Genomic DNA, 121,896 nt, shown 5'->3' on the forward strand with positions numbered 1-121,896 from the left:
CAGCTTTCTGTAATTTATGGCCATTTTCACAGCATACAAACACATAGAGCAGTAAATATGCCTAAATTGTAAAATAAATAGATTTAATAGATTTCTTTCCTATTTATACATAATTCAACTGCAGCTACACAGATACAAATAATATACATGAAACCGCCGTAACCCAGCGACCAGGCTCAATGCTAACCCAGAGCTAGCCCCCTTGTTGTCAATATGAAGATTCAGATATAATAATAATAATAAATAATAATAATAAAACCAGTTACTCACATTATATCGTGTTCTTCATTGCTGGCGTTCCTGTTCAGTACAACCATTTCGAGAAATGCAGTTATTTGTAGTTAAACTTCAGTGAAGTAGACTGAAGCCGCCTCGGTGCCTTTCTAGCTTATGAAAAGCAACAAAACCGGGTTGCCAGATCATAAATAAGGCAGCAAATCACAGACAGCTACACTTGCACCTTACTGTACACTTTATTAGATTAACTAATTAACTAATTAAAAAATAATAATAATAACAGTCACATTTTTGTTTGTTTTTGTTATTATTATTATTATTAATTATTATTATTAGTAGTAGTAGTAGTAGTAGTAGTAGTAGTATATTATTATTATTATTATTATTATTATTATTATTATTATTATTATTATTATTATTATTATACTAAACTATACTATATAGTTATGGAAATTGGGCTACTGTTGGCCAAAGGAGGAAAATGATAGGAAGAAGATGTCTACAGAGACAGCAGGGAAAAAAGAAGTGTAGAAGAGTCGAGGTTAGAGTTGGTACTTTAAATGTTGGTTCTATGACTGGTAAAGGGAGAGAGATAGCTGATATGATGGAGAAGAGAAATGTAGATATGTTGTGTTTTCAGGAGACCAAGTGAAAAGGGAGTAAGGCCAGGAACATTAAAGGTGGGTTTAAACTGTTCTATCATGGCATAGATGGAAAGAGAAATGGTGCAGGGATGATCCTGAAGGAAGAGTTTAGTAAGAGTGTAGTGGAGGTGAAGAAAGTTTCTGATAGAGTGATGAACGTGAAGCTGGAAGTTGAAGGTGTGATGATAAATGTCATCAGTGCTTATGCTCTACAAGTGGGCTGTGAGATGGAGGAGATAGAAAAATTCTGGAGTGAGTTAGATGAAGTGGTAGAAGGTGTACCTAGGGAAGATCAGTTGGTGATTGGGGCAGACTTTAATGGGCATGTAGGTGAAGGGAACAGTGGTAATGAGAAGGTGATGGGTAGGTATGGCTTTAAGGAGAGGAATGTGAAATTGTATGAGGAAGTCAGGTGTGTCAGAGAAGTAAGTGAGGGTGGTGCTGGACATGTATGAGGACAGTGTGACAGCAGTGAAGTGTGCAGTAGGAACGACAGACTGGTTCAAGGTGGAGGTTTGACTGGATCAAGAATCGGGTCTGAGCCCTTTCCTGTTTGCAGTGGTGATGGACAGGTTGACGGTCGAGGTCAGACAGGAGTATCCCTGGACTATGATGTTTGCAGATAATATTGTGATATGTGGTGAGAGTAGGGAGCAGGTTGAGAAGAAGTGGAGGTACACGATAGAGGAAAGGGGAATGAAAGTCAATAGGAGTAAGACAGAGTACATGTGTGTGAATGAGAGGGAGGGCAGTGGAGTGGTGCCTTAGCAGGAAAAAGAGGTGGTGAAGGTAGAGGAATTCAGGTTCCTGGGGTCAACAGTGCAAAGTAATGAGAGTGTGTTTATAGGACTGTGGCGAGAATTGCGATGTTGTATAGTTTAGAGAGTGGCATTGAGTAAAAGACAGGAGATGGAGCTGGAGGTAGTAGAGTTAAAGATTTTGAGATTTTAGAGGGACAGTGCATGTAGGATATTTTGGAGACACAGTGAAGGAGGTGAGATTGAGATGGTTTGGACATATGCAGAGGAGGGACATGGGGTATATCGGTAGGAGAATGCTGAGGATGGAGCCACCAGGAGGAAGGAAAGGCTAAAAAGAAGGTTTATAGATGTGGTGAGGGAAGACATGCAGGGTTGAAAGAGGCAGATGTAGAGGACAGGGGGATATGGAGAAGGATAATCCGCTGTGGCAACCCCTAATGGGACAAGCCGAAGAAGAAGAAGAAGAAGAAGAAGAAGAAGAAGAAACTAAACTAGTTGTTTGACCTCAGGTTACTCATAAGCTAACTAAAATTATTCAAGAACGTTTGTAATTTTCTTCTTTTTTAACAATTGTCTTATTTTCCAACAGGACAGTGACCACAAATACACCTCTAAGTTATGTAAAAGCTATCTGTTCAAGAAGGAGTGTGATGGAGAGCTGCATCAGATGACCTGGCCTCCACAATCTCCCGATCTACAGCCAGTTGATCTAGTTTGGGATAAGTTTGAACAGAGAGTGGAAAAATGAAAAGCAGCCAACAAGCACTCAACACCACTGAGAACTCCTCAAGATTGTTATAAAACTATTTAAGTTGACTACCTCATGAGGCTGACTGTGTTATATCAGTGTGTTGCAGGATCATTCACAAGAGTCTGTCATGAAAACATTTCTCTTTGTTATCAAGGAAAATTTGTGGTTTTCAAATTTTTTACTTGTTCAACATTTTATTTTTTCAAACTGTTACTTCAAGAATTTGTAGGTTTTCTTTCTCCTAAACCTGAGTTAGTGTTACAAAGACTTTGGAACGTTCTGGTTTTGTCAGCATGGGCTTCCTCCAGGTTTTTTTGTTTTCCTTCAAACCCATGGAAACCTACTGTGTAATGTGTATTTGAGGGTATGTATGCGTCTGCATGGTGCCACAACAAGCTGCTAGTGGTCTCCCACTTCCTTTATTTTGTGCAATACATTGTTTTGTTTTGGCTTAGCACTTGATACTCCCAAAAGCAATATAAAAAAGGTTTATCACTGTATGCAATGTATTTCGATTGTATGATCATTTTTAAAAATCCTCATAGAATGTTTTATGGTTTTATTGATAATAATAGGAATTCGTTCTAGTGGAAATTGTAATAGTGGGTCTTTTCTGAGAATTTGTTGCCTTCTATTGCTGGCATGTTATGTCTAGTGGATACTATGAAGGACCAAGAGAACAACTTGTAGATCACATAATGGTATCTACTGAACACAAAATAGGATCATTAGGACATAACTGAACATGTAGATTCCAAAACGTTTTGGTTATTCCAAGATGTTATTTGGTAATGGCTTTAATGATTGAAGGAATTAATCAGAAGTGGAAACATTTTCTGTTATGGTTTCTCTGTTTTAGTTTTGCAGCAGGGCACTACAGTGTATTCCAACCTCTTTCCCAATTTTTTTTAGCAGCCTTTATAGGGATAAAGCATTTACTTAATATATATGACTGGATAAACGTTTCCTTTTTTACCAGCACCTCAGTAACACTGGGAAACACTGCTCTGCCTGTTGCACTCCAATGCCACATGCCACAGTGTCCATGCTGTGCTCAGAATAGTCCACAACTCTAATAATATCTACTCAGTGGTGCTTTTATGGCTGGTCTTTTTTTTAACTACACTTTATTAGGTAACCTGGTCTTGTCCCTACACTCATTGGCTCCTCATGGAAACCTTGTAACTTTGAATGTAAAATCCAAAAGATGCTATAGACAAATTGTCAGCCCTTCTGTTAGGAAAAAGGAACAACCACCGATACTCCACTCATCTCAGTGACCTAGTTTTTATCACCCAAATCATATGCTAAGTTATGGTCCAGTCACTAATGGCATTTTCTAGCCCTATATTAATTAGTCAAATCTGATAGAAAAAGCTCTCACATTCAGGTACAGGCTTGTCTAATACATAATCAAGTCATTATTTGGGTTTTTGGAGAAACAAAAGAGTTTTTCAAGTGTCCATCATATCCTATTCAGCTCCATGAGAAAGAACATAGTACATTGTATTCCAAATAACTAAAAGGCTTCATTTAGAAAATTAGAAAATTTTTAATATAATCTGCAAAAAATATTTTCTCTACAGAATAATCACCTTTCAGATTTTTAGACAAAGAACAGTGCTGATTAGTTCAAATGGAAAATGTTAGAGAAGCCATTCCAATTAAACACAGTGCTCATTTTCCTTTTGTCTCTGAAGTACAAAGTACAGTGCTGGAGTGCTTTTAGGGGAAACATTAAATTGTCTTGAAATACTGGCTCACAGAGGAAGAAAAAAACAACTAAAAAACCTTGTAGCAGGGTCACAGTGACCACATCAATGGCAGGGAAAATTGCTGAGTGATTACACTTGGATTCGAAGTGATTGCAGCATAACTGCTGTTGTCAGTGTGCCTCAACCTTCACTGCATTCGCCACTCTTCCTAGAACACTTAAAAGAAGACACACACACAATCACTCTGAAATAAACAGGATTTTTTCCTCCCCAGGTTTTCTTCTCAGTTGTGCTCCAGAAGCCCTGCAACATATTGTATGCTTTAGTGTTTCTCTGTAACACATCAAAAGATACAACACAGAATATAAAATAAAACCTGTATATAAATACTACGCCATGTCCAGACTGTCGCTGTTTAGCATCTCATTTATTTTCCATCACAGCTTCTGTTTGAACCTAAATAAAGTGGAGAATATAATAAAGACAATTTCTACAAATCACAATATACCACAATATCAGCATATCTTATCATTGTGAGATTATGCCTAAAAATTAATAAAAGCAGAGACAGCAAAAGTACACACATCCTTCGCTCAAATAAAAGTACTGATACTCGTGTTTTAAAAGATGAAGTGCTGACTACACTTTATCACTTAAGTTAAACATATCAAAAGAATCTTGTTACCTAATGAATGTATCCTGGCTGCACATCCACTATATAGAACACAAGCAGGGAAAAGATGATGATGATCAGGTGATCAGGAAAGTCTCTGTTCTCAGTCATGTTTACATCTCTGACTCCCTCTGTCTCATCCACGTTAACCCCATACTTCCTGTTGCCTTTTCTCTTGCTCGTTGTTTTTCTTCGTAAACTAGTCTACGTCTGTGGTGTGTGAGAGCCAGAAAATGGTACGCCAATGGTCGGTTAAGAAGCAGCGCAGGTTGATGGGCTGAAAACGGCACGCAATACAAAGAAAAACTATTGATCACGTCAGGAAATAGATTAAAACTATAGCAACGAGTCGGTTTTGAAAATGTAAGAAGTAGAAAGTACAGATATTTGTGTAAAAAATTGTAATGAGTGAAAGTAAAAAGGTCTCTTAAAAAAAAGTACTGATACCAGAAAAATCTATTTAAGTACAGAAACAAAGTATTTGTACTTTATTACTTTCACTCTCTGAATAAAAGGGGTGAACAAAATTGTACATTAATAATGGTAAAAATTATATTTTTCTATTTCTAACAGATGAAGGCAGTATAAAACACCATTTCTGGAGATATAGAGAGTATTTATCCATCGTTAATTCAAGCGTTATTACATAATGCTACAAAAAGATTTGAATATCTTACATTTTCCCCCCCAAAACATAGTAGAAAAGTGTTTTATAACACCCTTGATATTCTAGCATATTTTGCAGTCCGATTTCTTTTTTTTTTTTTTTTTTTAAGCATTACATCCTTTCTCAAGAGAGATAAGCGAGATGAAACTCAAAACATTACACTAATACTCAGCATATACATTTATTAATGTTTTTGTAAATATAGAGGAATAAATAATAAGTGCAATACTGTGGAGTTAAACGGAGTTTGCATTTGTAAAAAAAAAAAAAAAAAAATGACACAAGTACTGAGATGTGCAGCTGGATTTGAATAACATGCATGCAAAAACTCAGAAACGTGCACGTGCCCAAGCCGATCATCAGCTTGGGAGATCAAAATATCATATTTTTTTTTTAACATGTACTGCACATTTCAGTGAACATCGCTTCACCTACGCAATATACAATTTGCACCATTCAAAAAGATTTTTGAGTTATCGATACATTCCGATCAAACAGTGTTCATCAGTTTCACGAGTGCAACTTAGTTTGAATTTACATTTTTTTTTTTGCCGGCGTGCATCAGAGATGTGCGAATTTGCCTAAAACCTTTTAAAAACCTGATGGTTTTCAAGGCATAGTCACTCACACACTTACGCATAATTATAAAGCAAACAAACAAACAAGCAAAAAATAAAATTCTAAAATCAATAACAAACTTCAAGTCAAAACAAACCGATTTGCACGACATACGACGTAAAGTGCATTTCGAATCAAACAGCAGTTTTCAGACTATTTACAAGAGTGGTCCTGAGAGTACTTCAATACATTGTAGGTAGATTGAAATAAATACAGATTAAATGAAATTTTAGAATCGAGCAGAACAAGATCGGAGACAGAATGCGTGTTCGTGTTTTGACTACAAAAAGCTTGACCAGGTCTTTGCTCTGAGATTTCTCTTCTTCTCAGCACTTTAATCCATTAGCTGGAAAATCCACCAGAGGCTGCATTTGCAGTTGCTGAGGTTGCTTTGTTTCATTCCACTTGCTCTCCTTGGTCTTTGACCCAGCAGCTTCTGGCTGACTGGATCTGGATGATGATAACAGACCTAGTGACTGAGCAGCATTAACTCGAGATCTCTCAGGCTCAAAAGAAGATGCTTGTGATGGATATATAGTTTGGCTGGATTTCTGAGTTGTGTGCCATTGAGATCCATCTGATCCACTGTTTATGGACACCTCTCTTAGTTGGCCATCGTCATCCATCTGCTCCTTGGCAAAGTTGACAAACACCTGTGAAAAAGCAAAGATCTCTTTTTCAGTTTTTTTTTTAAACGATCGCATGCGCCAATGCAATCAGCTGCTACTGAGTTCTGACCTGGTCTAGTGTTGTCTGAGAGACGGAATATTCCGCTATTCCCAACTCCTCGCTGTTGTTTGACAGAATGTCAAAGACATGAGCGAGAGAGCAGGCGTGAGTTGGGAGCTGATACTGCAGAACGTTGTGGTGTCTCTCCTTTAGCTCAATTCCAGGAAAGCAGCTCTGGATGTAGGCATCCACGGGGCAGGGTTCCGGAGATGATGCGGACAAGCGGAGATTAATTGTATAACCGTCTCCAAATCTATGGAAGAAAACTCACAGCTGCTACTCACGATATGCATTGAGATGATGCTATATTCAATCACAAGACTGAACCGGGGACCATTGGAGCTGGATGCAGTATTGGTCCCTGCTGCACCACCATGACAGTTGACAGGTTTGAACTTTCTGGCGTTTAACAGTGTATGACATCACACTGATATTACATGAAAAAAAGCATGTACTATATTAGTATTAAGTATATTTAAACACACTATTCTGGACTAAACTACACTATATTATTTTTTACATCTCCTTCTTTGCTTTTCTTTCTTTTTTGCTCTCCCTCTCCTAAAAATGATTTTAGTAGTCCAAAAAACCGCAGAAATCTTCACCACCATTTCGTATCCACTTTAATGGGAACACCTCGACACTTGCTCATTCAAGCAACTGTCCAATCAGCCATTCGTGAGGCTGCAGTGCACAGATCAAGTGCCTCAGGTAATCAAAATGCATGTCAAATTTTGATGACTTAAAAAATCACCTTAACTGAAATAGTTTGGCTTTGTGCTGGGATGCTTTTTTGCTCCCAGCGCTTCTTACCATGGTTTAAAAAAGTGGCTGCTCGAGTTCAGCCTTCCTGCCATCTCAAACCCCTATGGATCACAATGTTTGTTTGTTTTGCACCATACTGTGTTAACTCATTTGTGTGGTCAAATATTGGGAGATCAGCTGTTTCTGATATACTCAATCCTCAACAACCATGATAGGGTCAGTGGCACTTTGCCCCCATATGTGTGTAAATATGTTCCAAATAAAGTGACCAGTGCATGTATGCTGCTAAAAAAGTATTTATTTCAACACCTGACACTAACTCAATCAGGTATTTTCCATGTGTCTTCAGTATAGAAAAGTACAGAAACATTCCTAATTTTAGTTTGAGGTACAATATTCCGCATTTATTAAATATAGGTACACTCTTTAATTGTTTTTTTTGGTACCTGTTCTTGAGGTGCTGCACTGAACCCAGACACTGGAACCTCCCATTGACCATGATGGCCATGCGAGTGCAGAGAGCTTCACATTCCTCCATGCTGCACAAAACAGCTGCAATTAATACAACCTCTCTACAGGAGCTTCTACAGTTTATTTGAACTGACAAAACATATTTATCTACACACAGACATATATTTTCAAATTCATACAATTTTCCCTGAATATTTAAATGTCTGTCCATTTAAGAAATAAACCCACCACCAAACCCCCAAATTTGAGTTCAACAAATTGCTGTAGCATCACTGCGTTCAGACTGAACTGAGTGGAGAATTTGGTTTTATAAGATGAGAAAAGTGCGGGATGGTTTAAGATAAACCCTTAACTTTGACACTGTCATCACTACCTGGTTTGTGAAAAGATAATGGCTGTCCATAACAATGTTATAGAAAAGAAATAGGCCTAAAGTGTAGTGCTGTACATCCTGTACCTGTGGGATGTGAGAATGACAGCTCGACCTTCTCTGATGACGCTAAGGATACAGTTCCACAAGAAGCGCTTAGCCTTTGGATCCATTCCTGTTGTGGGCTCATCCTGAGAAGTTTCACAGAGAACTCTTCAGGAATTAGACAAAACACTAGATACACTTGTTATACAGAGTTAAACATTAATTACTATTCTGCCTGAAATGAACATATTGAATAAAATCGTAGACAGAGTTTTATTGTATATTATGTAATGTCGTTTAATTGTTAGGATAAATGCTGACCAGAAAAACGACTGGCGGCGCGCCGATAAAAGAAATGGCGGTTGAGAGTTTGCGTTTATTGCCTCCGCTGTATCCTCCTGCTTCTTGCTCAGCATACTGTGTCAATCCCAGTTTTTTCACTCCCCACCGTGAGACCTTTTGGCCAGAGATCAATTATTAACGTTGGCTAAAACATCAAAAGGCCGGAGACCTTTTTTATTCATTTGAAAGACCTAAAAATTATTTACAGCGTTCTGTCGACCAAAATGTATTTCAATGTATTTCGTTTGACCAGCCATAATGAGACCTATAACGTCTAGTACCTTTGCTACATATGGCTCAGGGACGCCTCTCAGTCGAGCGTAGAACTCTAGGTGCTCTCTTCCAGTCAAAAGGTCATTGATGGCATCAAACTGAGGACAGTAACCCATAAGCTGGTGCACGCTGTCCATGTCATTCAGCACGCTGAGGGTTCAGTTAAACAGAGTTTCAATCAGTTGTACAGTCATTACATGCAATTATAATGAGCAGTAATGGGAAATAGAGACTGACCTGTAATTATTGAGAAAAGCATCTCCATAGGTAATGGTGGTATCTCCTGTTAGCATGCGAAATGTGGAAGTCTTTCCAGCCCCATTAACCCCGAGAAGCCCGAAGCACTGTAAGTAAGAATACATAGACTTCATATTTTCATCATTTTAATTAGTGGCCAAAACTGAAGACTAGAAATTGCAAGTGTAATTTAGTAATAGAAAGTGTAACTGTTTATTTAAGGTATTAAATGTGCTTGTCGTCTAGACACGTTCACGTCATCATTCACAACCGCAACAACACAGTGGAACTTGTTTTTATAGTTCTGCTTATTTTCTATTAAATAACCACATTTTTATTATTTTCTTTTGCAAATTATTGTGTTTCACTTGGCACACATATTTCACTTGTCTACATATGCTTGTAAATAAGTCTATTTTAGCACAGTGGGTGGGGAAAAAAACTCTGTTTTGTTAGTCAATGTTGATACAAGTTATTTCAGTAATTAGCTTCAATTAGTATTAGTCATACAACCAGACAGAAATGATGTCTGATTGAAATTATGTGTGTGATATGCACAATATCTTTGCACCTCTCCCCGAGGAATGCTAAGACAAAGCTGGTTCACTGCTGGCCTCTTGCCTGCCTTATAGACCTATAAAGATTTAAGAACAGAATAATTCGTTTATTATGGAGAAAAGAACATTTTCGAGGTTCACTGCTGACTTTCGCTGATTTTGCATGCATTTTGCATCTTACAAACCTTGCTCAGGTCTTTGACAGTGAGAATATCCTCCCGAGTGTTGTTGCTTTTCACACGTTTCCTTTCGTTTGCCACATCCTCATCCTCTGGGCCCAATGGGGGCAGGACAGGATCAGACCACAACCTTGGAGAAAATGTATTTTTAAAATTACACTGACATAACCATTAATCCAACACAATCTCACAGCATTTCGTGATATAGTCACAAAATTTAATCTGTTGATTCGTGTTCATTTTCGTGTCACTCAGCACGACTGCCTCCTTCTGGCTCGGTCTCCATAGCTACGGAGGAAGAGGCTCACGTTGTTCTGTCATGCTGGCAGAAAAGCCAACGGTAATCTTTTTTTATTATCCATTTTATCAGAGAATAAGGCAGAAAATATACAGTTAGGGTAAGGTTTAGAGTTAATACTATAATAAATGTGTGTGTCTCTAATTAACGCAGTCTCCTTAATTAACCTGGAGAAGATATTTACTGTATTTTGACTGAAAGGAACCACTGACGATGGTTTATAATAGCGAGTAGCTTACCGAATATAAAGCAGTAAAAACAAGGATAAAATCTCCTGCTTAAATGTTGAGTGCTGAAGATTAAAAAATAAATAAATAACAACAGAGAAAAGAAAAAAAAACAGTGTCTGTGTTATCCAGTGGCAGAAAGAAAATCAAAAATAGTTCCTATTCAAATACATTACATAGAAAGTCGTCCTCAGTGACACGAAAAAAGAGGGAAATTCATGTCCATGAACACGGATCAATAGATTAACTTTTATGACTATATCGCGAAATGCTGTGAGACTAGGCTGATTAATCATAGCAGTATTTCAACAGTATTTCTGTGTACCTAAAGCGTATGAAGAACTTATACTGAAGTAGTACAGTGAAAATGAAAAAGACAACACCCTCGACTGCCATGGCAAATAAGTTCTTCCCTACAAAATCCCATGCCAGTGGCTCCAGTGTCTGTTTGTTTCCTGTGAACAAAAAAAAAAAAAAAAAAGAATGAAAAAACTAACTATTGTTGACATACATATTGCCAGAAAAAAGGTCAAGGCCACTTGTATGGCTGTATAAAGGAAACCATTTCATTTAGTTTCGGTCTTGTTTCTGTAAAAGGAAATTTACCAAGCCTCTTGAAAGCATCTGAAATTGCCTGGTTTTTAGCCATGTCAATAAGACCTCGCCCAAGACAGAAGTGCGGAAAGATCAGAAAGACCTTCTTCAGGATCCTATTGACCTCATTTAAATGCTGCGGATAGAACAAAGCGATCAAAAAGGTGGACGATAGAATTTTACAACTAAATTAATTACAACCCCATCAATTACATTTGCCCATGTACACATATGGAACAGAAAGACAACTTAAACATGACTTTTAATACTTCATCAACAAAGAGCTCGAGGACGAAGGTGGCGATGCTGCCGTTGATGCCGATGAAAAGGTTGATGGAGGTGAGCACCACATAGGCTGTGCTGGGCACAGAGAACACAAACGAGGCAGGGTACATCAGTGGAGTTATGGACCAACTACAGTAAGGCAGAAATGCACAAATATTAGAATCAATATATTATAATATTTATTTGTTATTAGTGAAATCATTAGTACTTTTAATTTGCTTATAGTTATAAAGTTACTGAAACTTGCAGAAAAGTTACAGTTTTACATGCCAACTTGCCAGCTGTTACTATACTAATTATAACAGAAGATTCACATTACTAAAAAACTAATTCGATAATGCTGCAGTAACAAACTATAATTCGTACATTCTATAGGATGACGGTCTCCTAATGTTAATATCAGATAGAGACAATGTCCCAGTGCCTATCACACTAAATCTACTGCTTTTACTATACAAGTCTCTCAAAATCCACAAGAACTTTCATACAATCAAACCATATCGTTTCATTACCCGTAGAGCAAGAGAAGCAGCACTAGCGCAGGAAGGTTTTTTTCAGAGACATAAGACTGCTGTTGGAAGCTTATAAAGATGAGGACCACCATGGTAGCGGGAACCGTGTAGTTCAACTGCCCGAAGAGAAAACATGAGACGAAAGATGCATTCGACAGACTCAATTAAATTGTATTAGCCACTGTATTATAAGTTTGACTGAAACTAACCATGTCCCATATAAAGTTCGCAGTCCAATACAGAATGGGTTTCACCCCACTAACAAACTGAAGGTGCTTAGACTTGCTGACTCTCTCCTCGATCAGAAACAATACAAAACTTGCTGGGACAAAGGACATGGCAAAAATCACACATATGGACACCAGGACGTCCACAGAGGTGGTCATTCTTAACAAAGAAAAAGACATACAGCACGGTTATTGTTAATCAAGCGAATTGACAAGAGAGTCTATGAGAGAACCCTGACATGTACGTACAAGGCCATCTCTGTGAGCTGCTCCTTAGTGAGGTTAAGTGGATGATTATAGGCTGTTATTCCATACTTCCCTCTTTCTGGTCCTGGAGGAAGACTGGCACGGAGCAGTCCGTTGTTCATGATGTTCACAAATGACACCATGGCATGCCAACCTTTATTATTAAACCACACCTAGGAAACATAAACCACAGAACTAAGAACACAGAACAGAACTAAATGTAACTTGGAATTGTGGGAAAATTGTGGGAGTGTCTCTCTTACCTTAACATTGTTTTGACTACTAAGCCCAGTAAGAAGGCCTGGTAACCTGTCCAAAAGTTGATCAAGTGAGCTGTTCTGTAAAAAGCAACAAAATTAATACAAGAATAAGTAAATGCTGGCATATAAAAGGTAATACGGTGCAACCTCGATACTCATGGGGCTACGTTCTATGAGCCCTCGCGAGTAACAAAAAAAATCTGACTCTCCTTTTGATGGTTCCTTTTTCAAGGGGAATTGTGCATGTACAGTAAACTCAAAAACTCAAAAATTGTGAATTACTTGTCAAATGTTTTCTTTACTACTTTAAATGAATAATACAATAATAAAATAGTTTTTCGAACATTTTTATGTAATTTATTAGTACAAACTCGAGTTACAAATGAAAAGGTCGCGAGTATAGAGGTTCCACTGTTCTTGCTTTGAGTTCCTGCTAATGCCCTGCACACTACCTCTTAATTACATGCCTGTGTGAAAGACTAAAGAAATAATTATCTGTATGGTTAGAGTGCATGCCTGTGGTATTTTGTAGCGTGTTCTGATAGCCACTACAGACTCTTCTAGCTGAATGATGTCTGTCTGACCGGGTAAGGTTTCAGTTCCCAGAGAGAATCCTCCATACCTGTAGACACATTTCATTTACTTTGATTATTATTTACATGAAGCATGAAGTATTAAGTGTATTACCTGTATTATCTAACTCACCTAAACTCATTCACCCACTTTTTAGTCTTCATGCTAGATAATAGAACAATATAGACGTATAAGTCTGTGAAAAACTTACAATGAAAAATAGAATAAAAATTTGGGTCTAAATGGAGACCTTTTTTTTAGAATCTGTGGATAAGTCTTGATGAGGTAGTCAGAAATATTATGGCCGGTCAGATTCTGCAGTAGATCACCTGTCGGCCTTTTTATCTGTAGCCAACATGTGAAGGAACATAAAAAAACAACATGATTTTGTAATTAAAATTTATTTTGCTCCACACTGAGACATATGAATATAAAAAGACTGATAGAAGTGCAATAACCTGAGGAGGAGGCAATCCTCCTGCTCCTGCTGGGCATTCAGGTAGCATTCTGCGAACATCCTCTGTGCTGCATTCGCACCCAGGAGAAGTCTGCTCATTTGTCCAGTTGGCTTGGTTATAAAGCTGCCATGTTTTGTAGGAAATCTGGGGTCGCAAAAACACCGTCCCTGCCTCATTGACATCACACTGGTTCTCCCTGTGGATTCAGGATCACACCATGTTTCTCAAAATGTATCATACCATCAGCTAATGTCCTAATATATGCTCATGCAAAGTAGGAAGTATCCTACATCTGTGACTCCATGCACTTGGTCCCAAATCCAGGCGGATCCAGAAGAGCATGGAGGAGATTTTGGATTTCAGGGTTCTCTGGGACATCGTTGCTATAATAGAAAGAAGTGTGAGAAAGACCTGGTGCATATCAGTAAAAAACAGTCTAACCTACCTATGGCATTGTGGGTACCTGAAGAAAGTGTACTGTTCGCCGTACATCCATGGCTGCAGCTCGAGAGGGGGATACTTTCCAAAGGGTGGGACAATAAGGCTGAACAGCAGAGCCACCAGCACAAACACAGCAGGCAGCACAACCTGAGAAGAGTTTAATAACAAACATTTTTTGTTTTCAACAGCTTATTTTGTTCCTTAAACTTATCTAAAAGAGCAATGCCAGCAAGCTTTCTTTCTTTCCTATTGCCATTCCCTCATGTTTAATCAATTTCTACAGTAAAACAGGATTTATAACATCTTCAATGGTTTCTCTTGTTTTTGTTTTTTTTTGCCAATTTAGTCAATGACTGTTTCTGAAAGTGTGGCGATAAAATAATCCTTATTACAGATCTCATGATGTAACTGTAAGCCAACCTCCTAATTTTTAGAGAAGATTTGAGTTTGTGTAACTGCAGTACCCGACAACTCCGTACCTGTGCTATGAAACCTCGGCGGCTGCGGAGGGCATACTTTAATCTCTTGGTAAAGAGTGCGCGGAGCTGCTGCCGGGTCAGACCCCAGCCTGTGAGGGTCATCCCACGCTGAACATTAGTACTCAGTGGGTCCGTTTCATTCGCATCTGTGTAACAGAAAGGCGCTTTATGGTTAACAGCAACTCATTACCGCATTACAAGCTTGTGCAAACGAATTGCAGACATATGACGTGCAGTATCTCAAAAGTATCTGCTTTGTACCTGTCGTATACAGTTGTCTTTCTGTCAGCATTGAGAAAAGAGGTGAAATGAAAAACAGCTTTCAGTCACTGCACACAGCTCCAACAAGTTGCCTACTACACTGGTTTCTGCGCAAGAAACAAACTTCCCTTACGATACAATGGTGAATATCTGCAAATAGGTAGTGCTTCATTTTACCTGTGTCCCAGTCCTCAGGCTTTTCTCCCACTCCTTCTTCTGGGTCAGCGTCTACACCTGTATCTTCGGCCACCTTCAGAAAGATCTGAATGTGCACATGGAGGTGAATGCTATTACTTTTACTAATCTCTGTATAACACACTAATAAATCTGCCTCCATATTCCACAGGACCAACATCATGCAAGTAAATACATAAAGACTGCTGAAACAGTATCTGATAATAGAGAAACAATCCACTGGGTTACAAGATAAAAACTAATGCAGTGCAACTTCTTTCCTTTACAATCTCTTAATAAATTCTCTTAGATAACATTGTTCCTGCTTTGTATTAAACTCCTCACCTCCTCTAGCGTGGTATCTGAGAGTCCATAACTGACAATGCCAAACTCGCTCTGATGTTTCTCCAGCTCAGCCAAGAAAAGGGCGAGAGTGCCATCCTCCGAGGCAGCATGAGGAAAGTTGATTACTGCCTCTCTGCCCACATCTTTTACTAGTCGAACCCCAGCAATGTGATGTTGGGCAAGAGCCAAAAGGCCACTCACATCTGGAGTATAAAAACACAGAAACAGTAAACACAGAGACAGCATTTTTCCCCCTATTAAGAAAAATATATTTGATGTTTTTATAAAAGAAAAAAAAAATTTATATATATATATATATATATATATGTATGCTAGTCATGTTGTCATGCAACAGTCACATCTTAATGCAGAGCTCAAACAGCGTTAGTGCGAATGCATGACACTCACTGGATAGCTTACTAATAGATACTTTGTCCTTTAGCCATGAACTTGCTTTTTCTGTAGACTAAAAGTCTCTCTGAACGTTGTGTTTACTAGTTTCTGAGGCAAACATTAGAAAGTCCTGGTCCGAGCAGAATGCTAAACAGAAAAACACTCTACCCACCTGATCCACAGATCTCATTTCCAAGTCCAGTGTCATCACTCATGGAGGAATGACTCTCCTAAAACACACAAAACCAACACCGTGTGGCTCAACAATCAAAACTATGTCACAGAGCTCGGATTTTCTGAGCTAAAATCTGCAAACCTTCATCAACGTTGATGCTGAGAGATTGGCGACACTTGTACTGCTTGGTGTGAGACAATGGATCTCTTTCTTCACTATGGTGAGGTAATATCCTGTACCCAAACGAGCTTTTAGGAAAAGTGGTGAGCCACAGCAACACAACTTCCCCTGAGAGATGATGGCGATGCGATCGCCCAGGAGATCGGCCTCATCCATGTAATGTGTAGACAGAATAATGGTACGATCTAAAAAATAACAACAAATTTAATAGCATTGAAAACTAGCAATTAGATTTTGTATTCGCTTATCGATCCATTTCTCGATATACTGTGACTCAAAAGGGAATAAAACAGAACTCAAGCAGAACAACCTTTCCGGTATTTGAGCAGTAGGTCCCAAATCCCACGTCGTGAATAGGGGTCCACTCCGGCAGTGGGCTCGTCCAGGACAACTACCTTAGAACCGCCTATAAAGGCTATAGCTACTGAGAGCTTCCTCTGCATTCCACCTGGAAAAATCAACAAAGGTGAAGAAGGTTGAAGCAAGTGTACCAACGAGTAAACAGAAGCAAGGCTTTCTCTTGCGCTCGAACGCAGGGCGTGAGAATTCTATTCTTAAAGCACCTGAGAGGTTCCTGGTCTGCTCGTGCCGTTTGAACAACAGTCCCACATCCTCTAGCAGGGAAGCCATCTCCTCTTTAACCTCAGCACTGCTCATGCCTTTAAGACGGCCATAGAACCATACATGCTCTTCCACAGTAAGCCTAAAGAATAATCAATCGCAAAGCCTTAATATATACTCAAGCAAAATGCTTTTTTATTATATTTAGGTCTTACATTGGGAAAAGAACATTGTGTTGGGGACACACTCCCAGAGTTCTACGGATGATGTCCATGTCCGTGCGAATGTCTTTGCCCTTTATGTAAACCGTGCCAGCAGTCGGAGGGAACAGTCCAGTCAGAATGGACCTGCCAATGAAGCCAGATCGAAGAGGCTGCATATAAATCATCTGATGATTGACAACATTCGACACAAAATTTTGAACTTCTTAATTCCATCTCTTACATCGTTGTTGTCTTGCCAGCTCCGTTGTGACCCAGGAATGACGTGATTTGCCCCTCATAGAACTTGAGATTCAAATGATTAACAGCAAGCTTGGCCCCTTTTTTATATATTTTCACCAAGTCATGTATGGCAACTCCAAGGACGAGATGAGAAGGTTCCTGTTCAATTTGATCTGTAAAACAGTTCGAGTCAACAAGTGATCCCAAAGTGTAAATCTAACTTTGTAGACTTTCGCATACAGTGTTTGAATTGTGTACTTACTGGGGGTGTAACGGTACACAAAATTCACAGTTTGGTACGTACCTCGGTTTTAAATTCACAGTTCGGTTCACTTTCGGTACAGTTATGGGGAAGAAATGCAAAACATAAAATTGCTTGCCATTTTATTATTATTTTATTTTGTTTATTATTATTAACATTTATGAACATCAACATCGATATTGATGTAGTAATCAATTAAATAAGCACAAAAATTGTGTTTAAATAATATTGAACAAATAAAAAAAGATTTATTCAATAGTTTACATTAGACCCCATTTGGGTACAACAGTGTACACAAGGTGTGTGTGTGTGTGTGTGTGTGTGTGTGTGTGTGTGTGTGTGTGTGTGTGTGCAATATAAAATCCAAATCTTTTCTAATTCACGCTCACACCGGTTTGCGAGTGGAGGGTGGAGCCAGACCAAACAAGCGGTTAATCTAAGCGGTGCCCGTAAACACGAACACACACACACACACTGAAACAGAACACAACGATTAGACTAAACAAACTTGCTTAATGTGTCTATAAGGGAACTCAGATTTTAACCACAAGTAAAAAGGATTGCCTTCGGTATACATGTGCACCGAACTGAAAGGCCTGTACCGAAAAGATTTGCTATGAATATGTGTACCTTTACACCCCTAGTACTTACTGTCTTGTTGATCGTCTGGTACTGGAGGAACGTGCATGTCAGCCTCCAGCGGTACTCCTCCCCAGTAATTTAGCTTAAAGATAAAATACCAAGGCCGGGGAATTCCATACTGCCCTGAAAAAAGGAAACACATCATACTAATAAAAGGTCATGCATACATGCAAACACAATGATATAACTAATATTCATTATTTCATAGATATCAATAAACACGTTTCATACGCAAAAAAGAAGGAAAGAAAGTCTTGTTTTTAACCTATATATCATCCTAACAGTATCCTTACTCCTGACCTGGGAACACAGCTTCTATGTACCAAGTGGCCACTCCATAGATGAAGGCATCCACATACAGCATTATGATTGAAGTATTGAAGTTGTATGTGTCTCCTTCAGTAGGACTGGACAGAAGATTAAACCACTGAATACCCACTCCTTGCTCTTCATACTGGGAAAAGTACTCACAGCCAAATCCAAAGGCTACTGGAGAGAGAAAGCTCTGGAAGACAAAAAGAAATCTTGAAACATTTACATGACCATTTCAAACTTATATATATATATATATATATATATATATATATATATATATATATATATATATATATATATATATATATATATATATGTGTGTGTGTGTGTGTGTGTGTGTGTGTGTGTGTGTAGACTTTGTAAGGTGGTGCCTGGTTGAAAGTAACCCAAAATCTTTTAGTGATTTGTGCTCTTGTGCACTGTGGAATGAGAGAACAATCATCACAGAAAAGTGCACTACCATCATAATATAGTGATTATAATCAAATTTTGTAAGTGGATGAGCTGTACCAGCAGGAGATCAAGCGCACAGGAACAGGCTACAGTCTGCACAAATGGCACCAAAACTAAATAGCTGAAAATTGGAAATGCAAGACTTGGCCTTTTTACAAACTTCAATTAACCGGCATTGTTAAATCCGTACTCACTGTATCCTTAAATTCTCGTTCTTGGCTAAGATGAGGGGAACATGATGAAGTCTTTGCCTTGACATTTCATTTCGCTGTGTGTTACATTGTAATTTACGTGACAAAATCCTTATTAAACAACTCAAATCCGTCCGGTTGTTCACTTGGCTATTTGGATGACTGCTTTAATAGATATAGCCCTAGATATTTATACCATTGTTGTGAAACAAAGCCAAGGTAGTCTTTGGGACCAAAACTCATATATACATGTCTCAATCATGAGCTCTCTTGCTAAGTATTTGAAATCTTTCGCCATGCTTATCCAACACTGATGAATAAATGTATGATCACATGTGTGAAGAATATTCACTCGTCTTATATCCCCAATCATTATTCTTTCATTTGTCACCCATTACAATTAATATACAGAAAACATCACTTTCTAAATAACAATATACCGACCACCAGAATAACTGAATGGACTCTTGTCGTCTACCTAAAACACAGACATGTAACTGAGATTGAATCTCACTGCGAGTATTCTGTGCGTGCTCGTCAGATATTCCCTCCAGGCCACACAGAGCACATAGGGCAGGTATAGAGAGAAGTAGATGAGACCTCCACAGGCTGCAGCCAGATTGGCACGGGAGAAGAACGTGCTGATGAGGAAGCACAGCATGATTGTGGCTGTGGCAAAGGCGGCCAAAAACAAGAAGATCACAGCAGGGTCACTGTAGGGCAAGATATCTCCCAACTGAAGGGAAGAAAACAATCATGTTTTTAAGAAGCATGTTAGAATTTTTGGCACGTTGCTTTATAGATTACTAACAAAGTCGAAGTCAAATGTCCATTAATAGCTGTTTATATATTATCAGTCCCCAGGGGTCATGACGCTTTTTTTGGTGTGTTATTTTTGAGTTCCTATAATAATTCACTTCTAACACTATTCTTTTTTTTTATATTCCATCATATTGGTGCTGATATCTTAAACCCACCTTGAGTGCAATAATGAGAAGGCCAGCACTAAACAGAAAGGGCAGGTAGCTGCTGATGAACCAGCTGAGCCAAAGCCTTCCTGAGCCCAAGCCCATGATCTTCATAGTCTCCTTCAGTCGTGCCTCCTTCTCATACACCACGCCTTTAATGATCATTGCCACTGAGTAAATCCACGCCAGCGTCATGAAAAGAGGAAGCGAACGATTTAGTACGCGCAGAAATCTGTAAAGAAACAGAGCAAAAGAAAAAGAGAAGTAATTAATGACTACGGCTGCTCTTTAGAGTCTGTAACGTGGAACTGATTATTACTAGTTGCACCACGGTTCTTGACTCTGGTTGGTCAGGTGGTATTGATTCATTTTCATTTTTCTACCAGCATGACCTCGCTTTCTTACAAATGGCAGCGTTTATCACCTGGCTAGCCCTATGTTATTATTTCTATAGTAACACCTTTCACAGGTCATTTTGTCCTGTATAAATAAACATACAAACCCGTGTCCTCTCGTGGCATACACATAAAATTATGTGACCAATGTAGCTTTTGATTATGGAGCCCTAAAGCTTATTAGATACCTACACGTCATCCACAAAGCATGGGTAGGGCATCTGCTGTATATATATTCCTGTATTTGGTTGTTTGCCGCTCAGAACAAGTGTTATTGCTCGCTCCACTAAATCCTGCACGTAGACGAAGCCGCCCCATACATATCGCATATCGCTGAAGGGCTCTGCAGCTGGACCAGGATCCCAGAACCTACAGAATACAGTTTTCAGATTAGCAAAAAACGGCATACTTCTTTTACCACAAAGCTTTAAAGGAGTGTACGGTGTCAGCAGACCGTCGGACACGAATGCAAAATGATTTAATACATTAGATAAATAAACCCTAATTCTGTTGAAGTAGATGACTTTGTTTACAAAGGTAATCTCACCTAAACCATCATACTTACTTGTCTTTGATCTTATTTGTGCGTGTGACATCATCTATGTCCATGCGGATCTTGTACTTGACGTGAGGAGGAAGCTCTGAGTAGGAATGATTTGGGAGGAGGAAGACTATTCCAGCCCAGAACTGCCGATCCTCCAGCAGCTCCAATGCCCGCTCCACCAGCTGCCCTTCAGTGGCCATTCCCTCCAGCTTATTTGGTGAAAAACACTAAAAAATAACGCACAGATTTAAGCGTTAAAATTGTGGTGGTACCGGCGATACTCTGCACACGATTACTGCACACATATGTTACTTTTGTGAGTTGCGACAGGAAGCCAATAGTGTTATTGAAATCTTGATACAGGTCCAGCCATGTTGCAGGCTCTCCTTGTTTCTCAGGAGGGTCTGAATTAGGCGTGGAGAGGAAGTGGGCGATGCGAGAAGCTGTCCATGAAGTGTTCTTTAGTTGGAGATTCACCGCAACAGCCACCTCGGGTCGCCTCAGCAAATCCTGCGACACACAAAATGTGCCTGTTACATAGCAAATAGCTTAAAACAGCAATGTACATATTTTTACAGAAAAGAAGAAGAATTTGGGCGCATCATATTGAATAATAATAATTCATCTACACCACTTGTTTGAACAATATCTATAGCTTACCGTAATTTCCGCACCCATATATAAGCCGTGGCTTATTGTCTATAAGCCGAAGGTGTCTACATGTGTAATGTACTTTACACAGGCTTTAACAAAAGACACATTACACACGGTGTAATGGGTAAAATATGTTGCGCTTCCTTTAGGAGCATAGCGGTATTTTGGGAATAGCATGCTACTGCATTTTGTCCGGTATTACTGCGTATTTTCTGATGCTCATTTCAAGTTTCTGATGCTCATTTCAAGTTTCTTTGACTAACCCATAACTCTGTTGCCAAGAAAAATAAAAAAGCACGAGTTTTGGAAACCTGTCTGTGCTTATATGATTTCTGTTGCAACTGGAGTTTATCTTTTGGCATCGTCGTGCGTTTAAAAAAAACGTTTTTTTTCTCCCGATGCCGTGCAGCTCAGAACACAGGTGAGGTGCGTTTTTTGATTTCTGTTCGGAAATTTCATTGGTCTAATGTTATGTCGCTCAGTTTTTTGGCTTGAAGTTTGTGAAACCGGGAAAAACCCAGGAAAAATTCATAAATTAGCCGCTTCGTTGTTTAAGCCGCGGGGTAGGTAGGTTTGATTTGGGTGCAGATATAGACATATGGCTACTTTAATATTAACCAAAATTTTCTAGAGACTTTAAAGTGATATTCATATACTTATAGGTAACCTGTAGCATACGGATCTCCACACTGCTTTCCATGAAGAGCTTCAGCCTGGGTCCCACTTCCTCCCATGCGGCATGAATCTCCTCCACGATCTCAAAGTACTGGAAGGTCCTGTTCACCTGAGAAATGTGCCACAACTTTAACAGACTAGCTAATACAAAATAGTATTTGAAACAGTGCCATGATGTGAAAGTCATGTATTCATTTTACAATGTCACAAAGTAATTGGGTTTGAGATCTAAAGATGTCCATGATTGAGATCAAGAGATGAATTAAAGAGGATACATCAAAATTTCAGCTTTAATTTCCTAGTATTTATAACTTTATGTCAAACTAATTAGAACATGACACCTTTTGTTTGAACCCAGCCATTTTCCGAATGATCAAAAATACTGTTCCAAACTTCTACTCTTAGATTTCACATGAAACAAATTCATTTTTTGATAAAATGACAGTTGAGGGTGCTGGGATTTTAACTTAGATATGACGTTTTGATCAGAAGTCCACAGATACATTTTGTCTGCCAACTTACAAAAAATTAAAAAATTAAAAGGCTCAATCTAATTGGTAGGAACTTCAATATGCAGCAAGACAATAATCCAAAACACATCGAAGGTCTTCATTAAGTGTAAAAAATTTACGTTTTAAGGAAAAGTATTAGCCCAAAAAAGCATTACAGAAGAAGAAAGCCACAATTTGAAGCCAGTGGGTCTCCGGCTTGATGCAGTTATTGCAAAAAAAAGGAATGTAGAACCAAGGATTAATTGTCCTTTACTATAAAACTATCTGTTCCAGTACTTTTGATGCCATGTCCATATTTATCATTTAATCATTAAACCCAAATGTCTCAGCGCATGAAACCGCAAAAGAAAACATAGAATTATTTTTTGTGAATAAAGACAACTTTGGAAAAGATACAATTTTATCATATAACTTGATAAAAATGTATCATGAATGATTCGACAAAAACAGGTTTGTGGTCCCTAGTAATCACTAGACTACCTAACAAACAAAAAAAAAAAAGCAAAAAAATACCAAACATAAAAGTACCTCTTTCATGATGCTCTGTGTAGCAGGAGTGTCCGGGGTGTAAAGAAGTTTCCCAATAAAAAGTGGCTTAATGCCTCTCCATATAATGCGAGAAAGGGGATTCGACTCGAGAGTTTGAATCAGATTTTGACAAAATGGAGCTAAAAATAAATGAATAAAAAAAAAAATAGACAATTAGAGTTGGGGTAAATATTTTATATAAATATTATTTGTAAGATTATTATTTGTCATTAAATATGAGGCGGAATTAGTATTTTTATGTTTTTACAGACCCTGAGTAGGAACTGAAAACTACTCACTGGTAGTGTTGTCTAAATCCACGATGTTTTCGTACATCCCGTCTTTACCTAGGAACGACTTGATGTCCTGGTCTTCATACCAGTTAAAGGAAGGAATCTTCTCGCCGCCCACCTCAGGATGTCCGCACATAATCCTGGAGAAAGCTTGGAAGCTCTCACGTGGGAGCACTGAGCTGTTTTCTGGAAAAAACAGCCTCAGTTCGGCATTCAGCTCCGTAAAGCTGGACAAAGAGGATATCTGGAGCAAGATTTTTCAGAATATGAAATGCGATGACAATCACATTTGTAAAGGCATTGCACTAAAAAGGCACATTTTCTGAACATAGCGACATTCATTAGGTGTTATTTCAACTATCCATATTATATTATCATCAAGCATGTTTTATTTAGGGATTAAACACTTAATAATATAAAAAATGTACAGAAAGGATTGCAGTGGATGACTGAAAGATTGCTACATACGTCATTCATAAGTGAGACAAACTCCGGAGTCAAAGAGGAGACGGTCCGGCTGAGCAGTCGCACTTCAGCAGCATTAGAGCGGAGTCGCTTCCTCTGTCAGGGAAAGATGCAAATAATTTTTTTTTAGAAATCGAAGTAGCACAAAAAAAATGAAAAAATGAAAAAAAAAAGACTGTCCTACATGTGGACAATAAAAATGTCAAAATCTTTTTTTATGTATCTGTGAATTTTGATGTATCTTATGAATCTATTTCAGGCCAAACTTGTGAAAGAACGCTGACTGTGAAAATCTTGCTGAGGTTTAATTCTGAAAGGAAGATCTGCTCGGCCTGCTGCAGCAAATCCGAAGGAACATCACACAAGTACTGCTGCAGCTCGGTGAATGAGGAGTTTCCTTCTTTCACTGTGAGGTAGCTTTCCAGAAGCGTGGCGTTGCAGATGATATCAGACGAACGCAACCCGGCGCCTGCCAGCGACACCTGAGGAACGAGAAAATAAAGAGTTTATTTATTTATTCAGCCTGACAATTGTGTTTCGATTCACACTCCTTCGTGTGTATTTCCTTTTTGATTTACACATTTTTATTTATTGGCATGGGGGTACACATATTTGTAGAATATTATTTTAAAATGATGCAAGCAACAATACATTTTACCCAAGCTTCTGTTTTCATTGTCAGATGTAACAGATATGGTCTAATGATGTTTGTTAGTAAAAGATAAGTGTGAGAGATTTTGTTTCAAACTGCCTTTGCCCAATTTCAGACTATTCCACTGTCATAAACTACTATTCCAGAGTGTTTTCCTTCTTTAATTATGTGTTTCTTTCCAGTTCTGAGTAACTTGAAAAAACATTTTTTTAATATTCTTTAATATTTCTACATCTCACTCCAGCTCTGTAAAAATCCAACATTCAATATTGGCCAGTACAAAACCTAAGCTTGCTAGTAAACATCTTGTGCCTTAGAATTGCTATTGACTGTCTTTTAACAGATTTGAATAGGACAATTTCAACCCTCAAAACAATAGGAGTGTAAACCTTTGCATTTGAACAATATGCTATTTATACAAAATTCGATCGTACCACCCGGAGGTTGAGTTTCGCTCTCAGTAACTGGTCTACAGCTGAAGGAGGAAGGCTGCAGTTGGTCCGCAAAAAAGAGGAGAACGTCTCATTGGCTTGTAGGTACTCTCCTACTGGCAGATCTTTATGATAAAAAAAGTACATAATGCTATAAGTAACAGTTACTATTTCTTTTTGATCACACTACACAAATTAATAATCATTAAGAATGACAAATATGGAAAGCAGTTTTGCTCTGGATTTGCACAGAGACCAAGTAACTACTACTACAGCTTCTTAAAATAAACTCCAAATGAAAATCACTCAACAAGTGACAGTAAAATTATGGTGCGAATACAGAATTCTGCTCCACTCTTCCCTTTTACTTTAATGTGTATTGATTTATTTGTGTCGTTTAAAGCGTATTAGAGCTAAATCCTACTTGGCCAAGCTTCCTGCCTCTCCGCCAGTCTCTGAACAGCAAGCGAGAGGTCGTCTAAGGCTGACAGGACAGTATGATTGCCAAGGTTGGTGAGAAGGGTCCTGCCATCCACGAATATTCGAGAAAGTCTGAAATGTACAGGATCCAAAATAAACCTGATATAAAATACGGTGGAAACGACATCATAATTTCAAAGGACATAAAGAGAAGGATCCACTGACATCGAGTTATTAAAATTCCCCACTTCACCCGGAGTCTCTCCTGGAGTTGGGTAGTGAAAGCATGGGTTGTTAATGTTGCAGATGATGCCCTGAACCCATGCTAAAGTGCCGGCAGACGGGAGAGCTTTGTTGGGGAAGTGACCTGAAATCAGAAACACGGAATTTCACTTCACATCTTTACACGCAGTAAAGCCACTGTTATGGTCTGACAAATATTTGGCCAAAGACAAATTCTAAATGTATAAAACATAATCTAAGACATCAAAGTAAATGATGAACAAAAGCTCAAAGCCGAGATTCAATTATTCGCAATTGTAAACATGCGAATAATTCACACAAATTGGTGGCGCGAAATATTTGATATGAATATCAGCATATTAAAAAGCAAATAGACCACAACACAAAAGACATCTTAAACTATTCTGGCTGCAGCTAATCAGCCTACGTGAATTCACATGGATAGCAAGGCTCAAACAAATAGACAACCACTGCACTTACACTGGCTGTGCTTGTAGGGAGGGTGCGAGTGACGTACTGCTATAAGTATGAGGAACAGGAACAGTGGCCAGAGCAGCTCTATGATCAGCTGGATCTGCAAAGAAGCTCATTTATCTTTTACTGTAACAACAATATTAAACTGTGTGAGATGAGTGATGACGCAAGGCAATGTGGGTACCTTGTTCCTCCTCCGGTAGATGAAGTTCTTCCACAGAAGGAGTAAAAGCTGGGTTCCTATGGCCATAATGGTATCTACAGAGACGTGATGAAAGGATGGTTATGATTCAAACAAGATTGAAGCCTGAATTAAAAGCAAGCAGTGGATGAGCAGTGAAACACTAAAAATCCTCATTAGAGTGATTGGCTTAGAGAATTAAGGCTTATAAACCTCATCATGTGCACGTGTAAAAGCAGAGGCTTTTTCTCCATGGGGACACAATTTAACTGTGTAAATAGTTAGATATAAAGTCATTTGGCTAATAAATCTATTAAAAACATGTATTTTTGGGTAGACACTTTATGGTCACAGAGAGTATATAGAGTAGTATATATTTATGTAATCATTTATGTATCCTTTTTTTTAATGCCACAAATAAGCGTTTACAGTCTTTTATTATTATTATGATGGTCTGTTCATTCCAGAAGTTTCCATTTACATGCATTAATAACCCAATAAACCTGCTGATCTGGTCCTCCTGCGATGCTCAGGCTCCTATTTCACCTTCACCGCACTCTGCTGCTCTGTTACTCTGTATCTCTTACGAGGACATATCTAAAGTTCCTAACTACATATTTACCTTGTCTTCTTGTTTATGTTTGGACGGTGCATTACAAATAAACGTTGCTGTTGTTCTCCATCCGGACTGGAAGCCGGTGTCGGTTTGTGTCAGAAAGCAGGAAGAGACCGAGAAAGTGGGCGGGGCTTGTAGGAAAAACATTGCAACCACATTGAGCTTCCAGCCAATCAAATACAGCGTTTGTGGTGAAACCCCGCCCCCATCGTGGTTAACGTTTACAACAGCTGCTGATACTTTCCGGCAGCTTATTTAGGGTATAGAAGAAGTGATGGGTTATGTTTCCGTTTTTGGATTTTTGTACTTTATTAACGCTCTGGAGTCTAAATGCGCACACATCTCAAGCACACTCCAAAATCTAGTGGAACATCTTCCCAGAAGAGTGGAGGAAAATTTAAGAGCAAATTCAGACTTGCTTATGACCAGGTGTCCACAAACCTTTGGCAACATAGTGTATCATGTTTATGTTGTACTAGAGGCCCATGTGTACTGATTACTTGTTTGGGGACACTTGCACATCTACCTATCAGCCAAACATGACAATACAAGACAAACAGAAAATTACGCAGATCCAGGTCTAGATTATGTTCACATGAAGAGGTGGTTAAATGCAAGATGGGCAGGTTTGAGGATTTCCGAAACTTCTGAGCCAATTATTTGATTTAAGTCATTCCCTAGTTTACAAAAAAATGGTGCAAAAATCAAACAAACAAAAAGCTAGTGAGCAGAATTTCTGCAGCTGAAAACATCTTGATGAGACATGTACATAAAGTCTGCTTTTATTCATAATACCAACTAGTTTACAAAATAATCATCATATAACAAGCTTTAGAAAAAGCTGTCAAAAAAAAAAAAAAAAAAAAAAACACTTGCAAGAGAATGTTAAAAGCAGTCACTTTATAACCTATGAATATTTAGAAAAAGTTCCCCTTTTAATGGTAATTTTAAATGCAGGATTGCGTATATATTGCTATAATCTTGTAAGCAAATAACACATGATTTTAATTAAAACGTGAGGTAGCAAGCCATGTGATAAATATATGCTGGGCATTTTATAAAACTAATGACTTTCACTAAAAAAAAATATTTTTACTCTAATAACAGCTTAAAAATTTATATTTTCTGTACTTTTTTTGCCATCACTGGGGCATAAGTACTGAACACAGCATGGAAGCCTACAAAATGAGTGATGCTCATGACTTGAAACACTCACTGGAAAACAAACAAAAAAAATAATCCTCTATATGAACAATTCTGGTGAAGGAGATTCATGTAAAACAACACACACTTGCACAAATTTCTCCACAAAAGGCACAATGGAATAGAAATGTGCATGCTGCGCAATTCATAAAAATTTCTTCTGCTTCCTTAAATAGCTGAAAATCCCGCTTTAAGCTTGGCGTAAACTGTAAAAAGAGTTCTTTATATATTCAGCAGTGAACTTTTAGATACAGATGAAGTGCACAGAGTGAATGTTAATTCCAAAAGCGTCATTGCTTGTTGCTCTGTAAAGGCGTTCAGAAGGGAAAAAAATCTAAATCAAAAACCCATTCGATGATTAGGCTTTTGTATGGTTCATGTTCTTCAGAGGAACAGAGGCTGCTCCTGTCCGGTTAAAAGCCGATAGGTGGATGTTGGCATTGTCTTCAAATGAATCTAATAAAAGAACAAACAATTATTATTTCCTGCCTATGTTTTTTTTTTTTCCCATTTCAATTTTCAAAAGCCCCAAAGTGTGTAGCCTCACCTCTCCTACTGCGTTTGTGAGGATTTGGATGATCTTCTCATGTGGCGTGGCTACTACACTCTGCCCGTTGATTTCGATGATGCGATGGCCGACCCGAATGCCGCCTCTTTCCGCGATACCTCCGCGCATTAAACTGCAAATCTGATACAGAATCAATTCAAATGAATAATTCAAATTAGAGAGGTTTATTACACAACTGTAAACAGTGTCAATACTGTAACCTACAATTCCATCTTCTACACTGAAGCCCAGCTGGTATTTGGGATTGGGTCGCTTAATAATGGCCATGGTTACAGGAGGACAGTGGACAATGCTGAGCTTCACCTGAGCCTGGTTTTTCAAGTCCTGTTGAGCAAAACATGCAAATGAGCCCTTTACATATTAACCATTATCATAGACCTAATACCATTCGCAATCATATTACACGAGTGTCCAATTTCAGCATTGCTTAGCAAAAGAACACTACAAATAAATGTTTCTTTTCTTTCTTTATATTATACATATACATACATATTATACTCCTACTACTATGGAGATATTTGTTTTATACTTGAGCAAGAAAGTGCTGTAGTAAGCAAAAATACAAAGGATATTGCTGTGTTCAGGACTCACTCGGATGATGTTATGGCACGTGGTGATGGGAAGGCCCACCAGGCTGGCCCCGTTCACAGACATGATGCGATCTCCGATGCTAAGCTCCCCCGAGCGCTCGGCTGCGCCGCCGTGCAGCAGGTTGGCCACCACCACCGTGGGCAGGATGGACCCCCAGCCGGATTCTACTACGGCTAAACCCAGGATCTCTCCAACCTTCTTTATTATACAAACCTTACCGGCAATTTGGGAAGACAAACTTGGTAAAATAACTGACCTATTTAACAATATGCCTTGATTGAAATTCAGTAATGAGGTTCGATTAGAAAGCATAAGTAAACGGACACAAAAAAAGGAAAGATTTTGTAGCAGCAGGAGCACAAGCGCGATCTTGGTGATTTCTTGTGTAATTCAATGTTTCATGTGTTACAATTTTTTATAAACATACACACTGTCTATACAAAATAGCCCATTTCTTTCCAAAGTATGTTTTTATCCGTTTGATCCTCAACCATCCAGTGGTCTTACCTCTCTGATGTTTTCAGACTGTGAAAAGTGCACCAAATCTCCGTTGTAAAGTTCCTGTGAGCCGAGGCAGTACTCCCCCGAGCGGAATTCGCCAGCTTTAATGCCGCTTGCTTGCAAAAATTGCTGATATGCCACACCAAATGCTTGGCCAATAGCCTGAGCTATAACCTGTGCCTACAGCAGATAAACACAGCAATGACAAAACAAAACAATGTTCTTTAAACAATACAAATGTCTCGAGCAATGAACATCCTAATATAGGAAATTACTAACTATAGGTAGTTAGTTTTCACTTATTGATACAACTGGGAACTCTCACGTCTTCAGAGGAAAACACGTGGCAAATCATCCAGCATTTCTTAGGCGGTGACGAAGAGCAGGCAGCTGAATCATCAGTTTTATGATCTGCCGGTTTCCTGCGCACCATAAACACCACGAGACTTCCAATGTCTGCGATATAGGAGATCATCTGCAGAGGATGGTCCATCATAGCCTCCTAAGAACAACAATTGAAAAAAAGGTTTTCAATAAGTCACAAACTGACAGTCAAATAACGTTAAAACATCAAATTTGTATCAACTTAAAAAAATAAAAATTGCATCATTTACCTGGGTATCTGCACTCAACACTTTGATTCTCTGAGTGGAGATGAAAAGGTCCACCTCTGCCATTGGCTGAGATTCTCCTTCAGGCGCCTGTTTCAGAAACAATTGTAAGTTTACGTAGCGCAATTTTCCTACAGAACAGTGCCACACAGCACACAAGACGTTAATTGATGTTTAAAAAAAAAACAAAAAACCCCACTTTCTCCTAATTCGCTTATACAAATAAACTATACGGACATACTTTGTGAGACACCTGACTTTTCCAACCATATGTGGTTCTCTCCAAAACTGGTACCAAGTTAGAGGTACAAAAATATAGTCCCTTCACTGAAACAAGGAGACCCAAACCTGTTCCAGCATGCTAAGAGAGGATCTTCAGTGGCCTGCTAAAGAGATCTGATCTCAACCCTATTGAAGACCTTTGGGATGAGTTGAACACAGGCCTCCTCAGTCTACATCAATACCTGACTTTACTAAAGCTTGGGATTGATGGAAGAGAACATTATTGTGTAGTTACACCTACCTCTTGTTGATGCATTGGTTCATAAATTATAGAATATATGGACAAAGTATTGGGACACCTGACCTTTCCTGCCATATGTGGTTCTTCTCCAAACTGTTACCACAAAAAGTTAGTTTTTACTTGAATTTGAAGACGCAAACTTGTTCCAGCATGTCCCTGTGCATAAAGCGAGCTCCATGAAGATATGGTTTACATGAGCTGAAGTGGAAGATCTTGAGTGGCCTGCTATAGAGCTTCAATTTCAACCCGACTAAACACCTTGATGAATTGGAATGCTGACTGCATCCCAGGCCTCTTCACCCTACATCAGTACCTGACTTTACGAACACCCTTGTGGTTAAATGAACACAAAGGTCCACAAGCACACACTCCAAAATCTAGTGGAACATCTTCCCAGAAGAGTGGAGGGAATTATAAGAGAAAATTGGGAGTGAATGTGGAATGTGATACTCAAAAAGAACGTACCATACTTATGACCAAAGGTCCGCAAACTTTTGGCAACATGGTGTACCTTATCTAATTTCAACTATTCAGTATGTAATAAAACCTACAGGTCGGTATTGTATTTACTCCTCAATAAAATGCCTCGCCAATGTCACACTTGTCCATCGTGTCTGCTTCCTTTGCGCAAGGATGTGTGGGCAAAATTAGCTGAGAAGTATCCACAGAGCCACGCTGCAAAAATCTACAGATAACAGCAGGCCATCCGGGTACCTTTAGGATGCTTGCTTCAACATACTACAACACATGTATTCTAGTCTCTGATACTATTTAGGGTGGATAGAAGGCACCATGGGACTGTTACAGTTACTGGGATCTACCTCTGTAGCCAGGCTTTCTGAGTGGTATCCCATGTCTAGTTTTATTAGGGCTCAGTGTGTAATGACAACATGAAGATGTAATGCAGGGTCATGAAGGGTGAGGGTCAGGTTTAATGCCACAAAGGCAGCTTGTATGTGACTGATGGATTCAACTGACGCAATAGAAACCGACATCCCTAATGAGCAAAGAGCATGTGAAATGGAATTTTATGACACTAGATACAAACCATAGTATGAGCCCCAGTAATTCTTGGCCAGGGGACTCTGTCCTTGACTCAGGTTGGTGGAGGGATACTCACCAGTCCTAAGCCAAGGATCTCACAGTTGTGGGTTTTCCGAGTAGAAAAGAGGGTTGCCTCTATGAGGTCTCAAGTCTCAAAAAAAAAAAAAATGAAGACTATTTGTGCAAATACACCTCCACTAGCTTCATAGTGCTTTTAGGGGCGTTTCAGAGGCCATATTAAGAATGACATGGTTTGTTGGACAGTGGAAATATTAAGACGTCTTTGCAAGACATGGCTTGTCTAATAAAAAATAAATTAATAAACTTTGCTAAAAGGGTACTCTGTAATAGAGTACCTTGGAAAAAGATCAGTGATTAGGTTTGTTTTTGCATCTTTAGGATATACAGTCAGGTAACCCAGCCATTAGGGAGGCACAAGCCAGTGCACTCTTAGTGCCGTTCCCAAGCCCGGATAAATGGGGAGGGTTGCGTTAGGAAGGGCATCCAGCGTGAAACATGTGTCAAATAAAATATTTGGATCACGAAAGAGAAATTCATACCAGATCGGTCGAGGCCCGGGTTACCAACGACCGCCACAGGTATTGTTAGCCAACAGGGTACTGGTGGAAATTGGGCTACTGGAGAAAGAGAGGAGGAAGACGTCTACAGAGACAGCAGGGAAAGGAGAAGTGTAGGAGAGTGGAGGTTCGAGTTGGTAGTTTTAATGTTGGTACTATGACCGGTAAAGGGAGAGAGGAAATGTAAACATGTGTGTTCAGGAGACCAAGTGGAAAGAGAATAAAGCCAGGAACATTGGAAATATGTTCCTGTTTGCAGTGGTGATGGACAGGTTGATGGATGAGGTCAGACAGGAGTCTCCCTGGACCATTATATTTGCAGATGATATTGTGATTTGTGGTGAAAGTAGGGAGCAGGTTGAGAAGAGCTTGGAGGGGTAAAGGTACGTGATGGAGGGAAGAGGAATGAAAGTCAGTAGGAGTAAGACAGAATACATGTGTGTGAATAAGAGGGAGGGCAGTGGAGGGGTGCGGTTACAGGGAGAAGAGGTGGAGAAGGTGGAGGAGTTCAGGTACCTGGGGTCAACAGTGCAAAGTGATGGAGAGTGTGTTAGAAAAGTGAAGAAAAGAGTGCAGGCAGGGTGAAGTGGGTGGAGAAGAGTGATAGCAGGGGTGATCTGCGATAGAAGAGTGTCTGCAAGAGTGAAAGAAAAAGTTTATAGGACTGTGGTAAGACCTGCTATGTTGTATAGATAGCAGGTGTCATTGAGTGGCATTGAGTAAAAGACAGGAGCTGGAGCTGGAGGTAGCAGAGCTGAAGATGTTGAGTTTATTAGAGGGACAGCGCATGTAGGACGTTTTGGAGACAAAGTGAAGGAGGCGACATGGAGTATATCGGTAGGAGAATGCTGAGGATGGAGCCACCAGGAAGGAGGAAAATAAGAAGGCTAAAGAGGAGGTTTATGGATGTGGCGAGGGAAGACATGCAGGTAGTTGGGGTGAAAGAGGCAGATGTAGAGGACAGGGGGTATGGGGAAGGATGATCCGCTATAGTGACCCCTAATGGGAGAAGCCGAAAGAAGAAAAAGAGGAAGAAGTGGATATACAGTCAAGTTTTAAAACAGTGACACGATTTCCTGAATTTTCATTCAGTTCCATATGTAAATTAAGTGTACACTTTCAGAAACTTACAGTAACATGACATTAGCCATTTGGAGTGGTTTTTTTTTTTAACCCAGTCCCTCCATTTCCACAGACTCAAAAGTAATCAGACAAACTAACAATTATAAATATAAGGACTATTTTTAATACTTGGATTGAAATCCTTACTAAAGTCAGGAGGCAATAGACATCAGCAAAGATTCCTCGTGTTTAGGGTCTTTACTCCAGGATGTAAATGTCTATCTGCAGTCATAAGGCCAGTAAACATTTCATTGGCGGTGAACACATGTGACAGTTGATGCGGTGTGCTTTGGATCAAGTCTTCCTTTCCTTTCCCTCTATACACTCTTGTCTTCCTATCAATTTTGATACAAGTTAACCTTGGCTTCATCTGCCATTATTGAAGGTGTCTCTTGATGGCAGAATTTTACAAGAATATGTCTGCCTCCTCAAAGTGTATTATCTTATCCATTTGCTAGTATTCCCAGCTTAGAGGTGTTGTTCTTAACATTGCTACCCACCACCAATGTCCAAATACTTGTAAGAGGAAAAAAAAAAAAAAAAAAAAAAACAGCTATAATCCCTAAACAGTTAATGCAATATTTAGCAAAACCCAACGAATTAAAGCTAAGCGTATATCTTATATCTATATTGCTACATTGCAGTGATGTACAGAGGTAAAATCACAAAAAAATGTGTCAATGCCCAAATACCTATAAACCTATAAGTCATGGGCAGACCATCAGCAGAAAAAGGCATAAGGGATATTAATCAGTGAATGCACCACATGCAGACAGAATCTAATCTGAATATTAAACACAGCAATTGCATATCATGTATGATCACTGGCTGATATATTTCACCTTGATGCGATCTACGGCTTCTTGCGCCTGAGCCATGCGAGCATTGGTGGAGGGGTTCCTATCTGTTTGCAGCTGTGTGGAACCGAGGTATTTCGCTCCAAATATGATCCCATCCAGCAGATCCTCAGGATCACAAGGACCAGGCACTAATAAGAATAAGAATTATAAATCTACTATGGATTTTCTACTTTAAATGAAGCCTTACATCATATTCATTTATTACATTCTCTTACCATCTTTATATGAAGCCTGAGCTTCAGTCTCAGTATCCTGTAAAGCAAAAAAAGGGGTTTAGCACAATGGCTCTACAAATTGGGATTTTGTACAATAAGTAAAAATTTCACCCACCGCATCCTCTCCACCAGAAGCCAACTCATCAGAGAACACTTGCTTAGACTGCTGCCACTGTTCCAAGGGCTCATCCTCAGAGTAGCACGACATCATCAACTCATCCTGAAAGGGGTTGTGCCAGATATCTGAGCCATATGAAACAGAAACCATTTCATCTGCCTCACCAGTTCTTGTTATATACCTGGTATGGCAGTCAGGCAGCTGGGAAAAGTTCCCAATGTGCCTCTCGGTAATCTGTTCAGTAGAAATGGTGTGATCGTCCGGAGATTCTGGAAACTCCTGGAGTTCTTGAGGTTCGGGGTCCTTCAGTAGCTCAAGGAGCTCCCTCTGATGGCTCTCAGTGAAAAGAAGACCAGATACTGGTTTGCTTCCCTCTGAGCATGTTTGATAAGCACTAACATCAGACACCAAGCACGATGAGGAGACAGTCTCGGTTACATGGTCAGCATTGGGGGCCAGTTCTGGATCTGGAGAAGGGTTTTTTAACGGAGTTGTCGGGTGAAAGAGCTGAAGCTGATTAAGCAAATCCTGGATGTGAGCATGGTCTAGGTCATGTTGGAGACTATTCTCTGTTGGCTTTTGCCTTGTCTTCTCACAATTCTTCTCCGGTTGCTCAGGAACACTAGAATGATTCAGAACCTGTGTATTAATTGCGCTAATTTCAGCTTTTTGATCTAAGAGTTCTTCAGCATTCTGATTAGAGAGTTCTTGCAGAGATTTCGAGAGTTCTTGCACATCCTGACTTGTGAGATCCTCAGCTTCTGTTGGTGTAAACCTTGTGTTGGAAGCCCCATAGTCGCTCAATTCATCTAATGGTGTATCAATGGAGAAAGATGCAGGTTCTTCAATATCTTTAAGCGAACATACTTCACTGGAAGAGTCAGACCTCCAGTCCAGAGGAGGGGGCTCTACTGGGTTAAAGGAATCCAGGTCCTCCTGTTTAGATCGGTTTTCGGCCTCATCGTTAAATGATGATTCTACCTTATTGTAAGGTACGTCTGCCTGCTTCTCCATAACACGTTGGTCAGTGCGATTGGCAAGAAAGGGAACGGATTTCTACGTCACGGTTCAGCCAGCAAGCCGCCCATTTTGCCCCAAAAGGTTCCTATATCCATGAAGTAGGGGGGAAACAGATAAAACGTTTAGAGAAAGCGATCAGATATAATTAGCTCAAAAGCATTCATTGTGTAAGTATAATCTACTGATCTTACTCACTGCATTTGCTAGAGGCTGAAGGCAACGTTCTTGCCCTTGAGGACTCTTTTCTCACTTCAAGAATGAATAAGAACATCTAGAGGGTGGACAATAAACTTGGTTGTAAACTATGAGCATGGGGTTAGAAACCTGAAATATGTAGTCCAATGTGTATGAACCTTCCTGCTGTTCATAGTGTGTGACTCTATTATTATTAATCTGATATGATATGAAAGTTTGATCTTTTGGAGATTAACGTGTTAAATATTAAACTTAACCTCTTCAAACAATGAAAAGTATAAATACATATATACTTGAATACACTAAGACGGATTTATGCCTATGTGTGAATATATATATTTCCATTAACCCTGTTGTATTGTGTATATCAGGCCAAAGTGCATAGGTCTTTCTTCCCTCAATCTCTGATACATACTTCCAACAAATACACACTATTAACTCTGTTAAAAGCAGTCATGTAAACTAAACTTTGTATATAAACTAATGAAATTTCATCACTTACTATAAACTCAGCTGCCTTGAAACTCGCACGCGCACTCACCTTATTTACCGACTGAGCTGAAACTTTTAACCGGTACAACAAAGTTGACGTGGTTCATCGTAAAATCCGAGATATATTTAGATTTGTATATCTTTGTACAGCTAATTCAGTTCCCAATAAACAAAGGCCACTGAAACATAGCAGGATAACAGCGGAAATGATTAGTGACGAGGTTTAAATAAGTAGAGACTGTCAGCTCAGCTCCATTCCCCAAACACGATCACCAACACGGAATACCCACTGCGCATGCGCGAGCAAGGAAGTCGTGACTAATCGAGGGCACAATCAATCTGTGCACCAAGAACAAAATAGAGGGAAAAAAAGAAAGAAAAATAATTGTTACCTTTTAGAGAAAAAACAGACGTATTGTATTTATTTGTGGTGTTTGTTTATTCCTAAATATATATTTTTTTACTTTATTTATTTTATAAAATACTTATTACCTTATATTTGTTGTTAATTTTTTATGGCTTTAGAGGAACAGAATAAATCACTCATTTATTAAATGGAATAAACATAAATAAATAAACAAACAGAGCAGTCTGTGTTATTGTAAGAAAATAAAAAAAGGAAATCAACAAACAGGTGAAATAAATGTCATAATTTCTGATAAGTATAAATATTATAAAAAAGAAGAAAGTACACAATTATTTCAGTTTCCGTGTATAAATTGTTTTTAATCTAAAAATTTGTTGTGTAGAACCTAAAGTGCTATAATTCTTTTACTGTACAATCAGTCTCTCGATGATTTATATTCCACAATTATATACTGTATACATGATATAAGGAATGTACCTGTTGTATTAACAGAAAGTAATTGTAAACTTCTGATTTATTCTGTAAACCCTAATATGAAATTGAAAGTGAATTTGTAGCCTCTATGGGGAAAAAAAAACATTTATTCAGGTCCATGTAGTTCATCATGTCAGACAGTGGTACTTTAATCGCTGGAACTCATGTGCAGCATGCCAAGCAGGGAGGAGGTGGTTCCCATCAGTCCCACCAGCCAGTCAGGGAAGCGACCGGCCCAAAGAAATCCAGGTGGCATCCAATGAATAGCATTGCTCAGATCTGCCAGGCTGCTAAGAATATTAAGGAACTCTCCCCAAATCTGCTTATGAATCTCAGTGGGAGTGGAAGTACTGTTTTCCCTAAACAAGACGAATTAATAATTGAATGAATTAATCAAGCAATCAAACAAGTCTATGCTGTAAAAATGTAAAATTCCTTTACGTGAAAAATAAAAAGGTAAACTCACTTGCTCTCCCCTTGCCCAGCTTCTCTGCATCTCTGTGCTTTCTTCCTTAATTTCCAGATTATTCTGAGCGATCTGAAACCAAAGTCAAGGTGCTGTTTATTTTTAACCATAATTATTAGGATTTCTTCTAAATAAATGGACGTTTACATTAATACAAAATGTAATAAAAGTGATTTCATACTCAAAATGTTCTTTTGTGTGATTTTCCTGTCAGGTTATGATAATAATGGATGACAAATGCTATAATGTTGAATATGCTTCCTTTCTGAACCTCATATATTTATACCATACCTTAACTGGATCTGAAACACAGCTTTGTAAACAAATTAGAAAAAACGATAGTTGCATAAAAAATGGAGGAAAACTTTAGTTCAATTATAGTTTTTATGAAAGTATCTAGGAAAGAATAACGTAAGGGAAAGCATATTTTAAAATCCTGTCCAAACATCGTTTGTATTCTGCAATTTTAAAAAGTAAAATTATAACATCGGAACAGCTGCTAATGACAGAGACAAGTGAATCTCAGTGAATATCACTAACTAGGGCATAGAACATGGACATCTTCTTCTTCTTCTTTTAGCTTCTCCCATTAGGGGTCGCCACAGCAGATCATCCGTCTCACAACCCCCTGTCCTCTACATCTGCCTCTTTCAAAACAACTACCTGCATGTCTTCCCTCACCACATCCATAAACCTTCTCCTTGATCTTCCTCTTTACCTTCTTCCTGGTTGCTCCATCCTCAGCTTTCTCCTACCAATATACTCCATGTCCCTTCTCTGCACATGTCTAAACCATCTTAATCTCGCCTCCCTCACCGTGTTCCCAAAACGTTCTACATGCGCTGTCCCTCTAATAAACTAATTTCTAATCCTGTCCATCCTCGTCACTCCCAACGAAAACCCCAACATCTTCAGCTCTGCTACCTCCAGCTCCACCTCCTGTCTTTTACTTATGCTACTGTCTCTAAACCATACAACATTGCAGAACATAGAACATGGACATGAAATATGGATATTCTCACATTGCCTGTCCCTAATAATGTATAAATATTCTTTAATAATTTGTTCAGCCATTGCCTTTGCTACTGCCTCCAGTGGTGAGCAGTAATATTGCGCTATGTATTTTTGACTGTTAGGTTCGCACATTTTTCATATATCTGAACTTTACCTGAATATTTTCATTTTAGGAAACCTTTCCTTCACTCCATTTTACTATATAATAATTAACTTTTCACTCCACTACAATGCAGAAAAACCCACTGATCATAGTTTACATGTAAATTGTGTTAAATGATAAACCCTAATGAAGACCACTGTATGTGTGTAACAAGAAATATATCTCTCATTGGAAGCATTGGAATGTGCAGGAGAATAAAACAACCGTAGAAATTATTTATTTGCTCCCGTAAATCAGTATTTCTCATTTTGATACTTAAGTCCTTTCAAATGCACGTCCTTCTGTCTTTAAGCATAAATATATAAGGAGAAATTGAACTGGAGAAAAATATTTACTTAGCCGATTTATATTATATATTACAATCAAGTCTAAGAATGCTGTACTTCATAAAAAATTCCCCCCGATTTTCCTTTTTCATTTTTACACAGGATTTTACTGCTCATGTTGTCTAATGTGTTGGAATTTTATCCTGCGTTTAACTTTCTCAAATTCTTTGTTTCCATATGGAAATTTTTGTGTGTGAGTGTGTGTGTGATTAAAAGATGTGTTCAAAGTTATTAGTTCATGAACATTATGAACACACCCACTTTACCTGAGAGTGCCAAGAAGTAAAGACACGCCCCACAAGATTGTGCTCAGTGTCCACCATTTATCAGACTTGACTTTAATGAGCTCTGCATCAGCTGCCCAGGCTACGTGTTCACACGGGTAATACAGCTGATCCGCGATATTAATCAGCAGCGACATGCACTGCAACACCTTGTCCTTCTCCTGTAAATATCACAGGGAAATAAAACTTCATTCTCTTAGTATTCTACTGCTACGTAGTAGACCGTATCATCCCCTGATAAGTGAACAAGAACTTGTACTTTACCGTGGATCCTAAACCGTAGCTCAGCGAGTAAGCAGCCATCGAAAGGTCATCAAACAGGCGCAGTACTGTCCGGCACTGACTGAGCTGAGCCGAGAAGAGCAGGAGACTCTTCCCAAGCTGTGAGGAGTTATCTGTTTTTCTTGAGATGATGCCACCAACCAGTTGTGATCCATAGCAAACTGTCCTTATCTACATGGAGAAAAAGATATGAGGACAAATACTGTATGTCGTGTCATGCATGAACCCTGAGGTCCACTTCTTTGGATTTAATCCCTCACTACAATGAAACGACAAAACAGTCCAAATCGATAAAAACCATGGTACGCCCTGGGGGTTAATCTTTTACTATTCACTAAATGTTTAATCAAACATGTTTCGATGGATCACATAAAGTGCCTCTGAAATGTTTGGAAACTCCTAGTCTTTTATGGTTTTTGGGACACACGTGTCTTCCTTTTGTTTATATGCAACAACTAGATAAAAGGCAAAAACACAGAAGAATTGGACTGCGAATGATAGGAGGAAAGTTCTGTGGACAGATCAGTGTGAATTTTACATTTCTGTTTACAGATGAATTAATGTAAGCTTTCAAAAAGGAGAGAAGATGTAACCAGTCTGGTTAACAAACATATTTACAAATATATTAAGTTTGTATTCTTGCATACCAGTGTAAATTTATTCATTGCTAGAGACTCAAAGCACTTTTGGACGTCGCTTTGGATAAGGGTGTCTGCAAAATGCCGCAAATGTAAATGTAAATGTAAACCACAGTCAAACATGGAGGTGGAAGCTTAATGTTTTGGGATTGTTTGAGAGAAGGGAAGGTTGGAGACTTATTCAGGATAAAAGGAAACCTAAACCAACATACCCTCTTTTTTTCATAATTTAATGCCACACAATTCCTTTTTTAACTGTGGCTGATTGGAACCAACTTCACCATACAACAAGACAATGACTAGTGTAGGTCCAAGCTCTGTAATCATTACATAGACAGTTGGCTGGAATAGAATAGTCTTCCTAGTCAGCGCACCCAAATCCTGCTCTGGGGTTAAACTGGATTGCAAGGTCAAAAAGAAATATCCAACTAGTATAAAAACACCTTCGGCATAAGGCATAGCTAATTATTTCAGCTGAATGTTTGGAGAAACGAACTACACGGATACCGAAATTGTGTAAAGCTGTTATTCATGCTAAGGGAGGATTTTTTTTAATGAAAATTAAGCACATTTATATATTTGTTTGGTCAAAGGAAGCCTTCATACAGTTTTCAAATTGCCTAGTTTGTTTCATATATAAAAAAAAACTGTGTTTCCAAACTTATGACAGAGACTGTCTGTCTGTGAGGCAAAATATTCTTCTCCAACTGTGCATATTTCCTAAGATTGTAGCACTGCATCAGTTATCAAGTGTATTTCATTTGATTGACATGGTCAGTGAAAGTCTTTTCCGGAAAGCAGAAAATGCTATTAGAAATTAGAAAAAATGCTACCAGGTCACAGAGTTTTGTGTTTTGTAAACCTCCACATTTTCACCAGACTATTAACTGTTTCAGTGAAAACTTTAAGTTTCATTTTTTTTTTTTTTTAACTCATTCACTAAAGAATGTGCCTTTGGGATTCCCAGAGCTCTGAGGTTATACTAACCACTTTACAAGTACATAGACAATAAAATGAAGTTTATATTAAACCAGTAGTGCAAACAACAAATTCATTAGCTAAAAATAATCAAACATTTAAAATAGTGCAACATTTAAGAGAGTCCTGTAATTATAATGAATACATACAGTGGTACAATAAATAAAGCTGTAGTTATAACAGATTATTGCAGTAAACGCACCAATGCAACCTAATGGGATGTTTTACAGAATGGAAGGAAACTAGAAAACCCAGAGAAAATCCACAAGGAAAGGAAACAACACAAAGAGGAAACCAAAAGCTCAGATTAGTACCCTGAAGCCTTGAGGTTTCTAATGAAAACACACGTTCTTGCTTGTGATGGTATGTCATCATGTATTTATTATGAATCTACTGGTACTATATTGTATTGATTCACTCCAACAGATTTATTTGCTCTTTAATTTGACTTCTTTGACTGCAGAATGACAATGCAGTGTTTTGATTGCACTACCCAAAGACATGACAATTCCCACCTTTGTTGCAAATGCAATCAAACTGCGACCTCTATTACACATGTAAACATTTATTTTTCTAAACATGCATCCCACCCAAGTGCACGTCTTTCCAAGAGCAGACACTCACCACTTTATCTCTTCCTCTGTAGGACTCCAGCAAATTGACCACAGACTCAAAAGAATTGTCCATGATCACAACTAAGCTCTATGATCACACAGGTTTTAATTCAACCCCACTGCTCCTGAGACTAGTTCACCAATACTACTCTCACTGCCACATTATCATACATTTATGTCATGCATGGATTTTATTATTATTTTTTTTTAATGCTGCTTTCGCATGTGATCGAAAATACAACGTGAACTTTGAACAGGAAATTCTGTCTCCCCACCTCCCTTCAAGACCTGATTAATAGATCACCTATCAGCTAGCAACTTTCAGTTTGCCTCGTCAAAAATATTTTTGAATAATAAAATAAATATTAATATAATAAATGTTTACCCTTCCACACGTTTTAAGATTGTAAATATACTAATCATACATACAAATAACAATGTATTCAGTTTACAATAATATAATCTCCTAACCAATATAAGGCACGGATAGCCAGGAATATATAATCAATCCCTGCTAACAGTCATTTCTGGTGATGGTTGAAGCAATTGCAAATCATTTGATATCATTTATCTAAAACTGAAATGTATGTAACAATAATAATAAAATATGAATACATATACAAGATTATAAACCATATCTGTTGTACGGAGGTACAAATCAAACCAATCAAATAAAACAACATTGTGAGTGCCATCCCATAATAAAGCACAGTATCAATGCTATTTGTACATCAAATCCTTTATTTTCTGGTAGGCCGCACTATCATGAGACACAATATGGACAAGAGTTTGTGAAAACATGACCATAAGGCTCATATGTGCTTTTAAAAAAAAAAGAAGAAGAAGAAATCCATTCCATATTTAGAGCCCATTTGCTGTTATAATAACCTCACTCTTCTGTGAAGACTCGGATTTTGGGATTTTGGAATGTGCTTGTTGAGTTTCTTGCTCATTCAGCCACAAGAGTTTTAGTAAAGAAGTGTAGTCAAAGTTTCAATTCATCCCAAAGGTGTTTATTAGACTCGAGGTCAGAGCCTGAGAGCGGGCCGCTCAAGATCTTCCACACGTTCACGGAGCTGGCTTTGTGCATAGAGAGATTGCCATGCTGGAAGAGTTTTGGGTCTTTTACTGAAAGGAACATTTAATTGTAGCACATCCTATACAATTGTGTGCCTCCAACTTTGTGGTGACAGTTTGGAAAATAATCACATATGGCTGAAAATGTCAGGTGTCCCAATACTTTTGTTGATGCACTGTACATTATGAACCTTTGTGATGGCTTTCATTCAGTCTCTACCAGTTCTGAAAAACCACCCTGGTAGAACTTTAGGAAGGAGAATAGAAGGTTATATACAGTTCCATCTGAAAGTAAAACTATGGTCTTCACAGATGAAATCCAGGGCTCAAATTAAGAACAGCCATTAAGAGCAATTGAAGGGAAAAAAAACAGTCTAACAGGGTACACCTGATCAACATGAAGCACCTGTTATTTACATGTTACAATATCATTTCAAATCACCTGTAAAATGGATGTGTTTAAACTGAGGGTGCAACACGTTTAGATGTAAATATCAGGATATAAAGGATGAAATTCTGATCTATTGTTTAATGTTTATCTTTTAATCTAAAACCCAAATGTCTTTAGTGTCAAGCAAAAAAAAACCACAATAGAATTGATCCAATACTTTCAGTGGAGACTGTTTGTAAATGTGGTGTTACTAATAAGTGGGGAGTTTTATGAGATCCAATAGCTGTATAATGTTAAACATTACCAAATGATTTTGGAAATAGTTATATAACACTAAACACTGCCAGAGAATAATGGACTCACAAATAGCGCTGAAATCGTGCTTTATTGAGGATGCGAATCGCTCAAAATGCTATAATGTTTTCTACAATCAAAACTTCTCAGAACTGTGCTAGATCTATAAATAAATTCCTCTAAAAAAATCTGCAAATGTCCTAAAGTTACACTTGTCTCAGTTCCATCCAGAAAGTGACCTATAGTTCACATCGAATGGTAATTAATGGAAGAAGGCCGGACTTTCCAGTAATGAAGAAAGGAGTAAAAAGAGGTAGACCACTTTTCATTCAGAATACTGCATTGGATTTTACTGATGTATATTTACAGTAGCAGTCAAACTCTTTTGTTCAGTGTTAACCAATTAACATTTGCTATCTCATCCATAAAGTTTCATTTTATAAGGCCCCAAGTGACAGACACAAATAGCATGTTTTCCATGCTATTAAAATAGGGCATTTGTGAGTTGTTTATATGAATATATGCATTCTGCATGTAATAGCTGACCGGTATTAATTAATTGCTAATTTGTATTACTATAAAATGTAAAAATGTAAAATATTACAGCTTAGTAAACATGTATTTATTTCATCAATGTACAAGTTTTCTTGAATGATTCTCCTGATCTTCTGTCCTGTCCTTGTGTTCCCAAGACGCACATGCTGGTGTCATCAGGTCCTCTTTTACATCCATCAAGACCGCAGCAGTGCTGGTCCACTGGCATCATTATCATAAACATCTGTCACTGAAATGAGAAAATTGAAGATATTGAATATGGAACATGAGCGAAGCATTACGTGTAGCGTTCTCACAGCTAAAGCACAGAGATTGGATGCATACATAAAGTTTAACCGAATAAAAACATAATGCATCGCATTAAAAAGACTGTAAATACCTGTCATGTTCTCAATGTCATCATATATTTCATTTTCCCTGAAATTGAAAAAAAAAAATTTGTTTAACACCACTGGTTTAGAATTATTACACAGTGAACAATGTCAATTATTGCAGTAATAATTATAATATTGATAATAAAATGAAACCTACTCATGTAGGAGGTAATGTCTGGGAACATATCCATCTAAAAACAGTTAAAAAAAAAGAAGCACTGTGGTAAATCTACACTATATGGAGTAATAACCAGAGATGGGAAGTAATGAAGTGCAAATACTTACTGCATTTAAGTAGATTTTTTTGGTATCAGTACTTCACTATTTATTTTTCGGACATTTTTTGACTTTCATTCATTCAATTTTTTCACACAAATATCTGTACTTTCTTCTTCTTTCATTTTCAAACCAGGCTCGTTACTTTAGTTTTAATCTATTTGGTGACATGATAAAAAATATTTCCCTAGCATTATTCACCATTTTCAGCTCATCCACCTATTTCTTGTCATTGTCAGGCTTTTCAACCAGCCACTGTTGTATAATCTCATGGCACCACAGATGTAGGCTAGCCTATGAAGATAACAACGAGCAGGGAAAAAGGCAACAGGAAGTTTGGGGTTAACGTGGATGAGACAGAGGAAGTCAGAAATGTAAACATGACTGAGAACAGAGACTTTCCTGATCACCTGATCATCATGATCTTTTCTCTGTTTGTGTTCTATATGGTGGATGTGCGGCCTGGACACATTCATTAGATAACAAGATTTGAAATTCTTTTGTATTAATATATTAATATGATGTGAGGTTTAGTTACCAGCATGACACTAAAACAGGTAGTAGTAATGGCTACTTTTTACTTACATACATGTCAGAGCCCAAAATTCTATACCTCAACTTGAGTGAACTCTTATCTACTACTTTTACCAGAGTCTTTTAGAACATGAGTATCTGCACTTCTACTTCTACTTGAGTGTACTTTTGCCATCTCTGGTAGAATATGTGTGTTAATTATAAAAGCCATAATGTTATTATAGTAGTACAGTGTTTCCCACAAGAGGGCGCACAACACGTACATTTGCCTTGTTCGTTCCGACAGAGTACTTTCTTCTCATTAGTCTCCTGAATGACTTCGAGAATCTCTCCTCTGACGACACTCAGGTCCTTCCCACTGGCCTTCTTAATGTTGGCATTTGGATCCACCATCATGCAGACAAGAACTTTGATGGGACCTTCATACTGTCAATGCCAAACACACCACATGACCATGTGTTAACAAATTGATCTGTTCAGGGTCATGGAGGAAAACAACAGATTTAATGGTGAACCACAGGAAAAAAAAAGTGCCTTACCTTAAACTTTTTTCTGAACTCCTTTTCCTCCTTCTCTGGCTTCTTGCTTTTTTTAGGGACTTGGCTAAAAATTCAGGAGGAACCATTATAAACAAATCCAAACATCAGTGCATCAAATTCCTTGTTTTACTTTCTAAATAATGTTAAATAAATATATATATATATATATATATATATATATATATATATATATATATATATATATTTTTTTTTTCATTTTATAAAGTCTGTTATTTTCATTGCACTAGAGATTTTACATAGATAACAACATCAACACAGGAAACAAAGGGTCTTTTTCTGACCCATGGCCATAAAGTTAGTTATTAACAAGTAGGGAGAAAAGATATTCAGCTATAATTTAACCAGGATATGGGCAGCACACGGATAGATCGCAGGTAGTGTTTATTAGTGTTTCTTCACTGCATCATGTAATCAGAGAAATGGTTGCTGTTGTTCACACATGCGGTTCTAGGCCCGAAGGGTGACAGATGTGATAGAAGCACAGGAAAATAGGTTAATTGATGATGTGAAGATAGTTTCCCTTATTGTGCATACCAAATCTCCGGCGGGGGCAGGGGGAAGTCATCTGGTATGACATGATCAACATCATCATATACCTCTGAGAAAGGAGAATAAATAACTGTTATAACACAAACTGTTTAAATGAAACAAGCTGAATATACAGGAAACACTAAATCACTTACCACTGCTCACATTTAGGCTGCTGAAAAAAAAAAAAAACACATAATACACATTAATCTCTGCTGTTTTATTAACCTTCTTTTTTAACTTCATGGTCAGGACAAGCATAAAAAAAAAAATATATCGTGCTTGAACCTGCTGAGTGTGTCTCCGCCGACATCGTCGTACACGTCCTCGTCCTCGTGGACAGGAGGAGGAAGGGGAGGAGGGGCTGAACTGCGAGCCTTTCGCTTTATTTCTTCATAATCTACATCTACACATATGTTACTGACATACCCATCTGCAAAAAAATAAGCAATAAATAACGTTCATTATAATCCTTTTGAATTTCTTTACAATTTATTTGTAGCTGTATATGAAACTGGTTAGCATGTTACAGACATTTCATTATAGTGTGCATTTAGGACGTAGCACTTATTTTTAACACTGCTGAAATGTGCAACTGAAATAAAACTTACATTCCCCGTTCATGTTTCGAGCCAGCCATCTTCCCTCTGGGTTGTTCTTCACACGCACGATGTCTACACTCTCTCCCTGACGCACACGCAGATCGTTCTTCCCACCTTGCCAGTCCTCCCTCACCCGCGCTGTGTGGAGCACCTCCACTTCTCCTGTCAGCTACAGTCAAGTTCAAAACCAGACACATGAAGGTGAAGAACACATGTTGAATGGTTTTTTTTAATTCTACACCTATTTGGCAGGTAAATAAATAATGAATCGGTATACCTAATAAACCGGCAAATCAGATTACATCATGAAATTATGGGAAGTAAAATTCACATCTATTGTTCAGTACCTAATAATTGTATAATTTCATGTAGAACATTTCAGCATGAGAAGAGTTAGGGATTCTTCTGAGACACAAATATCATCATATTATATACATCATATATATTAATATACTAAAATCATACATCTTACATTTTCTTTATATCTTTATATATATATATATATATATATATATATATATATATATATATATATATATATATATATATATTTTAACAAATAATACTTTTTCACATCGACTCACTTTGAATTTTTTCCGGTACTCGTTTTCTTTTTTCAGCCTCTCTTTCTGCTCTCGCTTTTCCAATTCTTGTTGTCGTTTGTGCTCTTTTTGTTTCTTCTTGCCTGAGAAATCTCTTCTCTGTGTAATTTCCTCCTGCCTGCAATTCAGCACAAGAGATCACACGAAACAAGCTGTTTAAATCTGAGACTTAAAATCTGCTGCTAACAAAATATTGTATTATATAATATACAGGATATTATATGACATTTGAACTAAGTTTATAAATACATAACAGAGACTTACTCTTCGATATGTTCATAAATTTCACTGGTATCACTATCCTAAAAAACGAGGAATGAACATGAAATATATAATGCAGATATACTTATATTATTATAATATTATATATTATTATATTATTATTACTAGATATTATTAATGCATATTTAAAATCAGGATTAATGAGATGCAACTGTGTCCATTACAGTGTTTTAAAAAAATTGTTAATGAATAAAAAATACTAAATTATTTATTATGATCAATTCACATCAGTTCATGCCCACACACACACACCTCATCAGCCTGAGATGAGAAACTGCTTGTCCACGATTCTGTAAAATCACAAAACGTATACACATTTAGGATTTTATATTTGAAAGTGTCTATTGCAGTGCTATTGCACAATATTTGCCAACACACTATTCATTTCGAATCCAATTTATTAAATGCCAAAAAGCAAAAAAAAAAAAAAAAAAAAATCTTGAAGTTTTAAATAAAAAAACAAAAAAACAAATAACATGTCTGTAAGAGTAATCATTTCTGAGAAATGATTGCGTGAGATTGTACCGCTGGAAGAAGGTTTTGGAGGAGGAGGTGGAGGTGGGGGCAAGTCGATGTCATCGTACGTGTCCTGTTCAGGCTCTATGCTTCTAAATCACCAAAATGACAAAGAAATAATACTTTAACATTAAAATAACGTGAGGCATTGTTTGACAATGGTCCTTTTTTTTATAAATTCTAATATTTCAATAAATTTTTTTTTATTTTTTATTTGGACAATTCTCAGGAAATCCCAGCCTGCTATCAGGAAATTTGCAGCGCAGCACTTATTGTTTTACACCCACACATTCGTACGCTGTTGTGAAACTAAAATGCACGTATTTAATCGCCACTGATGATTTCCTTTACAAATTGCGACAAATTGAAACATGTGGGCAACAAGGTCACTCGCAATCTGCTTCCTGGTGGAGGTACGGTTATGTTAATCATCAAGCAATAATCTGTATATGACATTATGCTTGAGTATTTCGATTAAATACTATTATTATTATTATAAAAACACAGCTAAAATTCCTCATTTTGCTAAATCAATTTCATTTAACATCACATATAGAAGTGCACTAACCTCTGTGTAATGGGTTGTGTTGCAGACATGAAAGTTGACTTTGGCGGTCGTGGTGGGCCTGTGGACAAAAAAAAAAACCAAAAAAAAAAAACACGTGCATGAGAGAAGCTGTAAAACAAGCTCTCTAATCGATTGTCGATATATCGATTTCTCCCAAAATATATAAAACATTTTATGCAAAAAGTCAGAAGTCACACAGATTCAAAGCTACTGCACCAATTTATTGTTCATATATAACTACACAGAAGCTCCTTATTAATTATAAGAAGTATAAATTCACCCTTTGTTGACTGGTTTACTCTAGTGTTTCCTGGAATATTCTCCTAAAAATCGTCGAATATGTTACAATACAGTGCAGTACAGTATATTGTAACACAAAAAGCAATATTCGGTGTTGGAAAAGAGTTCAGTAGAAAATGTGTATTATCGTGTGTTTTGCTGCAAATCTTCCACCATATCTAATGTTACAGTCAAAAAGGTCTTAAGTAAACTCTCCTTTCACCTTTAAGATGACCACCGGTAATTAGCTGCTGAACCTAATTAGTCAAAAACACTGAATATTTAAGTGCGTTATATATTTAGCTGATCTCTTCTATTGAAGCAGGTGACATTCTGTATTGTCTCGAATTGTAAGATTGTGTGCAAACTAATGGAGTCTATACTAAAGGGCACACTGTTATAAAAGAAAAATAGGATACACCAAAAAAAAAAAAACCCTCTCAGTTTAATGTCCGTAATTGACTTTTCAGTTATTCGTTATTTATTTATTCGTCACTCAAGCTGCTGTCAATAATACATTTCCAATGACAATTGTTGGATTCTGTTAGAAACAATGCAAAAGACTCCACTTGTTTTTGTACAAATTGTCATGACAGTTATGAGTACAAGTGAGCTATTAAGATAGAAAGTGTTACCAATCAGTGTTACTAGCATTGCTTAGTGATGGGAATACTAGCTATTTTAAACTAGTAAACTCTGTCACCACATTAAGAAACAAAATCGGCTTTCTAAGAAGAGAAAAAGCCACTGCCAGTTTGATATCCCCCAAAGCAGCCAGACTGACTGGTCTTCCCTCTGATCAACATTAAACAGAATATATTGTACATTTGTTTTACTGTGAAAATAGCAAATACATTTCATGAAAAATATCCTTTTGAATAAAATAACATTATATGTTGTATCGCAATTATTCTAAAATCTAAATAAATCTTAAATTAGCCAGATGTCAGATGCATACATTTGACAAATGAAAAATAAAAAACACGGGGTGTTTTAACATAATATTATATATTATATAATAATCCTCAAACACCTGTGCTGCTTTACAGGTTGTGGGAACTGTATTGAAAAACAATACTTTCTAAAAAAATATTCCCTCTAGGGCTAAAACAATTCCTCAAGTAATTCGAATACAAATTATTTGCCTCGATGCATCATTTAGTCCATTTAACTACACATGGAGCACCGTGTTTCCCCACGGACCATTATTACTGACACACTCTGGGGTCTCAGTTATAAACATGGAAAAGTGGAAACTTTCCACGCAAAGGTTGTGCATGCTATCTGTTTACTTAAAGGCTTTTTATTTTATTTATTTATTTTTTATCACAACCTTTATCACAACCTTTGCGTGGAATGTGGCGTATGCAATTTTTCAGCCTCGTTTTGTGGCGGAACGGAACAAAAACAGTGAAGCGGCGAGAAGAAGATTCAGGCCAAAGAAACACCATACAGAGTGTTTACCTTTTTTTTTTTTAGAATAATTTGAAGTTGATTTTGATATTTTTATTTATGATTTTTTTTTATATATTTGTATTTGCATTTTGATGTAATATGGTAATTAAATGCAGTAAATGGGTTTAGTTTTCACCAATAGCAATTTCACAAATAAAAATGTAAATTTTTCTAAAAAGGAAACAGATTACTTGCTTTATTTTCTCTTGTATATTTAGTTTTGCTCTTTAATGAAGAAAACGTACTTCTTATCTGAGTACTCGATTAATTAATGGACTAATCAGTAAAATACTCGATTACTAAAATAATCAATAGCTGCAGCCCTAATTGCTTCTATTAGATTTTTAATGATTGTGTAGTGCATAAGTTTATAAACGGACCCAAACCATGTCAACAAAACAACCCACCAAAACACAGACATGCTATAACAGACCCTGTGTCACCTGTCAGTGTTTTAGAAAAAAAAAAAAATACCGAAAAAATATAGTTTTTATCATTTTATTGTCATAAATGAAACTAGCACTAATCTAGTTGTTACATGCAGAAATGTGGTAAAAGTCCAAAAGAAGACCTTTAAAGTCAAATCAAATGTTCTTACCTTCAAGTGTTTTAGTATCAAGCGGGACTGTGGATTGAATGACTAGACCCTTGGCACAAAAACGATCCAGGCTGACATATGGGGGTCGTTTGGGCTTTGTAGGCCGTTGCCCAGCATTGGGAAGTGGTTTCCTCAGAGGAATCACCTCTGACATGCTCCTTTGGCTTGGCAGTATTGATCTGGAAAATGACTGTGGCTTCTTCTCAAGGTGTTGCAGCATCCTGTTCTGGAGAAGCTCCCCAGTCATTTTTACTCTCGCCGCATTCTCAAAGTCATTCACAGGCACTACAGGATCCTCTTTAGGTATTCGGTGAGATGGTGGGGGTTTGGGAAACACTCCTTGAGGAATCGGATTAAATCTCTTGGGAGATTCAGTGCTGGGGTTTCCTGGAAGCACTGGCTTCGGTGCCGGCTTGAGTCGGGGCAGTCCGTTGTCCAACGGCGCTGGGAATTGTCCAGCAATGTGAGGTCTGGCATAAGCTCCACCACTAGAGATGGGCCTATCTGCCTGAGCATGAAACTTGGCCCTCAGGGCCTTGACGTCTACATTGTCCCCCTAATACAAAAGGAAAAATGAATGAAAAGCTAAATTATAATAACATATAATAACTAACACGAAACCACTGGGTCATAATGTACTAAGAACTTTGTAAAAATATTTAACCCTGAGCAGCCTTCAAGGCTGGAACCATGTTGCAAACTAACAATCACAATCTGTCAGTGAAATTACTGGGAGATTTTTGCTCTTTGTGTGGCAGTGATAGAATTACTGATTAACTACTAATTAAAGGTTGTGAGTTCAATAGTTTCAACGCACACCACAAGTTATTCTGCAAGGGAGAGGAATAAATCATTCAACTCCTTCACTAGTGTCTATGCAATGCAAATTCTAATTTAAGTGTATCAGAATGAGATTTTCTCTAAAATAAATCTAAATTATTAACTTGTTCACAGAATTGCTTCAAATTAAAAATTGTAATAAAACTGATGTTTTCAGTCCCTCAGTGTACAAACTCTCCTTTTGACTCTCTTTGAGCTTCGCTCATTTCGATTTCGCAAATGTTCTGCAACTAAAATGAGTCAAATTAGTTAGTGTTGGTGGACAGCAATTTTTGTAGGTCATGCCAATTTCAATTGGATTTCAGTCTGTGCTTGGACTTGGACCACTTCTAAACACAAACCACCTTTTTTTCCCCCGAATAATTCTATTATACTTTTTACCCTGTGCTTGAGGGTCATCATTGTTCTGATGGAACATATATTTTTATTCTAAATGCAGATGTCTGGTTTACTGGAACAGAGTCTCCACAATAACTTGCTTATCCAGTATTTTACTTCATTCATTTAATCCTGTGATGGCAACAAGCTGCCCAGTTCCTCCTTCTGAACAGCAACTCAGAACATACTTGACCATACAGTATGATGTTATCTGGGTGTTGGTCTGTATATGGTTTGTACTCACCAGACCACAAAATAATTTCCCAATAGCTCTCAGATTTTCTAATAGACCTTTTCAGTAGTGCCTTCCTTCTGGTCATTCTCACATAGACAGTGAAGACAGTGGTGAAGTTCATATATTTCAATGGTATATCGTTGTAGATGGACTCCTTGACACATCTTTATCTATTGCCCAAGCACTGAGTTTAGACTGCAGAGTTTGGGTTGTGCCATATATGTTTTAAAATATAAGTGGATTTCACAGTGTTTCTTAGAACTTGAAAAGGTTTAACACTTTGCCAGTGTTTCTATAATGTTCTTCAACTTAAAAAACTGTATCCTGATCTCTCTGATTTGATTTGCCATTGTAGCAAAAATGCCTCCCAGTTTTATCATCACAGTGTTTAACACATTTCTCAAAAAAGAAACCTACTTATCCTTATTATGATGGTTAAAAAGAAAATGGTTGAACACCTATGCACTAATTTGGATTATTTCTTTAATTTAATGATTACGTAAACATTTACATGTATTAAATAAATGTCAAATGCAATATAGCAAAAGAAGAAATCATCACAGGGGATGAAACTTTCTAGAGGCACTATTTCTAAATGTGATATAGAAAGTGTCTTTGACTTTCACTACCTTTTCAACAGCAAACTGTATGATTCTGCGTAGACATGATCATACCAGTCTGAGAGTGGGGATAAGGCAGTGTTAAGAGAAACAGATTAAACATTATTTGAAACTAGATGAAGTGTTTCACCCTTGTAGACTCTACATCATTGTGTGCACTGCACCGTAGTCTAAATTGTTATTGTGTAGCTTGATAGTAGGTTCTAAAACTGTACATGCAAAGCTTTATGCTTAACATGGTGGTTCTAGGTTTTCTATTCCTGGATTAACATGTGAGCAGGTGGTTAAAATGCACCAGAACCCAGAATCGCTGTACTCTGCAATGAAACTGTTTATTAGTTTACTTGGTTAATTACTTTTTACTTATTACCAAATCTTGATAGCACATCTTGTGTTTTACTGTTTTAGAAAATTACACACACATATAAGGTATTGTAAATTAGTTGGTTTGCTACAGGGAAGTTCCAGGAACAGGATTAGGAACCAAAACCTGGAAACCATGGCACAGTGTTTCACTTGTAACTACAAGTCATTCATTGCGGTTAGTTATAAATATTACAATCTTTAATATAATCACATTCCCTAAACATAAATGAAACAATTTCAGCCAAAAAAATTTAATAAAATCTCTAAGTCTCTCTTATTTCAGGAGAATCTACCCTTGAATCATGGAGTGTGGTCGATGACTGTTTTCCTTTCCCCAAATTCGATACAAAGAAATCAGAAAGACGTAGGGACTTTTCCTGACAACCATATACAATAAACGAAACCAAACATTCGAGTTTTAAGTTGGAGATTTCTTTTCTGGCTGTCAAATGTCAAAAATGTTTGTACTCTTTCACAGCCTGGTGTTGATAAAGAAGGTGAAAGTGGGTTTAGAACAATAGCGAGACACAGGAAGTTCCTACAACCACACACCTTTACAACTACAGTAGTGCACGCATCTTTCTGCAACATTCGCCATAGAAGTGGGAGTCAGAGTTAAACCAATCAGCAGCATGCCTTGCTACAGAGACTCTTTGTAAGAAAAAGAAACAAAGGAAATGGTAAAAGCCTTTTTTCCTGCATTACAATGCCTTTTAAAACACATCCTTATGCCAGACATTCAAAGTATAATTTACGCACTGTATGTTGAGTAGAAACGCACACAGTTGTACTCAAAAGATTCAGATCAAAATAGGTGGATTTTTATATCCTATGTTGCCAAATATATATATATATATATATATATATATATATATATATAGAGAGAGAGAGAGAGAGAGAGAGAGAGAGAGAGAGAGAGATCTCTAACGCTAGTTGCCATCACACATTTGTTTCGCATTCTTATTTTAAGAATTTTACATATAATAAAAGAATGTTTGCATATAATGGATATTTGACTGTTCTGCAGGGTTACATGATGTCCTTTAAAACAGGAAGCAATTTATAAGATAATGTCTCCTGCTTCATTTTGGTAAAAGAAAACTATGGTCAGTTTGGTTTCGAACGTTATTTTTTTAATACGATATCTTCCGTTCGCTCCTGCACGCCCCAACTTTGAATATCCACAAACCCTTTCGATCTTCACAGAACGCCAGTGAACCGAGAATTCAGGATTTACAATAAACTCAACTCAAAGGTGTACACCTTTGTCTGCGCTTGTGATTTTCATCGTTGGATATTAAGTCCTAGGCTCCTTTATTTTTATTTTTTTTACCGTATTCCTCAGGTTTTTTATTGAATAATTTCGTGTTTGAAAGCATTCTGAACCTTTTTTTACAAATGGTAATGTTTCTGTTACGTCCACCTCTGTATTAAACACAGCCTTAACATATTCAGTTATATTTTTCTTTCCCACAGTGACTAAAAATCAGTTTGAATACAGAAGTAAACGAACACTGAATGACACAATGACAGACAGAACTATAATACAAATCCAGCTGCTTTGACTTCCTAGTATATTTTTTTATGAAATAGAGGAATTGGTACTTGTATCAGTTGGCAATGGTATACTGACTTTAAATCATTGAAATACTCTTATTTTAAGTAAAAATACATATAACACTTTTAAGTTAACAAACAGTTAAAAAACATTTATCAAAAAGGAAAGCCAAACATATTGTATATTGGCTTATATGTTTCTATGGTCTAATTTTTTTTTTACATTGTCTCTAAACAGGACCTTATAATATTCCTGTAGACGATACAACAACAACAACAACAACAACAACAATAATAATAATAATAATAATAATTATTATTATTATTATTATTATTATATTTATAATACTCATCATCATCATCATCATCATAAAACATACAATTATCGAAACTAATTATTTTCTTCTTACCATGTTTTGTCAGTGTGGAGTTTTATTTCCGTAGAGACTCCATGACATTTCTTGTTTCGACCTGAGCTAAACTTCACCTACTGCAGGTCAGAGACTTGGTTCAGACTAAAAAAGTGCCTTTATGAGTTTCCTTTTTTCTCCCCTTTAACTCAGGAAAATGACAGGAAGCCGTGAAACGAACCCGACATCAGGATATTAATATCAAGCAGGAAGGAAAAATAGAAACAAATGCTGAAATAAAGCTGGTTTGGAACAGCGCGTTGAGCTCTCATGCAGATGAGAAAAGCTCTGCGGTTTAGCTAGCCTCAATAAGCTGAAGTGAGTCACACACACACACACACACACACACACGCACGGAGAGACGCGTGTGTGTGTGTTTCTGTCTACAATGATGACCCTACTTAAATAATGAGAAAAATGAGAATATGTTGCTCATAGTAAAGAAACGCAGAGAATGTGTGGATTCTTATCAGTCACTCATGTCAGCATGCTGAGCCCATTTTTTTTTTTGAGTTGTACTCAAACTGTCAGATTCCCTTGTCATTACACAACCATGAGACATCCATGAAATCAATTCATAAGCAGCTTTTTCTTTTATTTTCTGTTTTGTATAGACACTTTCATTAATATAATTCCTGAAAAAAGTCTAAAAGTGAAATCTCTAGCTCTAATCCTAGTTGCCGTCACACATTTGCATTCTTATTTCAGGTTTGTTAGAAGTAATTAACAAATGTTGGAATATAATGGACATTTGACTGTTCTGCAGGGTCACATGATGTGGGCTTTAAAACAGGAAGCGATTTTGGTACCAGGATAATGTACCCTGCTTCATTTTGGTGAACCTACTAGATAGGAAAACTTTACAGTATTATGGTCACTTTGGTTTCGGACCGTAATAATGATTTGATACGGTATCTTCAGTTCGCTCCTGCACACCCCGACTTTGTATATCTACAAACCCTTTCAGTCTCCACAGAATGCTAGTGAACCGAGAATTCAGGATTTAGAATTCCCTTGTCATTACACAACCATGAGACATCCATGAAATCAATTCACAAACAGCATTTTCTTTTATGTTTTTCCTTTTGTATACACCCTAAAAGTGAAATCTCAGCTTGGTGTGACTGCTCAAACTGGTCAAACATCATATCTGACTGATAAGGTAGTTTCCAGCTTCTTTCAAGCATACTGTACCTGAGATGTCCTAATCACCTCATATTTCTTCGAAATAGCTCAGAGAAATACTCCGAACATTTGGTTTCACTGAGGGTTGAACCCTGAACCTTCAACATATAAAGCGCACGTGATGACCACCACACGATGGAACCGGTTAATACATGATAATAATAAGATGATAATTAATAATATTGCATTAGGTTGTGACAATCCATGGATTATTTTCTTTCTAGCACTACCAGCAGGTAATGATGGTCTACCAGCTTTTCACCCTTCATTTACTCAGCAGGAATCTGTTGTTTTATCGGCTCTGGAAAGAAATTGGAAACCTATATATCAATATAAATCTAATCAATCAATACATGAGTCCATCAGTACTCTCGAGCAAAGACAAGACTGGCTTCAGATGGCCTGCACTTTCAAATTCCCTTTACATGACAGCAGAAGCAGAAGGATTGTGCAGGTTTTGGTCTCCCTCTGCCATACAAAAAGTGAATTACACTACCTTTAATATAGTTAAGAAGGAAAAACATGCAGATGATCCTCATGATTAGAACCAGGGGGTATATTACATATAAATAATATACATAAAATTATGTAATTCATTAGTATTAGTTATTTTACTAGTTATTTACAGACTATAAAGAGACTATTATAAGATATTATGATAAAACCATCACACTCCATTATATTTGCCTTAGACAGTATATGTGCCTTACTATATTGCAGACTGTAAAAATAATGACACACTGGCAGAGGATAAACACTTCAGTGAAGCTTCCTGAATACATGCACAGGATGTGACAGGACAGTTTTATTACCCAAACTCCCCCAATCTCTGCTCTTGTGTATCTTACTGTCTAAGCATCAAGGTCACAAGCCATTTTCCCAGCAGCTCCTATAAGATAATCTCCACAGCTCCTCTCATATCAGCTGTAATATTGGGCCTTAAATAATAAAAGGAAAAAAACTGAGCTTTCTAAAAACGATTTTCCTCTTTCTATTTCCCTGCTGAAAAACAATTCAAAAGCAGCCCATATTATTAGTGGATCCCAACATTTTCATGTTCAAAATTGCATTCTCATGGCTGTTGTCTATCGAAGGAAAAAAAAAAAGCAACAAATACTGTGTTAATTAACAGAAAATAACCAGAAAATCTATAATGTAAAAACTAAAGCATCTGATGGAAAGCAAAAATCCTATTTACATTATGGTAATGTCCATTATGTGATGAACAATAAAATAAAATCTTGTTGTTTTAATGGATTTTAATAAATGTAAAAACTAAAGCAAAACTGGAAAGGCATAGAAATGTGTAGAATAATAACCAGTAAATGAATATTTAGTGTAAATCATTACACTTATTTGGGAACATAGATGTTCTTACACTGTTACGGCGTTAACATGAGGATCCCATTTTAGTGATGAAATCAAACAATTAAAAGTCAAATTATAATAGCTATTATAGAAGATATAGAAAATAAATATTCATTACAGATGGACAATAATAAAAGTACAATATTCTTTCTTGATGACAATACACTTTTCCCTTCCACTGTCATTTGAATACTTTATTGAGAGTGTGTGTGTTTGTGTATTTTACATGTGTATTATATCACATAACTCCCTTCAATGGAACTAGGGGCCAAAACCTGTTCCAGCACGACAGTGCACCTGTACACAAAGCAAGCTCCAAGAAGATATGGTTTACCAAAGTTTGATTAGAAGAACTCAAGGGTCCTGCACCGATCCTGACCTCAAATCTACTGAACACATTTGGGATGAACTGAAATGCTCACTGCACCCCAGTCCCCCTCACATCACATCAGTGTCTGATCTCATTAATGCTCTTAAATCTCAAAGTCCACACAGCCATGTTTCAACCTCTAGTGAAGAGCCTTCTGTGAAAATTGTTGGTTATAATGCGTCCATTTTTAATGCTCAATGTTTGTAGAATGATCTTTCAGGACAGATAGGGGGTATAATGGTCAGGTGTCCACAAACTTTTGCCATAAAATATGTCCTTTTCATTAGACATAATTATAACAATACATATGACTTATGTATTTTATTTATGTCTAACAAAGTCTCTCTCTATGTTGCCAGGTCTGTATGACAAAATCAGCCTACATGGAGATCTAACAAAAGTCTACAAACATCAACCCTGTGGCCAATAAAAGGGAACTTGATGGTTCACAAGAGAATGTGGATTAAACTCCAAAACCACAATGACCATTTTTATGTGTAGTTATAATAATAATAATAATAATAATAATAAATAATAAAAAACATTTAAAACACCAGTTCCAATGTTTTATAATCTTCCACGAGATTTTGCCAACAGTTACCATTTTCCAATGTAAAAATCCAAACCCTTATACTTTTGGCAGTTAATTGTTACATTTAATCATGTAGAATATCCTTTAGTAGCTCCTGTTATCATTTATACCACTTATAAACCGGCCTTTCCCCTTCTTTCTCTCCTAAAATCATTAAAACACAAACATTCAGTACATTAACGTTAATAAAAAAAAACACTGCACAAATTATAACATATTACAACAAACACATCTGAATTTCAGCAAACCAAGAGACCAACGAGATTAGCAGAAAATGTTTGATTTTACTATAATGCATTATTGCACCCGTTAATTCGTTATATATTTAAATAAAAACCCTTATTACAATCTCAATATTCTTTAACATGCACAGCTCCTTTAAGATACAAAGCACCTGCAACAAAAGTAAAAAAATATAAGGACTCAAAAAAGACAAATGAATAATCTTGTTCTCTCACAACCTTTAATTCATTCATTCATACTAAGCGGTTTCCAAAGAACAATCGATTCCCACAATCAGACGTGTTTTATGAAGCGTTCGATCATCAGTTGCACAGACCTTTAAAACGGCTAAAATCTTGCGGCTTCGAATTCAGTTTGGACTGCGTTAAAAAATAATTACAAAAACCTCTATACTTGCATACAAAAAGAAAAATCACATTGACATGTTACTCTTAAGCTGCAGAGAGGAATTTACATGCTTTTTATTAAAACTGTGTCTAACTTCCCGGCAGTCAGACATTTATTACTATTTTCTTTTTTTCTTTTCTTTAAGTCAATGGATCCTTTTTCACATGATGATAAAAAATATACATCTGCAAAACACGAGCGGAGGAATTCTGAAAGCTTTAGGGAGAAGAGACAATACAAAGAAACACTGAATAACTGTGCAAACATCAACAAAATTCTAGCTGCAAATGAAACATTCTGGCAAAATGAACAAGCTGGTAGACTCTAGTTTATGCTTCACACCTTGCATTTCAAGGCTATAGTATTGACAAAAACAGTAGATAGCAGACTGAGGCAAGCGATTGATCAAAACAGTAGATTTTGCCAGCAGTTTTTGGAAAAAACAAAACAAAAAACAAATACAACATACGTATTTCCCTACCCAATGAATGTTCTATATGCTACTATATGAATTTAAACAAAATCCATTTCAAATGTAAAGCAACTGACTTTACGAAATCATGTCGGAGCGGAAAACATTCATCGACGTATTCATCGACGCCTTAATCAATAACGTCTTTAGAATGGCTCGTGTTGATCAACTGAAAAACATTCCTCATGGTTTGAGCATGCGAAGAAACCCAAAACAAACCCTTGATGCTCAGAACAAGTTGATCGGGTCACTTGTGGATCAGACCCAATGACGTATAATTTGCACTTTCCTAAAAAAAGTACTGACTGATATCAAACTGAGAGGATTGTAAAATTGCATTGCAGCATTCTACCAAACAAGTGCACCTATGCAACTTAATTTCAACCAGCATTACATTACAAAGTTCACCCACCTTAAAAAAAAAATAACTCACCCACTTGATTCTGAATAATAAACACAAATAAACCTAATTACTATGGGTCCGTATAATGATAAGAACTGGCACGCGAAAACACTGATGACCGAAAAAGTACCGACTAGAACAAGAGCGTGGCCTTCAACAGGCGATACACATAAAAAATAAAAAAAACCATGATATGCATCACTCGGAAACTTCTACAAAAATTAAATACGTGAAAATATTTACAAGTAGAAGCAATTCTTTCACGATTTTGTCTTTAATGGACAATGAGAACGCGTGTCGTCCCAGTGTCAAGCAGTTCCGATGCCCGAGACCTTCTCTTGTTTTAAACGATAATGACTGCAACCGTAACACCTTGAATTTATACACAGTAATATAATAGTGAACATTATTATTTTTAGCCTATAAATGAATTCCACCTAAGGCTAAAGGTCTGATTTGCACCCTCAATTACTGAGAACTTATGTAAACTACTGAAAAAAATAACCCAAAACGAGTGAAATAAATAGGAGTGTCTGGCACAGAAAAAGCGAGTTCCACATGACATACAGTGTCCTGTTGAGGTTTAACAGTTTTTCCGTTAGACGACGTATTGGTTGGAGGCATAGTTCGTTGTGTAGGCCTGCCGGCTGTACTGAAAGTGGTCGCTGTGCATGTTGGTCCGGCTGTACTGATATTCCGAGCCTTGTTTTGAGGGCACTGAGCCATTAGACTGGGGCTTGTCGAATGAAATCATATCCTGTGAAGAGACCGGCAGCAATTTCTTCTTCGCCTCTTGGTTCGCGTCGTATTTCGCCTGCCGAAATAACAGAAAGAAAAATATAATTGAGATCATCCCTTACAGAGCGGAGAAACCCGAGGAATCATTTACTTCCTACAGGTAACAAAATCTTATTCTATTGGACCTGAAAATATTTTTTTGCAGCATATGGAAAAACTTTAAGGTTTAAAAGGTAAAGGAAATAAAAGTAGAACAGTGCCTTTCATAAGTATTAACCTCCCTCCCATTAATATACATCAGCAACCTAAAAGTTATTATTTACAACATACTACATGTTCACCCTGGTACACATTTGCTTAGCTGCACTATGTCATGTTTTTGCTCATTGTTTTCATATTGAAATATCTGTACATTGGTTGCTGGGTATTCAGACATCCTGCAATTTGGAAAACTGCAAAAAAAACCCCAACAACTTAAGAGTTAATTCCTGTCCAACGTGCTGCTATTAGATGTCACCTTATTTGAATAGAGTGAAACAGGAAGCAACTCAAGTTCCACATGACCTCAATATAAATACACCTGTTCACACGAATGCCCGGAGATAACGTTAGATAACGAACTTAAACAAACAGAGTCTTGAAGTAACTTTTCAAACACGTTCAGGACAAAGTATTAAAAAGGTATTGAATATCATTCGATCATAAGGACCGCCACAAAAAAACAAATGTGGCACTACTATGACACTGCTCAAAGGTCATCAATAATCAGAAAAAAGTGGGTCAAGGGAAACTACAGAAGAGTGGTGAAGAGTCTTGTAGGTCAAATGGAAGATGTAGCCACAGGAAAACCCTTTGCCAAGACACAGCACAAAGAGACACCCAGCAAATATGTGGAAAATATTGCTCTGGTCTAATGAGATAAATATTTTAATGGAATTAAGTGCTTGGTGAGAAACCCAGAATTACTCATCACTCTGAAGCATGGTGGTGGCGGCACCATGTTGTGGAAATGTGGAACTGTGAAACTAGTCGGGGTTGAGGGTAAAACAGATAAAGACTAATACATTCTGTCTTCATGGGTTCAAACCCCAGCACTTCCAATATGCCAATGTTGGGCCCTCAAGACTCATAACCATCTCTGCTCTAGTAGACCATGTGCTCTGAGCCCAGGTTTCTAACACCTGGGATATGCAAAAGGAGGAAATAAACCTGCTCTGTGAAACCTGCAAGACAAAGGCTTTGTTTTGTCTTTTTCTGGAGCTGAGGCTCATCTTTCAACAGGACAATGACCAGAAGCTTCCTGACTTGGAAAGTACGAAACGGTATAAATTCCACTGACGTCTATTTCCATTCCAAGTTGTAACAATACAGAATTTCAAACCACTGTTAATGTAGGAAAGCCTGAGAATTTTACCTTGTTGTACAGGAAGACACCCAGGATGGCAGTCATCATCCCCATGATGTTGGACAGGCTAACAGGGTTTCTCAGTAATAGTAAGGATATACTGATCACCATGATCCTCTTCGTAGCGTTAGCAACCGCGTAGCTGAGAGGACTGACTATGTTTAAAACGCTAAACGCAATCATGTTCTGTGCAAAGTTGCAGAAGCCACTGATAATGAGCAGCACCAACGTTTCAGTCCAGCTGGAAACCTCTGACTGTGAATAAAAATTAAAAAAGAGAGAAAGAGATGGAGAAAGAGCAGGAATTAGTTGGAATAACACCAAATATAGTGATAATATAAACATTGTATTGTGTATCAAATATTATTGTATATTATATTGTAATATTTTTCTTCCCTCGGTGCATGTTGATGGTTTGTCTATTTTAAAGGAGCAGGTCTACATTGGGGCTGTTTTGAGTTTTTTGTTTTCCCCCTGACCAAAGTTCACTGCTATTATGAAAATGACGATAGTAACAATAATATTTATACCACAAGACTTCGGAATCCTCTAATCTAATTGGTCAGAACAGATTTTCTACAACAGCAGCTCTAATATAGTCTTGGTACCCTTTAAGACCTAAAGTGGTCTTAAGTGGTATAGCAGCTACACAATACTAGATCACAAGGCCCTACAGAGAGTTCAACAATCTGCCATCAGGCAGGTGATACTGGAGTATTCATTCCAGAACCTTCAGGCTGAAGAATAGTTTTTACCCTCAGGCTCTCAGAATAAACAAACTGTAGTACAGTCTCACTGCAAACCACAACTGCCAACTGACTCTTATACATTTCAGAAATATTTGCACTGTTGAACTAACTGGGACTGCACAATTCTTCATTCTCACAACTCTTAATACGTCTGCACTCAATACTATTGCACCTTACTTGCACACTACGTATCTTTGCATATTTTTTGCACGCCATTTTTATAAAATAAAAATACCTGACATTTTATATATATAAGTATTTGGTCACCAGACCTTTCCTGCTATATGTGTTTTTTTTCTAAACTGTTACCACAAATCTGGAAGCACTTAATTGTACAGGACGTCTTTAGATGTGCTATAATAAAATGTTGCATTTACTTGAGTTTGGAAACCCAAAGCTGTTCCAGCATGGCGATGCCCCTGTGCACAAAGTTCTCTCCATTAAGACCTGGTTTACATGCTTTGGAGAAGAAGATCTTGAGTGGCCTGCTATAGAGCTCGGATCTCATCCATATGGACTGAACCTCTGGAATAATTGGAACTGACTGGACCCCAGGCCTCCTCACCTCACCTACATCAGTACCTGCCTTTCATAATACCCTTGTGGCTGATGAACACAAATATCCATAAGCACACTCCAAAATCTAGTGGAACAGCTTCCCAGAAGAGTGAAGGGAATTATAAGAGCAAATTGGGACCAAATGTGGAATGCAATGCCCAAGAATCAAATACCATACTTATGATCAGGTGACCCAATACTTTCAGCAATATAGTGTCTATACACATACTTTTGCACACACTTGTAAATAATTATAACTTTCTTATGCCTCATTATTACTTCTTTTTCCTTTTTTCGTTTTTTTTTAATATCGTGTTTGATGTTTAATATTGTATTTAGCGCTGCATTGACACAAATGTGAATTGATGGTGCCTTGTACAAGTCTTGAAACAAATGTATTTAAGGAGAATGAAACCCATTAAATAATTTTGGGGGGAAATTCCTTGACTGTTACAGGAAACTCTTATTGGGTAACTTAGGGGTCAGTCAACAACTGTTTTTAATGCGCGAATCATGATAGAGATCAAATGTCACAAGCAGCTCTATAACCTCCTTTACTTACAAAGTCTCCATCAACCAGAAAAGAAGACAGGTCAACTAAAATCCACGTGGGCAGCATGAACAAAACTGCATTGAAGCCAAGAGTGTTGAGCAGATGCAGGTGGTGGATCCTTGTGTCACGCAAAACCTAAGACATGCACACAAACACAGATTTATACAGCACAGACTGTGGAGCAACTTTCAATCAAGATCGTAACTGACAGGTACATCATACATATTCACTAGCATACATTATTCCTGGCATGATAACGGCGATTGCTTGTGTACTTAAATAAATCATGCGTCGTGTATTTATTCATAGCGCTACATAAACCGAATGCACTTCAAACAGTTAATCATGCATTGCGAGACAAGTGCAGAAAAAAAAGACAAACAAATCTATGTGAACAAACTGGAACTGACACTGACTGATAATCCAGGCTTTCTGAAAGGGAAAAAAACAAACACGAGTACCTTTTTGGAGAATATGTTTTGTAAAGAGAAGCAAAGCGTTGCTGCCAGAGCACTGATTAACCCCGACAGATCGAATGACAGCTCAGTCACTGTAGCCAACAGGACGCCACTTATGATGGGAATGAGGGAGACATAGACCTGCGGGAAAAAGAAGACCAACAGGGCGTAAACTTGCGAAGACAACGAGGAAACAATGCACAACGTATAGACACGGTACAAAAGCGAACATGTGGTACAGGTTTACACTTCACCCAAACTGTGCTTTAACCACCATCGCTCAGATTCGAAGGAAATTCCGACGAACGACATGTAAAGCGACTGTCGAAAACGCTTTAAATATCGATTATATATATTTTTCAAATCTTGCCTTTGTGGTTTGCTTCTCCTTCATGATGATCCGTGACAACAGCACGACCCATATAGGCATAGTGGCTTTCACTGTGGAAGGAACAGATACAGAAGCAGAACTCAAAGCGCGATCTGATCCACATCACCAACAGCCTTAAAATAAATCACCTGTCAATCAAATACTGATTTTTATTCATTTGTTATTGTTTCTTGCTGCTTTCAGAAGTCTGGAAATACAAACCTTCAGCTTCTTCAACATGTGTAATATGGGATTTAATTTTTAAACCCCTTCCTACACGTGAGGTGGTGTATAGCGTTGAAAACAAGCGAAATATTATGACGGATCTTTATTAAATTATTAAAAAAGGATCAGACCCCGACTTCTGAACTACGTAGCAGAACCGGAAATCAGGACTTTTTTTTTCTCCATGTTTAGCTCGTACGCGCTGGTTTGTGTCCTGACAGCTGTTTATCTCCAAACATACTACTAATAATAATAAAATTAATAATAATAATAATAATAAAACCCCATGCCTGATAGAGGAGTTACAGTGAAAGGGGGTGGACTCCTGGATTTAATGAACAAACAGTTACCAGCCTCCAGTTGACGTCACGATTGCTTCATGCTAACTAACTTAGCCAGCAGACTCCACATCAGACTCCATATAAATATCAGTATCAATATAAATATGGAGGTAAAAGGGTGAAAATGAAGCGGATACTTTACCCGTGTGCGCGTAGGACACGGGCACCTTCCATATGCTGAAGTGAGCCGACACGGAGGCGAAATATTTGCCGAACGCCAGAGGAAGAATGTACCAGCGGTAGTAGGTGGCCGGTAATTCAGACTTCGGGACGCCCCAGGCGCGCAGCAGCGGCGGCAGAAACAGCACGATGGAGAAGATGTGGAAAAGCGAGACGGTGACCGGATACGGGAATTTGTTCAGGATGATTTTGTTGATGACGTTGCCGCCGGAGCTCACCGTGTACCAGGATGTACACAGCAGCACGATCCGCACCGCCTCCCTCGCAGGCGGACGCTCCACTGCCGCCATCTTTCTCCCCGAGTGTCGCGCCGCGGATCCTGTTCACTGCCGAGAGAAGAGCTTCATACGTGGAGCTCCAACCTCGTAGCGCAGGGAGGAGGAGGGAGAGAACGAGTGGGAGGGGTGGAGAGAGAGGGAGGGAGAGAGTGAGTGAGAGAGAGAAAAGAGAAGTGGATGGTAAGATGGTTAAATAGATAGATAGATAGATAGATAGATAGACAGATAGATAGATAGACAGACAGACAGATAGATAGACAGACAGATAGATAGATAGATAGATAGATAGATAGATAGATAGATAGATAGTCAGTCAGTCAGTCAGTCAGTCAGACAGATACAGGGGCGTAGACATGTCCCCGGCACTTTTTATAAAAAGTAAATTCGTCCCCCTCACTTTTTAGTGGAGTGTGTGTTTACGACATGTTGAGGTTTGAATGGAGCAATGTAAACAAATGCAGAGTGATTTAAAATCCAAAGAGACAAGATAGTCTATACATGACGTTCACGTATCCATGGCAATCAGTCACTCGCTTGTCACGTCATCATCACGCGCAACAGTACTGTAGCTCGAGTCGCATCCGCGGTCCCGCGCGCGATCCAACATTCGGTTGCGATGATCTCAAAGCGGCAAAAAAACGCTTCACTCCTTTTTTACAAAAAAGTCACGCAGTGTAAGTTGCATATGGCATCCGAATTGTGTTGCACAATGTTTTCCTTAAATTCTTTTATTACGTCTTTTGTTTTAACAAGTGAGTTATCAAAACCCTTCCAATAAGAATAAAGATAATGTTAAAATGAGATTTTACAGCATGTTTAACTCTGCTAATTCTACATAATATCTAGTATGTGTCACGGTATGTACACAGAGAGACGAGGACACGAATAGTAACATTAAAGATGTGATTTAAATAATGAGGAGCAGGTAAATCACACATACATACAACGTAGTAAAGACGATAACCGACACTGAGTGGAGACAGTGGTGATGAGTATAAATAGAGTCCGGGTGAACAGACAGGTGAAGAGGGGAAACAAACATGGTGGATGACGGGGTGCAAAGGATGATGGGTAATGTAGTCCGGTGAATGAGGGTGGATTACAGGGGAAACGTTACAGTATGCTGATAGGAACTATCTTTATTTTATGGGCTGCTCTTTCATTATTGCACTAATTTTACGTTTTGGCAGTTTTAAGTAGCTTTTTGTATTGAGATATATATTAGCTTTAACACTGCGTAAAAAGCTACTACTTTTAAACAAACCAGCCAGGAAGCTTAAAAGAAGTGACACTAAATGTTTATTTCATCTGATTGTATAATTGATGTTGGGTCTTGACATGTTTGTCAGTTGAGTTCAATACATATTTTCTTTCAATAGTTTGTTTTGAATTACTTGTTTTATTCCTGAAACATGGACTGTAGAAGAGAACAAAAAGAAGTATTATTTGAATGTGCAAGTATCCATTACTGTGTGCCGTGTACTGTGCATACACAAACTACAATTTTAAATATGTAAAAAAATATACTCTTAGTACCATTATAAGTAAATGATTGTACTTTATACTTAAAAAGGTACACATTACTACCTTATAGTACCAATGTGTACCTTAATGTACAACTATACATTTTTGGGGTAAATAAGGTACAGAGATGTCCTTTTAAGGGTCCTGTCCCAGTGGCAAGCTTTTGTATTTCTTTCTTTCTTTCTTTCTGTTTTATAATAATATATAATCATAAAGCATATAAAGCAAAACAATTATGATTAAAAATAAAACCTGTCAATTACGCAAGGGTCAACTGAAAAGAAAAAAAAAAAAAAACAGGTAACACTAGACATTTCGTCCCCCCCACTTTTGAAATAATGGCTACGCCCCTGGTCAGACAGACAGACAGACAGATAGACAGATAGATAGATAGATAGATAGATAGATAGATAGATAGATAGATAGATAGATAGATAGATAGATAGACAGACAGATAGATAGATAGATAGACAGACAGACAGATAGATAGACAGACAGACAGATAGATGGATAGATAGATGGATGGATGTTCTACCAAGACATTGGATTGCTCATATACTAAACCTGATCATGCCTCTTTGTAGAACTTAGACCAGAAAAACATCTGTTTTAAATATTTAGTTGTATTTCTCAGTTTTGTCTTTTATTTCTTAATTTTTTTTCTTTTATTTCTCAGTTTTGTCTTTTATTTCTTTTTTTTTTTTCTTTTATTTCTCAGTTTTGTCTTTTATTTCTTTTTTTTATTTTATTTCTCAGTTGTGTCTTTTATTTCTTTATTTTTTTCTTTTATTTCTCAGTTTTGTCTGGATCAGGTCTCCTGTCACTCAGAGAAACTGGTGTTTGCACAGGGAATTAGAACTAAACTGTACAGTCTGCTTTTATGGCTCTCACATCCTCATTTTACACAAATCTAGCAGGATGTGAAATAGACAGGAGATTTTTTATTCCTTTGTAGCTTTCATATTACCACAAATTCTTCAGCGTTGTGTTGTACTGTACAATACATACACTGTACTATAATAAAGAACAGACTATCCACCTAAAACTGTGCTTCATGTGTGGATTGAATCTTGAGGCCAATATTTATCTATTGCAAACCATTTTCTATCTTATTAACAATTTCATCTTAGATTAGGATTCGAATGTAATAAAATGCACACGTTTTTATTAGGATAAGTAAAAATGCATTATGAAATTAAAAGGTGCATAAAAAAGAAATCCTTCCCATTGGAAAGTTAAAAGTGTGTAAAAAACTGGAATTGTAACTGGAAAAGAAATTGGGAACCTGAAACAGCGTGTACTGGCTATATTTCCTGCTAGACCACTTCCAAGGTATGAAGTGAAACAAGTTTTGTACGGATTTCGAAGAAACTGGATAATGGGCGTATAAAACTTACCTGTAATTCATTGTTTGAAATGTCAAACCACAATCGGTAACAATGCTGAGTAAAGACAAACAGCACCTGAAGATCTCCAGAGATTGACACACATGAATGTTGGTTTTTGACATTCTCAATGGTTTTCCCCCCCCCACATTACAGCCTGCTTATGTAATGTTTTTTTTTTTGTCACAATGCATATAATCACATATACAGTATGTTGCTATACGCCATTTTTCCCTTTGTATTGTAGAAAAACAGACAACAAAATGTTATATAGGGATATAAAATATTATAAAGAAGTTATTACAAACATCTGGACTAGGCATCAAGACCAAGTGAGATTCAGAGAAAACTTTATTTATAGAAACGTTTAGTCAATGCAAACATATGGCAGGATATTAAGTTTACTTCCGTCTCCGTACATGTCTAAAGATATGCATTCCGTCCAGCCGTACCACTGGCCTATATTGTCATAGCAGCCGTTAACCCCAGGCCAGTGATTATTGTTTATTTTATAGACGTCCTCTGTTGTGATGTCTCGGTCTATCCCTGGCAAACCAGTCTCCAAAACCTCTGTCACCTGGATGTAGGTTTTGTTGGTTTCTTTTGCGTTGTTTTCCTCACATTTCAATGACTCGCTCATAAAAAACTGCGCGCTCGGGACTTGACTTCCGGACGTTTTTAACAAATTGTTCTGGAGGTTCAGGTAATGTTTGACGATTTCGTTTTGCGACATATCTTTCCAGTTCATCTTGTGCAAAGGGCTGGGAGAAGCTGTAGAGGGGCTCTGCTTCACTGGCTCATTTACATCCAGCGCTGGATTGGGTTGCTCCTCGCTCGGAGTCACTGCTGAAGGTCTAATTTGTTGCGTGTGCGGATCGAAGGTCAATTTACGATTTTTTACTTGCGCAGGTTTAGACACGTCATCTGATGACCGTCCTTTCACGTTGCTGGTGTTGTCTCTCAACTGAGGCTTCCTCCTCTTGCCATCCGTGGGTCTGAGGTCTTTTTCGTTTTCCGTATTGGTAACCTCGCTGAGTAAACCTGGCTGAAGCCGTGCCAGCCCTTTGGACTTGTTTTGCAGGTTATTTGTTTGTTCATGTGTCCTCTCACTGTTTAGGAGTGATCCATTCTCTGGATTTGACAAATCTTTTGAATGGTGATGTGCAGGAAGAGAATCAGGGTCAGTGGGAGGAAACGATGTCGGCTGCTTGCTCGGCACTAATTGCTTAACAGATCTAGGACTTTGTTTGGTGTATTGACAGCGGGCTTTGCGCTTCACTTTCTCTACAGCAGTTATGTCCCTTTGTCCTGGCTGTTGTAATACTGATGCTCTGAGGATCGTAGATCCAGTGGGATCCTGAGAACTAAAGTGACGCACAGAACCTGTGCTTATTTGAAGATCTTCTGGACCACCACTGGCTGATAAAAGTGCAGATCTTCTGGTGCCCTTTGAGGTTGGTAAGTTCTTTTCTACTTTTTGCTTCTTTGTGTGTTTTACAGGGTTGAACTTTTCAGTGCTTGAAGTGTGAACACTATGTATAACAGACTTTGAGTCATTAACCGTTAAAGTCTGAGGAGGAACAGATTGAGACTGGTTGGATCTCACAACAGAGTTTAAAGTGCTTGAAAGTTCCATAGGCAGGATTTCAGGTTGTTGTGGGTCGATGAGTTTCTGCCAGTTGCGCAGAAGCTTCTTTGCACGCTTCGCCAGATCCTCATCTCTGGTCTTCTTCCTCAAGTCATTTATCAACTTCCCTAGCCTGGTTTCCTATAAAAAAACTAAATTACATCAGCTCAATTTCTCCAAAACCAATAATGTAAGGAGTAAAACACAATAGAGGTGATCTGTTATAGAAAATGTAATGAATGACACTGCGTAGGAATGTGCCCAGTTACCACCGTAAAGTATTATTCATGTATGACAACCAATAAAATTATTTATTAAAAAACACTCTGTTTCTTTACTATTTATACTTCTGTTTATGCTTAATGCTGTGGATTGTCCAAAAGACAAGTTATTTCAAATATATATATCAACGTTAAATACATGATAACGTGTTAGACCAAACGCATTATTATACACCAGTGGTTTGAATTTTTTTAATCAAGATTACAATAATGCTTTAGATTTTAAAACAATAATAAAAATCCAACAGAACTGAAATAATTACAAATACTTCATTCACAACCCATACTGATAGATAATTGACAGGTAATTTTTGTTCATTTACTTGAGACTTGTCATGTAGTTCTGCAATACACAAGAGAAAAGACAATTATGGCATTCCAGATCTATTCCCCCTTTGCTGTTATAGCAACCTCCACTCTTCTCAGAAGAACTTTCATCAGATTATAGATCATGGCTAGGATGATTTGTGGTGTACAGGTGCATCTAAACCTAACCACTTCTTACCTCAAGTGCTTCCTTGGTGATGGGGTACATCTCTAGGGTGGAGATCACATCTACTACAGCAGTCAAATTGTTGATCTGTTAAAGAACACCATTGGATTAATGTTTATATATATAAAATTGTGCATATATATGTGCATGTGTGTGTGTGTATGTATGTATATTAGGGGTGTCACGGTACACGTATTTGTACCGAAATATTTCGGTACAGGGATTTCGGTTTGGTACACATGTGCACCGAATGCAATCATTTTTACGTGCCAGAACATCGGAGTTAAAATCCGAGATCCCTCAGGAACGTATTAAGCGGCGGGCTGCAATTTTGTTTAGTCTCCGCCTCTGCCATTATTATTATTATTAAACTTAAAACCATACACAACAATGCCAGCGGTATAAAAACAAAACTAGAGTTTGTGCAGTGTCAATGTGGCTACTCACTCACTCTACTACTCACTAACCAGGAAGTGACTAGCGGCTAACGCTAGTGCTATGGATTCTTTATCATTGTATGTCCAGCTTCAAGAATTTCTCTTGAAAGGAGAAAATCCTGACAATGAATGAAGGATGGAGGCAACAAAGACATTTCAACAAAGTATCCTGAAATAAGTAAAACAGTTAAGTAGACATTTAAATGTAAAAGACACACACACACACACACACACACACACACACACACACACACACACACCTGTATTAACCAAATGTCTAACAAATTTCTTTCTTTCTTTCGGCTTCTCTCATTAGGGGTCGCCACAGCGGATCCTCCGCATGTTTGATTTGGCACATGTTTTTACGCTGGATGCCCTTCCTAACGCAACCCTCACCATTTATCCGGGCTTGGGACCGGCACTAAGAGTGGCTGGGGTTAGTCTCCTGACTGGGGATCGAACCCGGGCCGCAGCGGTGAGACCACTAGACCACGAGGGAACAAATGAAAAAGATTAAATTTACCTTTTTTTTTTTATTTAAATGAATTTAATTTGTGCCAATGTAATCAAAACAATAAAATTTTATTTATTATATTTAATTTTTTTATAAAATATTATTCCAAGCAGGTATTTTATTTAACTATATATCAACATGAAAATGGAAACTGTTGATGTTCACAAATGTTATTAATAATAAACTAAGTTGATAAAATTTTATAAATGTACAATTTAGACAGTATTTAATGCAGCCATAAAGCTGCTTGTGCCTAATATATTATTTGTATTTATTAATACGCCTGTTTGCTTTTGCTTGATTTGGATTTTCTTGTTTGATATGTTCTCTTTTCAAGTTCTGAAAATAAGGTCCTTCCGATATCTATGTACTGTAGTTGAGAAGGTCTGTGACTTCATGTCACAGTGGCTGAAATCACATGTGTTTTTTTTTCTTTTCAGATTTGTACTATCTAGCTATGCTTCACAACCCCCATGAGGCTCCCTAAACCCCACTATGAAAGATCTAGAACAATACAGTCAAGAAATCTTGTTATATTTAACACTATTCGTATGCAAAAGTTAAAAGAAAAAAATACATTTTTATTAAATAGTGCTCCTTACTTCAGCTGGGACACAATCTAATTTGAACCTAAAGTTTTCTGTGCTTTTGATGATTTATTGGATGATTAATGAGTCTTGGGAAATATGGCTTCAGACATGAAAACCTATGCGACCTCGTCCTATTTAAATGAGACATGCACCTGCTAGTAATCATCAAAAAACCAGTTTCAAGTTTCTGTTAAAAAAAAAATGCAAATGTATACGTTCCAGTAACCACGTTATATGTGGGTCAGTTTCATAAAATCTAATCATGGATCTAACCAGGCAACATCTGCATTACATTACCAGCTTCCAATGTGCTGATTATCATTACATCTTCATTCTATACACAATTTAGTGATTTTTTTTTAAGGCTTTTTTTTTTACCACACTGTGTTGTACAGTTTAAGTATGTCTGTAGTGTCCTTAATAATAAAAAATAAATCTTTTACTGCACTTGAACTCTAAAATCCTGAAGATTTTCAATACAAATGAAATTCATTTATTTTGCTGCTCAAAGCTATAAACAGCTGTGTGACACAAGGCAGTTCTGTACTGCACTGAAAATTGTTCTGTACTGAAGGGTTCCATGCAGTTTATTCCAAAGAAAGGCCTACAAGGTTTAAATCCAACTCTCCCACACACAGGTGGATTTTATACCACCTTCCCAGATCACCAAGGCCCACAGATCCCCCCCATAGAACCCCTAAGACCCTTGATCCCATTCTGTAGCACCACAGCCCATGGACCCCTCTCGATGGATCCCTAAGATCCACATACCCCACCTTGGATCCCCAAGAACCACAGACTCCACCTTAGATCCCCAAGAACCACAGACTCCACCGTGGAACCTCACGGACCCCACATGGACCATTAAGGTCCAATGACCCCCACAGACACGAATCCCACCGGACCTGTTGGTTGTGGACCACTGCTCTAGAGCCCACAAAGCTGAGTCTAACCCGGAAGTGCTAGTCGGGATGTTGAACCTGATCAGAGGCCGGACAGGGTCCAAAGATATCTTATCGTATTTAATAAAAACGGAAGAGAACACTAATATATAAATATATAAAAGAAAGGCAGCAGTAAACAGTGCACTGAGGAAAGGGTTTGTATTCGTTACTCACGTTGCTGTGAGCGTCAGTTGCCTGAAGCAGTCGGTCTCTGATTTGCTGAGCGGTTACGGTTGCCGTTGGCGACGCCGTTGTCATGGTCATGCAGTCAGACTGGGCAGCGCGCGGCTCCGGAACTGTGTACAATCTACTGATCTACTGATCTTCTGATCTACTAATCTACTGATCTACTGCTGAAATGACACAGTACATCATTACAGCTCAGTCTACCCGAATGTCAGCAATGAATTAAAAGAAAACTTGCGTAACTTAACAAAAGAACACATGTCACATCTCTCTCTCTCTCTCTTTCTAGTACACCAATAGCGATAAACCCAGCTCGCGATGGCTGATGGGAAAACTTACCCCCTCCTCGCCCTCCCCTTGTAGCTCTCACAGGCTGACTTCCAAACGGCTGTTCATTGACCGCGAAGTGCACTAGGAAAATCCTCGTGTACTGTATAACTCCTCCCCCTGAAGTGCACTTACACAAAGTGTACATCTGTATTTAGGATTCAGCCCAAGAGATGCTCTAGAAATAGACCGTGTCCCTCAGATACAGAGCCAAAGCGTCTCAGTGCTTCTGACAGTTTTAATGTAGGTGTTTATGGAGAGGCCATAAAGATGTCAAAATAAGGAAAAGAACCAAAAGAATAAAATGAATGAGACAATAAATCAATTACAAATGGAGGAATATGCAGTGAAGGATACAAAAATACAACGAAATTATTATTATTATTATTATTGTAATTATTAATTATTATTATTATTATTATTATTATTATTATTAAAACACTCTATTAATACTAATCCATACTTCCTGCGATTGTTTATATTTTAATACAGTGCCTGTCAGGATTTTTGAAAACACCTAGTATTTTAAGGGTTTTGAGAGACACATGGATGTTCCTTCTTTTTCTATGCATCAACCGAGGTAGTTTAATCTTATATATAGATGCCCTTTGCCAAAAAATATATAAATGTACCAATGTTTCACTTTATTTTCATAGAAAAAATCCTTCCTTAGCATGAATAACAGCTTTACACACTTCCAGACAGTTCATTTTTTTCAGAGATTCATCTAAAATACTGCTATACCTCTTGTAAAACATGTCAAATGTGTTTCTTTCCTAGTTGGAGATTTTTTTGCTGACCTTGCCATCAAGTTAATCCCAGAGCAGTTCAATAGGATTTAGGTGTGGTGACTGCAGGCCACTCCATGATCCATAACACTCCAGCTGACTGTTTGCTCTCCGTGTTGATCTTAGACATAAGCTTCAGGTCCTTGTCTTCTTGTGAAGTTAATTCCAATAAACTGCAGTCCAGATAAAGTATGGAATAGTAGACATGTTGGTTCAGTTTTCCTTCTACCTGGAATAAGTCTCCAACCTTTTCTGCTCCAAAACAACCCCAAAACATCAAGCTTTTACCTGAAGCTTTAGATGTTTGACTGTGGGGGTGAGGCATTCTGGTATCTTCTCTCATGCTCTCCAGTTTACAAAGTGCTTCTGTTAGAGACACTCATATCATATTTGGACTTATCTGTCCACAAAACAATCTGCCAGTGAATCACTGCCCAATTCTTGGTTGTTTTTGAATTTTACTGAGATTGTTGAATATAAACAAGAGGAACTTTCCCAAACACCATAAGTGTTTCCGAACCTTTTACAGGCACTTACTTCTTTTCCTAAAGTGTAAATATTTCCTCTGGTTCATAATGTTCCTAAAGTTTGTAAACATTGCTTTTTCTCTTTTTTTGCTACAAGCTCAGGTTCCGCCACATTATAATCCTGATTCTAAGGTTTTTTTTTCTATAAAATCATATATGGACAACAAATTTAATGAGAATTTTACATTTTAAAAAGCAACGCCAATACTTTTTGGTCAGTAATTTTTTTGTACTGTATCATGAAAACTGTGATATAAAAAGGAGCTTTAACCAGGATCAAAAAGGATGTATGTATGTATATATATATATATATATATATATATATATATATATATATATATATATATATATATACTATAGAACATGTAATAAAATTTCTGCTGAGCTCATGAATATAAGCATACATCAAATATACATATGACCAATGGATATGATATGCATGTCAGCTACTAGTTTTAGGAAAATATTTCATGTCCATGTTCTAGAGATACAGTATCTTTTGGAGGAAAATCCTTCCGCAAAGTACATCATTTATAAAATATTGTATATATGATGCTAAATTTACATTGAATGGGATGAAGGCACATCACAAAATCTCTATTAATATGACATTTAGTTGTGTGCTAATCAATGATAAAAAAAAGGTTACAATAATAAAATAAAATAAACAGTTCTCCCTGTGTCTGAGTCTCTTGCAGGTTTTTATGTTTTCTTCTACCTCTCCGAAAATGTCAGATTGTAGACCGGCTACACTAAATTTCCCCCAAGTTTGAATGTGTGTGATGAAAATGCGTCCCATTTAGAGGGCATTCCACCTTGTTGCCAAGATAAGCTTCGGCTCCAGCACGACCCTGACCAGGATAAAGTGGGTTACTGAAGATGAATAAATAAATTTCAACCTATCTTTGCCCATAAACAGTTATCTGAAAATGATGTTCAGTCTCAGACCTCTCAAGCTTTTCACACTCAAATGGCTCTAAATGATTTCCTAAAATGATCAAATAAAACAAGGTATTGCAAGTCACTTTTTAATAGTAGGGCTGTGTTTTTTCTTCTTCAAGAGAACAATGACTTTTGCATTGAAACTGAATAAAACCATCATCTCTTCTTTTATACAATTATCATGATTTGTATTAAAACATTTCGTATTTAATCAAAAGAATCATAGTTTTGAAGTCACTAATTCAACAGAAGAAACATTGAAAAAAAGAAGAAAAAAAAAGGTTTATTTCAGGGTGCCGCTCTATTTGCCAATGCACCTTCAGCTGATATTCACAAAAAAAAGCTTTGCATCTGCTGACGATCACAAGCACGTCAACTGACATGCAAATTTATTAAACATGTCATTGATAGAGACAGAAGGGTCAACAGTAGTCCTTATGACTTTCGAAATAACCTTTAGTTTGACCCATGAGACACTGGCTTAGTGGATTAAATAGAGGAAATGTGTGAAAGATTTCCTGCTCCTAAGGCTCTTGAGAAGGTGAAGCCAGAAATGAACATCCCACTCCCGAAAAAATAAGTGTTGAGGATTGTCCTTCATGTTAGTGTCCAGGCTGGGAATGTAGTGGGTTATGATCCGAATAACCTGAGGACAAAATTGGAAAACACACAGATGATTATTTTTTTCCACATTGTGTTACAATAAAATGCTTTAACTGAAATAGCTAAATATAACGGACAATAATTATTGAGATCCCTTGCTAGATACACCAAACCAGGGGGCACCAGGTCGCCCGCAAGGACCACATGAGTCACCCGTGGGCCTTTTCTAAAAAATAGCTCACCATAGCGCCACTTACCAGTGAACTGCATTTAATTTATTTTGTTGCTATTCTTTTTTAAATCACACTTGCATTGGTATAAAGTTATTTATAGTTATATAATTTTATATAAGTTATATAAATCAAGTTTTGCATATTAATATTGATCTGTTTCCTACCTTGTTAAATCATTGTTGATAATTATTGTGAGAAATCATTAACATGATCAGTGTCTTCACATCGATCAATATCATTAATTATTAATAACAACATATAATTAAAGGTAAATTGAGCAAATTTGTTATTTCAGAAGTGTGTATCAAACTGGTAGCCCTTCACATTAACCAGTACCCAAGAAGTAGCTCTCGGTTTCAAAAGGCTGCACTAGATCTTTAAGATGTTTCTACACCTTGCCTGGAGTCCACTTGTGATTCAGCATACACACAGCTCTATATAAAAAGAGCTGAAAATACATAACTGAGCAAATACCAGAGCAGAAAATCTGCTGCGATGAAGGTTCCCAAAAGTACATTATTATCCAAAATCTATAAATGGAAGTTTGGTACAACCAACACCCTTTTTAGAGCACTGGGAGGAGGATCTGGGTGAGAAAGGAGACCAAGAACCCAATGTTTGAGTAGATCTTCAGAGATCATATGTGGAGAAACTTGAAGAAGATCAACTATTATAATGGCAACAATTTATCTGCCTTTATGACAGATCCTTCTCCTCGGTGCATGACAGGAGATACACCTGGCGTTCATTTAGCTTTTTATTTCAGTGTTTTTAAAGAATAATGTTGGGATCTAAAGGAGTGTAGTTTGTGAATGCACTGTAACACATGTGATCTAGTGTTTGGGTAATCCGTCAATTCAGACATAACCCTGAATACTCACAAGATCATGCAGAACATAATGAAGATGTTCCACAGCGCTATAAAAATGCGGAAGTAGCGCAGACTCAGCAAAAACTCCCGGATGTTGTCACCTGAAATAAACAGGTAGATCACAGGGCCGTGTTATACTTCACCCCCACTGTTCTGTCTCTCGCTGAGTGTACTGTATGTACTGGTACCTGTAGTTGATCGTCCAGGATCATCGCCGAATCCGTGCGACTGCGTCTCTTTCCTTTTCCTGTCATTTACACACAGCGATCACGAAAGATGTGAAAAAGCTTTACTAACTCAAATACTGCGACACACGACAACATCGAGCAAAAGGGCGTACTTACAATTTAAAGTTTAAGACCGCCCCGGCGTTCATCAACAACGTGCTGAAAAACAAAACAAAACCAGAGACGTGACGTGGAAAGTCTGATCATCAACAGCGCTGCTATTTACATTCATCTGTCTAACAGTAGATCCTGAATCCAAACAAAGCACAGATCCTGCTTTCAAACCCAAAATCACAGATATTTTAAATGTTCAATGTGTTTAAGAAATGTTCCTTTTTTTCTTTTTATTTACCAGAAAATTAACAGATCGCCGATCATCTTGTCACTCTACAGCCTCCTCTTCTTCTGACCGCATTCAAATGTTGACCATTGAGGGTGACCTCACGGTCGCCACCTGCTGGTCAGGATCTATTTAATGCGCCAACAAGACGACGACGACGACAACAACAAAATATTAATAATTATAAGCAGATTTAAAATATGTTTTAACCCACCCATTAGTAAATATGATAATAAACAGGACGTTATACCTCCAAACCTTCTTTTTTCGGCTTCTCCCAATAGGGGTCGCCACAGCGAATCATCTGTCTCCATACTCCCCTGTCCTCTACATCTACCTCTTTCAGACCAACTACCTGCATGTCTTCCTTCACCACATCTATAAACCTCCTCCTTGGTCTTCCTCTTTACCTCCTTCCTGGTGGCTCCATCCTCAGCATTCTCCTACCGATATACCCCATGTCCCTCCTCTGCACATGTCCAAACCATCTCAAGTGGGCCTCTCCTACTTTGTCTCCAAAACGTCCTACATGCACTGCCCCTCTAATAAAACGTTATACCTCCAAATCAAATGTACATAAATAGTTTTGGAGGTACAGTATCTCACAAAAGTGAGTACACCCCTCACATTTCAGCAACCATTTTAGTCTTCTCAAGGGACTATACTATAGAAATGAAACTTGTGTATATTTTAGAGTCAATGTATGTTGAATGTATTTTAGAGTCACATAGTCAATGCGCAGATTGTATAACAGTACAGATTTACTGTCCTCTGAAAATAACTGAACATAGATTAGATTAGATTAGATTAGATTAGATTCAACATACAGCCATTATTGTCAAAATAGCTGGCAACAAACGCGAGTACACTTTAAGTGATAACAGCGTTGCAGTCTTTCTTGTGAGCCGGCTTTAAAAAAGGCTTTCTTCTGGGACGACGGTTATACAAGCCGACTTGTTGCAGTGTGTGGCGTATGGTCACTGACAAGCGAACCTTCTGCTTTTGCCACCTCTAAAGCAACGCTGCAGCACTCATGTGTCTGTTTTTGAAGCAGAGTCTGCACCTGATGCACAGCACCAGGACTGAACTTTGATGGACCCTTGCGAGGCCTGTTCCGAGTGGAACCCGTCTTGGAAAACCTCTGTATCACCCTGGCCACTGTACTGTAACTCAGGTTTCAGGATGTTACAAGTCTTCTTCGGCTTCTATGTGGAGAGCAACAAATCTAATTCTCAAATCATCAGAGAGTCTTTGCCATGAGGTGCCATGTTGAACATCCAGTGATCAGTATGAGAGAATTGCACTAAAAGCATCACATTTTTCCTCCTCTAATACAAGATACACACATTTGTATGATCCTGTCAAGCAGACAAAAACATGAATGACGAATAGGACATGTGGCTTTGCATGGTTACACAACATACAGCTGTTATTAATTAGAGTGTACTCACTTTTGTTGCCAGTTATTTAGACAATAATGGCTGTATGTTGAGTTATTTTCAAAGGACAGTAAATCTTTACTGCTATACAAGCTGCACATTGAATTGTTGTTACCCTTAAATTAGAGAAAGAAAAAACACACAAAGGTCACTGAAATAACTTGAAACTGGCAAAAGCAATAATAAATAAAAAAATACTGAAACTAATGAAAATCAGACATTGCTTTTGAATTGTGGTTCAACAGAAGCATTAAAAAAAATTAAACTGGCCTGGAAAAAAATGATGGTACTGTAACTTAATATTTTGTTGCACAACCTTTCGAGGCAATCACTGCAATTCAGCAAATTCTGTAACCTTTAATAAGACTTCTGCGCCGGTCGACAGGTATTTCGGCCCACTCCTCAGGAGCAAAGTGCTCCAGCTGTCTCAGGTTTGAAGGGTACCTTCTCTAGACTTCATGTTTCAGCTTTTTCTATAGATGTTCAATAGGATTTAGATTGTATGTATGTATGTACAGTATGTAGGCCATACAACCTGAGCTTACACATCATCAAAGAGTCGATTCAAGTTCATTCAAGGTCATCTGCTGAAACCTCTCATAAAAAATACTTTATCTTTTAGAGCAAGTCTGCCAGGATCCTACACTTTGGAGGAACCTAGATCCACGTGGAGCTGACCTGGAGCTCAATGTTCCTGTTTGACAGGTTCTTATGTATCTAAACACTTTCCCTGAGCCGCCCATAAGAGGCAGTATAACCCCGCAGTCAGTCTCCTTCTCCATGCCATCCTGAAGTCCTCGTTCAACCCTGGGGGTGCAGATGAGCCGCAGTATATTAATAGGAGACTATATGTGTCCTTCTCTTTCACCCTCAGAGGCTTTTGCGCGGACACACCGTCCACGGGCCTTTAAGCAGTTCTCTGTACATGTACTAATACTGTCATCAGCTCCACAGCCGAAACCATGGAGGTCCTGGACGCACTGAATTTGGGCGAATTTGCCCAATACTTCTCGAAAATGACCATGTTTCCTGTATTTGATTTGGCCTATTACATCGTGTCCATACTCTACCTCAAGTATGAACCAGGTAAGTGTGACACATCTGTCTTGGCATGTCCTATTTTTATTTGCGGGTATTTTTTGCGTCTGTAATATACCATGTTTATAACATGTTGCCGAATGATCCTCTGATCACTGCTTTAAACATGTCACATCCACTGCCTCATTGCCACAGGTGTATTCCAGGATAATGATTTCTATTAGAGCATGCACCATTTATATTTATTATAATGCACCTTATCCCTTATTATCTGTTTTCTTTTTCTCCAAATCTGTGTTTTTTAAAAATTCTCAAACCAATTCTGACACCACCCCCCCTGCTCGAAATCTGATAGATGCTCTCTGTACATACCAGAGCTGGAATAAATAGACTTGCCCTAAATAGACAACAGCAAGAGAGCACAACTTTGCCCTGTTTTAAAACGAGCAGCACTCTTTTAGAGCAACACAGATTAAAGCAGCGGTTAGTAACCTGTTTCCATAGCAACTGAGAGCTCACTTTGTAAGGGGACGAACTGTTTAGTCACAATCGTTCAATTGTGCAGTGGTCATTTGTCAACAAAGCGCCTAAATGTAAACAGAAATGACCCAGAAACATACAGCGGCTCGGTCCATGGTCGGTTCTGTCCATGAATATAAAACACAACAGGGTATTGGGATATGACCCGATGTTTTTTTGTTATCATGTTGTCTTTCTTTTAGCATAGGAGATCCCAACATTAACCATTTTTGCACTTGTTAAAGAGCAGCACCTTTATTACTTATTCACAGTTGATTCAGGTGTTCAAGTGATGACGTCTATTGTAGTTCCTTCTGTCGTTCCCTCACCCCCTTCTGTAGCCTCTTTTGTTTTGCCTTTTTGAAGTTAAAATGTGAAACAGCTGTTTATCATGTTACAGAGACAGCACAAAGCATTAAGATGTCTTCCTGAAAACTATAAAAAAAACTATAAAGAACAAAGTGCTAATGCTGGTGATTGCTTCCATAAATGTACATTTATATACATATATAAATATACATATATATATACATATATTATATACATAGCTTCAACCATTTCATCACAAACGGCCACAGTCTCTGTCTTTGCCAAATGACTGTGGATTAGCATATTTGCCTGTATTTTACATTACAAAGATTTGAGTATTGTAACAGCGCTGTTGAAGCATCGCACATTGCTTAAGGTCAATTTAGACTCTGTTTTTTGTATTGGAGTTTTCATTACAAACCCGATTGCTTTTATGATGTTTGAAAATGTAAAAAAAAGTTTTCCTTGTGATATTTAAGTATAGAGTAGGACATTGTTAAGGATTGAATGAATTCAGCACCAGAATCACTTTAAGGATCACTTATCAGTTTTACGTCTACGGATAAAATCTTCGTTTGAAAGGTTTACAATTAATTTGTCTATAGAAGAAAAATGAACATAGTGCCTCATTGTAAGAGTTGCTTTCACTTGAGTCACACAAGATCTCAAGCACAAATGCCACCACTTTCAGCACGCTCGAGGTCAAAGATCACAGCTGGCCTTCCAGTTGCCATGAATGAGTTGCCGTGGACTGATGTTTATTTTTAGTCATCATTTGATAGGATCATTTCTCCTACAAAATGCCTGCTGGCCACACCTGTTCCATAAGATCTGTTTGTCCATGGAGCTTTGGAGGCAATGAAAGACTTTTGCTGATATCATTTCTAAAGGTTAAAACACTTATCTGAATTTACTAAGCCCTGTTTGGACTGGCATGCTCATGCAGTGCAAGGCTGTGTCCACATGTACACACATTATTATTCATACGCCGTGTTCATGTATTGTATCCAGCCAGAATGCACAGTTTCAGGGATCAATTAACACTAAAATCCCTTGTGCTGGATTGTTTCTTATATTTAAACTGAAAGAAAGAGTATGAACAGAGGGTAATAATACGAGTCTCTGTTTTGCAGGTTCAGTGGAGGTGTCCCGCAGAAGCCCCGTGGCCTCTTGGCTGTGTGCAATGCTCTACTGCTTTGGGAGCTACATCCTAGCAGACATCATGCTCGGACACAGCCCCATCGACTATTTTCATAATAACAGCCACATCCTCCTGGCCTCAGCTGTATGGTAAGATCCAGGTTCAGAAAGCAGATTCTCTGTAGCTCACATGCAGGCAGCAGCCAAACTGATTTGCATCACATTTGCACAAGTTTCAAGCTCTTAAAAAAAAATCAACACATTCAACCTTTACTATGTAACTAAAGGCTCGATAAGCCCTAAATGAAGATAAAAAAAAAGCCACTATGATTTATGAAACACATGAAAATCCCTTACACCATATTGCATCATGCTGTGTATTAATTATAGGGCTGTAGCTTGATTCAACTATATTCCATTCAGATTTCACAGGGACTCTGTAAAGTCACCCTAGACTACTGTGTGAATAATACTAAGCAAGATATGTAATGAACTTGGTCTATAAACCATGAGGTACCAGATCACCAATGAGTTGCTTTGACAATTCAGATTCAGTTCACATGCTTTGAAAATTTGATCAAATTCAGTCACAGTACATGTTTAAGCTCTATAGCATTGGTATGATGATCACAGTATGATAAGAGATTGAACTATTGTAATTTGGCATTGTCATAAGAAAACAAGATGAATCAGCTGTACATTATGTGTGTGTGCAGGTATATAAAATGTGCTCAAGGCATCCAAAATGTACCTAATGCAACATAATACATTTATGACAAAATTTATACCCTGATTATTAAAAAAAAAAAGACAAAGATAATTTCATTAAAAATCATTTGAGAATTATTACTTGAAGTATTTTATTTAAAAACTGCAAAGGCAATGCGACAAATAACATATTACATTCTGTGAGAAATTAAGTACAGGAATTAATCTATACCAAAAAATAAAGGTGGAAAAGTCTTTCATTTAAATCAGTCCAAATATCTTTTAATTGAATTTATTTTGTAATATCCACCATACCGAGCGAATTGCCATATTCCAGGCATTGTGCAAAACTTACAAGGTTATTCCATTATTCTATTAGCAAACATCTGTTTGCTGTAATAACATCGAAATGACATTTCAGAAATTGAAATGTCGATTTTTGTTCTCTCATTTGACACTGTGCTTTTGGGAGATAGGATAAGGAATGACGTTATGAAATACATGAGGTTTATGGATGTTTTGAGGGAGGACATTCAGGTAGTTGGTTTGAAAGAGGCAGATGTAGAGGATGGGGGGGTATGGAGACAGATGATCCGCTGTGGCAACCCATAACAGAGATGTTATGAAATACATAAATATTGCGAAAAAGACCATAGATGAAGCTCCGCCTTTCTCATAGTTCTCATTGCTCCTGTAAATTCCACCTTCTCTCTACAATGAAACAACTCGTACCCAGGCCTATTCAAAACGTCTCTCTTTTTCAGCATCTATTCCTGGTTCCATGTATGATCTTGTTAACTGGCCCTCAATGATCTGCATCAGTTGTATCAGATAACCAAATAATGACTAATCATTTAAGAAGAAGAAAAAAAAAAACAAGTAATATTTTTGGAGAATTTTGTAATTGCTTTTAGTGTAGATTAATTCTAATGGTTTTACTTTTGCGTGAATTTTTCCCCCAAATAATTAACTGCAGCCAAAACCTAAGGTGGCACAGGAGGCCTCAAGAGTGCATTTGTTTGCTTTTTTCTTACTTTTTGACCAATAATTTTATATTATTACAATTCAAAACTTTATATGTTACCTTTTGGATGTAGTCATTTCTTGTCCGGGAGAGTACTTTTATATACACTGTTTGCTTTACGAAATCTTTCTAAATAACTCGTTATTGTTTCTGTTTCTCTACCACACAATGTTACAGGTATCTGATTTTCTACTGCCCACTTAACTTGTTCTACAAATGTGTCGCATTCCTGCCTATTAAGCTTGTGCTGGTAGGCATGAAGGAGGTCGTCCGCGTTCGCAAAATCGCTGCTGGAGTCCACCACGCTCATCATGCCTATCACCATGGCTATTTCATCATGATCATCACTGGTTATGTCAAGGGTAAGTAAGTGATGCTAATAATAAATACGTTCGAAGGGCTGATTTCTGTACTAATTTGACCTGATTTTGCTGAAAAGATCTGTAAAGTAAATATCCCCATGAAAGCAATTCATTTCACTGCACTATGAATGTACTCTTATGTAAAGGTTTATGATGCTGATGTCAAAAAGAAGTCATGTCCTTGTATATCAAATATCATCTTAAGGCATGATCCTCAAAAGCTGTTTGAGGGACTATCACTTTCACTGCAGCGGTTAAGATGATCTCAGTGAAAGGCCACTTGCCTGGGACTGTTAATCCTGAGCTCAGCAAGATGACATCTTCTGCCCTGACACTTTTCTTTTTTCATTCTGTTTATGTCCTTGTAGGATCTGGAGTAGCTCTAATGTCAAATTTTGAGCAACTGTTGCGTGGAGTGTGGAGGCCGGAGACCAATGAAATTCTCAACATGTCATTGTGAGTGTTTAACTCCTTTAATTGTAGGCTGTGTGACCTTAAGTGAAAAAGAAACACACACGTCAGGGTTGTTGTAGAATCCAGGAAAGGGGCGACCGTGTGCTATAACGCAGCACTTATTGTGGAATGTCCATGCGTTCCCTCATATCGATCAGCTGTAAACAGAATTTCTATTACCAGCATCAATTTTCTATAAAAAAAGATCGCGCATGTAATTATATTGAGAAACCAGAAAGTCAGTTTCAGGATTGTTAAGCATTGTCGAGAACGTTAAATAAACGTCTTTCTACTGCAAACGTGACCATATTTTTCTTACACATCCCTGCAAATGAGTGCGTACTACAGAAGTTATGGTAAATGTGTGCAGTAGTATAAACTAAGCTCTGTAGACTGTCAAAATTTATCGAATCAAGTATTCAACAGCGCTGTTGGTCATTACATTTGTTGTGTAAAAGGCAGGCAGTGAACAAGGTGTATGCATAATAAAATAAATAAGAAACAGGATAGGGTTAAATCCTGGAAACACAGAACACCGATATGAAAAAAGCATGACTAAACAAAGATTTTCAGCGAAAGAGAAAACCAGGAAAAGCAGGATTTAAAAAAAAAACTATTGACATGCTAACCACTGGACACACTAACGCTTTTGGGAAGCAAACCAATGGCAGGAGAGGAATGGAGACATGTCTTCTTCTTCTTTTTTTTCTCTCGGCTGCTCCCATTAGGGGTCGCCTCAGCGGATCATCCTGAGAAATGGAGACATGTCATGAACTCAAAACAACAATATGAATATGTTCCCTATTTTGCACTGAGAGCAGGAATGACAAAGAAAATGATAAGACTGCAGCACTTACAGCATTTCAAATATTTTATTGTTGCACATGAATGTAAGGACATTCATCCTAATAATTCCTCTCTGTATGCATTTGCAGCCCTACTAAAGCCAGTCTGTATGGAGCCATTCTGTTTACACTCCAGGAGGCGCACTGGCTTCCTGTGTCCAAGAGCATCCTAATCTGCATCTTCACTCTTTTCATGGCGACTTTAAAGGTACAGAAATCGAATGCAGTAGTTTATTCGCTACTTGACGTGAACGATTCACAGACGGCACCGTGACACCGTTTTGTTTTGCAGGTGGTTATGACGGCTCGTCACTCTCACGACTCTCCCTTCACTCTTGTTGAGTCCTGGGTGTCTCACCTGCTCTTCGGATCTCCTCTTGCCGTCGAAGACGCCCATAATCACCACCACACTGCCCCGGCTGCCGCCTCTGCGCCCGCCTCTCCAGCCAAAACCAAGGAGGAATTGAGCGAAGGCACTCGCAAGAGAAAAGCCAAGAAAGCAGAGTAGACACCTAGCTCATTATTAGAGGACAGAAAAATAACAATTTGTGTCTGCTATCAGGCCCAGATTTTTGATCCCTGGGTTTATTATTGGAAAGATAGTAATTTGATGTTCACTGATTACAGGTTTTTAAATGGTGCTTTAAATGACAGATACTCAGTAGGGAATCTGTAAATATACACATTTCACCAATAACACATCCTTCCTGTTAATATATAGTGTATATCTTTATTTATTATGTACTTTGTAGTCAGTTCGGGGATTCCAGCCAGTGTCAGTGGTGAACTATCTTATAGACATAAGTCTTTGGATTATTATGCCCAGTAAAAGGTGAAATTGTCCCTTCCCTTTTAGAGCAAGACATGGCTTCTGACTGAAGCAGAGTACACGAAGTACACGGATGCTCTTTATATCATATTTGGACAGGACGACATTTTCAGAAGTAAATATATTTTCCAATCACATCTGCTTCTGTGTTATTTCATGCTATCGAAGTAACCAAAAGAATACAAACCAGGCATTGAATCCATGTACAGATTTTTTTTTTTTGAATTGTATTGTCAGTGTGCAATGGTGTTGCCATTAAGTGCAAATCCCTGTTTGTGACAAGCGAACTGTATTTTACAGTTGAAAACACATATTGGACTCTGCCATCTCTCCTAGTCACATGATATAATGGTTACCATGCATACATTTGTTTTCTATACTGTTAATGTATAGAAAGAAAACATCTTTGTTACCCTAACATTTTAGCGACAAATAGTCAGAGAGAGAAACTTCAAGAAGAGTTTAATAGCTTTGAATAGTTTCTCATTTTGGCCTCACATTACAATCGTGCAGACTTTGAATAGTTTGGTGTGCTGTTCAGTTGCGTTGGAAAATTTTTGTATGCAGTAAAAGAGAGACTAATCTGAGTAGAATGAAATGACCAAGTGCACAAAAACTATTTTAAATTGAATTCCTATTTAATCAAAAAAGCACTTGATATGAAATTTAAAAAAGGACCCGTTATCAGTCCAACTTCTGAATTTTTTACAATGTCTTATTATTGTTTTGTGTTATCTGACACTAATAAACCAATCAACACAAATCGCACAACAAACCGAATGCAGCATTGCATGTGAACAAGTCAGATTTCTTTTAAAAAATATTTCATATTTGGAATAAAATCTACACATTTGTTGTAGCTTTTGATTAATGGGGTGTTTGCACTCATCAGGGGCCCTGGGCAACAAACAGAGGCAGTGTTGTTATCTGTTTCACAAAAACGTTTAGGTCACGTGAATTTAAACTGAGATAGCTGAGCTTAAAAACAACTAAAAAGGGTCAATTAAATGGCACAACATCCTAAAAATGTCACCTTATTACTTGGTTTATCTGTTTTCTTTCCATTTCTAAAAGAAAGAGTTCTTGGAAAAAGCGAGTTGAGCTAAAAGCACTTAAAGCGTGTGTAACGTGTGTCAGGGTGCAACACAGAACCCCAAGAGGCGATGAACTGGAACCAAACCAACATCTGTGGATGCAATTATTGACCACCAAACACTCAGGATAAACACAGCAGCCCTACTGAATGGCATGTGTGCTCCTTATGCTGAAAGGTTTTGAGTAAAGGCACGGGTCTTTCCGAATCTTTATTCAAAGATTTATGTTTTTAACATTATGGATAACTGTGTATAAAAAGACATTGAACCTATCCGTCACATCTGGGAATTCCATCAGTTGCTTTAATGGTTTGCCTGAAAGCATAAAATACATTTGATTTGCCAAAAGGAAACCTTAATAAAAAGATCAGTTTTATTTAAAAAAGAATAAATTGTTTCCCTGCATAAATTCTATGTACTTTAAGAAAGAAAGAAAGTCATATGCCTGACCTCAGTGATGTCAGAGGCCCAGAGAAATATAAAAGCGGAGGAGGGGAGAGGAAGCAGGTCAGATGCAACAAACACCCACACAACCCAAACCTGCTGGAGGAGAAGACCAACGATGTTAATATCTGTATTTCTTATTCTGTTACTCTCAGGATTTTTTGATATAGGAAGGAGTGTAGCACCCAGCCAAGTGGCAGCAAAAGGTAAGCAGCTTCAATTCACACATTCTTCTTAAATATGTGAAATGAACGGCAAAATGTCTTCTTAGTCAGTGAAAATCGCTCGAATACAGTCAAGTCTATCTAGAATTTCTTAGAATTAGATTACAAGAAATATTATCTTTCATTATTCCTCATCCTATTGGTTTCTTTCTAGAATCAAATCCTTGATATGAGCAAAATGATCTGATTTAAAATGGCCTGAAATCGATTTAATAGTCATATATTTGTTTTTTTTGTAACTTTACAATAGGTTTTAGTACTAAAATACTAAATAAATGTGATTATATTTATTTAGCTATAATTTTTCTCAATATAAAAGTAACATTAATTCGATGCATAATTTTAGAACTTTAAAAAATATTTATTATGGTTTAATAATAATTTATGGTTTAAAATTATGAATTATATCCAGAGTAACAAAGTGGGGTTAAAGAACAAATTTCTTTACCTGGTATTATTATATTGTGACTGGTAAATACAGTTAAGTGCAAAAGTTTGCTCAGCCTTCAGACAAAACAAACTCGGTCAATCAGTGTGTTTGCTTTAATAGGTGTGTAATGACAAGTGTATTATAAAAGATTCACAAATGAGATAATAGTAAAAAAAAAAAAAAAAAAGTAATTACTAGTATAGCAAATAAAAAGAATAGTAAAAACTACTCCATCATCTATTATATGACCTGATCTTTCTTTATTTCTGATTATTCCCCATTTTCCTGATTTTCTATTAAATATCAGACAATATGTATTCGCAAGCAATATTTACATAATGTTTGGAAAATTTCATAAGAAGGCTTTATGATGATGAGGTGATTTTTTTCCCCCGAATGAACGAATGAACGAACGAACTAACAAACAAACGAACAAACAAACAAACAAACAAACAAACAAACAATCAAACAAACAAATAGATGAATAAATTAATTGGAAATGCAGTGTTTCCATTACCTGCATCAGAGTTTTCAACATGCATTCCTGTCAGTAGTTCTTGTGAAAGAACTGACTGCTTCTGTCCGATAGCCAAACTGACTGATGTCTATATTTATTTCTGCATTGCATTTATTTATTTATTTATTTATTTATTTATTTATTTATTTATTTATTTATTGTATTTTCTTCTAGGGAACAAAGGGGTGCAAACGTTTTCTATTGAACTGTATTATATCAATGTTACATTTTTATGGTCATATCAACGTCTACAAACCCGAAATCAAATACCAACATATAGACATCAGCCAGTTTGGCTATGGGACAGCAGCAGTCAGTTCTTTCACAAGAACTACTGACAGGAATGCATGTTGAAACTCTGATGCAGTTAATGGAAACACCACATTTCCATTCCAGCCCAGGAGAGGCACAGTATTCTCTGGGGAAAAGCAATATGCTGACATATTTATTTTGTTCTGAGATTGACTTCGTGCTGAGATGCAGCAGGAGCAAAGGTGAACATGATGCTAGACTGAGGATTTTTCTCCCTGAAACATGAGCCTTGCTGTTTCACCCCATCCTCATCATTCATTCCGGCGCCGCCATTACTTTCCTTCATTTTTACATTCAGTTTTCTCTTCATAAACACACATACGGCAGTCAAAACAAACATTCCACTGGCTCCAGGAAATGACAAATTAATCGTCCTTGTGATTTCCAGCAAGATCTGGATATTCTCCATTAACAACAAACCATTGTGTGTCACAAGAGACTCACAAAAGCCTGGTGGAAAACTTAATGCAACAGGAGTGAAAGTCAACATACTGTATAATAACTTATGGATCTGTTTTGCTCATTATTCAGCGTATGATATTTTGATTTATACTAAAACTTTGTGTTTCACTTTTGGCTGTTTCTAATATATTTCCTAATAGAATATCAACTGCTGATTTGTTATTAGTTTATACTGATTATTAATGCTTTTTATTCTTATAGATGACGAGATAATAAATCAGATTAAGGGCACAAACCAGGCCCTGGCTGAAATTAAGGAACTTCTAAAACAACAGGTAAAAAAAAAAAATTATATTATAAGGGTTTAAAATAAGATGCTAGTAACAGAGTAAAATGTGACAGATAGAGGGATAATCGTAGGCATATTTATGTGCATGGAGTCTCTGTGCATTGGAAGGTTCCCGCAAATACTCCCGTTTCCTCCCCCAGTCCAAAGACCAGTATTTTTAAACTGTTTGTAGTGTGTGAATTTGTGGTTTATAATGGGGTAGTACCCAGTCCAGGGTGTCCTCTGGCCTGTGTCTCATCACATTCTCTCACCACAGCAGCTTGGAGCCAAATAAAGTGTTTTCATGAACATAGAGGAGAAAATATATCGCTGACTTTGCTAACATTTTTTTGGATACTCTTATAAAACAACCAGTGCATAAAACAATAACAAAATTATTTGGCATCCACATTATATAACCATCTGTGCTGGTTTTGCACAGTGTATGTTAACCAAAAGTGAATAAGCATTTGTAACCTCACAGCTCCAGAGTGCAAAATTCACTTTTAAGATGAGGTTATGGCGTCATTTGGGCTCTCCAGGTTCCCCCCCCAACATCTCAAAAATGTAAAAATGTCCTTTTTTCAACCGTAGTCCTGCCTTGCTGTAATTTTCTCCCAGGTTGGGCTCTGTATCTACTGCGAAGATGATTGAATGATACTCAATGTATGCTATTTACATTTCCAAACTGATTGCTGATAGCTGAGATTACATTACAGTAATATGTTGTTGGTTTGTTGCTCTTTTCTCATGTAGATTGAGGAGATTGTGTTTCTAAAAAACACTGTTATGGAGTGTGAAGCCTGCGGTGAGTGAAATTTTGCTTGGGATTTAATGCTACACCATTTCAAAAATGGCTTGATTTACTTTGTTTATAAAGTGCCACTTTGCAGTTTCCTCATAAGTGTCGCATGTTATGGGAAATCACAAGGACTTTTTTTTTCTTGTAGCCATGCGCACAGAAGATCCAGTTGAAAAACCATCCTGTGATCCCAATCCCTGCTACCGAGGAGTGACTTGTACCGAGACAGTGAATGGTATCAGATGCGGGCCATGTCCTCAAGGCATGGAGGGCAACGGCACACACTGCGAAGACATCGACGAGGTTGGGGCGCATCACAGGAAGCCAAACCGCAATGCTTTTCCACTTTGACCTCTCGGGATTTAATATTAATGGGGAAATTGTTCTGTTGTTGAAAAGTTTGTTTGGAGCAGATTTGAGAGGGATGGCATATATAAAAGTGTGACACTAATGCATGGTATGTGACTGTGAGCTTATGGATGCAAAAGAGGATAGATAACACTTTCCTTTAAGTGTGTGTCATGGACATGAACTGGATATTGGATGTGAATTTTCAGGATTAAAAAGAAATTCATAGTAAGGCCTTGTTATTTGTGGTTGTAGTGCTCGGTGAAACCATGCCATATGGGTGTACGATGCATCAACACATCTCCTGGTTTCCGGTGTGGTCAATGTCCTGCTGGTTATGAAGGTCCCCAGGTGCAGGGTTTCGGACTTGACTATGCCATAGCCAACAAACAGGTTACTGCTTTAGTCAGCATTTCAATCTTGCAATAATAAAAAATTTAAATCGTACATCAGTGAAAAATACATAACTATTTGTGTCTTCATTCATTACAGGTTTGCCGAGACATAAATGAGTGTGAAATCTCAAATGGCGGCTGTGTGGAGAATTCCATCTGTTTAAACACAGCGGTGAGTAAACGAAAAAGAATTTCGGAAGTCATAAATCATTGTGTACTGTGTAGATATTGTGTATCTGATTGCTTTTTTGTTGTTGTTAAAAAAAAAAATGGGTCCACTAACATTTTTAAATTTTGAAGATTTTTGTTAACCAGTTTCCTCCACTTGATGTTTGATCGTTCAGCTCCAGTTCTTGAACTGCATAATTCTATGCACTGCACTGCTGCCATACAATTAGACTAGGCTGATCATTTCATGAATGATCAGTTGTACAGTGATTGTATGTAAACCACAGCACTGTTCTTCAGTTTGTTTCTCTAGGGATACTAAAATGATGTGTTTCTGATCATGGATGCTTCCATTGAGAACCTAATAACCCTAAGAACCATGTAGGAACATATTTTTAGAACAGCTGTCTGGTACATTTTCTCAACCTTCTCAACACTTTTATATATATATGTGTGTCTCTATGTGTGAAAGGGGTCTTTCCGGTGCAGCCACTGCAAGCCAGGCTTCATAGGAGACCAGACACAGGGCTGTAAGCCTGAGAGGGCATGTGGGAATGGGCAACCCAACCCTTGTCATGCGAGTGCTGAGTGTATCACCCATCGGGATGGCAGTATTGAGTGTGTTGTAAGGACTTCTATGACTCTTCTATGAAATGTATTGATGGTGAATCCAATGTACTGTAATTTGTACAAAACGTTCAAATCAGAATATAACCCCCATTTAGTGTGGAGTTGGTATGGCTGGCAATGGATACATGTGCGGAACTGATACAGATATTGATGGCTTCCCTGATGAAAAACTACTTTGCTCTGACAGAAACTGTGCTAAGGTAAGAATGAACAGGTTCACCGACTAACTGAACGTCCACTTAAAGTCCAACAAACTCAATCCAAGGTGCTTTGTAGGATAACTGTCTCACAATACCCAACTCTGGCCAAGAAGATGCTGATAAGGATGGCATTGGAGATACTTGCGATGAAGACGCAGATGGGGATGGAATCCTGAATACTGAGGTAATGTAGTTACTTTGGTACCAAATTTTGTGTAAATTGCGTGTCATATTTTTCCTAATCACACACTGCTCTTTGCTTCACAAGGACAACTGTGTGCTTGTGCCAAATGTAAACCAGAAGAACACTGACCAAGATGATTATGGAGATGCTTGTGATAACTGTCGCTTAATGAAAAACAACGACCAAAGGGACACTGACAATGATGGCGACGGTGACGAATGCGATGATGACGTTGACGGTGATGGTACGTTTGGCATTCGTAAAACACGGGTTTGATTATTCGAAATTGGATATTTCTGATTTGATTGATATCCCATTTGTGGTTTTGAGGCATAAAAAATGACAAGGACAATTGCGTGAAGGTTCCAAACGCTGACCAGATCGATCGAGACGGAGATAATGTTGGTGACGCATGTGACAGTTGTCCTTACATTCGCAATCCTGACCAGGTCAATGTCTCCTCCTATACATGACTTCAGTGTATTTGGTACATAGTGTACATAACCCCAAGACAAACTCATGATCTCCTCTTTTGCTCTTTCAGATGGATGCTGATAATGATTTGATTGGTGATCCTTGTGACACCAACAAAGACAGGTATGGACAATTTGTTTGACTTGATTTAACTGATGGTCCTTGTGACAATAACAATTAATGAACTGCTGGATTAATTAAATTAGTCCTTCTTATGACACCAACAAAGACAAATTTGGACAAATTACCGGACTTTTGAGTAGTGATCCTTGTTACACTGAGAAAGACGAGTATGGACAAACAGCTGGATTTTATTACATTGGTGATACTTGTTACACTGACTAAGACAGGTTTGCACAAATTGCTAGATGTGTTTTGACTGGTAGTCCTTGTGCCACTAAAATTGCACAAATAGCTGGACTTGTTCCCAATATATTTATTTGATTCTCTAACTGAGAGAGAGTTTATTCTCATTTCCCCCCAAAGTGATGGAGATGGTCATCAGGACTCACGCGACAACTGTCCCGCGGTCATAAACAGTTCTCAGTTGGACACAGACAAAGACGGCAAAGGGGACGAGTGTGATGACGACGACGACAATGATGGCATTCCTGACCTCCTTCCTCCGGGACCAGATAACTGCAGACTCATTCCCAACCCTCTACAGGAAGATTGGGATGGTCAGTTGAACCTCCTTAGCTCGTCAGTGAAATATTTGAATAATCGGACGATAACTTTCCACATATATTACAGGAGACGGAATTGGAAACGTCTGTGAAAAGGACTTTGACAATGACACAATCATAGACCAAATTGATGTGTGCCCTGAAAACACAGAGGTCACCCTTACAGACTTCAGGGCCTACCAGACTGTGGTTCTGGACCCAGAAGGAGATGCACAAATTGACCCAAACTGGGTGGTGCTTAATCAGGTTAATCATGATTTGCTACCTCCTACCGTTAAATTGATGTTAAGAGCTTATCATAATGCTCCAAACTCTTTTTTTTTTTCTTCCCAAACAGGGACGAGAGATCATTCAAACCATGAACAGTGACCCTGGACTAGCTGTTGGTAAGACGTACAGTCAAAATGTTTGACATTGGAAATTTGATCCAAATTTCAACTACATTTAACCTCTTTTTGTTCTTGCATGCAGGTTACACTGCATTCAATGGTGTGGACTTTGAAGGGACATTTCATGTAAATACGGTAACGGATGACGATTATGCTGGGTTTATCTTTGGCTATCAGGACAGCTCCAGTTTTTACGTAGTCATGTGGAAGCAGGTGGAGCAGATCTACTGGCAAGCGAATCCTTTTCGAGCTGTGGCTGAACCAGGAATCCAACTCAAGGTACAATGTAGTTCCACTGGTTTAACTCATATAAAATTCAAAACATCCATGTACTTTCTTTCGGCTTCTCCCATTAGGGGTCGCCACAGCGGATCATCCGTGTTCATGATCCGCATGTTCGATTTGGCACGTTTTTACGCTGGATGCCCTTCCTAACGCAACCCTCCCCATTTATCCGGGCTTGGGACCGGCACTAAGAGTGTACTGGCTTGTGCAACCCTAATGGCTGGGGTCGGTTCCCTGACCGGGAATCGAACCCGGGCCGCAGCGGTGAGAGCGCCGCATCCTAACCACTAGACCACCAGGGAACCCAGCCTTGGAATTCCATTGAAAAGTTGTGGAAATTATCTATTTCTTTTCCATCTCCTGGCTTTCAAGGAGATGTTGAAGTAGGCTGTTCACCTAAAACAGTCTGAATGAAATCAATAAACAGTGCAATAGTGCAGTGAGATATCAATATAGTATTTCAATCCCACCAATAGTTATAAATAATACAGGCATATTACATTCACTTAATTCAGAAGACTTTTATTACTGCACAAATTTTTTAGAAAGTTGGGCTCCACATGTAGTCTTACAGCAAGCATTTGTGGTGTTTCAATGGTTTAAATTGGGCTACTACTCTAAAAAATACAATTATTATTATTATTATTATTATTATTATTATCAGTGGTGGACAGTAATGAAGTAAATGTAATTCGTTACTGTTCTTAAGTAGCTTTTTGTGTATCTGTACTTTACTGAAGTATTTCCATTCGAGGAGACTTTTACTTCACTACATTGCAAAATCAGTCGTTCCTTTTTTATATATAAGTGGATAAAAATTTAATTGGTCAAACACGCAGCAAACCACCAATCTGTTTTAAACTGCCGCTTGGTCGTATCTACTTAACACAAACATACAGTTCAGCGTCAGTTCAACAGCAAGCAGGACATTTTGAGAGACTAAATGATGAAAGAAACTCCTGACTCAAACTTTTTTTTAAATAGTTGAAAAGAAGGTTTTGCTTATGATCATTTTTAAAGAAATCAATCAGTGTTTGACTCATTAATATCATTCTATTAATAGATAGGTGTGCTGAGAGTTTTTTTTTTTTTTACATAAAGTGAGTTGATTAAGAAAGGGTCTAAAATAAAAGAAATATTATGACCATAGTAAATCATAGTATTTTGGATACCTATGTACATTTGAAAGCAAATATGTTTGTACTTTTACTCAAGTGAAAGCTTTAAAGGGAGCACTTTTACTTTACTGGATTCATATTTTACCTACTATATTTCTACCGTTACTCAACCACTGATGATGATGATGATGATTATTATTATTATTATTAGAATAGCCATAGACACTATACAGGATTGCACAAAAACTGCATGGTGCAGAAAACCAGAAGGGCATCAGTTGTTCAAAAAGCCTCACAAATGAATACAAATACAAATATATAAAAAAATATATTATCTTTTCCGTTTGTCTCTACAGAGTGTAGCTAACATACTGTTACATTACCGCATGCTCTTTTGCGTGTAAAATAAATTTTTTTTTTATGTAAAAAAGTGATGTATTTTAGTTTACAGTGGTCCCCCGGAACTTGCAGGGGGTTACGTTCTAAGACTGCGAATTTTGGACGTACCCCCTAATGTACCTAATGTAATGAATTCACTAGACATTGTCTTTTTAATACAATAATGTTTTCAAAAATTGTATGAAATTTGTTAGTGAAAATGTTTAAAATGTTATTCCTAACGTTCCTGAGCGTTCGGTCCTGCTGCGGATTCCCGCGAATTTTAAGATAACCAGCGATCTGCTGTAAGTTAGGTTTCAAATGAGAACCCGCAAATTTTCCTCACCGCGAGTTCCAAACTGCGTATTATCAGGGGTTGACTGTATAGTCAAAAGTAACACAGCCAATAAGATTGCAAAAATAACGTCTTCTAATATTATGTGACCATTATGTCTGTCCCAAGCGGGACCACCCAAACATGTTGCACGTATGTGTAACCTGGTGGAAAGCAACCCTTTTTATACGGCTTATCTAGAACTAATATATCAAAATATCATAAGCAGCAAAGAAATAAATATAAGAACAATCGTGAATGGAAAAAACAAAACAAAAAAACAATTCCTTCATCCTGGTTAAGGCCATGCTTGAGTATACCGATACAAATATTTGAGCACTTAACAGGGACAGAGTGTGGCATTATGTTACTCTACTTATAAAGATATTTCCTTGCAGTATGTGCGCAGCTGGTTACTCTGTGCTCAAAGACAGCTGAACCTGTCAATCTCCAAGGCTGCTGAAAATTCTAAATAAATCCAGAAGGATCTACAATGTTGCTTGACGCTTCGCTCTGAAACTCTTTCTAGGCCGTGAAATCGGAGACAGGGCCAGGAGAGAATCTGCGAAACTCGCTGTGGCACACAGGTGATACCTCCAACCAGGTGAAGCTGCTGTGGAAAGATCCGAGAAACGTGGGCTGGAAGGACAAAACTTCTTATCGTTGGTTCCTGCAGCACAGACCCCATGACGGGTACATCAGGTACAACAAGAGCTTCGAATTAACAGTGTTAGCTGAAATGATCTCCAATGGGTTTTTAAATTAGCCCGAAAAGTATTTAATGCACTGTTGTGCGTTCAGGGTTAGGTTCTATGAAGGCCCCAAGATGGTTGCAGACACAGGAATCATTATTGACACGACCATGAGAGGAGGCAGACTTGGAGTGTTCTGCTTCTCACAGGAGAACATCATCTGGGCCAACCTGCGCTACCGATGCAATGGTGATTATTATATTATTAGGTCGAATACAACAACCTGGAATGACTCACATTTAATAGTATATATGCTGAGGATTCAATTGCATTTTTTAAATATTTTTAATTATATCTAAAATTCGGATGAGAATGATTCTTTTGAAAGCAGGAAAACATTTGCATCAATAAATAGTTCCAACATCCATGTTTCTGTGCTTCAGATACCATCCCGGAGGACTTCGACACGTACAAGTCCCAACAAACCCATCTTCATATTTAATCTCCACGTCGTTTTGTCCATGACTTCGACCAGCGCTTTTCAAAATGGGATTTGGAGACCTCTAGGGGTCAGAGAAGCATTGCAGGCGGTCCATGATTTTTTTTTTTTGTCTAATTTTAGTTACCGTGCTGGAAATCACAACCTACCATGAGGTTATTATTGTTCAACATTCCTTGAAGGCATTAAAAAGTGTGCGACTGGTAACCTGAACAGGTTTATTCCGAACCTCAATAACTCCAAAAACAAGTAGACCTATAGATAATGTCAGATAATGTCCTAATGTGTCCAGTTAATGGAAAGTTCGTTGAATAGAAGCTCTAAAGTTTGTATAAATAAATAAAAATACTGATTGTACACCTTTAAAACTATGCTTATATGTTTTCCATTGAATTTCTTTTACAGTAAAAGAACAGTAGAACTGTACATAACATGAACGCTGTATTCCAGATGCATACTGACATAAATTCACAGTCACGCATTTTCTTTACCGCTCAACCCTTACAAAGGTAATGTTCAATAGCTACTGCGTTTGAGTGTATTCATTACTGTCCTGGCAGATTTTACATTTGCTACTTCACAACCAACCACTAAATCACAATCACAGCTGTTTAAATGTATATATTTTAAAAACCACATACAGAAATACAGGTTACAAAATATAAATGATGTCATAAGAACGATCTGATATATGCAGCTGAGACATCATGCACATCCATAGTTAGCATACTTTTTGAAAACGGCGGCAAAAAAAAAAAAAACAACCAACAAACAAACAAACAAAAAACATCCATGAAACGATCACTTGAGACTTATGTACAGAGAGAAAGTGGCCTTCTACGACCATCCTCCACAAACATGAGTCAGGATATGGACCACGCCAGAAAGTCTATACAGTTACATGAGCTCTACACTTATAAATAAAAGGATTTTCTTTTTTGTTTGTTTTGAGGGAAAACACCTGTCAAAAGTGTCTCCATATGCAGCCGGGTAAAGCACCAGCCCATGATGGATTTTTTTTTCCACTGAAGTGTATTTAAAATGCATATAAACAGCACTGTTTGTGTTCAGACTGCAGATTTGTTTATTGTATATTCTTGAATGTATTTTTTAGACCGATTTCAGTTTTCACACCAGCTCTGGTAATATCATTAGATGGAATAAAATGCTCTTTAATAAGTAAAATAAATGCAAATGGCACTTATGTTTGGTGGTTGAAGACTACTCTATATTTTCTATTTTATATAGGCCGTGCTATTACTTAAAATATTCATATGAATATATGAGAGAGAGCGAGAGATAGATAGAGAAAGAGAGAGAGCGAGAGATAGAGAAAGAGCGAGAGATAGATAGATAGATAGAGAGAGAGAGAGAGAGATAGATAGAGATAGATAGATAGATAAAGAGCGAGAGATAGCTAGATAGAGAGAGTGATAGATAGATCGATAGATCGATAGATAGATAGATCGATAGATAAACAGCAGCTGCCCAGCAGTTCTCTTAAGGCTTATTATCGAGGTTGAAGGAGGCTCCTTTAAAGGGGCTCTGCATCCTAAAATAAACTAATGCTAAATTACGATTCGAGAGAAAATCCAGACCTGCCTGTTAAAGTACTACTAGAATCAGATATCAGGAAAACCTCTGTAGCTCTGTAGGACAAACAAATAAATAAATAATAAGTTCAATAAAACAAAACATACATTCTGGCTGTATCTCCTAATGTTACACATCTCAGAGCACAAAGACTTGAGCCCTTTTTTCTGTGGTGTTTTTTTTTTGTTTGTTTTTTGTTTTTATAAACAGTTTGCATTTAGAAGTTACATAGTTGCTCCCAAAACCTGCGATCCCTCCCCGTTATCAGTGCAATGCAGCGGAGAAGAATTGTACAGCCATGAAGCCATAATACAAGGAGGCCAGACATGTCAGAGAAGAGGGGGAGAAAAGGAGGGGGAAGAGAATGAAAAATAAAAACACCACATCATTAAATCTACAGACCTAAACAGTCTCAGAGAATAAAACAGTCCGATTTTTAATGCCATACAGCCACAGTTAAAGTGCAAAGCAACACACCGAGAAAAGGTACAAAAAAGAGACACAGATTTGCACAAAAAGCTGCCATATATATCAGAGACCTGTGTTGTGATATATATCTCAGTGATTGATAGCGAGTTGTCGTGTTGAAAGGAGTCAAGATGCACAAGCTAAGCTTTCAGCGACGGTGAAGTGAGCAAAATAAAGACGAAAAAAAAAGAAAGATCGAACTTGCTACAATAATGATGGGGAAAAAAATTCAAAATAATTCATGCTACGGAACAATGTACCCAAATAAAAAAAATGAAAAGAACAAAACCGCTTTGGTCAAGCAATAGGTAATTTGGTGTGATGTACATCTCACATGGAGCCCCATACACCAGAGGTGATCAACTAGCATGTACATAAAAATGACTGATCTTCAACTGAATGAACCACACCTTTTTTTTTTTTTTTTTTTTTTTTTTTAAGGTAAATGCATGCATTGCATTTTGCTAGAGTCCATTGTTCATGTGCAGCAGATCTTTTTAAAACCATGAAATCAGCCAAGCTAAGAAAGGCCTCTCACTTTCTTGTATTTTACATGCAGTCATTGTCTAGTGATAAGCTCTATGTACAGGATTTAGCTTACAGGAAGTGATACAGGAAGAGAGAAAGAAGGAAAACAAATTGAACAAACTTCAAACGAAGCAAAAACCTGTTGAACGGATATGTAACAAAGTAAGTGACGAGGTTTACGATTATGGTTTGAGGGGATTTGAACACGGACGATCGCAATCCTGTCTGGATGTGGCCTAAATGTGTGTAACTGCATACTGTAAACTGTTAGAGCCGTGCCGATCGTTTCTCCTACGTCGTCCGTGCAATCGTGTAGTAAAAGCTTTACACCTACATTATAGTAACTGTTCTCACCTAACAAGATAGACTTCAAATTTGTAGTTCGATAAAATTTCTCTGTTTTTTGCATAGGAATCACACATCTGTACATTTCACATTGCACAATTATTATTTTTTTTCTCATTTGTTTAGTCTTAAAAAGTCATAATAACCCTTACATCGATCACATCTAAGACCGAAAACGCAATGCAGCCGGAAGAAAAATGGACAGCGACATACATTTTTGTTTTGGTTCCGTATTCCGGTAGGTTGGACCTAAAATCGACATGGAAGCGCAAAACACACAGGTATATCGAGTGGACCAACAGATGAAGGTTCTTTTAGAGCTCGTTTTACATCCAAGGTTTCCAAAGTTGGTTGTCCGAAAGCATAACTGCGGGTTTCTGATATTTTTGCAGTGCGGGAAACCCGTTGTTCTCCAATTGGTTGGAATCAAATGAAAATGGGAACAAACATGGATTTCATTTGTTGTTTCAGAATAAACAAAACCCTAACTGGAATATTACTTAAGTGTCCCTACAATGGGGGTCGATTACGTATTTATTTTTTCAGTTAAATAGCTTGTTGAATACAAAAACTTTCTGAACCCTCTGGCATGAATAGCACATTCACTGCATTCACTGAATCAAGCTTCCTTTTCAAAATATTTAAAAGCATTTAAAGTGAAAAAACTGTATGAGGGAAAAAAAAAAATTCTCTTAAAAGTGGATACAGCAGAGAACGCAGTGATTATTTAAGTTAAGTGTGGGAAAGGGAACCAGAAGAAGGTATGAATGAAGGGGTATATAAATATAAAAAGCTGTTGGAGAACTGGAAGCATAGGTTTAGGTCTGGATCTTAGTAGCAGAGTGTTTGCTTTATTGGCTATTGCATCTTCAGGGCAAAAAAAGAGGGCAGGGGATTTTCGACTCTGGGATTTCGACCGAATGAATGGGATTATTTCACCATTAACCTTTGCGGACTTAATCCGCTAAACTGGGTGCTGGATTAGAAAAAGCTGCCGATCAAAATGAACATCTCGTGTCCATCCAAATGAAGGTCATCAAAAATTTAGAAGTAACTTATTTAGGGAAAAAAAATCAGATCAAATGTAAAAATGAAATTTAAAAAAGTTCACGACACAAAGAGGGAGAAGATATCGGGTGTTTGGCCATGGTTGTAGGTCTTTTAAAGCACCTGTACAATCAGCCAATCATGTGACAGGAGTATAATGTTTACAGGATAACAGTTAAGATGCTACAGTCAGTATTTGTTATTAACAGCCTGAATCCCAGCTGCCAGTTCAGGCTGCTGCTGGTGGATGGTGGTGGTTGTGGTGGAGGTTTAATGTGTGTGGGAATTTTTTGTTTTGTTTTCACACAACGTCCTGAAAACCAATTGTTTGAATGCCACAGCATAACTATTAGAGGATTTTCAGTGCCGTAAAAGATCTTTCCCCTTCAGTCAATTGCGACGAACCAAAACAGCGATGCGTCACTGTCGATATTACTCACGGACTGCAGTGCGTATATCGTACAGATCAAGCCCTCTTGACTGAATTCATTTAACCGATATAACCACAATGTTGCTAGAACAAAAGTAAAAAAAAAAAAAAGAAGTTGGTAATGTTAAAAAATAAACAACAACAACAAAAAATACAACCTCTTAGAAACTAATGGTGGCAATAAAAAAAATATTAAATTGTTCACAAACAATGAATGGCATTATGCTCACCAGGATTTTGGTAGCAAAGTAGCTTGGCGCAGAGCTCAAGTGCTTTAATGTCCAGGCTGCATGAAGCAGGTTTTGAAAACACTTTCAACTGAATTCGTTTCAAGTGACATAATACAGCGAATAACAGTTTTCCTTGTAAATCCATAGTGTACATAAAATATAAAGATGCGATTCCTTCAAAACGGTTCATTTTCCAAACACAACATGTGTTTATATCGCGTGAATGTCAGACAAGACGGAAACAAATATACAAATATATATATATATATATATATATATATATATATATATATATATATATATATATATATATATATATATATATAAGTATATACAAACAACAACATTGCTGTAAACACCACAATGAATAAGGAGCAGTACTCTCCCCTTACTTTTCAACCAGCAGCTCGGACCGAACACGACCATCCGTTTTAAGCTAAAACCTACATGCCATTACAGTACTTAAGTAAAAGAAAAAAAAACAAAAGAAAAAAAAACCAACTGCATTTATATAAAACACAATACTGCCACTGATTGTGCATGATCAGATCTCATTAAGGATACAAGAATAAAACATTGACTGGACGATTTAAAAAAAAACTTGTCGTTGCAGTGACAGCTTAGAAACAGCATTTCTTTCTATCTTTTTTCTTTTTTTGTTCATAAGGCAAAATCAGGTCGGGTCACAGTGATGAGTTCAGTAGCTTTTTTCTTCTTCTTTTTCCTTTTTTTTTTTTTTTTTACGTTTGGGCTCGGCATGAAGACGGCCTTTTAATGCGCAACACAAGTTAAAGACGGCACGAAACAATTGCGATTTTGCAGCTTAATAAGCAAAAGGTAAATGCGTGTGGGCAACTTTTTGAACACTACAATATTGATATGAAAAATAGAGGCGAGGCTGTCGGTTTTGCAAAAATATCTGCAAATGTGTACAAAAAAAAATATATATATACTATCTATATAACGATGACGGCACACAAACTGGCACATTAATGCTTTTGCAGGGGGGAAAAAAAATGTCATTTGTAGATTTTTTTTTTAAGCGTATTAAGCGTATTTACTGATAATAAAGTACAATAGCATGAAAGCGCTACTTTTCCAAACCCATACAAATTAGAATGGGGGATGGGGAGTAGTACTCCTTAGTATTAAATAAAGGGTTCAATAAATAATTGCAAACTTTAAATATATAGATTTAACACAAATACACAAAACATACAAGTCTAAAAAGACACATGGTATCTTTTACGTAAACAATTTGTCTGTAAAATATACAGGAACACAAACTCGTACATAAATAAACAAACCGAGACAAAAAATTGTCAAAATAGGGAATTTGAACGCCATGTAAAAATAAAGATTTATGGGAGGGGAGGAAAGCTATCTTGGTCAGGAGGTTAAATAAACACACACACACACACACACACACACACACACACACACACACACACACACACACACACACACACACACAGTTTTTCTTTAAACCAGAATAAATATTAAAACAGAAAATGACATGAGAAAAAGGCAACTATCACCCCACATGAAAGAAACAAACAGGAACGAACAAAATTAAAAGCAACGCAACGTGGAGGTGTAAAAGAGGGGTGTAGAGACACTTGCACAACGGATGTGGTTCAGGACTAGCCTCCTCACGTTGCTAGCCAGCGTGGATATAGCAATGTCACATCCATCTATGTGCTTGAGTGCCTCTTTTTCCCCGGACGTTGGCATTGATGTTGGCAGGATGCTATTGTAGTTGCCATGAAGGGGAGGAGCAGCGAGGGCCGCGGGTGCAATGAGAAAACCGGGTGGCCATGCAGCTGCACAATGAGTAAGTCTCCAGCCTCCTCCTGTTCAGAGAGCTTCTTTTCTTTTCTTTTTTTTTTCCCCCTCAGTTCACTTGCGTTACAGGCGGTCCATGCGGAACGTATCTTCTGTGGCTGGGTCGGCCAGCACTATGTCTGGGTCGTTAAGCATGTGCAGCCCGTCCAGGGTCAGAGGATCGATCTTTAGCTCGTCCAGCGGGAACTGAGAGTCTGCATCGAAGCTGACATCGCCCACGCCGGCCAACGAGTTGCTCAGCTCCTTCGAGAGACTTGGTGGAGACTCGTCCGTCACTGACATTTATCATTTGAAAGAAACAAATGTAAAACCGTATAAATCAAAATGTGAGAATTCACAAGCAAGGGTTTGCATTAAACACAAATTTGTTACAATTCTGAACTCGTACGTTCACTGCACCTCAGCGTTACTGTCAGGGGAAAGTATAGCAGGTAGTGTTATAGGACAGTCTCGAGCAGAAGAAGCAGTAACAATGAACAAATCACCTAATACAGATAATGATGTCCATGTTGGACAATAAGGGGGTGAAAGTATCCAATTCGAATCAGAATAAGCACCGAATATTTATCATTGTATTTCCTTCTCATTTCAATAATAGACACGTGCGTACAGAGTGCCATATATTTAGCTCAGAATTCAGTAAAAAAATACAAATAAAATCCACCAAGTTAAAAATCCACCAACAGAAGTGTAAACAGAATTAAATACATTACTACCGGATTCTGACCTTAAACAGCTTCATACAGAAAACAATACAAAAAAAAAAAAAAAAACATTTGTGCATGGTGTTTATTATACATATCATACATTTATAGGCAGCTGATTCAATACTGATGGAGGGGCACATGGGCCGGGATCTGATAAATTTTGCCGACTGTGGAACCTGCTTCATGTGCAGGAGTCACTCTTTGGGCATTTTGCCAAAAAAGGCCTCTATCCATAAGAGTCCTGGTTTCAGATTCATGAGAAACAAACAGATTCAGTGATGCGTTCTGCACAGCACACCCTGGTGGCTAACAGTTTTCATCCAATTATACATATGAGAGGGCTAAAATAAGGTTTCTTGAGCTTTTGATTTGCTAAAAGTAGCCAATTGGTGCATCAATAGACTTGTGTTAAGATTGATGCGGTCTTGTATTCACTGGCAACTGCTGGAATCAGCACAACAAGACAGTGTGTGGATAGCTGGCTCCTCAGTGTCCCTATAAAGAGGATACATACACCACACTCTTACACATCCCAGTTACACATGCTGGTTTCTCAGAAACTTTGCGATGGTCAGCTTTATCAGACACTGTGTTGACAAAAGGCCATTCAACGTTCTCTGTGCTAAGTACAATGTCTCAATGAGAGCCTAAGCTGCCACAGCATATGAACACAGAGGCAAATGTGCAAATATGAGGCTAACACAGTGACTTCCTCATTGCCAAAGAGGAGCAGGACACAAACGGTCAGGATCATGGCTAAAAGCTAGATGTGGACTCTTAACCAAGTGAGATAAATACAAATAGGAGTGCAACTTGGCAGTTCAAGGAACAGTTGTGAATGCAAGAGTCCCTGAATACATCATGTTTTTAAACAATGAAATATTCATGAAGAAAACTAGAGTGTAAAGTGTGCATGCAAATTGAAGTAGGCCCAAACGTTAATTGGGATAAAAAAAAAGCAGTAAAGCTTAAAAACAGTGTCCTATAAGTCTCAATGCAGAAAGGAAACGTTTTCCAAAAATATTTTATGATTAGATTAGTGGCCCCCCACATATCAACACAATCACACGCCATTTTGTGATACAGTCACAAACTTTTATCTGCTGGTTCGTGTTCATGGACAGAAATGCCCCTTTCTTCGTGTCACTTTGCACGACTGCCTCCGTCTGGCTAAGTCTCCATAGCTACGAAGGCAGAGGTTAATGGGTAATGCTGACAGAAATGCTAAAGACCATCTTTTTCCCCGTTTTTATTAAAAGATCCGCAATAAATATATGGTTAGAGTTATACTGTAATTAATGTGTGTGCCTTTAATTAACACAGTCTCCTTAATTAACCTGGAGAAGATATTTACTGTATTTTGACTGGAAGGAACCACTGACTTATAATGCATTATAATACATGAACTACATTACAAAGAAAGTCGTCCTCATATAAAATGTCCAAATACTTATTTACCCCCACTTTGTTGCCGTTTTGTAATTTGGTAGCAAGTTTTTGCCAGCTAGCTTCTTTTCTGGTTTTCTTTCCCACGCATGAGCTACTTCAGAATACTCCTCATAACAACTATGTGTCTAATGGCCACCAACACCAATCCCAATAACTTTCACAAAAGTTAAATGCAAAAAACTAATAATAATTATAAAAAATAAAGAAAAACTTACCTGTTAGGATGATGTTGGGAATGTTGCCATGGTTACTGTAGCCTAGTTGCTGGGAGTCCTGCAAGTTGCCGTGGCTCCCAGATAAGCCCATCATGGCTGCCTGCGTGTAGTTGAGCGTAGTGCATGCATTGTACAGGCTGTTTGAACTGCTCGGGTTCTCGATCATGTTCATGTTGAACTGCTCGAGCTACGAAGTAACACAGGGTATTAAAATGACAGTAAAATGTATGAATAAGAATCATAGTTTCTGTACTGTTCTACTAAATCCATGACCTGTCGAGGAAAATAGTTAAATCTCTGTTTGTGTTGACAAAGAAAAAAAAAAAAAAGATCAATCAGAAGAGAATTGAATGAATGGACTGAATAGCTGGCACCTGGTGGGAAAGAGCGTTGGTCTGTCGGGACGCCATCTGGTGCTCGTAGAACGAATCGCCAAAAATACTCCCCACCACTGGAATGTGCTACGAATACAGTGAGAGACAACACAATTACTTTAGCGGAACTGGGACAGCGTCTGTTGGTGTGACAATGTTTATGTACACAGCAGGACGAGGGTGCAAGATGCTGACACACGCGATGTCTAGCACAAGACATCCACGCAAAACAGCTGAAGACATCTGATTTAAAAAAAATAATAAAAGCAGTGACTTTTTCTTAACATGATTTCAGCAAATCGTTTATTCTCCACAAAAGCAAAAAAATTTTAATAAATCTAATTAATCCTCCATTTCTAGGAACAGGTATTGAAATGATTATTCCAGATATAAGGAAAGAAAACTGATTTCAAACACAAATTGACAGCTCTAGCATATGTAACACTTAAAACATTGACACCATATTCTACTAACAATAGGTTCAGATTTCGAATAGCTTTAATGTAATGATTGGATTTGACTGTGGAACTGATTTGTGGATGGTAAACGATCTTCAGTGGTATACAAGAACCATAGCTTTTCGTGAATAAAACGTCAGTCAACATAACAACAACAGCAACAGTAAAATGTCAACAGATAAAGCTGTTGGAAATGATTTTTTTTAAACGCTCATGTTACTTTTTTTTTTTAAAATGCCACTGTAAATTTCCTGGACTCTGGAACCAAATTTACTCCGCAGTCCAGCTGTTTATAGCCAATCGGAGAACTTCTCTGCAAAGACGCAGGGTTGCCTGCCAGTCAGTTGTTTTGCATGTGCAGAGCAGGAGAGACGTGTTGGGCTAGGTGTAATCGATTCCAATGATGACAGTAAAGACAGACAAAGCTGAAGTTCGATTAAAGGTTCACAGAATTAAATAAAGAATAGCACTGAAAGTGAAGGTGCCAATAAAGAAATAAGCAAAAACACAGAAAAGATGCAATTAGCAAAAAATGTCTGCCTCGGTTTTCTATTGAAAATAAAAATCGTACTCCGTTAGTAACATCAGCTCTTGTACACTCTAACGATACTTTTTAAAAAGTCTATGCTTTTAATAAAGTGTATACCCATTTATAACCTAGATTCCAAAAAAAGTTGGAACACATAGACCACGTATTAAATGTTTAAACTGATGAAATGTACAATTTTAAGAAAAAAAAAAAGAGGTCATTTTGAATTTGATGTTTGCAACACGTCTCAAAAAAGTTGGGACAGGGCAACAAAAGTCTTGAAAGAAAATAAGGTTTAAAAATTAAACTAATGAGTTTAACTGCCAATAGGTCTGTAAGATGATTGGGTATAAATAGTGCATATAAGAGATGGGCAGAGCTTCACCAATCTATGAAAAGACTGTGTCTACAAATTGTGAAACATTTTTAGAATGTCTTCAACATAAAATTGCAAAAGAGTTAAATATCTCATTATTTACATAATATCATAAAAAGTTTCAAATGTTCTGGAGAAATCTCTGTGCACAATGGACAAGGGCAAAAATCAATATATTGCATGAACATGATTCTCGAGCCCTTAGACGGCTCTGCACTGAAAACGATCATTCTGTAATGGAAATCATCTCATTAACACCTCCAGAAATCATAGTCTGTGAACACAGTTTGCCATGTCATTCACAAGTACAGGTTAAAAGACTTCTGTCATGCAAAGAAGAAGGCATGCGTGAACATGATCCTGAAATGCCACCATCCTCTCTGGGCCAAAGCTCACATAAAATCTACTGAGGCAAAGTTCAAAACTGTTCAGTAGTCAGATTACATTTTCTTTTTGGAAACCATGGACACCATGTCCTCTGGACTAAAGAGATGAGGGACCATCTGGCTTGTTATCAGCGCTCAGTACAAGAACCACATTTCTGATGGTATGGAAGTGCACCAGTGCTTGCACATTTGGAAAGTCTCCATCGATGCTGCAGGATATATACAGGTTTTAGAGTAACAAATTCTTCCATCCAGAAAGCTTATTTTTTTTGGGAAGGCCTTGCATAATCCTGGATCAGACCCATAGGACAACATTCCTCCCCAAAACTTCAGCAAACGGTTTCCAAGTTGCATGAGGTATACAAACAGATGTACACAGTGGTAAACATGGCCCTGTCCCAACTTTTTTTTTGTTGAGACCATCAAATTCAAAATGACCTTCATTTTTTCCTTAAAATGGTTTATATTCTCAGTTTAAACATTCAATATGTTTTTTTGTTTTATTGTGAATAGGATTGGAATTTATGAGAATTGCAAATCATTGCACTCTGTTTTAATAAACATTTTGCACAGCACCCCAACTTTTTTTTTAATTGGAGCTGTATTATTATAACGCATTAATCATGACTTACTGTATTAATAACGCAGATGTACTTCAACATCCAAATACATGCAACTCTATCACTTATAAGTAATTCAAACAGTAACATAAATGCAGCTATAACTGTTATTGTAATTATCATGTAGGTTTGAGTTGCCATTGTAAATGTATTTATGGAACAGAAGTACCGTATTTATGGATTTTTCCTGGGTTTTTCCCAGTTTCACAACTTCAAGCCAAAAAACTGAGCCCCAAAAAATTTGACCAATGAAATTGCGAATGAATTGCTTTTTTATTTTTCTTGGCAACAGCGTTACGGGTTAGTCAAAGAAACTTAGAAATAAGCATCAGAAAATAATAAGGACATAATCCTCGGTCTTGCACACATGCAGTAATACCGGAAAAAATGCGGTGGCAGGCTATTCCCAAAATACAGCTCTGCTCTTAAAGGAGCCACAACATATTTCACCCTTACACCAGACACTGTCTTTCGTCAAAGCCTGTGCAAAGTTCATTAGTTTCAGTGTAGGCATAGGCTTATAGACAGGTGCGGCTTATTTATGTTAAAAATACAAATATTTGTAAAATTCAGTGGTTGTTGCTTATATTTGGGTGCGCTTAATAGTCCGGAAATTACGGTACTTCTTCGTGAATATGAATGAGGCTGCAATTAATTATTAGCACAGACTTGAAATAAATTTTACAGTTATAAAGATGGCTAAATCTGTTACCTAAAACAGCTTTATATCATGTTTTTGTGGGATTTTTGTGGCAGTTTAAATTTACAGAAGTACTCTTGATTTTATTTCAAAGCAAGATGATCAGCTCTGGTTAAATTCACGCCATGCAGCGAGCCAGAATTATGGCTCCATACATGGCGACATTGACCGAAGCATCATGCTACAAGATTTAGCCTCATGACGTTTTATATCTAAGCCAAAACTTGTTGGTGACCATAGCCGTAGTGCAGTGGTTTTCAACCCTTGTCCTGTTAGCTTTCTCTGATGTGTATTATGGCTTTTACCTATTTTGTTTCTTATTTATTTTATTCAAATACAGTTTACCAATATTACCTTTCATTTAATTTAAATAAATCAATTTACTTGACTGGGAGTCAGATTTCTCCCTCAGTACATGAGAGTAATATGCTGTATTTTCAGACACAGCAAAACATTTAAAAGTGCATTTTGTGTTCAAATCAATAATAAACTGAACATCAGGTTACTTTAATAAGAAAAAAAAAAAGTTGAATCTTTAAAATAATCATTAGAGCAAGCAAAGCACTAAAGATTCGAATTGCTGCTATTAAAAAAAATGCTTTTAATAGGAACAGGATCTTATCTGTCCATTCAGCAAGGACGCATGTAGTAAAAAGCAAGAAACATAAAATGTGAAATTAAAGATTTTTTTAAAAGTTGAAACGCTTTCGGTTTGATTGAGCTAAGAATATCAGCCTTTAGCCAAAGAACGCCGATTCATGTAGCCGAGCGGGAAACATTTATTTGAAAGCATGCTCACAGCTGAGGTAGGGGTTAAGATTCACTGAACTGACTGAAAAGTAGCTTTGAACTTTTGTTTCTGTTTTTGTCGATATATAGCACAGTTTTCTACAGCGTTGACATTTGAAATGATGTAGCGTTTATCTATAGTATAGACTATAATATAATCTCTATATTGGGGCATTAAAAAAAAATTTCCGCGAAACGAAATCCAGCTTTCGATATTCTAGCTATTTGGTTATCGGTAGGTTTTTAATTTGACGACGTTCCTTTTGCTTCACTGTGGGTGGAGTCTTTGTAAAAGTGTGTTCTCACCATTACCAAACTGAACTGGATAGATCAGTCATAAAACCAAATGATGTATTTCGCTGACTACATCTAGAACAAAACAAATAACCATAATAGGTTCACACTAAAACAAAGAATATGCATTCTCCAGGACCAAGCTTAGAAACACTGCACCAGGGAGTAAAATAAATACAGACAGTGCAACAAACAAAGTACAATAAACAGCCTGGGTATGAACATTTGCCAGCTCTATATATAGACACGAATAACCAGTACTTTGCCCCTGGGGAATATAATGTTGTTATACTGAATTTGGCATTACAGTAAATGCATCTATAAACAGCAGCACAGCTGAAACACCGTCACATCCCAGACTAGCTGACTAACACGCTGCTACCACATCCAGCAAAAATATAGATCCTGACATGCAGTGTAGCAGCATATTAAGTCAGTCACCCACTTGTACATTCTGCCCGTCACAGTGACAGTAACATACACATATATAACACAGAGGGGGGAAAAAAAACAGCATTATCTGAGCAATGAGAATGGTGCTGAAAGGCAGACAGAAAGAAGTGTAGGATAAAGATCAGAGCGCAGAGATGTTGATGAGCAGAAAAAAAGCACAACAAGCAAACATGGTGAGAGGGGATTCCGCCCTTACTTGAGGCGAGCCTCCAGGCGAGAAGCCCTGGTTGGAGACTGGTGAGGTTGGAGACTGGTTGGCCGGAGAGCCAGTCTGATTGCGATACTGCTGAAAGCAAGAGGCCTTTCAGAAAGACATCACATGTCCACTAAGAGCTCACATGCCTATGCACCTCGGAAAAACACGAGGATGCTCCAGATTGATGCCAGCAGACAACCTGAACTGTGCTCTTAGCAATACTCCAGTTTTCATCTCGGCATTAAATGCATTCATAAAGCTTTCCATCAGAACCTTCCAATACTGCACATGCTCAATGAACAAACATGAGGCTTAAGTTTAAGTTCAGAGTGCACTCACCGAGCTGACTGGTGCGCTTGTGGCTGTTGGTGATTGGCTGGACAAGGAGGTCTGGGGCTGGCTGGAGCTGACGGTGATTGGCGGCAGCTGAATAAGGCGGATGTTCTGTGGCAGTGTCTGCTGCTGCTTCTGCAGATCGTTCAGCAGGCTGAGCAGTGAGTACTGTGACAGCTGCTGCTCCAGAGACATGCTGTCCATCGCAATTGTCTGTAGAACATTAGAGGTTTCAAACGCTTGTATGTTTTCACATTTTACACTTGTACTGACGTCATACGCATCAATATGTTTCATTATTGTCCTTTTGTGGTTCAAAGCAGGGTGGAAATTATGGCATCAGCTAAAAACGCCTGTCAAAGTCGGATGAACTCTGGTTTCCTTCAAAACATCAAGACATTTGTGCCTTTGTAGGGTTAGACAAATCAATACCAGGGCACCCAGGACAAGTAACTTATATTAGTATTATCAGTTTCTCATTCAAGAGTTGATGAGGAATATATGGCTAGTGTTTTGGTCATTGACAGGAGAGCTTGAGTATGCCGTCCCGATCCACCTTCTTAATTTTGCTCCCTCGGCTCCCATGGACATATTATGTAGGTATTATTTTTATTCATTATTTTACCAACTGACAAATTTTCCAGGCTAGGTGTAAAAAACTGAGTAAAATTAACTGCATTGAACAAAGACAAGCAGACTGACACACGCACACACACACTGAAACATCCCAGTAATATAGGCACTCTTAGAACACCTGACCAATCTAATTCATGGACCAGAACTAACTGTGAAGTGTTTCCCACACCTTCTCCTGCTTTCATAAACTCTAATAAACTCATTTCTAATCCTGTCCATCGTCGTCACTCCCAACGAAAACCTCAACATCTTCAGCTCTGCTACCTCCAGGTCCACCTCCTGTCTTTTACTCAATGCCACTGTCTCTAAACTATACAACATAGCAGGTCTCACCACAGTCCTATAAACTTTCCCTTTCACTCTTGCAGATACTCTTCTATCACAAATCACTCCTGCTATCACTCTTCTCCACCCACTTCACCCTGCCTGCACACTTTTCTTCACTTCTCTAACACACTCTCCATCACTTTGCACTGTTGACCCCAGATACCTAAACTCCTCCACCTTCTCCCTGCAACCGCACCACTCCACTGCCCTCCCTCTCATTCACACACATGTACTCTGTCTTACTCCTACTGACTTTCATTCCCCTTCTCTCCAGCATGTACCTCCACCCCTCCAGGCTCTTCTCAACCTGCTCCCTACTCTCACCATGAATCACGGACTATGTATTAATGCACATAATGAAGTCATAGCATAAGATAAAGAATTATATTGAAGCTTTTACTTGCCCAGTGGTCTTATGATTTGTCGTCCCCTGTGATATATAAAATGGCCCATAACCATGCTCAGACAGAGGGAATTGAGTTTCTCTTGCTTGTAGGAGCTTATCAGAATAATGACTATTACGACTGAATATTAAAAGATGGACACCTGCCAATTTCCTTCAATATGAAATATTGAGTGTGAAATATTTGCAAACCAGCATGCATATTAAAGACGTTTATAGGCTAGTGAGTGTTTTGTTAAAAAAACTCTTTTTGGTAAGAATTTATTTAATTGTAATTATTTTTTTTAAAAGTTAATTTAAAAACAACTTTTACCTTAAAAAAATTATAAATATAATGGAAAAAATTATTACACAAATTCAACTGCAACCATTAAGTTCGGGATTATTTTGAAAAATAGTAATAAAAAGATAAATCGGTGTTAAAGGTGTAACAATTGACATAATAAACTACAATTATTACCAGAACAGATACTATTTTGCCATGGCGCCCAGCTGAAAAACCTTTTTTAGAATCGATTCTGAAACTTGCCTGAGAAATGGGCATCTGAGGTGAGAGGGTGGGAGAGAGAGTCGGTGAGAGTTGTTGTGGGCACGATTGCTGCTGCTGGGCATCAATGTTGAGCGTGAGCGCAGTGGGGACAGGGCTGGAGGCAGCCACATGGCTGGCAGCGCTGATGCCCAGGTGGGTGAGGTTGGTGCTCAGATTGCCTGTACTGTTGGATGTGTTGGGGGATGGGAAGGTCACGGGGTCGTCCGGGTCCAGAGGAGTGGGAAGGGGAGGAGGGAACTGGATGTTGGTGAGGTCGGGCAAAGAGCCGCCTGCGCTGTGTGTGGCCGGCATCAACGTGGCGTTCACTTCTTGATCAGGGGATGGGAATATGCTAAAAAAAAAAAAACGATATTAAAATGTAAACATGTTTTTCGTTGAGCATCCCGAATCATTCACTGATATATGAAACAGCATGTACACATATATAAAGCGTTTCTCACTCGTTTCATTGTTAACCATTTAAATATAAATGATCCATTGTTATAATCCTAATGATACACAATACAGCATGAACTCACTTAATCCCTGGAACATCATGTGATTTGGGATGTAGTGATGCCTTCTGGTCATCTTTTTCCATTTCTGTTTCAGGTTCATCTGTATCTGGGGGTGTGAGCAAGACGACTAGAAAGGAGAAAAAAAAATTTTTTAAAAAAGGCCACAAATGAGTTTTCTTCACCTAGCAAAATTAGGTGAGCCCACTTGTTTTTAGGTTTTATCACATGTACCTCGTTTAGGCTGCAGTTCTTGGGATCCTCCGACGAAAGTGTCTTGCTGCGCCGGATTCATGGCGCTCTGATGTAGCGCGGAGTCAGAATTGGTCCTGTATTCAGGTTAAAGGCAGGAGTTAGAAATGGTATGAAGCACTATGTGGAATTAAGATTTTAAATCTGAATGGCCAAATGTGGCTTACCTCCTCCAGCTGGTGTCCGGGGGAGGTGACAGATACACTGAGCCATAAGGACAGCTGTCGATGTAAGTCTCTGTGTTAAGGAAAACGTTGCTGCACGTCACCAACAATTTTTGCATGTTTTTAAACAAGTCAGCATGACAGCCACTAATCTTGGAAGGTGAGGGTTTTCACTTGATTACTCAGACCCATGGCAAAACAGACCGTTTAGTTTTTTTTAAACACGTTGGGAGAATGCTTATTTTTTTTGTGCTCTTTATGTAAACAGATGTCTCTGATTGGTTAGAATTAACATGACTGAGAGAAAGAAAGAGGGCCAGTTTTTCCTCCTCCGGAGACTACATTATATGGAGAAATCCAGTGGAAAAGTCAATGTGTATAATACAGTCTGGTGTAGCAGAGTCTCTACTTCCTCATTCACTTCTGATTCATTGCTAAATAAAACATTTCAATTGTCACTGGAAATCTGAGAAGCTGAAACAATAATTGATGAAAAAGGAATAAAAGATAGAACTTCATCATGCTACTGGGATCTTGTATGTGTTCTTGTCTCCATCAATCTCCAAAAACTGCTTTATCCTGGTCAGAGTCCTGGTGCCTCTTTGGTGAATTCAAACCCAGATGGGATGTCGGTCCATCACAGCTCACCAATACACACATATATACACACACCCCTTTACACACGCATTCAAACCTAAGGCCAATTTAAAATAACCAAACTACCAAATTACATACTTTTGGGAGGTAAGAGGAACTCAGAAAACCTGGAAGAAAGCAATGCAGCCACGAGGAGACCATGTATAACTATATAAGGATATAAGGATCGATCCCTGGACACCTGGAGCAGTGTCATTGCCATACTGTAACACAATGCTAAAACGTTTGGATCTGCATTCACAAAGAAAAATCTCTGACGAGGGATTAATGGTTCCTGAGAGGTTCTCGGTAAAAACCTATTCAGAAAACCACTGAGAAGAACGTTTGCTACGGATGATGGAATGCTTTCCGAATGAATATTAATTCTTATTTTTCGATGAGGTAACAGGGCTTCAGGGTAAATTCAAGCTGCATTTAATTAAACTTAAATGCAGCTCAATTCTCAAAGGAAAAACAATCATGGAAACGCTCACATTATGTACTTGGCTCAGGCTCCGTCAGTTCTATGCGTGTGTATTAATGACAGGAGTTCTATTTAATCAATCAATTTACAGCGGTTACGTAGTCAAGCGTTTAATGTTTTATAGCGAATATATATGTATTTTTAATAACAACTTTAAAATTCGTAATTATGACATTTTCGGATTTATAGGAACAGGTCGGGATTTATGAGTTTACTGTGAAGGCCATGTAACTAGTGGCAGTCAATATTGTAAAATGCCATCACTAGAAGCAATGATGGAGTTGCCCATAGAAGACAAATAATTTGATCTGAAACATGATTTAAAGATTATATCTGCACCTCATCTTTGCTACGTAACTGTAATTCTTATGATCGAGTTGTAGAGACTTTATTCTGTGCATTAATAGGTATGAACGCAGGCCTTAACATCGCATGTGATTGGGCCTTAATGCCTTGCTGACCTACTCTTAAGTTTTAGGATTAAAAACTAATCTCATAAAGCAGCCAGTTCGGAGCTCATTTACACTCCTGATTGTTTCACTTATTCAAAAGAATTCAAACACAACAGCATTAAATGGACAGAAGAAAGACAAACCCATGGAATTCTCCGCACCAGCGAGACAATAAGCGAAGGATATCTGGCGCCCGTGTTTATCCACTGACAGAGGCCTGCGGTGAGGGGACGTGATCCGATTTCGGTCTCGATACACGCGGTCCACCAGGCCGTGGTGCCGAGTCGTTCGACTAGTATCCAGAACTGTAGTCTGAAAAGGAATCTGAGAAGTTGAAGGATCCAATCTTCGCCGGCAAAATTCACGTGTACAGCACAATCAAACTTAACACTCCATCATTGGTTTGGTTTGACTCCAAACATCAAACCGATTCTAAACATAATGCAGTGCGGGTTTGCCCGAGGATGGAGCGGAGTTATGAAAGCATAAAAGCAATGAATCCATTGTACAGTTTCTGTTGTCTTGTTTATGTGAGGTAAATGAAAAGCGATGTCAAAGGCAGTGATGTCACTTCACCCCCCCCACACAATGATACATGGATCCACTGTTAGCGCAAGGCAGGATGGATTACAAATTCTCATCCTCTGCTATATGGCATTATTTGAGGGTAGGATGTGAGGCACATGTGTGCTGTGTCTTTAAATGTCGGCTGCTGTTAAAAGTAACAGATGGATGATGCAGGCAAAGTAAGATCCTAATATTTGAATGCGAGACACACTAGACGGTGTATATCATGTTAAAAAAAGAGCACGTAATAAGTGCTGCAAACAAAACATTTGTGACGTGATAAAAGATAAAAACTAGCATATTCATTCTTTTTGGATTCCCAACCAGTTCCTAAAAACTGATTCCTAGATTCGATCAGATCACAGATTACGTACAACAGTTATATAGGTCAATTACATCCGAACTGGAAACTAGGCCAGCGACAGGGTCACGGGCGGTCGCGCTGTGCGATTGAGCTCATTGTTTACTTTTCCTCGTCTCTGTAAACATTCAAATCAACGACATTAAAAAGTCTAACACAATATTATCTTTTTCAGTTTTTAGAGTGCAAGTATATATTAATAATACCTTTAAAAATAAAAGTATACTTTGGTAAAACTTTGGTAACTTCTGGGAATCTTAAGCAAGTTATTGGGTTCCAACTACAAGTGAAGACATTAAGCACATTATTGTCAGGTGACTTAATAATTATAATAAGTAGTAAGTGTAATAAGCATGCATACAGTGTGGACATTTATGGCATTTGGCAGACGCCCTTGCAGTCTTAGTCATACAGCTGAGGTTGAGGGTTTAGGGCCTTGCCTAAGGACCCAGCAATGTCAGCTTGGTGTCCGAGAAGTCCAACATCTTATCCACTGAGCTACCATTTACTTTACACACTGGATTTACACAGAGGTGCCTTAATCCATGTGAACTGATCATTGAGTACTAGACATCTTTCAGCAGCAAAATTTCTTTACATGCAGAAATATGTCCAGCAGTCTGGGGGGGAGGGGGGTGTTTACTTTCGGCTTGATTTGTGCTTCTGATGCACATGTGCAAGATGTTATATTTATATTCCCTTTCACCACTGACATGGGTTCAGAAAATGGTATTTACTACATACTATGACACGGATTACTTTCAAACCCAAAAAAACAAAAAAAGAAAGACAAAAAGAGAGAGAGGTTTGCATCTGATACAATTTCTAATAGCTCACCTGAAAAGGCAGGTCAGTGTTGCTATTTCCAATCTGATTGACATTGGGCAGTGAACCTCCATAGCACTGAGCACGATTCTGGCCCAGTTGCAAATACTGGGTCTTCTGTAACTGCAGCTGTGCAAAATAAAAGCGCATGAATGAGTGCCAGAGTGAATGACAGCATGAACGCATGAATGAAACAGAACTGAACTCAAAATCTCATCCATGGACAACGAAGAATCCAAACAGATCAGATGCATCGTGAGAAAAGCGGATCAGTGAAGTTTCGGCCATTTATGGCAATGTTTTAGAAGGCTTTCTTACAATCAACGTGGTGCGCATGAGATAAAACCTGGCTGGACTTTTTTTTTGCTGGCAAAGTTTAAGAATGAGACAGCAGAACAGGATCTGTGACACGAACACCGACCCATATCCATGCAAAAAAAACTAACCAGAACCAATTACAGTTTCTGCAATACAAACAAATCAATAACAAACAAATTAACGATGCTCATGTTTGCATGTGGATGTGATGCGTTTTAGACGTGCGAGATTGGACGGTTCAGGTGCGCGCTGCACTGGAAGTAGCCGTGCAGCTGTGCAGCACATCTGTAGCCCATTTTGTCGCGCAGAGCTCGCGCACTAAACCGCTTTCCACGCGTTCACGATATATAGAAAAAAAATTACAAAATAATATTAATAATAATAAAAAAAACTGCAGTTTTTCTCGTGCTTTTCTTTTCTTTTTTTTATCGTGGACATGGAGAGAATAAATTAAACAACCCGATTGGGAAGGTGGCGGATTTGTGTGTTTTGCTCCAGAACCGTGATGGGCAGAGAGCTGCTAGCGCAGCGGCTAGTCGGTGTAACCGGGAGATGCGGCTGGAGGAGGAGGAGGAGGAGGAGGAGGAAGAGGAGGAGAGAGAGAGAGAGAGAGAGAGAGAGAGAGAGAGAGAGAGAGAGAAATAATAATAAATCACGACCCCGTCGCGGGGGAAATCTCGGCACGTACCCGCGCAGCTCGAGTAATGCTCAGGTCTTTCATGACTTCCTCGAACGCCGCCGTCTCCTCCGCCTGCTTTTGGTTGTGCAGCGCGATCTTCTCGCTGAATTTCCGCGGATTGTTTGAGGTCGCCATCTTCCGTTCTTCTCCCAAAACAGACCCTTTTGCGCCAGACGTGCGCGCCGCCGTCGCCTCGTCACGCGCGCGGAGGATTTTGGGCTTTGAAGTCACCGCGCGCGCCGAACGCGCCGCACATGTAGGCAGAGCGCGTGCAGGAGCAGCGCGCGTTCAACCAACGATTATGCTGCTGAATTGTCCAATTCAAAGTATCTAATACAAAATAAACATTATAATGCAAGAAAAACATTAGATACATAATAGATATAATACAAATTAAACACAATAGAAACAAAACCCACTGTAATACAGAATAAACACGATGAAAT

General features: G+C 37.9%; 11 protein-coding genes, 1 long non-coding RNA gene and 1 other non-coding gene across 19 annotated transcripts in view; 3 read left to right on the forward strand and 10 right to left on the reverse strand.

Moving 5' to 3' along the window:
* The window catches only part of r3hdm4 (R3H domain containing 4), an 8,681-nt gene extending 8,271 nt beyond the window's left edge, over window positions 1-410 (reverse strand). The window contains exon 1 of the mRNA XM_046856950.1: window positions 271-410. Coding sequence (XP_046712906.1) covers window positions 271-317 — 47 coding nt within the window. The 5' untranslated portion in view covers window positions 318-410. The remainder of the gene's footprint in view (window positions 1-270) is intronic.
* Window positions 411-5,615: 5,205 nt separating this feature from the next.
* On the reverse strand, window positions 5,616-27,192 carry abca7 (ATP-binding cassette, sub-family A (ABC1), member 7). 2 transcript variants are annotated; one of them, XM_046856948.1, is made up of 50 exons: window positions 27,087-27,192; window positions 26,468-26,541; window positions 26,290-26,383; window positions 25,792-25,933; window positions 25,571-25,698; window positions 25,150-25,271; window positions 24,348-24,545; window positions 24,067-24,159; window positions 23,605-23,842; window positions 23,306-23,445; window positions 22,258-22,374; window positions 21,249-21,446; window positions 20,958-21,163; window positions 20,585-20,761; window positions 20,007-20,229; window positions 19,544-19,765; window positions 18,371-18,575; window positions 18,080-18,193; window positions 17,168-17,339; window positions 16,939-17,070; window positions 16,726-16,865; window positions 16,473-16,610; window positions 16,124-16,347; window positions 15,980-16,037; window positions 15,415-15,617; window positions 15,073-15,157; window positions 14,896-14,916; window positions 14,635-14,780; window positions 14,178-14,302; window positions 14,005-14,097; window positions 13,715-13,910; window positions 13,507-13,601; window positions 13,389-13,421; window positions 13,200-13,305; window positions 12,687-12,761; window positions 12,427-12,596; window positions 12,160-12,337; window positions 11,951-12,066; window positions 11,423-11,567; window positions 11,166-11,289; window positions 10,885-11,014; window positions 10,041-10,164; window positions 9,870-9,932; window positions 9,299-9,405; window positions 9,070-9,211; window positions 8,768-8,902; window positions 8,489-8,592; window positions 8,007-8,099; window positions 6,805-7,048; window positions 5,616-6,719 (listed from the first exon to the last, which is right to left on the reverse strand). In XM_046856948.1, the coding sequence occupies exons 2-50, from the start codon at window positions 26,531-26,533 to the stop codon at window positions 6,393-6,395; spliced, it is 6,927 nt and encodes a 2,308-aa protein (XP_046712904.1). In that variant the 5' UTR covers window positions 26,534-26,541; window positions 27,087-27,192; the 3' UTR covers window positions 5,616-6,392. The 2 variants fall into 2 exon arrangements, with proteins under 2 accessions (XP_046712904.1, XP_046712905.1); XM_046856949.1 differs by lacking the exon at window positions 14,896-14,916.
* Window positions 27,193-27,675: 483 nt separating this feature from the next.
* si:ch73-40i7.5 (amyloid-beta A4 precursor protein-binding family A member 3) lies at window positions 27,676-37,020 on the reverse strand. 2 transcript variants are annotated; one of them, XM_046857032.1, is made up of 12 exons: window positions 36,771-37,019; window positions 36,230-36,305; window positions 35,012-36,119; window positions 34,897-34,933; window positions 34,664-34,809; window positions 30,558-30,644; window positions 30,269-30,445; window positions 29,950-30,123; window positions 29,443-29,655; window positions 29,056-29,175; window positions 28,831-28,971; window positions 27,676-28,739 (listed from the first exon to the last, which is right to left on the reverse strand). In XM_046857032.1, exons 3-12 carry the CDS (start codon window positions 36,026-36,028, stop codon window positions 28,668-28,670), a joined length of 2,184 nt encoding a protein of 727 aa, XP_046712988.1. In that variant the 5' UTR covers window positions 36,029-36,119; window positions 36,230-36,305; window positions 36,771-37,019; the 3' UTR covers window positions 27,676-28,667. The 2 variants fall into 2 exon arrangements, with proteins under 2 accessions (XP_046712988.1, XP_046712989.1); XM_046857033.1 differs by lacking the exon at window positions 36,230-36,305 and having other exon boundaries at window positions 36,771-37,020.
* On the forward strand, window positions 36,064-44,402 carry LOC124390925. Its single transcript, XR_006926879.1, has 3 exons — window positions 36,064-36,201; window positions 41,944-42,076; window positions 44,311-44,402. It is a non-coding gene; the product is annotated as an uncharacterized LOC124390925 (long non-coding RNA).
* On the reverse strand, window positions 37,427-42,602 carry pex11g (peroxisomal biogenesis factor 11 gamma). The gene is made up of 5 exons (XM_046857036.1): window positions 42,338-42,602; window positions 40,080-40,268; window positions 39,798-39,976; window positions 38,029-38,100; window positions 37,427-37,921 (listed from the first exon to the last, which is right to left on the reverse strand). The coding sequence occupies exons 1-5, from the start codon at window positions 42,398-42,400 to the stop codon at window positions 37,711-37,713; spliced, it is 714 nt and encodes a 237-aa protein (XP_046712992.1). The 5' UTR covers window positions 42,401-42,602; the 3' UTR covers window positions 37,427-37,710.
* On the reverse strand, window positions 44,162-56,574 carry si:ch73-40i7.2 (FYN-binding protein 1). Its single transcript, XM_046857034.1, has 16 exons — window positions 56,225-56,574; window positions 51,819-52,374; window positions 49,487-49,544; window positions 48,928-49,010; window positions 48,655-48,692; window positions 48,385-48,422; window positions 48,103-48,238; window positions 47,528-47,687; window positions 47,205-47,349; window positions 47,072-47,091; window positions 46,923-46,986; window positions 46,368-46,431; window positions 46,092-46,254; window positions 45,176-45,209; window positions 45,024-45,061; window positions 44,162-44,873 (listed from the first exon to the last, which is right to left on the reverse strand). Exons 1-16 carry the CDS (start codon window positions 56,225-56,227, stop codon window positions 44,821-44,823), a joined length of 1,653 nt encoding a protein of 550 aa, XP_046712990.1. The 5' UTR covers window positions 56,228-56,574; the 3' UTR covers window positions 44,162-44,820.
* Window positions 56,575-60,180: 3,606 nt separating this feature from the next.
* slc35e1 (solute carrier family 35 member E1) lies at window positions 60,181-67,264 on the reverse strand. The gene is made up of 6 exons (XM_046857035.1): window positions 66,784-67,264; window positions 66,076-66,146; window positions 65,709-65,846; window positions 65,257-65,382; window positions 63,397-63,642; window positions 60,181-62,058 (listed from the first exon to the last, which is right to left on the reverse strand). The coding sequence occupies exons 1-6, from the start codon at window positions 67,109-67,111 to the stop codon at window positions 61,843-61,845; spliced, it is 1,125 nt and encodes a 374-aa protein (XP_046712991.1). The 5' UTR covers window positions 67,112-67,264; the 3' UTR covers window positions 60,181-61,842.
* Window positions 67,265-70,341: 3,077 nt separating this feature from the next.
* Window positions 70,342-75,373, reverse strand: LOC124391684 (mediator of RNA polymerase II transcription subunit 26-like). Its single transcript, XM_046858426.1, has 3 exons — window positions 75,069-75,373; window positions 72,422-72,496; window positions 70,342-71,776 (listed from the first exon to the last, which is right to left on the reverse strand). Exons 1-3 carry the CDS (start codon window positions 75,156-75,158, stop codon window positions 70,376-70,378), a joined length of 1,566 nt encoding a protein of 521 aa, XP_046714382.1. The 5' UTR covers window positions 75,159-75,373; the 3' UTR covers window positions 70,342-70,375.
* Window positions 75,374-77,736: 2,363 nt separating this feature from the next.
* On the reverse strand, window positions 77,737-80,075 carry smim7 (small integral membrane protein 7). The gene is made up of 5 exons (XM_046857789.1): window positions 79,951-80,075; window positions 79,716-79,757; window positions 79,560-79,618; window positions 79,382-79,472; window positions 77,737-78,310 (listed from the first exon to the last, which is right to left on the reverse strand). Exons 1-5 carry the CDS (start codon window positions 79,974-79,976, stop codon window positions 78,295-78,297), a joined length of 234 nt encoding a protein of 77 aa, XP_046713745.1. The 5' UTR covers window positions 79,977-80,075; the 3' UTR covers window positions 77,737-78,294.
* Window positions 80,076-82,189: 2,114 nt separating this feature from the next.
* Window positions 82,190-88,739, forward strand: tmem38a (transmembrane protein 38A). The gene is made up of 6 exons (XM_046857062.1): window positions 82,190-82,463; window positions 84,377-84,533; window positions 86,293-86,477; window positions 86,846-86,933; window positions 87,866-87,983; window positions 88,068-88,739. The coding sequence occupies exons 1-6, from the start codon at window positions 82,340-82,342 to the stop codon at window positions 88,281-88,283; spliced, it is 888 nt and encodes a 295-aa protein (XP_046713018.1). The 5' UTR covers window positions 82,190-82,339; the 3' UTR covers window positions 88,284-88,739.
* Window positions 88,740-90,196: 1,457 nt separating this feature from the next.
* LOC124390938 (cartilage oligomeric matrix protein) lies at window positions 90,197-101,141 on the forward strand. Its single transcript, XM_046857055.1, has 19 exons — window positions 90,197-90,348; window positions 92,289-92,362; window positions 93,112-93,163; window positions 93,306-93,460; window positions 93,761-93,898; window positions 93,998-94,072; window positions 94,541-94,693; window positions 94,794-94,898; window positions 94,975-95,082; window positions 95,167-95,326; window positions 95,413-95,531; window positions 95,627-95,679; window positions 96,043-96,236; window positions 96,310-96,488; window positions 96,580-96,628; window positions 96,714-96,910; window positions 99,276-99,448; window positions 99,548-99,687; window positions 99,882-101,141. Exons 1-19 carry the CDS (start codon window positions 90,261-90,263, stop codon window positions 99,938-99,940), a joined length of 2,271 nt encoding a protein of 756 aa, XP_046713011.1. The 5' UTR covers window positions 90,197-90,260; the 3' UTR covers window positions 99,941-101,141.
* trnae-cuc lies at window positions 97,147-97,218 on the reverse strand. The gene has a single exon. It is a non-coding gene; the product is annotated as a tRNA-Glu (tRNA).
* Window positions 101,142-105,747: 4,606 nt separating the features above from the next.
* Window positions 105,748-121,639, reverse strand: crtc1b (CREB regulated transcription coactivator 1b). 5 transcript variants are annotated; one of them, XM_046857059.1, is made up of 12 exons: window positions 121,460-121,639; window positions 120,466-120,582; window positions 118,887-119,012; window positions 117,132-117,193; window positions 116,947-117,041; window positions 116,737-116,842; window positions 116,198-116,549; window positions 114,309-114,515; window positions 113,970-114,056; window positions 109,169-109,255; window positions 108,795-108,981; window positions 105,748-106,698 (listed from the first exon to the last, which is right to left on the reverse strand). In XM_046857059.1, the coding sequence occupies exons 1-12, from the start codon at window positions 121,583-121,585 to the stop codon at window positions 106,487-106,489; spliced, it is 1,764 nt and encodes a 587-aa protein (XP_046713015.1). In that variant the 5' UTR covers window positions 121,586-121,639; the 3' UTR covers window positions 105,748-106,486. The 5 variants fall into 5 exon arrangements, with proteins under 5 accessions (XP_046713015.1, XP_046713014.1, XP_046713012.1 ...); XM_046857058.1 differs by having other exon boundaries at window positions 117,132-117,201; window positions 118,862-119,012; XM_046857056.1 differs by having other exon boundaries at window positions 117,132-117,201; window positions 118,844-119,012.
* Window positions 121,640-121,896: the final 257 nt, after the last annotated feature.

This window comes from Silurus meridionalis, chromosome 9 (genome assembly GCF_014805685.1).
Source record: "Silurus meridionalis isolate SWU-2019-XX chromosome 9, ASM1480568v1, whole genome shotgun sequence".
Taxonomy (NCBI): Eukaryota; Metazoa; Chordata; class Actinopteri; order Siluriformes; family Siluridae; genus Silurus; species Silurus meridionalis.

Excerpts from the sequence above, each read along its gene's own strand:
- si:ch73-40i7.2 (XM_046857034.1), bottom strand. Across the intron at positions 45,210-46,091 it reads TCGGAACGAACAAGGCAAAT|ATGGATATGTTCCCAGACAT; the intron begins GTACGTGTTGTG and ends AACTGTTTTTAG. Across the intron at positions 44,874-45,023 it reads TGACATTGAGAACATGACAG|TGACAGATGTTTATGATAAT; the intron begins GTATTTACAGTC and ends TTCTCATTTCAG.
- si:ch73-40i7.5 (XM_046857033.1), bottom strand. The coding sequence starts at position 36,028 with ATGGAGAAGCAGGCAGACGTACCTTACAATAAGGTAGAATCATCATTT. Across the intron at positions 30,446-30,557 it reads TGTTGAGTGCAGATACCCAG|GAGGCTATGATGGACCATCC; the intron begins GTAAATGATGCA and ends TGTTGTTCTTAG. Across the intron at positions 29,656-29,949 it reads AGTCTGAAAACATCAGAGAG|GTTTGTATAATAAAGAAGGT; the intron begins GTAAGACCACTG and ends ATTGCCGGTAAG.
- crtc1b (XM_046857056.1), bottom strand. The coding sequence starts at position 121,585 with ATGGCGACCTCAAACAATCCGCGGAAATTCAGCGAGAAGATCGCGCTG. Across the intron at positions 116,843-116,946 it reads AGAACTGCAGCCTAAACGAG|TCGTCTTGCTCACACCCCCA; the intron begins GTACATGTGATA and ends TCTCCTTTCTAG. Across the intron at positions 106,699-108,794 it reads TCCCAACATCATCCTAACAG|TGACGGACGAGTCTCCACCA; the intron begins GTAAGTTTTTCT and ends GATAAATGTCAG.
- LOC124390938 (XM_046857055.1), top strand. The coding sequence starts at position 90,261 with ATGTTAATATCTGTATTTCTTATTCTGTTACTCTCAGGATTTTTTGAT. Across the intron at positions 94,073-94,540 it reads CCATCTGTTTAAACACAGCG|GGGTCTTTCCGGTGCAGCCA; the intron begins GTGAGTAAACGA and ends TATGTGTGAAAG. Across the intron at positions 95,327-95,412 it reads TGATGACGTTGACGGTGATG|GCATAAAAAATGACAAGGAC; the intron begins GTACGTTTGGCA and ends TGTGGTTTTGAG.
- tmem38a (XM_046857062.1), top strand. The coding sequence starts at position 82,340 with ATGGAGGTCCTGGACGCACTGAATTTGGGCGAATTTGCCCAATACTTC. Across the intron at positions 86,478-86,845 it reads CATCACTGGTTATGTCAAGG|GATCTGGAGTAGCTCTAATG; the intron begins GTAAGTAAGTGA and ends ATGTCCTTGTAG. Across the intron at positions 86,934-87,865 it reads GAAATTCTCAACATGTCATT|CCCTACTAAAGCCAGTCTGT; the intron begins GTGAGTGTTTAA and ends ATGCATTTGCAG.
- abca7 (XM_046856948.1), bottom strand. The coding sequence starts at position 26,533 with ATGGCCATAGGAACCCAGCTTTTACTCCTTCTGTGGAAGAACTTCATC. Across the intron at positions 20,230-20,584 it reads CCATGCTTTGTGGATGACGT|ATTTCTGCGCGTACTAAATC; the intron begins GTAGGTATCTAA and ends GTTTCTTTACAG. Across the intron at positions 14,781-14,895 it reads AAGACAACTGTATACGACAG|ATGCGAATGAAACGGACCCA; the intron begins GTACAAAGCAGA and ends TCTGTTACACAG.
- LOC124391684 (XM_046858426.1), bottom strand. The coding sequence starts at position 75,158 with ATGACCATGACAACGGCGTCGCCAACGGCAACCGTAACCGCTCAGCAA. Across the intron at positions 72,497-75,068 it reads CAACTGACGCTCACAGCAAC|ATCAACAATTTGACTGCTGT; the intron begins GTGAGTAACGAA and ends GTTCTTTAACAG. Across the intron at positions 71,777-72,421 it reads TCACCAAGGAAGCACTTGAG|GAAACCAGGCTAGGGAAGTT; the intron begins GTAAGAAGTGGT and ends GTTTTTTTATAG.
- slc35e1 (XM_046857035.1), bottom strand. The coding sequence starts at position 67,111 with ATGGCGGCAGTGGAGCGTCCGCCTGCGAGGGAGGCGGTGCGGATCGTG. Across the intron at positions 65,847-66,075 it reads AGGAGAAGCAAACCACAAAG|GTCTATGTCTCCCTCATTCC; the intron begins GCAAGATTTGAA and ends TTTTTCCCGCAG. Across the intron at positions 65,383-65,708 it reads AAAACATATTCTCCAAAAAG|GTTTTGCGTGACACAAGGAT; the intron begins GTACTCGTGTTT and ends TGCATGTCTTAG.
- pex11g (XM_046857036.1), bottom strand. The coding sequence starts at position 42,400 with ATGGACAATTCTTTTGAGTCTGTGGTCAATTTGCTGGAGTCCTACAGA. Across the intron at positions 40,269-42,337 it reads ACAGAGGAAGAGATAAAGTG|ATAAGGACAGTTTGCTATGG; the intron begins GTGAGTGTCTGC and ends TTCTCCATGTAG. Across the intron at positions 37,922-38,028 it reads GCTGGGCAAGGGGAGAGCAA|GGAAAACAGTACTTCCACTC; the intron begins GTGAGTTTACCT and ends CGTCTTGTTTAG.
- smim7 (XM_046857789.1), bottom strand. The coding sequence starts at position 79,976 with ATGATCGGCGATCTGTTAATTTTCTG. Across the intron at positions 79,758-79,950 it reads GGCGATCTGTTAATTTTCTG|CACGTTGTTGATGAACGCCG; the intron begins GTAAATAAAAAG and ends TTTGTTTTTCAG. Across the intron at positions 79,619-79,715 it reads GCGGTCTTAAACTTTAAATT|GAAAAGGAAAGAGACGCAGT; the intron begins GTAAGTACGCCC and ends TGTAAATGACAG.